The sequence below is a fragment of the Melitaea cinxia genome, chromosome 24, assembly GCF_905220565.1.
Source record: "Melitaea cinxia chromosome 24, ilMelCinx1.1, whole genome shotgun sequence".
Classification (NCBI taxonomy): domain Eukaryota; kingdom Metazoa; phylum Arthropoda; class Insecta; order Lepidoptera; family Nymphalidae; genus Melitaea; species Melitaea cinxia.
In genome coordinates, this window is record NC_059417.1 from 8294547 (window position 1) to 8435085 (window position 140539).

A 140539-nucleotide genomic window follows, 5' to 3' on the forward strand; every position below is an offset into this window, starting at 1 on the left:
CATACGGTTCACCTTCAGCTTTGGCCCAGCGAACGAGGCAGCACCATTCCTCTGGTATATAATATAGCATATTGCGTTCACTACGCGCTCGATGATTGAATGCACACTATCCCCTTCATTTTGAGTATGACCCTTCTCCATGAAACAGTGAGTAATCGTGACTCCAAATTCTTTTACTGCAAGCAAGTATAGAGAAAAAACCTTCCTTCCGTTCCTGTTCTAATCCGGGCTATAGTCGGACCAAAATTTCTGCCTAGACTATATGCGTTTTCTTATATATATACTGATAAAATCAACCTGAAACTTCATTTGCACAACGTTTTGCAATAGCTTCGTGGCACATAAAACATGTAGCTATTTTGTTAGACAAATTATAGAACGTAAAGTTTAAGGTAGACAATTTCATTTTGTAGTAAAACACGCTTACATATATATGTGGTGTTATCAAAACTTTTTCAAAATCAAAAGTAGCTGCTAATACTTCTTCATTCGACTTATCTTTATCTACTGATTACTTTTCATTTGTAAGTAATTTTTTACTTTCGTATGTGTGTGACAAGTATCATAGAGATCTTTTTTTAGGCTTATGATAGCCAATATTAAAATTTGCGTTAAGTATATTCCTATTTATTTGCTTTGTCACTATATTTTTTTAGAATCAAATCATTCCGTGTATATGCTATACATTCGAGAAGCACTATCCACACCTTCTAAATATAGTTTCTTTGAATTTTTGCTGACACAATATGATACAATCAATGAAAACGATTTGACATCATCACACACACTTCTCGTCATCTCTATATCTATAATTCAGTTCTTGTGCTAATATTTGCCACGTTGATATACTAAAACTGAAATTCGTTCCTCAAATTTTTTCCATTATGTAGTGAGATGATGCGCTTACCTGCAGATATTGTAGTTAAGAACATTACATACTATAACTTTTTATGGTCTGGATGGAAATAATAAAATTTTATGACCATACTTAGTAGTTATTGAGGTAAGGCACAGCAAGAAATATCCTGCTCAAAATATGGAGCAGTCCGACTTGGGTAGTCGACTTACAGGAGATCACAGCGAAATAACACTGCTTTCAAGCAGTTTTGTGTTCCTGTTAGTGAGTAGGTTGCAGACGTCTTTAAGCTACGGTAATCGCTTACCACCAAGTGAGCCTTACGTTTGTTGGGTGATCTAGTTATATATAAAAAAAATTGAGTTCACTCATCTTGAAAAGTTCTCGGTATTAGAAACTCAATAGGAAATAATTAAAAAAAAAAAACCAGTTAAAATTAACTATTTTATATGTTTGGGTGTTATATTTGGTACTAAAGACATTTTAAGTCATCTGCATAACCTCAAAGAACTTCAAATGTAATATATCCGACATTTAATTAATTAAAAAAAAAAAGTTGAAAACGTCGGATATGATACTACCGACATTGAATCCATTTGATAAACCGATAAACAACGTCAGATGTGGTACTAATGACATTTAACTCATATTGAAAACCGATTAACAACGTCGGATATGGTACTAACGACATTTAACTCCTTTCAAAAACCGGTTAACAAAGTTGGATGAGGTACATCCTACAATTTTAAATTACTTACTGTAAATGTCTCGTGTAATTTCTATTATCTATTATTAAATTTGCAATAGTATTAAACTATGAACTTTATTGTTAGAAATCGTAAAAGTAATATAATAAGTAAAAATTAATACCTGTTTCTCAATAGGTTTTGCTTTGCTCAAAATATTTTCATCGGCATTTTTACTTCTATTACTATGTTTTTGTTTACCACGTCCAGTAGCTAGTTTGATTAAACATGCTTATCTACTAGAAATTGTGAACGGTGTTATAAAGTAAAGGATTAACAATAAAATATCCTAAAAAAACAAGTGTCATAGCAACATCAGTTAGTCCCGCTAACATAGTCTGAAGTGGGAGATCGTGCGCACTCACCCGCTCCTGCGCACCGCTAACGACGTTGGTAGTTATCATCTGACATTGTTAGCGAGCTAGCCAGGTAATATCCGATATTTTTAAATTAAGTAATTCAAAAACTATGCATAAAATAAAAATTTTCTCTTCAGCTGATGATAGACTTGGTCCTTTGGGAACGTTTTATGAAATAAACAAAAAAATGCGATTTTGCAGTTCCGACTATGTTAATAGTCACTAGCGAAATATTAAAATTGCTTCGCTAGCTGATCGAGTTAAACCTGACTCAGATCTGTCGTGTCCGTAGCAACACAAAACTCGCTAAACAATAAACAAATAAACGTGTTAGATAAATATAATTTATACGATGACGAGGCTATATTTGTGGAATTCAAGGGTTTTTAATTTAGCCAAACATACATACTACATCCCATTTCTACGCTACATCTGACATAGACGTCCAGGGGTCGTTTATTAATCGTGTGATGGTTTTAGTAACATTTTAACTCTTACTCTCCTTTAGTGATATGTGATGAGGCTTAAGACCCCCCCCCCATACACAAAAACCACGCGTATTTTTTTTTCAAAATCAAAATCAACTTTATTGAAATGGCCCCATGAGCACTTTCGAATCGTCATTTTACCAATTTAAACGTTAAAAATGATTATTATTTTTGTAAGAAGAAAGCTACCACCGATTCGGAATAGGTATAGATTTTGCAGAGAAGAATCGGCAAGAAACTCCGCAGTTACTATTTTCAAAAATAATATATAAACTGTGTTTTAGTACAAAATTAGAAACATGTTGCATGAAATACAGATACAGCGTCACAAGTCCATATATCTTTATTAACTATGTAATCCTACACCGAATAATAAGCTTCACTTATTATTATTATTTTAATAAGAACTTTAAATTAATGTTGAGAAAATTCTAAATTGTTTTTTTTGTGCGTATTGAAATTTCCGATATAAATGTTAAATACAGGCATAATTTTATTACACTTTGGCAAATTAAGCATCGTGATCAAATTTTCCATACGTCTCGATTGCCTTATAAACCAGGAAACAACCGAATACACCCCTGTATTTGGTTGTTTCTTGGTTTATAAATCGCATGTTGAACGAAAATGTATATCGCATGATACAAGTGATATTTCATTCTAGCTCCACCCCATCCTGTGATATATCGTGAATTTTCCGATTCCAATTGTGTAATGAATGATCCACTGTAGTACAGATACAATATGACATGTATTTATATATCTATGAAGTGACAGTATATAAGGGGAAACTTTGCTGGCTTGTAACTATTGTGGTATTGCGCGCTGTTTGATACTCAATAAATAGAAACAATAATATATCGTGTGTGAAATAAACGGGTCGTAATTAAAACGAATCGTTTTCTGAATATACAAATCGGTAACTCTTCTCACCTTTCTTTATCTGTTTATCACTATTCTTCCTTGTCATGTCATCCCATTCAACGTACGCCGTAAAGATCGCCTCTTTGTAGTTGCCATAGCCGTCGCACTCCACATCTGAACCCGTACGACATTTCTCTCGAACGCAATCTTTAAAGGGATACAACATAGTTTTCTTTAAATTTAATATTCAAAAGAAACCTACAAAACTTTAAAAGTATTCATTCAATCTGTAATATCTTATTGTCAAACGTAGGCCTTTATCCCCATATAGGAGAGGGGTTGGAGCTTAATCCACCACACTGCTGCACTGCGGGTTGGTGGATATATTCCCTACTATGAATAACGATCGATATTAAGTGTTCATGATGACAACAGGGACCGAAATTACCGTGCTCTCCAAGGCACGGTAGGAGACCCACACCGGATACAGACACACGGACGGATAGACAACCAGAGTGGAAAGAAATATTTGGACAAATACAAATATCCATTCCGAGTGGGAATTGAATACGCAACCACTACACCAGAGCGGTCGCCATTATATGTTGTTAGTCATCGTTCTGCCATATAATTTAAGCTCATACATTGCTTACTAAATTTTATTTAAAACACAAATCTACAAGTCTACAGAATCACGAGATGAAGTGAGCCCATTTATGGAGGAAAGCTTATATAACATCACGCTACGACCAATAGGCGTAGAATATAAATGAAAATTTTGAGCGCAGGTACTAACCGCAGTTCATATTGGATACTTCAACTCGAGGCACCTTGATACCTTGAATGAATGTGCCGTCTTCTAGAGCACAGTAGCATACGAATCTACGACACTATTAAACGAAAATTTGATAAATAATAATTTTATTTAAATGAGACCTCGCGACACTAACCAGCTTTCGAATAAAAAAAAGAATCATCAAAATCGATATACCAAGAAATAAGTTATGAGGTAACACAAAAAAATTACAGTTTAAAAATTACAATGCACTTATAAAACACAAAGGAATGTATTTTTTTATACTACTAGCTGTATTCTGCGCGCATTGCTACGCTTTATATTTAGTTATTTTTATTATATTTTTTGTTTGTACCAACTCAGAAACCTTTGTGAGCTCATCATGATAAGCGGTTACCGTACTCCACTATTTTCCAAAATAGTCCGGGTGGACCCGCAGAGGCCCACGGGAGACTTAAAGGGGATCTACGTTGGCGTGACCAAAAAATCGGGAGTTCACAATTCGTAAGGGACGGGGTCCATAAAAATTTATCTCAGTACAATATGTTCGACAGAGCGAATCCATCGTTGTGGGCACTTCCCCGATTATTTATTTTATGGAACTGTGGAACGGCCTAAGAAAAAAGGTCGGTCGGAAAATTTTATTCTTTTTACCCTTAATTCATGGGGAAGAAAATCAAAATGGCCCAATGTAAGGCTAGCGGTCCACCGGAACCAGCAAAATTTTGAAGTGCTCTAAAAAAATTTTAAGAGCCTCTGCCGTAGCCTATAGATGCCTGCAACACTGCATTGCAAGCGCGCTGCCGACCCTAACCCCAACACTACGAGCGACTGCACCAACTTGGATTATCCTTTTTTGTATTCGTTATTATCAAGACAAGTTTGTTATAAAAAAGTTAAAAAAAGATACATCTACAAAAAATATGGTGATAGGAAATTCGCCACGTCAGCTAATAAATAGTAAATGTTGTTACAATATGGCCTACTTGAACAGGCGCGTAAAGCCAAAGAGGAGTACACTGCGGAGCGTTGTAGTGAAGATGACCATCTTTACCGTATTTCTTCTTAAAATGCTTTAACTCCTGCTTGCACGGCTCTGTTTAGAGAATATTAATACAGTTTTTAAGCTATTTTATTTTATTTTTATTATAAGACTAATCAATAATACCTACTTATAATCCTTATTACCTAAGAAATCTTGTTTCTAAGGTATTAGTATCACACCGTTTACGTGTAAAAACTATGGAAAAAATCTAAAATCGAAAAATAATTAAATTTCTGAAAAATTTAACAAAGAAAAAATGTTGTCACTGCAATTAATAAAAATTACAATTACAAAATCAAATAAAAATTAACGTAACTTTCTTAAAATGAATGGGATTTAATCTTTGCTTTAGGTTTCCAGTCTTATGATTAATCGTCTTCTGTCACTATTGATCTTGTTTAAAAGTTCTTATGTATGTAGTATGAAGTTATGTGTGTGTATGTATATGTAAACAATCTATCTTAATAGGTATGTATGTATTTCTATTTATTGAGTTATTTCACATTATTTTTTATAAAATTAAACTGTACACCTACACCGTCAATATATCATCTCCTTTGCCCTAAGGTTGCCTGGAAGAGATTGCTTTTAAGCAATAAGGCCACCTTTTGTACATTTTTTTCTACTAATTATTGTTAATGTTGCTTGTTTATTTTATTTCTAGTTTGGTGTACAATAAAGTGTAAATAAATAAGTAAAAAATAAACGTAAGTTGATTATTTTACACTAAATTTGTACGTCACACAGTGTACAGTTTAAATATTTTAACCACAATTTATATTAAATAACAAATTAAGTAACGCTCAAATCCTTATTACCTAACACTATTCCACAAAACTACACTGAAGTTCTTCAATACTGACCATAGGCTTCTAATAATCCTTCATCTCTCTTCCGTCGAAATCCAGCAGAAGTTTGAACAGAGTGAATATCCTGGCAGAAGCCCTGTCTACAGACTAAGCCATCATCACATCCTGGTTCCAGGAATTCCTCTTCGACCTAGTACGGATGGTCGAATTACTTTTTAATTATAATAATAATTGTGTTTGTTTGTAAAAAAAAATTAATTCAATTACTTTGACGAGTAATATAGCGTCAAAACAAACAAGTCGGTAAAACAGTCAATCAAAAACCCATTATTAGGATAACTCAAAAAATACTCAGCAGATCTCGATTATATTTAAATAGGACTAAAAAAAAGAATCATAAAAATCGGTACACCCATTAAAAAGAAATACAAAAAACTCCTCATCTTTTGAGGTCAGTTAAGTAAGGATAAAAAGTCAAGACGCATGCACATTTTCAACCATTTTGAATTAATTGTAATTTTAGTAAAGACAGATACTATTTATGGCATTACCTCAATTTCTTTAGTTTCATTATGGACTATTTTTTTAAACTCGGCACACTTTTGGTTTAATTCTGTAATATACAATAAACAAATTTCATCATAAGGTTATGCTATGTACAAAACTTCACCAGCAGAAATAGGGCTAGAATGTCTTTGCTCGCAAACGAAAAAAAAAACCGACTTCAATTACATCGAAGAGAAATACAGCGTAGATCGACGAAAAAATAGTGAAGTAACTACGCGTTATCAAAGATTACTCAAAAAGTAGTTATCAGATCTCGATAAAATTTAAATGTGACCACATAATAAATATCAGCTTTCTATAAAATTAAAATTTATCAAAATCGGTACACCTAGTAAAAAGTTATTGCGGATTTTAGAGAGTTTCCCTTGATTTATCTGGGATCTTATCATCAGATCCTGGTTTCCTTATCATGGTACAAAACTAAGGATATCTTCTTTCCAACAAAAAAATAATTATCAAAATCAGTACATCCAGTAGAAAGTTATGTGGTATAATGCAACGTAGGTCGACGAAAAAAGCGTTAAGTAAAAACGCATTATTAGATATAGCTCGAAAAGTAGTTGTTAGATCTTAAATAAATTTAAATGGGACCAATTGACACACACCACCTTTCGATTAAAAAAAATTGTCGAAATCGGTCCACGCGGTCAAAAATTCTGATGTAACATACATAAAAAAAATACAGTCGAATTGAGAACCTCCTCCTTTTTTGGAAGTCGATTAAAAAGATTTCATCGGTAAAATGGAAAAGGGCAAATCAAAAATATTTACGGAAATAATTACTTATTAGTCTAAATATAAAGAAAACAGCTCACGGTGATAAGAACTACATTTTCCGCAACAGTTACAATGCTCCTGATCTGGCAGAAAAGCGCCGGGGGAACATTGACCTTCTTTCACGAGCCCTCCTTGGCATACATAGCCGCGGCAAGATACTGGACAGTCGATACCTCCTGATGGAGGCTCGAAGCGGAAAGTACGACGTCTAGAAAAAAAAAACGTGTTTGTCAAACTTGTGACTGGAGTTTACTGTTGAACACTTACCGTGAAATTTAAAAATTAAAATGTTCGATTAAATATATCAAATTATAATTGATTAAAACAAACTATACTAATCTATACTAATATTATAAAGTTGAAGATTGTGTTTGTTTGTTTGGAAGCGCTAATCTCAGGAACTACTGTTCTGATTTAAAAAATAGTTTTAGTGTTAGATAGCCCATTTATCGAGGAAGGCTATAGGCTATATATCATCACGCTAAGACCAATAGAAGCGGAGCACCAATAAAGAATGTTTAAAAATCGGGTCTCTTTCCTTTTGAGAGCTTCCGCTGTGTGCGTTGCAGTTTCGCAAAAATCATGTGTGACAGAATTGTTCCTATTCCACGCGAACGAAGTCGCGGGCAGAAGCTAGTATATAAACAAATAATTAGATATATATAATATATAATAAAGTATAAAACCAAAATATAAATTGACAATCAAAACATAAAGTAAATGCTGATACACTTATTATTATACCTATATTTTGCTATGCCTAAAAGCATTGTAAAGTGTCACTCACCAGTGTCGTTAAATTAGTTAATGTATTAAAAATAGTAGTAGGGCAGAGCGAGGAGAGTTGAAACAGAAGTAAGTTGAAACAGCGCAAATTTCACGGAATCTAAAAATGCCAGCGAGTTGGTGACTATAGCTGATGAATTACTGTGTTATTTCACGAAGCTATATCGGCTCAAACCTTATAGCAAGTGAGTTTTATACGTTAGAAGAGCTGAAACAGTCTGTTTCATCTCACCTCACTTACATTTTGCTTTGCATTGGCGTCTTGTTTTACATGGGTGATTTGTTTTAGATAACTTTTTTCCGTTACGGTATGCTTGGGGTATAGGTCGTGCTTATTATAACAATTATGACATTACAGTAATTGTCAAAACTTCCTTCGTCTGCACGCGTCCGCCTAATACTTACGACAATACTTTTGATAATGATCGTCTTACCCTGAAGGAATTAGATTGTCGCACTATTTGAACTACTCTAAACGATTATCCAACTCGAGATTTTCTAAATAAAACATTGGAGGATATTCCTACTGATTAAGAGTGTAGTTTGTACTTCATACATGCCCATTATAACTTTGGCTCAAACTAATTTAATACTATTTTCAACAGATCCTCTGTAACTTCTGCCAAATCAAGTGTAGTTTCGCCAGAAATATTAGGTATCCACCGAAAACGGAGCTTGTAAAAGTTCACAAAATAGATAAAGGATAAGTCAGTTACAATAACTGATATGCCAATTAAAGACGAATTAGCACGAATTGAAAGCAAAATAAAAAAAAGTAACGTTAAGCTAAGCTAGTACTTTGCTTAACGTTATTAGTACTTTAATAGAACATTAACTTTCAAATATATGTTTTTCATAACGACTGTCTTTTAAGAAATATTACTCATCGCTCTTAGACCACTGTTTCAACTTACCTCACTAGTAGGAGAGTAGAAACAAAGTCACCAGTTGCCTTCAAGTTTATAAGTACAAAGAAAATAGTGGCACAGTTAGTCGTACCTATTTCTTAGTTAATTATACAAGGTTTCATCTATAAGTATGAGTCTGAAATATTAATCTATTTGATTTTATGACCTAGACGAGATGATTATAGGGAATTTTACAGATATTTAAACTGGTCTTGGTTAAGGGTCTGATTTATGTTATGGGAGCTTTTGGATACTCGAAATAGAATATAACAGGGATATACCAGGCAATTACATATTATTTAAAAGCTGAAGCATAATAGGGGAAATAAAATGAATGTTTGTCTGTATGTCATTTATTGAACCGCAAGCTATGCATTTGATCATGTCATGATCTTCAGCAAAGTGCTGTGCATGAGCCTGCAAAGGTGGTGCTGAGCTGGTACGACCAATAAAAAAAAGCGTAGCAACGCGCGCAGGGTCAAGATAGTTTAGTATAAAACACGTTGCATTCTATCGTTTATTTTTAAACTTATGTAAAAACTGTTTCAACTCTCAAGGTCTCCCTTACTTCCTTGTGTAACTTGGCCTAACGAACTTTTTTTGTCTTTCTGTGTTCTTGTTTATGTTGGGGTTTTGCAACATCTGCTGTTGCAACATCGTAAGCTACATATAGCTTATTGTACTAAAGTCAATTTTGTCTAATATGTAATAAGGAAGTGTGTAAGATTATTTGTAGTTTTGTAGGAGCTAAGCACTAAAAATATGACACGATTTTAAAAATTCCTTCATCAGTGGGATAGCTACATTATTCCTTGTTATTCATAGGCAATATATTATTTCCGTAACAATAAATTTTCATGTAAAAATTTACACGGATTTTTTTTTACGCCCAGTAAAGTGAATATGGTTCAGCTAGTAACTATGTACAACTCTTACACAGTTATGGCATCTGTCGGTAACGGTGGGATCGTTACAGGAACACCTGGAATTGTTTATGATTTATAATTATTTAAAAAAAACCATTAAAATTACAACTTATTCTACAATACACATATAGAAAAAATATTTAGAACTTTAAAATTTTAAAATAATACTATTTGCTTAAAAATTAGTTGTATTGTTATAGTTACTAGTTTAGTATTTCATTATATTTTTAAAAATAACAGGTAAAATAAACGAATCTTCTGTACATAACTTTTTAACGCTTCAGCCTGTAATATCCCTCTACTGGGCATAGGCCTCTTTCACCATGTAGGAGAAGGATCAGAGCACCACGCTGCTCCAATGCGGGTTGACGAATATATTCCCTACTATAAGTAACAATCGCTGTCAGGTGTACATGATAACAACCGGGACCGACGGCTTAACGTGCACTCCGAGGCACGGTGGGGAGACCCACAAGGACTGCACAAACACCTAGACCACGGCAAACACCTGATGGCCAATACAAATGTTTGTCAAGTGCGGGTATCGAACCCGCAACCTCCTTAAACATAACTTTTTACTACTTTATAAAAGAAACACATAATTCTGATAACAATAAGATAGACTCGTACTATATATTATAATACTTACATCTTCGAAGGATGTTATCACAGCGGAGCGCCCTCATTTCTTGTTCTGGATGACCCCTATAAGGGTTGCAGCCGGCTCTGAAATCTAAATTATATCTAGAATTAAAACATTTTTGTAAAAATAACAGGCAATAGAAACTATTCAGGGCGTTGTAATTGTATTCATAAGCAATCCCCTGGCCATTCCATTATGGCGTCGATGGTGTCAATAGATTTTAGTAGGAAATCTAGCTTGGTAGACTGACTCGAAATCCTGGCGCTGGCTGAGAGTCCCAAATACCTCCACAAGTCATACATAAATTAATTTTCTCTCTTAAAAAAAAGGTAATAGAAAATGAGGTGGGTATATATAGTATACATATAGTAAACACATCGAGTCCTGACTTTAACAGAAAAACATTAAAATAAGGATGAATTCTCACCAATAGTAGTGACAGGTAAAAATTCTTCTGTGTCGAAATTATACTCGTCCTCCACACAAGACTGGTCCAATTCTGTAGATTAAAAGTATAAAGACCATGCAAGCGTCTGTTGTGCTTACAGACTTAGGTTTAATCTTTAATCATAATCGATAGTAACAAATTGTTACATGACCTAGTCTATAACTCTATGTGGCATAACACAGATACCGAATTGATTTTATGACCACTATAGTCCACTATGATCATGGGGCATTTTACAGATATTTCACCTGGTCTTGGTTAAGGGTCTGATTTATGTTATGGGAGCTTCTGGATACTCGAAATAGAACATAACAGGGAAATAACAGGAAATTATATATTGTTTCAAACCTGAAGCAGCCCGACTAGAATAGTACCTCAAACTTACTGGACTTTACAAGTAAATATGCTCTCAAGTAGAGTCATGTTCCTGAGTTGAGTGAGGTAGCCGGAGCTCCTGGAAATGCTACACATACTACATTGACAGCAGTGGTAGGGATGACAACTCGCTTGTAATGCTTCGGTAATCACTTATTATCATCACGAGAACCTTACGCATTTTGCGAGCTATATATATTTTGTCTAAACACCTACAGTCGTATCGTAAAATTGAAACTATAAACATGACTATTACCTCTGTAAAAGACACATTCATCACAACACCGACATTGTGAATAGTCGGCGGGTATGAACATCGTTCTCCATTTACCGTATTTTTTATCACAGTAGGTGCGATACTCCGAACGTTGGACCTTACGTTCTCTAAGTGATAAATTAATAAATTAGAACTAAAATTTATCTATACTTCTACTATAACTATTGATAATCCAAATAACTTTAGCGCGGAATGCTTTATCAATCAAATAAAGGAAAGTTTTTTTATATATTTAAGGTAGGGCACAGAAGGACATATCCTGCTCAAAATCTGGACCAGCCCAATTGGGAAAGTACCTCAACCCTACAGATAAAATATAATTCTAAAAAATAATTCTTCTTTCAAGCAGACACATCGGCAAACACGCTTGTTGTGTTTCTGGTGTTGCATGCGCCTAAAGCGGTAATTGCTTACTATCAGGTGAGCCGTACGCTTGTTTGCCGACCTAATTGTATTTAAAAAAAAATTCTAATTACGAAAATTCAAATAAAAAAATACTTCATCGATTTTAAACATGATTTAAGAATGTTTCGCTATCACTGCTTGACATAGGCTATATTTTAATAGGAGAAAGCGGAATAACAGAAATTGCTCAATCCAGGCGGGAGAAGTTACAAGCGGAAAGCTAGACTAGTAATAATTATAGTAACTGCGTGAGTAATAGGAGCTAGGGTCTGCTTTAAAAAATAAATATACATAATGATAATGTGATTTTTTTAATTAATAAAAAAAACACTGCACCACAATTTACAATTCATGTTATGCAGCTCTTAGTAACCCTCGACAATTTTATCTTCGAGCAAATTTTATTTTTCGTGACCGTACTTTACATAAATAAGGTCAAAATGCGATAAAACAACACAATTACATGCGTGTACCCCGAACGTCCCAGCTATACGCAATATATTTTTTCATTAGGATTAACGGCTTCCAATAAAGCCAGAAAGTATGAATTATTTCGCCAATATCACGTGGAATGGAAAAATACAAAGGAGGTTTATCACAAATTAAAAGATATATTATTCGCTTTCTTATTAGTTATTCCCTTTTTTAGTGCTCAGTTTAATTGTCTATTTACTTATATTACGTTTTATTATATACGGTATTAATTATATTTTATTTGCTCCCATAAAAATACCCATAATCCAATTTTCTAAATATCTTGTACGTACAGACATCGACTGCTTACATGTTTATAGTATTATATATTATTTATTGTAAACAATTATCATAAAGATTAGCATATCATATGCACTCAATCTAGGTATATTAGCAATTGCATTGTAGAAAGTCAATCCTTATCAGTGTTATCTTAGTACCTACTATTTAGCTATATGAAGAAATTGACTCACATGCAAGAGTCGCGAAATAGTTCACATTCAGTGCGGTTGTTGAAACGAGGACATTGTGGACACAATTGATAATCTAGGAAGATAAATCATTGTTTAAAACATATACATGGACAGAGAAAGACTTCGCCGCATATGGTAAGTACAGCCATCATTTTTTAATAAGTAATTCGATTACTTTTTTCTATTTTTAAATATTAAATCAGAGTAAATTTAATATAGTATTAAAAATAGTAAACTTAACGTAGTATCGTCTGTTTTTAATAAATTCAAATTCCCGTGTAGAATTCAACATGTTAGTAATTTACCTCGAAAATAGAAAGAGTTGAATTTCTTGTCGATTATTTGCAACAGCAATATTTTGCAGTTTAAGCAATTAATAATATTGAATTATAATAATCTAAATTTGAATTTTAATGTATTTACTAGATTTAAATTTATAAAAATACCGTTTTAATAGTTACCGTATGTGCTTCTACAAATCGGTCTTACTGTTCGTCTACTTGGCAACTGAACCAATGATCTTTCAGGCGTTTTCTTCTCACACTTCTCGTAATCTATATCAAATTCTTTGTTTCGAAGAAGTGATAGAATCTCCGTTTCGCGCCAATACTCGCTAGTGTCTTTGTCACGGTTTATCAGCATTATGAATGGAAGAAACTAGAAACACATTGGAAAAGGTTGTTATCTCTAAATATATTTTTATTACTAGATTTATATATAAGGCTAGACCACCTTGCTACTTTTTGTTATTTTTTTTTTCTTTTACTGTCTATTTATTGTTGTGCGATAAAGATTTTTTTATTTGAATTTTATATGTAGGTTTTACAATAGTCTACAGTATTCAGCGATTGGTATTCAAAAACTTATTTCATACGACCTTCAAGACCTATATTTATCAGAGTGTTAAGCCGAAGATTTACCTGTAAAGGCTCATTATACGTTTTGTTTCTCGTGCTTTGCTGGCTCAAGGATAACACTGGCACTCTACTGCCTAAGCAACCATTAAACAGTACGAACAATAATAAAATATAATTAATCATGATATTCCCCTGTAATTATAAATGAAGGATGAAAACTCTGTGACATATTCTGTGACAGATGATAATTTATGACGGTCAACCTGTATCTTTGACTAGCCCATTGGCGCAGTTTGTAGTTGCCCTGCTTTCTGCTCTAAGGTTTCGATTCCTACTTGAGTCTGGGCGTAGTATTTAAATTTGTTTTATGTATGTATTATTTCTATGTAAAATATTTAGCTATAACAGTCAGCTGTTATCTACAACATAAGCATTAAATTACTTATCTTAGAAAAGGTCAACCGTGTTTATATGTTAAAGCTTACATTTTAGATCAATGTAGTTAGTCTATTTGTGTTAAGAAAACAGTGATCCATAGCCGTGGTCAAATTGAACTGTTGAAGTTAAGTCCTTCAGATAGGTATTAAGAAACTTGGCAAAGCTAAGTGACAGACATGAGTGAAGATTAATATTTTGAGAGGATATTAATTATATACTGAATCATTTAAATTTGATTCTTTAATCATTTATCCCCGAAAGGTGACAAACTAGGTACTAGGAGATGAATGTTTGGATTAAGTCTTGTATTTGTGATTATTCTAAAATGAATTAAATTACGCATTGAATCTCATTTCTTATGTCATTGTTATTTATGCACGCCTCTAAGGAGGCTGTGCTTTACTCTCACAACATAAGAAGTTCAGGAAGCGGTTAATCTTAAATCTCTATATTAATAATAATGAATAATAATAAATATTTACAACATACACACACGGTCATCTGTTCCTAAGATAAGCAACCTAATGCTTGTGTTATAGGTAACATCCGACTGCTATAGCCAATTTTTTTTTCGATAAACATACATATAAATAATACATATATAAATAAATGTGTACTGTGTGGCTACGGTACTAAAGAATTTAGCCACCCCCTCTCTTCCCGTGGGTGTCGTAAGAGGCGACTAAGGGATAACACAGTTCCGCTACCACCTTGGAACTTAAAAAGCCGACTGGTGGCGGGATAACCACCCAACTGCTGGCTTTGAAATACACAGGCCGAAGACGGGCAGCCGCGTCTTCGGTGCGACAAAGCCAGCCCTGCGCCCTGCGCCTGCCCAGCGTGGTGACTATGGGCAAAACACATGAGTTCACGTAATTTTTGGCGTAAACTTGTGGAGGCCTATGTCCAGCAGTGGACTGTATAGGCTGTAATGTAATGATGAAATAAATATATATATATATATATATTACACCCAGACTCGGGTTGCAAATCGAACCCACAACCCCCGGAGCAGAAAGCAAGGTCAGTACAAACTGCGCCAACGGGTTAGTTAATAAAATTAATATTTTTATAACAATGCAGTAAATATGCTATAAAATACCCACTTTTATACAGAATACACATGAAACTGTAAATTAAATATCATTTGAAGTATTTTTGAAGACTGTTATAGCAAATACAATTGATTAACGGTCACCAAACCGGCTGCCCAACGTGGTGACTATGGGCAACACACGCCATTTTTGGCGCGAACTTAGAGAGGCCTATGTCCAGCAGTGGACTGCGATAGTCTGAAATGATGAGAAGTGATGAAATAAATATTATGTTAGACGTCAACATTTTGGATGTACGGATGATAGCAAAATGACGCGAGAACCGCGTAACGAAATAAGCTGTTTTTTTAACATATCAGGAAAGTATTAACTAAGGTGCCTATTGAAAATGAAGAAAATGATGAAAAATCATCCAATTATAAACAATAAATACTTTTACGTATTTACAATGATTACATCTGTAATTATCTGCAACAACCAAATAAGGCGCTGCTAAGTATAAGCTGCAAACAATAGTTTTAAAGGAGTGCGTGGAGGTGTGTACTTTTGGATTTTCCAAACATTTTACTTTGTGCAAAATAAGGTATTATGTTAACTTATTCAATGCATTATTAGCTGAGTCAGTGAACTTCATACTGCCGGATATATTTTTCCGCCCAAAACAAAATATATTGAAGGAAAAATATTACATATATAAATTTTCAGAATGAAAAGGTTTTCGAACAGAATATAATTTTAAATATCGCCGACTAAATACAATACATACATACATACATAATACATAAAGACAAAATATGTTGCAAGATCACATTATAATTAAAAAATATTCAGATCTGTACCTACAATTGAGTTTGCGGTTTTTTAACAAATAAAACAGCTGCTAAGCAATTTTTTTTTTTTGTATTTTTTACTCTGACCGTTATTCCTATATTGAGTCGATATTTATTAGTTTTCACTCTAAGTTTAGACAATAACTACTTTACCATGGCTACCTTGAAAAGCTGTGCACTGTTATTTAATGTTTAATTATTGAAACCTGTATATTAGTAAGCAGTGTTGTATTTACTAGTGATCCTTAAATAAATAAAACAAATTTGAGTAAAATTTATTTATTACCATAATCATAATTCAATTACAAAATTAATCCAGTTCAGTTAATGGCAGTACATTATTATGAGCAATTATCAACTTTATTTTTAATTTTTACAATATCAAATTGTTTAATTCTTGACTAGAAACACTGTTATTACAAATTCATTTTTAAAGGTTAGCTAACACAGTGTGTTACTGCACCCAAGCAGTCTTGATCATAGTTGATTGAATCAGAAAATAATATTATTGACTAAGTGCCAAAAAACTAACATCAATTTTAAAATACATTGTAATATTTATATCATTTAAATCTACAAAATTATTGCTATTTATATCAAAAAACATCAGTCACACTACAATTAGTTTACAGGTCCCATTAGCTAAAACTATTTTTGCATAAGATTCTAGTCACTTAAGTAAAAAAAAATTCTATCAATATATTTTGCAAACGCGCTTAAATTTAAATTAAGAACTGACACATCTATATTGAAAGGGTCTGTAATGCGCTTGCGATGATCCTGTATATTTCTTGAGTATAAAATTTATTCGAATAATACAATAAAATTTTCACACACGCCAAAAAATATATAAAAGTAAATTACGAGATAAAATTGAATGAGAATTAATAAAATAAGCCCAATTTTCTGGTCATGGTATTGACCATGACTAGAAAATTAAAAATAATGTTTAATGATAATTTAGCCATTTGGCCATAGCCATTTTTAATAAGTTGAATAGTCACAACGAGTACAAATTAATCCTAAATTTAAAAAAATAGATAATAAAAACGAAAAGAATAACATGACAAATAATGTTCCAATTTACAGTTTAAGCTTTTAGCAAGACCAATTTTGACTGAATTCCTATCCATTCCTAAAATCGAAAGAGTCTACACACTACTAAGACACTATTCTTGTTTTTTCAGATATTAGCTTTTTTCAAATATTTTATTTCAATTGAAAACTAACGTCATTACCAATGCATTCATAATGAGTAACGGGTACTTAAAAAAATCACATCAAAAAAATAATTAATAAAACCTAATCTAATAAAACGATCAATAATTTTCCAATTTACAGTTTCAACTATTAGCAAAACATAACTTCGATGACTTTCTTTTCATTCCTAAAATCGAAAGAATGTATTTCGACGACTCTTATCTTTTTAGTAATCGCATTTTTGAAAAATTCCAAGGAAAACACAAATTTAAATTGACCATTGCATTCCTACTTTAAAAAACCTCAAAACCCAGTCAAAAAACTACAACTACGGCTAGGATTTTCTAGGCATTTCCAGATCTTTCATCGAATACTAGTCCTCAAGTCCATCAAAGCGCTAGCGGTTATAACTCCATGCTTTTGATTACTATAACATCCATCACCAATAGTTATGGTGGAAAATGATGTCGAATTCCTCCTTTGTTGAACGTTTTTCTTCTCTCCAGAAAAAACTTCTGATGGTGTCTGCCTTGGAACTGGGAAGTAATCCCCATGACAATTTTCCAACCAATCCGGACCCTTGGTTTCAAAATATTTGGTCGCTTTCAAGGGTTTTCCTATGGTTTGGTCTGATCTAAACTCTTTTAATGGTCTATCAACTGGTTTAGGTTTTGGTCTAAATTTTTGGTCTGCGGATACGCTAAGCTTAGACTTAGTGTAAGATTTAGATAAGTCTGATGTTTCTTGGAAACTTTTGCTTTTTGTTGATGTTGCTGTTATTTGTGACTTGCTATAAGACAAAATCAAATTAATGGAATGGAATCAAAATAATTATTAATATTTGAATATTATTAAATTTTAAAATTTTAAATTTTAATATTATTATTTTTTAAAATATATTCCTGCTATACATCATTTAGAAAATTTAAGCTTGTGGTGACAAGAGACTTGTCCCAAATCAATAATAAATTTTAATTTAAAATAAACAGAAAGAAACAGGTCGGCGGAAAGTTTATCTTAACCAATTTCATATTTTAGCTACGCCTTACGATTTCAGCCGCATAATTTTTTATCCTGAGAAAATGTCGAAATAAAAAGTAGCCTATGGATTATTCTGGATCGCTAACTATCTACGCACCAAGTTTCGTTGGAATCGATTCAGTTGATTTGGCGTAAAATAGTAATGAACATCCATATACATCGAGAAGTACCTCGACCTTACAGAAGATCACAGCGAAATAATACTGCTTTAAAGCAGTTTTTTGTTCCTATGGTAACTAAGGTGACCACAACTCCTGGGAAAGTTCGGGGGTAGGGTCGGCAACGCGCTTGTGATTCTTTTGGTGTTGCAGGCGTCTATAGGCTACGCTAATCGCTTACCATCAGATGAGCCGTAAGCTTGTTTGCCAATCTAGTTGTATAAAAAAAGGTTTACCTAGAATGAGTCTTTCTCGCTTGTAAGGTTGGAAGATTGTTCTGAAATCCTTTCGCCATGATGCTGTAAAGTTTGTTCCTGTAGTCGTCAACGGACATTTGCTTATCATCTCTTAGGGGAAGGAGAACATCTGACGGTAGAGTCAGTTCGTCTTTTTCACGATGAAATCTACGAAATAATTTATGTTTTATATTCCATTGTAATATAATTAAGACTATATTCTCTTAGACTATGTAGAATAAAAATGTATGGCTTGTAAAAAAAAGAAAACAAGAATAAGAGGGACAATAGACAATCGTTTTTAAGTATTCCAGTAATATGGACGACGTAATTCTAAAATTAAATTCAGTACAATTCAGACAATTAAATTAATTTAAAATCCAAAGAGTTGGAGTATTAGCGGCATCAGATTACGCAATCATTGACTAAAAATACACTTGAAGCTTAGTCTTCTACATACTTAGATAAATGATAAACTTACTTTGCAACATATTCATGATTCAAAGCCCTCTCCGCACTGAGCCTCTTCGCTGGATTAAAGACCAGCAACTGCTGTACCAGTTCCGATGCGTCTCGAGGCGCACACGACAATTGAGCAGTGAGAGAAGATCCTCCAGAACTGGCTGCCAATTCTTTGATCAAGGATGACCCATAACCACTGCATACTGCTGCTATATCTGAAATTTTAGGAGAAAATTATCTGGTACCTTGATTTTTGGTAAGAAAATGTAGTACAATTAACGCGTTTTTAATAGAAACAACATAGTGTTACTGGGACCCAAAAATGAATCTTAATTGAGGAAAGATACAGGAGGAAATGTCTTGCTCGAATTTTGGACGAGCTTGAGAAGATCACATCTCAACAATACTGCTCTCAAGTAGGGTTGCTTTCCTGTAGTGAACAAGTTAAGTGTTCCAGTCCTCTATAGGCAACGATAACCGGATATGCGAACCGTATTCCTTTTTGCCAACCTAGTCATATAAAAAAGAATCCTTCTGTTACCTACCTTCTGACGATGGTCTTGGCAGTACAGACATAATCCTCTCGATTTGATTGACGGTAGACGTTCCCGGGAAGAGAGGTTTCCCGGTCAACATTTCACCGAGGATGCATCCAAGCGACCACATATCTATACCCTTTGTGTAACTTACGGAGACAATAGAGATGAAAGTTTATAAGTTTTATTATTAAAATTAATTTACTAATAATATTATCGATTATTTCTCTCACTCGTAAGCGGAGGCTGCCTATTCTTCGTTGGGCGTAGCTATAAATGAAAGTCTCCGAAGTAGAAACTCCAGATGGCCAAGTGTTTAGAAAATATTTATTATTTTAATGCAGCTAGCCCTAGTAACATAAGATCCATATGGTAAAATATTTTATTTTTCTAGCCAAGCATTTAATTTATAGCCAAGCCCTATTAGCGATACGAATTTCAGCGAAATTGGTGATGACGAGTAGGCGGCCTCTCCTTGTCAGCGGGAAAAAGGGAGGGAAATGGGAATTATTTTTTAACAGCTTTTGTTTTTGAGTTATAGTCGGTCTCAGTTACTGATTTCCACAAAATCAAGATGATTCTAGTGAGGAGCAGGGTGAAAGATTTCATCAGGATCTTCGGAAGCAGAGCGATATCAGTGAAGGTGGGACTTACATAAGATGGCAGTGTATTGCTGGAGTTTGAAACGAGATCTACCTAAAATCGTTCATTCAAGGAAATCGTATTCGTATAAAAGATTATTTGTTAATCTCTTCTAAAATTTTGTAGACATATATATTAATTTTGTCAAAATGATAAAACTGTATATTTCAAAAAGTAAAGCTGCTAGCAATCTCACAGACAAAATTAGAACACAACCTTTTTAATTTAAAAAAGTGTCCACTTTTACATAGAAACTTTAAACGAATTATCTGGTTAGATCTACTTCCATATAAGTTTTTAGCCTTTGAGGGACACTATGAACACTTTAGATTCTATGGGACTTACCCGCGATTATTATTTTGAAAATCCCGATATTTTGGCGTCATTGCATGCACAGTGGTCGCGGGACATGGTCGACGGGACTTTAAGAAAAAGTCCCATAGAATCCAAAGTGTTTGATCGACTGCTATTTGATAAAACCTACCTTTTACTAGCGATGAGTATTTCCGGTGCTCGGTACCATCGTGTCGCCACATAATCCGTTAAGCAAGGGTCCGCTCCGTCTTCCCCACCAGAGTACATTGAAGATACAGACCGCGCTAGTCCAAAGTCTGCCAGTTTTACTCTAATTTTGGAAATTAAGAAACTTTACTTTTAAACCACCTTCAAAAAAGGGAGGAGGTTCTTAATTCGACCTTTATTTATATGTGTGTTGTTCCTCAAAATCAACCTCAGAATTTGATTACGGGTTATACCGATTTTATTTGTTCTAATTTTGTTCGAAAGCTGTTACTTATGATGTGTTCCCATTTTAATTTTAACGAGATTTTACCAGTAACTTTTTAGTTATCCCCAAAAATGCGTATTTATTTTAAAATTTATTCGACTTCCTACGTATTGTGTATTACTGTTCGTCAGGGCAAGAGCGGATCCAGCTTTGGTGCCAGGTGAGGGGGGGGGGGTTACATAGTCGTGGTCAAGTTACAAAAAGTTATAATTTAATTTGGATAATAATAGATACACGTAAAAAGTAGGTAATTTGTACAATTTTATTTTTGTGTTACCCACACATTAGGAATTCTAAACATTTTTGAATATCATATCAAAAATTGACCGCTCCAGCGGGATTCGAACCCGCGTCTCCGACTGACCGTGTCGGCGCTGTAGCCAATTAAGCTATGGAACGATGTACCCGCTAGAGCGAAATTTTTGATATGATGATTTTTGTCTCGGTTTAAGCGTGGGCCATGACCCCTCCCCCTGGATCCGCCCTTGCGTCAAGGTAAATTGAAGTCGTTTTTTTTTTTTTCATTTGCGGGCAGGTGCGTTATAAATAACAATATGGTAAGATTTAGTTAGTCTTGTTTATAGGTACTTAGGTGGCTTTACCAATAAAACTATAAGAACTCATTAGATACCTCAAAGATTAGAAATAAAATATTGCGTAAAATGTAAAACAGGAAAATTATATTACAATTATTTTGTCGTTGAAATGAAATAACCACATCAAAATAATGCAGCTCTCAATACTGTGAAATACATATGGTCAAAAAATAGAGCTTCTGGATAAGGTCGACAAAACTATTGTGATATTCCTGATAACACAGGCGTCAATATGCTAATGTAAATGCTTATCCTCAGGCGAATCGTCCACTTGTTTGCTACCTTAGTGGTAAATGTATTACAAATTTTTAGTTTGTCTTGTAACATAAGTCCATAAAATACAAGAAAGATTGGATAACTTTACCTACTATGAGTATTTCAAGAATCACCAGGTTCTTATTATTAACCGACATCAAAAAGAAGGAGGTTCTCAGTTAAACTGTACTTTTTCTGTGTTACCTCATTATTATTTACGATATTTTACCATTTTTTTTTTCTTGTCGAGTGGTCTCATTCCTAGTCCCATTCACCAGAGTGGTAGCTTTTTGAGCATGGCGAGTAGCTTTTAAGTTGTCCCTAACGATGCGCATTTAATTGATAATTTTTTTGACTACCCACGTTGGTGTTGTTCTCGTTCTATTACTTTTCGATGTGAATTGGAGTCGCTTTTCCCATTAATCTGTCTTTACTTACCGACAGGCACTATCGATAAGCACGTTACTCGGCTTCTGATCCCTGTGTATCACGTTTCCAGAGTGTATGTACTTGGTGGCCTTCAGCATTTGATACATAATATATCTCTTATGTATATCCTTTAGTATATTCCCTCGTTTGATAACGTTGTGTAAATCAGTCTCCATGTATTCGAAGCCGAGGTAGATGTCGCGATTGTTGAGCGCTCTAAAATATAATTAACGCTCTATCAGCAATATATTTAACGAAATTATATCAAATTACTTTAAACAGAGCGTATTTGACGAATATATTATGTGTAAGTGTAGCGTATTTGCTTTGGTAAACCGTTTAGGGCCTGTTTCAGAAGTTGTCGATAGAGTTTATTATAGTTTATTATCCTGCAAATAAATTATGAATAGACTTTAACAGTAGACAGTAGAATAGACTGGACCTTACCTTTCAACTATCTAATAAACTACAAGTGTTAGGTTCATATTTGCGAATAAAAATCTCATAAATACCTACACTGAAATTGAATGTTGAAAAATAATCATAGGTACATCAAAAACTTTTTCTGTTGGATATCATTATCCGCCATATAGCGTTATCCACAACTGGTGCAGTCGCCCCTTAGTCATCCATAAACTGCTTCACCTCGAACGAAGTGTCATTAAGTTCTTAACATAGGCATTATGCAGATTAGCAAGCTACTTGAAATTTTCCAATACATCAAGTAAAACGTGTTTACTTGGTTCACAAACTGGACACTTCGGGAATACAAAATTGTAAAATATATGAGACTAGCTGACCTGGCAAACTTCGTATCGCCTTATTTTTTTTCTTAAATATAATAATTACATATATCAAAATAAAATATACCCTATCTTTCAAGTTGGATCAAACTGCACACGGTGTGCAAATTTGATTAAAATCGGTTAAGTAGTTTAAGAGTTCATCGCGGACAAACATTGTGACACGAGATTTATATATATTGAGATTGTATTGTGTGTCCAATATAAATACAGTGAAGCAAGTATTGATTATGTCCAATTATAAAAGTTGTTATTATAATTCTAAGAACCGAAGACTAAAACAACAATAAACGACTACCTATAATATTATTTTTAAATTAGGGATGTTATTGAGCTCTGTGACCGTATCTGAAAATATCGGGTATCTCTAAGAGGAAACATTTATTTTTTTTAAGAAAAACTTTACGCGCGCTTGAATTGGGGACTAAGCTGGTAATTGCATGACGAGAGCGTTGTGAAAAGTGTGATCGGGTGGGCGAACGGAAGTTGAGAGGGAGATATAAGTTAGATGAAGCTAAAGAAGTTTTACTTCAGTCGTATGGTCTAAAGCACACTCGTTTTTTGTTAACAGCAGCAGAATGATACGTTATCACTGAATGACAGTTCAGTACTTCAGTACTTCGTACTTTAAAATACAGCGCCTCGGGACAATAAATTTTACCGCCACATAAATTACGTGAAAAGGGTTAAAAGCAGCGTATTTATTAGGTGTGTGAGTTTTTTGAATAAAATTGATTAGTAAATTATCGATTATTGTATTTGAACATTTTCGTCTGGTCTTTTTTATATGACACCTATTACGTAATTATCATATAATACTCGATGAAATTAACAATACCCCGTCCAACTATTCATCGTGTAAAAAGTAAATGTCCGCAATGTATGCTTTTGGCCGTAGGGTATATACGCCCTAAGGCCAAAAAGGCATATGTTAACTAAAGTACGTATATATGTAAATTGAAGTCAGGTTTTTCGTTTGGATCAAACACCAATAAGTATACCTATATTATTATTATTGATTTATAAGTTATTAATATAGCCGGCGCCACAGGAAAACTTAATAGACAAAACATAAGTAAATCTTGCATCAAATTGTTAAATTATAGTGATCATCGAAATGTATTGATAATTTTAACATACCCTGGTGGAAATATTTGTTTGGTAAAAGTATTAAAAAATAATAAAAGTCTTTATAACTCTGCAAAACTGAAAAGATCGAATATTCTCTGAAATTCTGGACTTTGGGGCTTATTATTTTGAAAATCTTATGTATAGATCTATAGAGATTTTTTAAGATTTTTTTTCAACATTATTTCTACCCCTACTATACTTTAAAAAGGAGGAGGATCTCAATTCAACTGCATTTTTTATGTGTGCTACCTCAACATTTTACTGGATGGACTGATTTTTATGATTCTTTTTATATTTAAAAGCTGGTGCTTGTCATACAGTCTTATTTATATTTGACCGAGATCTGACTAGGAGTCTTTGAGTTATCTCTACTAATGCCTCTTTAGGTGATTTCGACTACGTTGGCGATGTTCTCATTTTTACCACTAATCGCTGTCAATTGTAAACAGTTTATTTTTTTCTTTTGTTCGAATACAAACACGATTATTTGCCTTTTTTCCTTCTTTTTACCTATCTCTATCTTGCTCTCTCTCTCTTTCACTCTGCTTGATTAATTTGATTACTACATAATTTCATTGCATGATCGATTTCGAAACAAATAACATTTTTATTGACCTACGATTCAATTTTAATGACGCTCTCGTGACTCTAGACTTCCTTACATTTTGTCTACTACATAACTAAATTAAAATCTGCTATTTTAGATAGGCATGATCTAGGTGGAAAAGTTTCTAATAGTTTGTCTAATAGTTTCTAAAGTTAATTTAAAAACGCATGTAATAGTTGCGTCATATTCATGATGCGGGCGCATCAAGTCTAGTTCCAGACTTTTCTTACTTTAGCATATTACCGAACTTGTCGGTCATTGACCTAATTTAATTTTTTAATTTTTTTACATATATTATATATAGTCACTATTTACAAGGTACATTGAAACAATTGCCGACCTAATTAATTGTAACGTAATTAATGTTACAGGTAATTAAATTAAATATATATATAGGTATAGCTGACCTGTGTATACTATGCAGCTTGACGATGTTTGGATGGTTTCTAAACGATTGTAAAAATATAATTTCACGAAAAGTCCGTTGTGCGTCGGTTTGGTTACGAAACGCGTCGAATATCTTTTTTATCGCCACAACATCCTTTGTCTTCCTATCAATCGCCTTCCAGACTATCCCATACGCACCCTTGCCCAGCCTTTTCTTGATATCAAACCTTTTTAGTATGTGTTCATCGATTTCAGACATGTTTTTTTCCGGACTCTTTTTCGGTATTTTATTTTGTACATCTTTTTTTCTCTCATCCCGTTTCGCATTCGTTTGTATTTGACTCATTTTCACGTACGTCCGCTCAAACCACTGCGAAATTTAATTCTAAAATTGTAATTTTCCTTCATGGGATGGATTCATATTTCGTTATTAGTATGAACCTCGAAAATGTAAATTATCGTAAACATGGTTAACTAATTTGAATATTGTAGCATGACTACTGAATTTTAAAATTTTATTGATTATATTTGTACACTAAGCAACCGAAAAAGTCAATATAGAATGAAACCAATCAAAACAATACGAAGTACATAGGTATAATTTATCATTAACTAGATTACGTAAGATATTTCACTCACATGTATAAAACACAAAACTAATCACATTTCCCATAATATATGGTTTTTAAACTAAGATTTGTGTTTTTATTGTAAAATTAAATATAAGCACGTTTTGTTTGACTAGACGTAATTCATTTGTTTACGGCGCCAAACAAATCGGTCGTTACTATGACAACCGAAACCGTCAATTAAAATAATGTTGATCCTGTTTGATCGATTACGATTGAAAATCGATTAAATATAAATAATGAAGTACTAACTCTACGATAAAATATTATTATGGATTGAATTTATATACAAACATGCGGACGCAGGAATTGTTAAAAGAAAGTTAGCTTGAAATATTTCTTTTGTAAATCTTACTAACTTAAATTACTTAACTTCTGTAATCTACTTCTGATGCGCATAGGCCTCTTTCCCCATATAGGAGAAGGATCAAAACTTAATCCACCGCGCTGCTCCAATGCGGGTTGGCGGATATATTTCCTACTATGAGTAACGATCGCTATGAGGTGTACATGATAACAACCGGGACCGACGGCTTAACGTGCTCTCCGAGGCACGGTGGGGAGACCTACAAGGACTGCACAAACACTCAGACCACGGCAAACATCTGTATGGCCAATACAAATGTTTGTCATGTGCGGGATCGCACCCACAACCGCCAGCGCAACAGGTACAATCCATGGCTGTAACCGTTGCGCCAACGCGACGTCTTGCTGAGAACCTATGTAAAAATGATCAAGACATTGTCCCTAACAGCACTTGAACTACATATACACAGAATAATAAATTGGTGAAAGTTATGTATATTTAAATCCATTAAGGCGATTTATTTTATGGTCTTTAAAGAGATACAAAATAAAACAAATCTATTGTTAACATTTTAATTTATGTAATGTGGAATTGCCAAAGGCAACATTAATAACAGCAAATAGCTACGACCTAATAATACTTCTTAATTGAATGCACAAAATGGTTACAGTTATCAAAAGTCAAGATCGATTAATATGAACAATTGAATTATCACAAGTACCTACATAAGTAATTATCTTATTTTATAACGTAACACATTGTTGGTTGTTTTGCGTACTTAAATATTACATAAATTGTATATTTAAAAAAAAAAACTAATCAAGCAGTATAACAATATAAAAAAATATATCACAACAGATAACTAAATGCAGAAAATAATTATCTATAAAAATTTATTGAAACTTACAGTGCGTTTACGTGTAAATCATAAAATTATAAAATGTAATAAAATTTTAAAAACTTATCAATAAAAACCTTTAGTAAGTACCTTATTTTAAATGTAATATCTTAGATATCCTTTAAAATATTAAGAACAATGTTAGTTAGGTCTTATATTGTCTATATATTATATAATAATTGTTAGGAATCATTAATATGTCCATTTTCAAAGGACAAAGCCTGTATCTATATCAAAAAAAAAAGTTTAGGCATAAATACGATTAACAGTACAAAAAAAAAATATCGAAAAATTCATATTTTTTTTAAGAAATTTGAAATACTATGTCAAACAGGCAATTTTCTAAATTCATTATTTTATAAAAAATTGCATGTTTAATAACAATCAAATATACAGTTAAGAAAACTAATATTAAGCGCATAACAATAAAAAAGTACTTAAATGTAAACCATTTCAATGTTAAGCTATTCCTACATTCTTTATTACTTAAATAGTAAAATGTTGTTATTTAGTTTCTAAATTAGTCTATTAAATAAAAAAAAACGTAAAATTACGAATTACTGAAATTATGGCTGAGATTAATGCAAAGGCATTGTCCTTTAATTTGACATTTTTGATAGAATATTTAAAAGCAAACTATCGTACGTTGATAAATCTCCACAGCTTTCTAAACTATAAAGCGGTGAAGGCACAATTTAGATCAACATTATTGCTATTTATAATAGTGGGGGGTGGATCTTTTGTTTCTCTTCTTCAGTCACGCGACGTTGATCGATGGATGATGGTGTTGGCAGTCCACATGGTATCTCTAACATATCAGATTCGTGGGTCATTATGTGCTCAGCTTCCACTGCAATCAATATATTATTTTCCATTAATATGACAATTACTGGAGTTTTCTCCATAAGAAACTATGTAAGGACCCATGGTAAGAAAAAATATGGGAGTTAAATTATGTGAAACGTTACGTTAAATTATGTCTTACTCTATACCGCGTATCGTCTCTTGCGAGAGAGAGATGAACATATTTTTTAATATCAGAGTAACAACAGACTCACATACATTTTTAACCGACTTCCAAAAAAGGAGGAGGTTCTCAATTCGACTGTATTTTTTTTTTTTTTTTTTTTTTTTTTTTTTTTTTATGTATGTTACATCAGAACTTTTGACCGGGTAGACCGATTTCGACAAATTTTGTTTTAATCGAAAGGTGGTGTGTGCCAATTGGTCCCATTTAAATTTATTCGAGATCTAACAACTACTTTTCGAGTTATATCTAATAATGCGTTTTTACTTGACGCTTTTTTCGTCGACCTATGTTGTATTATACCGCATAACTTTCTACTGGATGTACCGATTTTGATAATTCTTTTTTTGTTGAAAAGGGAATATCCCTAGTTTGGTACAGTGATAAGGAAACCAGGATCTGATGATGAGATCCCAGAGAAATCGAGGGAAACTCTCGAAAATCCGTAATAACTTTTGACTGGGTGTACCGATTTTGATAATTTTTAATTTAATCGAAAGCTGATGTTTATCATGTGGTCACATTTAAATTTTATCGAGATCTGATAACTACTTTTTGAGTAATCTTTGATAACGCGTAGTTGCTTGACTATTTTTTCGTCGATCTACGTTGTATTACTTGTCGATGTAATTGAAGTCGGTTTTTTTTCGTTTGCGAGCAAACACAAAAATTATAGTATTATATATATTAGTATAGTAGTACTATATTGTAAATATAGTTGAATACAATATTCATATTGTGTTAGAGGGTTTTTAATTCAAGGAGTTTCGTAAAGATAAGAACACTCGAACATTAAGTAGCTCAATAGTTATGCTATCATAAAAGAAAAAAAAATCAAAGCAGAAAGAAAAAAAAAACATCTACTATTACACTACATGATTACACTACGCCTTAAGACTAAATCTCTTGAAAAACTTTGAAATGATAATTTTTCTATATTGAGCTGCATCTTTATTGTAACATAGATGGTATCCACTCATCTTATATCAGAAGATTATTAATTGTATCAACAAAGGAAACATTAAAACAAATTTTGATAAAAGCATCAAAAATGTCATTTATGTTCTTGTTGTTGTAAAATCGTAATTTTTTACTTTTTTATTTTGTGTTCTTTTGCTAAATTATATATTAACTGCAAGTTACTTACGTCGAAGTCGATGCATTTTGTTTCCATATGCAAGATCCCAATAATAGAGATTAACAAATGTTAGTGGCAGGAGTGGAAACAAGAAATATGCTCTTTTTGTTCTCCTGAACCTATTGTAAAAGAAAAAAATAATTAATTTAAGTCAAATGAGCTCCCAACTATATTCAATAAATGTTTGAGTTTAATAGACATGAGACTAAATTAAATAGGGTCAAGCTGTAGATAAGATAAAAAGTGACTTTTAATATATTTAGATTCATTTACATTATTTTGTCATATTATTTATAACACCGTAGGAATAAAAATCATTAAAAATATATGTTTTTAATTACTTTTAATTAGTGTATATTTTATACTCCAGATAATTACCCAGTAAATAGACCAGTCGTTGCAGCTATCGAGAATACAGTGAACCAAAGGCACAAATCTCTGTTTTTAGCAAGTTCCATGGCTCTTTGTCTTTCAGCCATTTGATTTCTTAGTTGAATTTGTCTTTCCATCTGTAAAAATCAAAGTTATACATGAAAACATAAAAGTTTATATATTCAGTTTTTTTAATTCCAAAAATAAACACCAATTAAAAACCTACAAAATATTTCTTTGATATACTAACTAATGTAGGTACAATTATGCTGGGCAAAAAATTTTAAGAGCAGTAATTAAAGAATGATACTTACAGCAACTTCATTTATATTTTGAAGAAAGTTTTGATTTTTTCTATATTGATCTTCTAAATTAATTGACAAATAGCTTCCCATTTTTAAAACGTTTATTTATTGTCCACTTTTTTCAGTAATACAATCACAGATCTTGTATAAGAGTAATCTTAATGATACAAACAATAGCTTTGGATGAACTTTATTGATCTATTAATATTAATAACAACTTAAGTAAAGTATTCAATTTAAAATGCACTTATCGCATTAATTGTTTAACATATAACTTTTGTTTGGGATTTTCAATCAAATAAATAACAGTACTCTCTATCTTCTCTAGAATTGTTAGCTTGAAATGTCAAATTGTCAATATGTATAGCTGTATGTACTTGTACTATATTAATACAACTACGTAGCCGTTTGGATATTGCTTGAACTTAATGATTCGAAACGATTTAACTTAACCAAGTTACATAATAGTAAAATTTATTAAATCATAGAATGTTTTTACTATCAAAGATTTATCAACGTATATTTGTTTTGTTAAGTATAAGTGGACGGAATTATTTAATAAAATTACTCCTAATTTAAAAATACTTCAAAGAAGTACACTTTATCTTCTAGGTGCACCACTTTTTGATGAAGTAATACAGCTAATTTTCGATTGCTTCAGCCTATCGCAGTCCACTGCTGGACATAGGCCTCCCCAAGTTCACGCCAGACATTATGGCGCAAACTCACGTGTTTTGCCTGTAGTCACCACGCTGGGCAGGCCTGTAGGTGACCGCAATTTTTGATAATAAAATTAAAATATTCGTTGAAAACACTGACAAATTGAGTACTCCAAAATCTACACCAATAATAATAAAATTAAAAAAAAATCTAAAATAATTGAACTTGGATTTTTTTAAATGTTTTTTGTGATTGCCCATAATGTCCCCCCTCCTGTCAACCCTTTAAAGGGATCGTGACATATTACAAGTAATCCTGTATAGGTATACGGTCGATTTGAGTAACCTCCTCTTTTTTTGAAGTCGGTTATAAAAGAGCTCTTGCCACCACCGACGTTCTTGTTCTTGTCGAGCCTATTGGAATTAGTCGCGATGATGGCAAAAGACCTGATGGATTGACGTTGGTTTCATGGGAAAGGGGACGAGCACTTTTGTGTGAAGCAACCTGCGTTTACACACTTACTCCATTTCATGTCAGGGAAACAGCCTTAAAAGCAGAAGTTCGGGGACATGATGTGCACCATAACTATCAATAAATATTTAGTTCTTAAGTATAAGTTCATATATTCATATGTTATATTATGTTACTAAAGCATAGAATGTTTTTAATATTAATATATATCATATCATATATTCATTTTATGTTTATATATTGTTCATTATTAGTTCATAATTCATAATATATTAATTAATGTGTCCGTTGATTCTTTCATGAAATCCTTTCGATTCACTGTGAAATCGATTTTACAGTATTGCAGCTTGGAGCACAAGCTTATATTAACTGACAACTATTAGTAATAGTAAATTTAAGATTCTAAAGTGTCAAAATTCCCGCTTCTATTCTTGAACCTTTTATCGTAAAAGAAATATTAAAGTGAATCAAAATGGGTATTATAGGTTTATCGAAATTAATTGCGGATATTGCACCTCACGCAGTTAAAGAAATGGAAATCAAAAACTATTTTGGTTCGTTAAATATGAAATGGCCGTGCAATAAAAATGCATTGATAATAGGATATTTTAATAAATTTATCTTTTACAGGTAGAAAAGTAGCAATTGACGCATCCATGAGCTTGTATCAGTTTTTAATAGCTGTAAGGAGTGAGGGTTAGTTTTTAGAACTACTTTTCTATGATAGGTTAAGGTTTTAGGTAGGCTTCGTCAACAGGTGATAAAGCATAACCTTAGGGCTTTCGTCGCCTTAACTTTCTTTAAAATTTGTATTCGAAGATTGCAAATAGAAATATCTGACTGATAAAGTAATAACTAAAAAAATAGTAATTGTAAACTTTTATCTGTTGGGTAAAACAGGCTCTAAAAAGGCTTTTGCTGAAGTTACAACTTTTTCGAGTCGGATGATTAAAAACAAGGTTGTCAATTAAACAGTTAACATAGCGATTCCTAATCATTTTTTGTAATGTTACGTCTCTATTATTTAAAAAAAAATTACAGTCCTTTCAATGAATGCTGCAAGATCTTTATTCTTATTTTAATAGTCCAATATATAATAGTTATGTCTAAATAACATTGCATCTGACCAATATCTATACACATTATTATCAAAACATTTATGAACAACTAATTTGAAATAAAGTGAAAACTACATCTAAATTGAAATAAAGTTTAAACAAAACCAGTGTGCCCAGCGACTGAAGTAAAACTTATGAAATCTTCACTAACTTATACCTCTCAACTTCTGTTCGCCATGCTCGATCACACTTTTCGTAACACTCGTCAGGCATTTACCAGCTTACTTCCCAAGTTAAGCGTGCGTAAAGAACTTTCAGTTCAAAAATAAAAATATTCAGTCATCTATTCTGTATGTAAGACAACACAACTAAAGCCACACAAAATTATTGCTTAAATTTAAATAATCTAATATGCTTTGGCTATAAAAGTCTTTTTGATATAAATATTAAATTTATTTATAACCAACTAGCTTTTACCCGTGGCTTCGCTTGCATTGAATTTTTATTTTATTAAAAAGTATCCTATGTTACTTCTAATACCTCTCAAGAATATGTGTACTAAGTTTCATGATGATCGGTTAAGTAGTTTTTGCGTGAAAGCGTAGCAAACAAACTTTATACATTCACATTTATATAATAATACTTACTAGCTGTGCCCACGACTTTGTCCGCATGGAATTTCACAATAAAATATTTTTCAGTTTGCAGAGTTATAAAATAAATCAATTTCTAAAATAAAAGTAGCCTATGTTACTTCTTATTACATCAGCTATCTGCCAGTAAAAGTCCCATCAAAATCGGTCCAGCCGTTTTAAATATTAGCCAGCACAAACAGACAGACAGACAGACAAAAATTGTAAAAAATGTTATTTTGGTATATGTACCGTGTATACATCCATATGCATTAGTAAAAAGTGGTTATTTTATTACAAACAGACACTCCAGTTTAATTTTTTTGTATAGATTATATTAGGAATTATAAAAGTTTTTATGGGATTTTATTAAATATACATACAATGGTAATGGCAACCTTGATCTATCACTTAAAATGCACTATAATTTTTATGGATAAAATAATACAATTACACCATTACTTAATTCTAAAATTTTAGGAGCACAATTAACATCAGTTGATGGTGAAACAACATCACATCTCATGGGAACATTCTATAGGACAATACGTCTAATTGAGAATGGTATAAAACCGGTCTATGTGTTTGACGGTAAACCACCAGAGATGAAATCTCATCAGTTGAACAAGAGGGCTGAGAGACGAGAAGAGGCTGAGAAAGAACTACAGAAGGCTACAGAGGCTGGTAAACATTGCTTAAATGTATCTTTGTTTGTTAAGACAGGTCTGTGGTTTCTTGTTATGATGAGTGAGATATAGTGGAGTATAGTGGTATCGTGTATGGCTTGAACCGCCCATTCAGATTGCCGCCCCGGCCATGGCCTTATTTTTCCCTAGGGTCAGATTGCCGCCCGCGCCATGGCCCTATTTTTCCCTAGGGTAACTGACAACAACTCATGGAGTTGCAGTTAGGAAATGTACAACGCTATTGTTAATGATCTTTCAAACTATAGTTTTTAATAAATATTCACTTATCAATTTTCTCAGGTGACTCTGCTTCGATCGAGAAATTTAACAGGCGTCTCGTTAAAGTAACAAAACAACACGGTCAAGAAGCTAGGGAGCTTTTGAAATTAATGGGAATTCCCGTTGTCGAAGCTCCGTGCGAGGCCGAAGCCCAATGTGCAGCTTTAGTAAGATTTCTAATATAATTTCTCATTTTTTAATCATTCTGCTTCAGAACTTCGATAACTGTACTCTATTTTTAAATAAATGTGTAAAATTCCGTTAAAATTTAAAAAATACAAATATTTCATTGAAAAATAATGTTTAGTGTAGTACACACATTTTTGTAACATTACAGTACAGACATTTTTGTAACAATTTTCGGTCTGTTAAAATTAAGTCGTTCAATTTAAGGATAAAATCAAATTTTAGTTTTTTTTTTTTATGTCACTAGGTCGGCAAACAAGCGTACGGCTCACCTGATGGTAAGCGATTACCGTAGCTTATAGACGCCTGCAACACCAGAAGCATCGCAAGCGCGTTGCCGACCCAATCCCCAATCCCCCCAGGAGCTCTGGTCACCTTACTCACCAACAGGAACACAACACTGCTTGAAAACAGAATTTATTTTGCTGTGATCTTCTGTAAGGTCGTTGTAGTATCTTGAGCTTGACTTTATTTTAGTCTATTCTATACAAAAAAGACAGCAATCACTGCTCTAAACACACAGTAGATTAAAAAAAACTAATGTGCTTTATACCACACGACTGAAGTAAAACTTACGAAATGTTACTCTCTTTCTACCTTCACTAACTTATATATCCTCAACTTCCGTTCGCCTTGCCCGATCACACTTTTCGTAACGCTCTCATCACGTATTCACCAGCTCAATCCCTATGTCAAGCGCGCGTACAGAAGTTAAGTTTTACTTCAAAAATCACATTTTGATACAAATATTTTAAATTAAGTAAATACGATTACTTACGATCCGTTCAAACCGTGTCGTGGTTACGACATCGTCATAATCGAAGTTCAACAGTAAGCAAAACTTATCACTTATGAAAATAGGAACTGACTTTTAATGTACTTAAAGTACACTAGCTGTGCCGGTTTCCCTCACGTTAATTTCCTATATAAATTAACTATCAAACAAAAGAATTTTTCATTTCGAACCAGAAGATAGAACAAACAGACAAACTCATCAGCTTCATAATATTTGTATAAATATATAAATCCATAATTATGTAATCCAGGTAAAAGCCGGTAAAGTGTACGCAGTGGCTACAGAGGATATGGACGCTTTGACCTTCGGAGCCGATGTGCTGTTGCGACACTTGACCTTCTCCGAAGCAAGGAAAATGCCAGTACAGGAATTCCATTTAAACCAGGTGTTGAGTGGATTGGAGCTAAATCATAATGAGGTATAGTAAACGAGATATAGTAACATATAATGGTGGGTGATACAATCATATGTATCAATATAATTATATGTTAGTAGCTGTGTGTCGCAGTTTTAAAAGCGTTAATTAGAGAAAGAATAGTCTATATCGTTTTCAGTATGCTATAACTATGCAACACAAAGGATTTTTCAATTTGAACTACTTTTAAATAAATGGATATAATGTCAAGTTGAATTATGCCTCCTTTCCTACTACAAAAACCTTTCGAATGAATATTTTTCAAAAGGGTAAAAAAACCAAATAGATCAATCAACTATACATCAATTAAACATAATTCTTCTTTATCAGTTTATAGATCTCTGCATACTTCTCGGCTGTGATTACTGTGGCTCGATCCGAGGCATCGGGCCCAAGCGTGCCATCGAACTGATCAAGCAACACCGCAGTATAGAACAAGTGTTAAAGAACATTGACACAAATAAATACCAACCGCCTGAGAACTGGGCTTATGAGGACGCTAGGAGACTCTTTCTTAACCCGGAAATCAGCGATGGAAAGGATATTGAGGTGAGATAATTGTATTTAAATTGTTATAACAAAATAATAATTAAGAAATGAACAAAAAATACATTAACAGTCATTTTTGAGTGTGTGGCTCAGCTGAGATGATAAACTGAGTTATTTATACTGTAACAATTCAGAGTAAAGTTCTATTATAATGTTAGAAATGAACTATAAAAATACAATTCTGATTTCAATCATTTTTAAGTGATTATCAATAAAAAATGTATTAGCAAATGAGTTACAACAGTTTTCTACTTAGTTTTTTTTTTTCCTTAATGATCTCCTCCTGACCAACTTTCAAATTTAATGTTTCGAATAGTATAATTGTTGTTCCTTGAAATATTAGTACATGAACATATTCTTTCATTGTTTAAATAATTACAAAACTTACTGGCGTTTATCGATAACTATTTGACATGACGAATTTGGTACTGCCATATTTTTTCCAGTTTTCTTTTATACAATCACCATCTTGACAATAACTAAAAAAAAGGGTAGAAAGCGGACATTAAATCAAAAAAAAAAAAAAAAAAAAAAAATACATCACAACCCACCTGTGACAATTATTTTCTGACATATATATATTGTCTAAATATCATCATCATTACAGCCTATACAGTCCACTGCTGGACATAGGCCTCCACAAGTTTACGCCAAAAATAGCGTGAACTCATGTGTTTTGCCCATAGTCACCACGCTGGGCAGGCGGGTTGGTGACCGCAGTACTGGCTTTGTCGCACCGAAGACGCTGCTGCCCGTCTTCGGCCTGTGTATTTCAAAGCCAGCAGTTGGGTGGTTATCCCGCCACCGGTCGGCTTTTTAAGTTCCAAGGTGGTAGTGGAACTGTGTTATCCCTTAGTCGCCTCTTACGACACCCACGGGAAGAGAGGGGGTGGCTATATTCTTTGGTACCGTAGCCACACATTACAATTACATTGTCTAAATATATTCCTATTATATAACTTCTCTTACAGTTAAAATGGACGGATCCAGATGAGGAAGGTCTAGTTAAGTTCCTATGTGGTGATAAGCAGTTCAACGAAGACCGAGTCAGGAACGGAACCAAAAAACTTTTGAAAGCCCGTTCTGGCACCACACAGGGCAGACTTGACGGGTTCTTTAAGGTAACACCCACTTTTTGTTTTTTAAATATCCAAATTTAAGAGATATTTCTATTTGCACATGTGAAACTAAATGTGGTAGCTTATTAACTGAGGAGAAAAAGGTTCTAATGGACTACTCAACTTCTTGCTGTAAAAGTCTATTCGTAACTTATACGCTAGCCAAACATTATCCAGATCTGGTGATATGGGCTCTTAGTCGTTTGAATTGTTATTATACATATGTCAGTATATATGTACCTAGCGGACCAGGCAGGCGTTGTCCTGCCCAGAAAACAGCTACCAAATTTGTTATTTACATACCTATAGCAGCGCCACCTACCGGGTCCAATTGAGATAAAACTACCCTATCTCCCAAGTTGGACCAAATTACAGACGCTTACAAAATTTGATAATAATTGGTTCAGTAGTTTCGGAGTTTATCTGGAACATATATCGTGACAAGAATTATATATATATATATATATATATATATATATATATATATAATATGAAAAGTAAACCAGGATTTAATTTTCAAAATAATTTCACAACTTTTGAAAGTAAATGTGTGTGTAATATATTTTTTTTAAATATTGACTAAGATAAAAAAAAAATATTACATTAGACTTGGTCCAAAAGGAATTATATGATTAAAAATTTTATTTTGGAGAGGACGATGTTTGAAAATATCTGAATTTTATATATCTACAAATTTATATTAATAATTTTAGGTTTTATCAACAACACCAAACCCAAAACGTAAAGCAGAAGAAGAGAAAATGAAAGCCAATAAGAAGACAAAAGTGGGGGGTGGAAGGGGCAGAAAACCCAAATAAATATCTCCATAAGTTTATCAATTATAAAATGTACCTCCAACTCCAAATTGTTCTCATTAATAAAAATATGTATTAATGATAGTTGTTTGACATGTTCTGTGATTCAATTGATGATCGTACGTAACGCAAGAGCAGAGTGACAGCAATAAAATTGTACCAGTATTGCTATTAAAATGCAATTCGGAAACGATAATTCGTTTTTTGATGAGCAAATTGAAGGAAATTGAGTATAACAACAAGCATAAGACAATTGTTTGACAAATGACAATATGGATAAATTTTATTTTACACTAGCTGTGCCCGCGACTTCGTCCGCGTAGAATTTAACGAAAAAATATTGTTCAGTTTGCAGAGTTATAAAATAAATAAATTTCTAAAATAAAAGTAAACTAAGTCCTTATTACATTAGCTATCTGCCAGTGAAAGTCCCGTTAGAATCTGTCCAGCCGTTTCAGAGATTAACCGGAACAAATAGACAGACGAAAATTGTAAAAAATGTTATTTTGAGGGTATGTATGTATATATGCTAGTAAAAAGCGGTTATTTTAATATTACAAACTGATACTCCAATTTTAGTGATTTGTATAAAATAGGTGTACATGTTGATTACGCGGCTAAACAAGTTGCTCATTCTTTCTTGTTAAATTTCACAAAAATCATGCGAATTTTAATAACCTTGATTTATCTTACCATTAAAGTAATGTATCGACATATGAAAGACCAGGGCCATGTTTTGAGAGTTATCGAAATGTAGTAAATTTGTGGCTAGTTTTAAATGAGATCTATTTGTTCGGTTATGCGAAAACTACTGAATCGATCGGAACAATACTTATATCATAAGATGCCACGTGTTTCGAAGGTTTTAGTATATCATATTGGTGATTACTTATCGTGTAAAATAATATGGACGGACAGAGGTCGCTTGTATTGTATTATATAAATTAAGAATAAAATAATTATGAAAAGATCGATTATATAACATAAATTGAAAAAAACTTGTAAACAATTTATTTTTCCCTATTGATTGAAAAAAAAAAATATTTTCCTTCACGATAATTTCAGTTTCTTATTATAATTGATATATTATTATCTATCAATTATATATCTTGTATTTATCTTATCAATTACATACACGACTATCTGGCATTCGTAACTTTCGTAAATTGGCGCCATTCTGATCGATTTTTTAAATTGCCGCTAACAGGTTAACTTTTAGTTTCTCACTTAAAATAAATTGGTTCCATTCTCCATACATAATGATTTTTTATTTAAAAATTAAGAAAAGTTATTAATGATATTGAAAAATTTTAACATTATTATTAATCGCTAATCTATGGAACGCTTTGTAATTCTTTTTATATTTATAATTTCTTAAATATAATAATTACATATATCAAAACAAAATATACCCTATCTTTCAAGTTGGATCAAACTGCACACGGTGTGCAAATTTGATTAAAATCGGTTAAGTAGTTTAAGAGTTCATCGCGGACAAACATTGTGACACGAGATTTATATATATTAAGATTATAAAAGTGCAGGCGCTGATGAAACTTAAATATACTCATTTTTTTTTTTGCAATAATATAATATGAAAAAAGGATGGTAATTACATCATAATTGTAGGAACTGTATTTTGTGTATTTGTTTCTAAATTTCCGCTGACTCGAATACTTAATATTAGCGCTCGAATATTGAAATACTATTAAGTTTACTGTATAAGCTTTTTTATATGCCATTAAATTGTTAAAATAAATGACTGATAATTTCTATATTGATGAGTTTTATTTTGTACTTTGTTTATAATACTTATAGCCTTATCATTGCGAACGTTTCTGAGATGTATGTCTATGAAACAAAATGATATATTATTAACCGAACCGAGGTAAATTCACTTCTAACTGAGAAGGGCTGGGGAAATATCCTGCTCAAAATATGAGGCAGCCCGACCGGGGAAGTACCTCGAGCTTATAGAAGATCACAGCCAAATAATACTGTTTTCAGGCAGTTTTGCGTTCCTGTTGGTAAGGTGACCAGAGCTCCTGGGGGGATGGAGGGTATGGTCGGCATCATGCTTGCGATGCTTCTGGTGTTGCAGGCTTCTATAAGTTACGGTAATCATTTGCTATCAGGTGAGCCGTACGCTTGTTTGCCGACCTAGTTATGTATCTATAAAAAAAACCGACTTCAAAAAAAAGGAGGTAGTTCACAAGTCAACTATTATTTTCTTCATAACCTTTTCGTAGTAGGTATAACGATTTTGATGATTATTTTTACATTCGAAAGCTGGTCCGTGTCGCGCATGGTGCCCATTCAAATTTGATCGAGATCTGACGAGTTGTCTGAATTATCCCTAATAATACGTATTTGATTGATTATGACTTCGTCGATTGTGCTCTAATTTTAAACTTGTTAATATAAATGGAAGTCAGTTGTTTTTTTTAAGAACACAATGTTTACAAGAAACGTTAAACAAGTAATAAATATTGATTTTTAACGTATCATTTATTGATCAATCAATATTTTGGTTAAGAAAATGGTGATATACCTACTGTTGAAAAAAAAATTAAACAAGAATTTTATATTAATTTATTTTACATTGCACAGTCTATTCATAAACATATATAAATAAATGTTACATACTTAAGTATTAAATACAAGTAATAGACAATATAGATCAATACTAAACAGATCGCATTCACAAAAACCAGTACATATATAATATAAAATATATATTATTTTTAACATCGCATCAATAATAATTGTACCATTTATATAGTGGTGTGATTTCGTGCATTTTCTTTTATAAATTTTATTCTCATAATTACATTTTATTGTACAGGACATATATTAAATGTACAATACTAAACGTATTCTCTACAAATTACTTTTTTTTTTCGAATAAGTTATATAAATAAGCATTTAAAAAAGTTCTAATAAAATCCAAAAATTATTGCTTTTTATTAGTCAAAATTCAGAGTTAGAAATTAATTAAATAAAAATTATTCTAAGCAAAATTTTGTTTCAAGAAATTGATGAGACCGTTCGTGGAGGCATCGTGAGAGGCCACGGGCTTGGAGTCTTGTAGTTCCGGCTCTATGGCCTTAGCGAGTTGCTTGCCGAGCTCAACTCCCCACTGATCGAATGAGTTGATGTCCCAGATCACACCCTGGGTGAAGATCTTGTGCTCGTACATAGCTAAAAAAATATTTTTCATGTCATTTTTGGTACAGTAAATACATATAAAGTATGTAAAAAAACTAAATATCTTAAATTACGTTTTTAAAGTTAAATTTTTTTTTTCTATATAATTACACCCACACACACAAATTGAATAGCTTCTCGTTTATATGGCATCTCACTAAATTCATTCGTAATATAATAAGACATAATAAACGCAAATAGGCGCAAAGTCGTCGAGTTGCGGAAACCGGCCCGTGTTAACCATACCATACCATACCATACCATACCAAGTCATGATAAGCGTGTAACAATAAACCGCCGACACAGCATCGTGTCTAACCATGCGTTAAATATAATAAAATAATAATAATAATGAATAAAAAATTAAAATTAAATTAACTAACCTTAATTAATTTAATTAAAAATTTATTATATATTATTTGCGTTAAATATAAAAGCAATAAATTATCACTTTTAAAAATCATTACAATTTGTGTATAATTTTTTGTGTTAAATTAGCAAAACTATCATTCAACAATGTATTCGAGCGGATCTCTTCGAAGAACTTCCCTAAAACCACATTCACACATTGATAATCGCCAATTAAAGATCTATTCTAAGCATTTTTTATTTAATCATAAACATGATTTTGAAATCCTAAAATAAAATGTGCATGCTGAATTATAAATAAACAATCGTCTCACGTGACCTGTGACGCAATATCCGGTCGCTGAGACAACTGCATAAATTCATCGTCCATTTGGAATTAAACTTTGATATCACGATTTAATACATTAAAAATACTACACAATACATGAAAATAAAAGTAGAATAATAATTGTGTTTGCTAGCAAACGAAAAAAAAACCGACCTCAATAAAATTACATCGAAAATATACAAATACAAAGTTAGACCAAAAAAATAACAAACGCACTAGTCGCCACTACAATTTTCAAAGGTTCCCCTCGATTTCTTTGGCATGCCATCATCAGATCCTGCTTTCCTTATCACGGTAACTCCCTTGGGATATCTCTTTTCCAACAAAGAATGAATCATCAAAATCGTTTCACAAAGGACAAAGTCCGCGAGCACATAAAACATATATACATATACTAGCGGACCCGGCGACTTTGTAAACAGCTACCAATTTTGATTGCTTATATTCTGATAGCAGCGCCACCTACCAGGTCCAATTGAGATAAAAACTACCCTATCTCCCAAGTTGGACCAAATTACAGATGCTTACAAAATTGGATAAAAATTGGTTCAGTATTTTCGGAGTTTATCGCCCACATACATCGTAACCCGAAATTTATATATATACACATACACATATTATTATGGCCAGCAATATTACTTACTGTGATATTATGTAAGGTCGAAGAGGAACTTCCCGAATCGATTCACTCCAGAATACTGCAGCACATTTCCTACTGTACTCTACCTCAGTTACCTCCTCCTTTTTTGAAGTCGGTTAAAAACAAAAATGTCTTACCGATAAGTGCCCCAAGAGTGAACGGCGTTACTTTCTTGACAACGATAGAGTTGGTCGGTCGGTTGCCCTTGAACACCTTGTGGGGCAGGATCTTAGCGATCGCTTCTGGTGTCATACCAGACTTTTCTAACTCTGCTTTGGCCTATAATAACAATATATTAAATCGAATATTGTTAATGTGTAGTTTACTATACATGTGTATATTTATTTTACATAAGCATTATTTTTATGCACATTTATCACAAAAAATGTGTCTATATTAGATGGCTGTTACCTAAAACACTAGCATTAAGTTATCCACCATTTCTTTATACAACTAGGACGGCAAAGAAGCGTAGAGGCCTGCGCCTACCCCCAATCCCCCCCTCCCCAGGAGCTCTGGTATATATATATAGTTGATGAAACTATATATATATATATATGTGTGTGTGTGTGTGTATCGATATGTATAATAAACATATTAGTAACTCGAATAAATTCGCAAACAGTTCGAAGGTAGTCAAATTTTTTTATCATAGACTTTAGTTGGTAGTTTGAAAATAAACGAACTTCTTCTGCAGTTTTGCCTTTCATGAGAGCCTCGGTCTGTGCCAGGAAGTTGGCGAGTAGGATCTTATGGTGTACGCCTCCGGATATGGGGTTGTGGGTCTGTGCTGGTGCGACGAAGTCACAGGGAATCAATCTGAAAGTTATTAACAAAAAAATATATTTAATGTGTGTCTCAGTCGTGTCACAACTTTTTAGTTATATATTAATTTTCTTAAAAAGGTTAATTAGATAGATCTATTGAGGAGATAAATTTATAATTAATGTTACGAACACACAAAGAAACTAGCGCCATCTAGCGGCAACCATTGAAACCACACAAAGACAGCGATAGCATGAAACTCTCTACTCAATACTAGATGGAGTTAGAGGAACTACTGTGGAACTATATAGAAGTATAGTCTCGAAAACCGGGTACATGCGCGAACTTTCCAGAACGGTCTGGGCCTCGTGTCGGCCGATATAAATAGCCGCAGGTAGGCGAGCGAATACAGTTCAGTTTGAGCGATCTTCGAGGCGACTTTCAGAGTGAAAACTAGTGATCAATAGTGATACCAGCGAAACCTACGACATTGGCTACGACTGAGGACATCGTTAGTGCTTAGTGTTTGAACCTAGTGTTTTGTGTTGGACCTAGTGCTAGTAAATAAAGTCTTGAAAAGAGTCAGCAGGTCTTTCTCTCCAAATCCTTCGAACCCTAACACGTAACATTAATTAAAATAAAACTCTAAAATCAAAACCAACAAGACGGTTTTGCTTTTTAGCTATTATGCTATTAACAACAAATATGGTACAATATGGTAATAGGTAAATAGATTATTTGTTAAGAAGAAGAAGAAGGAGGATGAGGAGAAGGAGAAGATGAAGAAAAAAAATTTAAAGTGAAATTATCGATCTCGTTTCGTTTTTTCTCTAATTCGTTTTATTATTCTCTTCCAGTCTCGTGAACAAGACAATCATAGATAATGTCGAAATATCGAAAAGCATGGTAATTTTTCCATTTTAAACTATTTAAGTAATGAAAATAAACATCTTAATTTAAAATTAACGATGAAACAAAAAATGCATCACGGTAATGAAACAAGCACATAAACGTATGGCAGAGAGTGAGATAGAATACATTACCGCTCAAAATATTTCCATAAGTACCTGGTCCCCTGGTGTATCAGCTGGTAGAAGGCGTGTTGCCCGTTGGTCCCCGGCTCCCCCCACACGATGGGGCCCGTGCTGTACTGCACCTCATCCCCCCCACGTGTGACGTATTTACCGTTGCTCTCCATGTCGCCTTGTTGGAAGTACGCTGCGAATCTAATAGAAAGATATAACTAATTATAATAACTAGTGGGCACCCAGTGGACGAAATTCGACCATAATTAATTTAAATTATAAGTATGAACATTATTAAGGTTCTGTTGTCAAAGACTAGACTTCTATAATAATAAACATTAGAGCATATATGCGTGTGTGTGTCAAATACATGGTAGTGTGTGTAACACACAAGGCCTCCACATTTCGCGCAAAAAATGGCATGAACTCATGTGTGGTGCCCATAGTCACCACGCTGGGCAGGCGGGTTGGTGACCGCAGGGCTGGCTTTGTCGCACCGAAGACGCTGCTGCCCGCTTTCGGTCTGTGGATTTCAAAGCCAGCAGTTGAATGGTTATCTCACCATCAGTCGGCTTTATAAGTTCCAAGGTGGTAGTGGAACTGTGCTATCCCTTAGTCGCCTCTTACGACACCCACGTGATGACAGGGGTGGCTATATTCTATAATGCCGTAGCCACACAGCATTATGGTCATATTATTATTGTTAGTTACATGTCTTTGAGGAGTGTGTATGTCGAACATTAAAGAGTATTTACTAGTAAATAAACGTTACCTGTGCAAGTACTGGTCGTAGGGGAGGAGGGCGTGCGTCTCCGCTCCGTAGAAGTTGCTGTACCACACTCCTAACAGCGCTAAGATAACTGGCGCCTACGATAATATTATTTTATTATTAATCTAAATATATATGGCAACACAGGTTATATGTGGTAGCAACACTAGACCTTGAGGCTCAAAAATATTACAAATAATCTATATCATATATCTACATATAAATAAATTCCTGTCCCTTGGTCACGCCATGACTTCAAAAATCATTTTTTTAAGAATTTTTATACTATGTATGTAGGTCTAACTGACTTAAAAAATTATGAAAGTTGCAAGAAAATTGGAGATATTCAGGAGATTATAATTATTTAAATTTTACCCATTTTACAGTACGCTACTAAGTAAGTAACTAAACAAACAACTTAAAATTTGAATATTGATTTCATACAAAATGTTACCACACAAAAAAAATCTAATAGCATTCTAAAACCCGGTTCCTATATTCATAAAACGATTATTTTTGCATTGTTTTGAAATAAAATATAATTATTTAAATATCACCATACATTTTTCTCCAACGGTGCCGTTGTAAAGTGATTATCCATGAAGCTAGCTCCTTCTAGAAGCTTCTCGAAGTTCTCAAAGCCGACGTACAGAGAGATGGATAGACCGATAGCAGACCAGAGCGAGTATCTAAAACATAAAAGAGTTTATTAAATAGCTCTAAGTGTCTGTTTTACCCTTCTTATAAAAGCTATCAGTCCCTTGTACGTAAGATAAATTTTATCAGAAGATGGGGTACAATAATCAATTAGTTAAAAATTTATAAATTTAGATCTTTTGTTTACAAATTCGCTAAATTGTAATCACAGTGTGATGGCTAATAAGACACTAAATTAATTATTATTTTTTATTATATCAGTCCTAATATAAATGTGTTACCGAATTGTACTTTTACTTAGTGTCACATTGATTTTATGAATTCAGCTTGTATCGTTCCACTGCTGGGCATAGGTTTCGATCTCCACGTAGGAGAAGGATTGGAGCTATATATGTTCCTTTTATGAGTAACGATCGCTATCAGGTATTTATGATAACAACCGGGACCGACGGCTTAACCTGCTGACTGAGAGCCCACGAGGACAGGCAAGGAATATCTGTACAAATACAAATGTCCATCCCGAGCGGGATTCGAACCCGCATACCGTCGGTGTTTTAGGCGACTACTCGCACCGCTACACCGGAGCGGTTAATATTTAAGCCACATCCTCCATTGTCAAATCAGTCAAGCATCATTACTATTATAATAAATATATTATCAATAGTAAGTAGCTATAGTTTTGTTTCCCACCTGCCTCCCACCCAGTCCCAGAAACCAAACATGTTCTTGGGGTCGATACCGAATGCGGAAACCTTTTCCCCGTTTGTAGACAGCGCTACGAAGTGCTTTGATACTGAGGACGGCTGAAACAAGAATATCTCTTTACCAATTTTTTTATTTTTTTCAAATTATATATATATATATATATATATATATATATATACAAGCATCCACGGGCTCTTAGTTGTCCATGCCATTTTTACTACGTAAAATATTGGTACTATACGGCGTGTTACTAATAAATTAAATGATTAATTGACTAACAAATACTTATATGCAATCAAGAATATGGTCCGCCTGGTGGTAACCGGTCACCTTAACCTATAGACAATCCATTGCCGATCCCACACCGATCCCCCCCAGGAGCTCTATTACAGTTGTGTCGTAAGAGGTACATGGTAATACGTACTAGTTGTAACAGAGCTGTGATTTTAAAACATCAGTGACAAATACCCATTACAAAATACAAAGTTCTCGACTACTCAATATTGGTATCATAAAAATACTACGTTTATCTCACCTACTCTTAGTGTACACGTATAAGCACGAGCGAGATGGAGATATTTTTTAAAAACTAGCTTTCCGTATAGGAACTTAAACCAGATGACGCTGTATATTCATATATTAAAAATATAACTTTTGTCTCAAACAAAATGAAAGGACTAATATTTTCAATACTCGTGATGAAAATGCCAATAGATACTAAGTCACCGGCACAGATAATCACAGTCACGGATTATTATCTATGACAGTCACAGTGACCGACTATGACATTTAAATAACGAGTATTTATATACCCTTCACTTTAGCCGTCTCCACGAGCGAGAGTACGTGCGGCGATGTCGCCACTGCTGTCGACCAACTGTTGTCACTCGCCAAGCAAGAACTTTACGTACCGACCATAGATCAAGTAAAAAAAAAAGTAGATAATGCACGGCCTTTGTTGTTACTGAAGCCACAAAACTCGGCTCCTTCAAGTAAACACACGCGCTCACGCACACATATGCATCAAACTACGCTCATTTTCGTTAGTATCTCACGGGGCCTCGTACAGTAACTTTGCCTTCAAAATGCCGTTCTTATGTAATTAAATGGTGCAAAAACAATACCAAAGTGAATAAATAGTCTGAAGAAATATCGTTTCACACGTAAGTACATACAAAACTTTATATTTCTTGTTATTCCAAAATAATATTGAGGTTATTCGGAACTTATAATTTCGATGTCCCGAAATGACGTACCGAGGGAGTGTTACCAGTAATTTTTATTTCCATTAGCCCAAAATGCGGGTAAGTAAATTGTAGGCAATCATAGAAAAATAATTAAGTAGAAAGTGGACAACATTATTGTTTTTTTTTTTTATCGTGTGATTTTTATGTTTTTCCTAAATTGAAGTCAAGTTAAATATGAATTTTTAACTCGTTTGTTTCTGTTTAAATTTGTGAATTAACTACTCATATTTTACTACTAAATATCATGGTTTTAGGTTTCCAACGAATATTTTAATGGGAGATGAATGGGTAGCTGCTTTACGACTGAGCCGAAATGAACTACAACGACAGCCATCCTCATCTAGTTGGTTTGTTCAAACCATTTTGATAAAGCTGACATGTACAGTACAAAACGTGGACTTCGCAGAGTACCATCAAGTACATACTGCTACTTACTACTACGTATTTTAATGTTATATTTTTTGTTCTAGGACCTACCGGATGAGTCTAAATCAGTCGTTAACCAAGATTCAATCTTTAATACACAATCTTTGGTAAAAAAAATGTAAAAATAAAATCAATTTATTACAGCAAAGAGTTAGACGTCTTTAAAGCAGGAACTTGCCCCTCAGAGTAATCGTCAATTACTTAAAAACGCAAGTTTTCATTGACACAGATTTATATAATTAAATAAATCAAAACACGGCTACAATAGATTTACGTAACAATGTGAATCGAAAAAAGGAGTAAATATATTTAAAACTATAAACAGGTTTTTATTTCCACATACCCATTTTACCTACATTAAATTAATTGTTTAATAAAAATTTTAGGGACTTTTTTTAAAAAGTGTCAACACTTCACTCACTCACACATCTTTAAAAAAGTGGCTTCACTTTTCTGTTCTAGGTGCGTTATCTATTTTTTTTACTTTATCTATGGTACCGACAAAACAATTCAAGGACAACGTTTGACGTTGAAAAGTTTATACTAGAAGTGAGAGAGAGACCTGCCATTTACGATGTTCAGTTGCCCGAGTATCTCTTTCAATGAATAAACAACGCATCGTCGAGGTCCGTTACGAGACGTCGCGGACACGCTGTGATTCCGCCACGAGTCGTGACGGTACGCTGGCGGAATAATCGCTCGTTCGTGATTACCCGACGATAGGAGCGCGAACTCATCGCGATTCTTTCGCTCGTGGAGACGGTCCTTTACTCGCCACAAGAACACAACACTACTTGAGATCATCACTTGAGCCTATCGCAATCCACTGCTGGACATAGGCCTCCACAAGTTCGCGCCAAAAATTGCGTGAACTCATGTGTGTTACCCATAGTCACCACGCTGGGTAGGCGGGTTGGTAGCCGCAGGGTTGGCTTTGTCGCACCGAAGACGCTGCAGCTCATCTTCAGCCTGTGTATTTCAAAACCAGCAGTTGGATGGTTATCTCGCCATCGGTCATCATTACAGCCTATACAGTCCACTGCTGGACATAGGCCTTCACAAGTTTACGCCAAAAATAACGTGAACTCATGTGTTTTGCCCATAGTCACCACGCTGGGCAGGCGGGTTGGTGACCGCAGTACTGGCTTTGTCGCACCGAAGACGCTGCTGCCCGTCTTCGGCCTGTGTATTTCAAAGCCAGCAGTTGGATGGTTATCCCGCCATCGGTCGGCTTCTTAAGTTCGAAGGTGGTTGTGGAACCTTTTTATCCCTTAGTCGCCTCTTACGACACCCACGGGAAGAGAGGGGGTGGCTAAATTCTTTAGTGCCGTAGCCACACAGCCTACTTGAGATCAGCGTTGTTTAGTTTTGAAAGTAAGGTTTATGCTGTGCCTTACCTTATTAAAAATAAATCTTTTGGAAAATGTATGCATATGTTAATAATATTATAGGTAAATGCGCAAGTTTGTGAAGATGGAAGTCAGTTTGTTTGCTGTACTTTTAATGCCCCGCTAGGCCCCATCTCCGTACAATACAACTAAGAAAAACATGTAAGCTCATTAATATATTACATAGTACTTAAACAGGACACATTCTCTGCTGGAGTAAAAATAAAGATAACTAAATTTAACAGAATTTTCCTTAGTTAAATAAAACGAGTGTGCTTTAGACCACACAATTGAAGTCAAACTTTTTTCCTCTCAACTTTCGTTCGCCTCGCCCGTTCATACTTTTCGTAAGTGTTAAGCCCCCGTCGATAAAATTGGTTTAATTTATTCATTATTATTATAGTTTTATAAAAGTAATATCATTTATTTATTATTATTATTATTATTTTATTGAACTAATAAGACGTCATTTCAAATTGATATAAAAAAAGTAAATAAAACTTACGTCTTTAGCGACATCCAAGAACCAGTTCTTGGCTGAAGTTGCGTTGGTGATAGTCTCTTGCGTTGTAAATGTTTTGGACGCTATGATGAAGAGAGCTGTCTCAGGGTTCAATTTCTTCAGGACTTCAGCTAGATGGGTTCCGTCGATGTTGGATACGAAATGTACCTAGAATATATTAATGACTAGATTTGTCTTGTGGTTTAACTATTGTTGGGTTGCCATACTTTTATCGTGTGTGGCGGAATAATTTTGTTATATGGTATTTTTAACCGACTTCAAAAAAGGAGGAGGTTACTCAATTCGATCGTATATAATATATGTATGTTCGGGGATAATTTCGTCGTTTATGAACCGATTTTGATAATTCTTTTTTTTTTGTTGGAAAGGAGATATCCGTGGTGTGGTACCATAATAAGGAAACCAGGATCTGATGATGGGATCCCAGAGAAATCGAGGAAAACACTCGAAAATCCGCATAACTTTTTACTGGATGTACCGATTTTGTTGATTTTTAATTTAATCGAAAGCCGATGTTTATCATGTGGTCACATTTAAATTTCATCGAGATCTGATTAAATTTTTGGAGTAATCTTTGATAATGCGTATTTACTTGACTATTTTTTCTTCACCTCCGTTGTATTACTTGTCGATATAATTGAAGTCGGTTTTCTTTTCGTTTGCTTCAAACACAATTATACTTATAACATTTTACAGCAAATGTTTATGGTTTATTTTTTAATGGAAACAAAATTTCTGAAAAAAATTCTTCTGAATGAAGTCTATATTATATTTGAAACTTAGAAAACTTCGTATTATTTGAGTTATTATTCAGATAACAATATTTATAACAGGTAAAAATTATTAATACTATTACTAGACTAATTGGTATAATAATCTAATTAATCGATAAGTTGCATGATCCGTTGCTCAACTAATCGTTTTACAAGTTTACAGATTAAATGCTCGATATGTCAGTCGATTTGTTGTTAGAACAATTGGTAGACTAATGTCACGACTAGTAAGTGTAGCCAATGGGTGGATTTTTCTTTATCTATACCAAAAATTATACAGATGGAAAATTATGTTTATTTAAAACGAGAGGACTTTAACTCGGGAGATTTGAATTGAAAAATTATTTTAGTGGTAAGATATAGGCTATACAATATGCACGTTTCTTCATACCTTTAGATGATTAGCGTAGGGTTTGAGCGCCTCGGTGACCATGAGTGGTCCGAGATCTGAGCCCCCGATACCGATGTTGATAACATCTGTTATTGCTTTGCCTGTGTACCTATAAATACATAATTATTAATGTATTCATCTATTTCTACTTGACATTGGCGAAGTCGTCCACGCTACTATAAGCACTGTACGCCATTATTTTTGCATTATCAGTTCGATAATATTCTATAGTTTGTTACAGGTATTTTCTCAAAATTAGCCAGATTATCTTTAACCCTTAGTGGAATAGTGGTGGATGCAGTCTCGAACCTTTATATAGAAAAATCATGCCTTTGTCCTGCAGGAGGACTTGACGGACTGATTTATTAATTTAATAAGAAGCTTACCCCTTCCACTTGCCACTGATAACTTGTTCTGAAAATTCCTTCATATGAGCGAGTACAGCATTGACATCAGGAGTAACATCCTTGCCGTTGACTAAGATAGGTCTATTCTTTCTATTACGAAGTGCTATGTGTAGTACTGCACGATCCTCAGTGAAGTTGATCTTTTGACCTAAAATTTATATTGAAAAATTAACTTGTCAATAATCCTTTTTTTTCCTCAATTTATATTTTTGGTTAACGGCTAGGCTTTAGATTAAGAACCGTCATTTTGAAGTTAGTAAGGTTAAGGTTTTTTTTTGTATCGAAATTATGCCGTAAAACGGTCAATTTTGAGCTTAGATTATTCAACGGTTTTTAATCTAAAGCCTCACCTTGGTTAACTCTTATTTTTTGGTTTTCATTGAGATAGGCACAACAAAAATTCAAAAGTCGTTTTAAATTTTTGAGGAGGACATTTTCTACTAGGACATACCTAAACCTTACAGAAGATCACAGCTAAATTACTAGACTCACTTACGATGCTTCTGTTGTTGCGGGCGTATATATAATTCGGGTACTGCTTGCTATGAGCTGTATGCTTGTTTGCCACCTCAATAGTATAAAAAAAAGGCCAACAAAGAAACATTTCGTTTTAAATTCATACAAGCAATGTTACCTAAAACTAAATTGCCAACTTCAAGAACTCATGACCAAGTGTTTTTGTTATACCTATTTTTTTTTATTCAACTCTAGTGTTTGTTATGTGTAGTATAACTTAATAGGATAAATCTATTCACCAGAAAACATTGCATCTCGAGCCTGTTCCACTCCACGACTCTTGGCCAGCTCCAACAGTAATGACAAGGCAGCAGCATCTACCCTGTTCTTAGAGTAATCCAGAAGGATGTCACCATCATTTGGTGTGGGGATGCGTAAACTAGAAATAAAAAAATTATTACATTTTTATTATCAGTCAGTCATACTGACTGATAATTTTTTTATATGATAATATAATATGGAAAAATGAATTCATTTGCTCAAATAGATTATCCAAAGTGTCTAGGTTAAGCTACTAGTAGAATACAACAAGTGCACAGTGCCAAGCCAGATCCTAGATTGCCTCAGGCGTGGTTGCTTTGGTCTTTTTATACAGGTCAGAATGACTTGAGTAACGGGGTCAATGAGGGTAGATAAGTATCGAACTAAGTGCTAGGTGGCATGATAGGTACACCTGTTGTTTATAAATTCCTTGCTAATTGCATATGGTGGAGCAGGCGCCATCATATTCCATATAAGTCTAATAATATATTAGTCTGTATCTTATATATTTTGTTTTAATTAACATATTTATATTTTTACATTTTTATTTGTGTGTTAGCATTATTTTACTATTATTAAATATTATTAATCAGGGCTGCAACCTTGTGACAAATAGAGAAAATGAGAGAAACATTGAAAATATTAATGTTACATGCATAATTTAGATTAAATCACAACTATAATTTGATAAGCATGTGAGTTTAAGATATTTTACTCATGAAATGACTGTAATGTTCTTAATATTACTAAATAAAATCTAATTTGTTAGAGTGAACATTAAAGTACTTATACTTATTTGTATTTTAATAAATATTTTTTTTACTAATCAATTTTTTTTTATATTAACTAATTATATTTTTTTACAATTTAATATTATGAAAAAAAAGAGTAATATTAATCTCATTACAATATTTATTAAACTTTCGAAAGTTTTACATTAATTTTTAATAGATGACATTCATTTGTTTCGGTTGACCTTAAAGATTTTTATTTAGTACGCAAGTGATATGAAAATGAAAAATTAAACCCAAATCTATTTGTGAAGTAAATATTGTCTTAAAAAGTTTTTTTTTTTTGTTATTATTATTTTTAAATAATATCGCACAAACCTGAACTTATTAAACCTCTCCGGATCTTGTTGAAATAGTTGTGGAATATTAATTTTTCCACCATTCACATCGTAGAATTCTTGTAGTTTTTTATAAGCCGGGTCTTGTTTCAAATTCACTTTAGGCTCCATTTTCAAATAAAGTTTTCGAGTACGCGGTGTATAAGAATGCCGAAACTGCCCTATCAACAAGGTTGATAAGTAATGTCGAACTGACATCCCAATGACGTATGAAGGTTATTCGCGTTTCGTTTGTCCTTTCAGTCAACTTGTTATTGAAAAAAATACAAAAAAAAATACTATTTCAAATAGCTAGTAATTAGTAAGTAGTAATTTAAGTCAAGTTATACTATTAATCAACAATCTCCTTTGTTTTCTTCATCACACGTGATATTGATGAAATAATATTTTTCAAATAAGTATTACATACATACATACATATAATTACACCTCTTTCACGTAGGAGTAGGCAGAGACCACTTCGTTCCACTTGCTGCGATCCTTACATACTTGTTTCGCTTTATCGATTTTCATTATTACCTTCATACATGCTCTTCGGTTAAGGTACTCTCAGTTCCGTAGCTAGGTAACCAAGGACCTTGGGGCAAAATATAAACAAGGGCCTGAACTAAACTATTTGAAATCGTTTGTTCCAAATTCGTCGTAGACCGAATCCGACATACTCCAGAATTGTCGTAATACAGTCGACTCCTTAATAAGCTTTAAAATCCAATAGAAATTGTACCTTATTTTAGTTAAAACTATTTTATGAAAATAAAAGAAAATATCTACCTGTTACCGTTCAAAATAGTACAGTAGTCTTGTAACAGAAACACACACTGCGGAGGTGCGTTAATATGACCGTGCCGAGAACTTTTTTGGTCAGTCAGTTAGTCACTTTAGATTATTTTAGTCTATATCTGGACATAGGCTTCCCCAAGTTCGCGCCAGACATGTTGAGCGTCTTTATACTTGTGGACCTTCTCTCTCTTCTTGAGTCTCTTCGTCAGTTTCCACGTCTCGGCTCCGTGTGTTAACACAGGCAGGACGCATTGCTCGAAGACTTTTGTCTTCAAGCGGAATCTTCGAAGTGAAGACTCGACGAAGCCTGCCAAACGCTGCCCAGCCCAACCAAATCCTCCTATCGGCCTCCTTCTCGTAGTTGTTGCGGCCTATTTGGATGGTATAACCTAGGTAAACATAATCTTGAAAAACTTCGAGAAGAGTACCATCGACCAATACCGGTCTCGGTATGACTTGTTTGTTAAACATAACTTTCGTTTTGTCCAAGTTCATACAGAGACCGACACGCTGGGAAGACTCGTTTAGGCCGGCCAGCATCGGGCCTAATTCATCCAACGTCTCCGCAAAGATGACAATATCTTCGGCGAAACGAAGGTGAGAGATGAATTCACCGTTAACGTTAATGCCTCGCTCTCCCCAATCTTAGGTCTTATAGACATCCTCCAGCGCAGTGGTAAACAGTTTCGGTGATATTACATCTCCCTGTCTTACCCCACGCCGGAGGGAAATAGGTCCTGTTGATAAAATGGTAGTGATCTACAATCGATACCGAAGCCAAAATTATAGTTTTTAGAATTTTTGTCTGTTTGTCTGTATGTATGTCCGGGATAAACTCAAAAAGTACTGCATGGATTTACTTCAAATTTGGCACGAATATTATTAAGAAGTCGGGTTAACATATAGGCTACAAATTATCACGCTATCACCTGCGGGGAACAAGCAGTGAACTTTTATTTCTTCAATGCATTCTGTAACAACGTGTAATCTAACGACGCATATTTGAATGTTGTTATTATGTTAATAACCATGCTATAAGCTACCTTCATACTATAAATAAAGACATTCTCTAGTATATTTAGTGTCAGCATTGCACCCGTGCGATGCCGGGGCGGGTCGCTAATAAATAATAAAGTATTACAAAACTTTAAAAAAAAACGGCGATTTTAATACAGCTGTTTAGAGTTTTCATTAAGTAACATATTTCGCATTCACGTACAGTAGTACGAATAAAAAAATTGTGTAAAAATTCCACTAAAATCTTTATTATGAAATGAATAATGATGTATTTTCAATGTAGCATTTAAAACAACAACTTAATTTATAAACTTTCGTGTATTGCATATAAATTGACACTCACAAATTATTTATAGAATATTTATTCTTAGGAATTTTACCCTAAAATGAGTACAATTTTTTTTAAATACTAATAAACATCTGATAACAATTTATAGTTTACTTAATATTATAGAATTATTTAAAACTATTTTACAACGTTGAGACGACCAATTTAAACTGTCCTTATAATCTATTAAGGCTCTTGTTTTGCGTTCTTTTTTTATTACTTAGGAGACAATAAGAGGTCCGTGGTATGAAAAAATATGAGGAGTGAAATAGTGAAAGAGTAATACTAAACAGTGACACCTGACACGGCCTGCCCTGATCGACGTTTTACCGCGCAATATCCCGATGTTCGAGAAAGATGTAAATATATTTTTAAATATCATTGGTAATCATTTAAGGATTAAAACTCCAGTTGTGTTTTGGAGCTGACACACACTTCACACACTAAAGTCCTCTGTTCATCTGTGTCGTAATTCTTAACAAATTGATCGTCTCGGCTCAAAATTATTACGTTAATCACTGTGTTAAGGTGTGTTATTATTGGAGAATAAAGATTAATTCTCTGTACTTAACTAAATCTACTGAAGTTAGTAACTAAAACAATATTAAATAGGTCAATAAAGGCGTAATTGATTTATAATGATGTGTATAGCCGGTCAAACAGGATATATTAAATATTGTTAAAAAAATAACAATTATTCAAACTGGATGGAGTCAATAACGATTTTAATCCTTTGCTGTTAATTTAAAAACGAAAAGGAAGTTGTTATGCTAAAATGAGAGTTATTTCAAGGCATTAGACTTATTTTTAATTCTTAACAGTTCGTTACAGTCGTACGTTTGAGACAATAACAAAAAAAAAAAACCATCCATTAATTTATTTAAAGATTTGACAAATTTCAGCAAATGCCCCATTCCCCAAACATCACTAGCGAGAAAGTTCAAGAAATATTAATATATACGAATATAAAAAAAAAGAAATACTAATAAATTAATATCAATTAGGCCTGTTTCGCCAGTTATGGATAACAACACTATTTGATGGATGACGATATCGAAAAAATAAAAGTTTTTGTGTTATTATTTTTCAGCATCGAATTTCACTGTATTTATCAGATATTGCTATTCACAAACATGTATCTAAAACGTGTACTTTATTAATTATATAATGAAACGGGCTCTTAGGGTTGTAAATTTAAACAAGGCGTAATTTGGTAATTTTACTTAAATTTTGGTAACACCATTTTTGATGATTTGATCATTTTCAATAAGTGCCCCATTTTTTTTTCTATCCTTTTCCTAAAGAGCACTAACGAGAAACTATTTACACGAATTATTAATAAAATAACATCCATCACAATAATTGTGTGTGGTGTAATTTGGTAGACTGACTCAATGATGATAACACAGCTAATTAGATTTGACCATTTTCACAAGTGCCCCATTTATTTAGACAGCACTAAAGAAAAACTGTTACACAATATCTTTATGAAATAATGTTTACTAATCATTTCAATAGACCCATTTATTTTGAGTTGCAAATATAACAAAGACGTAACTTGGTGATTTTACTCAATGTTGTTTAGTGGACCATTTTTTTTTTCTTTCTCTAAACAGCACCAAGGAGAAACTTTTACATAATATATTTTTAATAGTAATATCAATTAACTAACGATCAATAATAGTCGTTCGTTAGACCAATTTATTCTAATGTCATCATAACAGTTGATGAAAGCAGCAGTTTCTTTCTTTCAGATGAGTGTCATTACATTTATAGGCCGTATTATATGGTGATGAAGACTCTTCGCCTGTGTAATGCCACCCCCACAGCCAGCCAGAGTAAAGCGGCTAATGCGTGGGATGCCAGTAAAGATGAGTGGGTCGGAGCCATCATGTGGATATACAGCGGGAAATGTTTCTTGAGGAGCTCGCTACCAATGTACAGGAAAAGGGCGTTTTGACCTGAAATTTGGTTGTATTATTAGCATTTCTGCTCATGTTGAAAATAATTGAGATTTTTAACCGAATTCTCAAAAGAAGGAGATTGTTTTTTCGACTGGTTACTTCATAACTTAGTAGTGGGTGCATCGATTTTGATAATTTTATTTTTTATCGAAATCTAGTACTTGACGTTTGTCACATTTATAATTGATCGACATCTGACGAGTACTTTTTAAGTTATCGCTAATGATGCATATTTACTTGTATTACTGGACAATGTAAAGTTGCTTTTTTTTATTTGTGAGTACACACAATTATTTAATGGTAAAATAAAATACAAAAAAATGAATAACCTTAAATGTTACCACACGACAAGCTAGGTTTCGATTAATAAAGAATCTACGAAATCGATGAATCCAGTGGAATGTTTTGAGGAACACATAAAAAAAATGAAATGAAACCTACCAGCATAGTATAAAGGCCGCCCTCCCCACTTAGTCTTCAAATCAACCAGGAAGTATAGAACGGCTTGTATGAAGAGTGCCATAGACGATGTTACAAGGCAGTAGGAGAGCGACCACAGGTTCTTATTGATTGGCATGACCCCCCCGTTCTTTGAGAACATTGATAGAGCCCCACCGGAGACTCCGAAGATTATCGACCAGAATATCCAACGCATTATACGTGCTCTGAAAAAAAAATAAGTTAATGTATAATATTTGGTAAAATATATTGAAATTTGGTACTCAAATTGTAAATAATTTGTAAACATTTTTTTAAATGTGAAACATTATTAGGTCTTTTTATATTTATATTTATATTATATAATGATATATTACTTTTATTTGCACTTTTTACTGTGTCTCAAATTATTCTATGATTAAATAAAAGCGTTTATGACTAAGCTTAGACTTTTTACACTTTGAACATTAACTAACAAAATTCTAAATACTTTCTATTGTTTGTTAAAACTTCATGTCAAAATGCGAAAGGTATATATATATGTAACTTATATAACAACTTTAATATATATTGAAACTGTATGTATGTAGGTATATTTACACACTTATGTCTCACTTTAAATGTTATATCATAAATTGTCCACCTACACCAACAAAATAAAATCTCCTCTGCCCCTAGGTTGCCTGGAAGCGATTGCTTTTCAACAATAAGGCCACCCTTTGTACCTTATGATACTTTGTTAAAATCAATCTACTATTTAATATTTCCCTTTTGATGTAAAATAAAGTATAGTGTTATGTTATGTCTTACTTATAAATATAAATGAATACATACCTGGCATGGTTGTAAGCCAGCATGATTCTAGTAGTATGTGCCCCGGCCTGAACTACTAACACTCCAGACAGTATGCCCAGGATACCTTCGGGGTCATGGGGCAGTACAGTCTGGTAGATCTTGCGGAAAGTACCGTGACTGTATAGGTGAGACTGACCTAAGATGAATCTGGAAATATAATATTAATACTTTTTATTGTACACCACAAAGAAACAAACCAAAATTTAAATAAAAATTAAAAATTAATTAATTCACATTAATTATTACAAAGGTAACTGACATTGTCCTGTCTCGTAAACTGTCAAACGCGTTATTTATTGTCTATTTTTATTATACCATAAGAACTTATAAAAAGGTTGTTGAATTGTATAAAGTGTTTTCGAGTTTGCGAATAGCAATAAATTTAGCGATTCATTTTTATTAATATGGATAAATAAAGATGCACACAGATGGAAACTTTTGAGTAAAGAGCATGCAATAGAAAAAATATAGGTTTTCGTTGCTAATACACAAGTGTCTGACAAGGACACTTAACAAGGTGGGAAACAGACTTCGGGATGAAGTTACTTTGCCTAAATGAAAAACTAAAAATTTATATTATAAAAAGTTTGAGGTCTTCTTGAATGGGTTGACCACTCGACAGTAAACTTGAAAAGGAGACAGAGGACAGGAGACGTGAAACTTTTAAGCCTCCCAATATTATTACATCTACACAAAGTCTGAACCCGAACGTCACTTATGTAACTCAAACTTAAAGAAAATCACAAACTAATAATACTGCCCATAAGTGTCGTTTATATTCTGAGTAAGTTAGCCAGAGCTGTGTCGATAACGAGTGTCCTGGTGTTGCAGGCATCCATAAGCTACGGTAACTGCTTACCATCAGTGTAATTTTTTTTAAATCCTACTTTTATTTATAAAAAAATGAGACTAAACTAATATAACAATGAAACACATACCTATCAATATACCCTGCGATACCTCCTGTACAGTTTTGCAGTGAGAAATCTCCCAATGCAGTACGATGGAGTCCCCCAGGGCCGGAATACCCAACTGGACAGCCTGGTGCAGCTACCGTCAGGGTTATCGTCACCTGAAACGTCACCGGAAATATAGGCTATATTATGAATATATATAGCGATAGGCCGAAGTGATGATCACCACCCCGACAAACATCGATATGGCCAATACAAATTTTTGTAATGTGCGGGGATCGAGACCACAACTGCAAACCATCTTTGTAAGGAAATTTATTTACGTAGAAATAAGACCTATTTTTTGCCTAAACTACTGCTTCGACTCATTTGTGGATATGGCTTTAAAATGGTCCCTAGTATAGTTATCAGATATTTAATGCGTTCAAATACTTTTATATTTTATTTATTTTTATTTTTGTAGTAAACATAATTATTTTATGTTTGCAACCCCTGCACGATACACAAAGTGTTTCCCATTGTGTCGCCCAGCGCTCAATATCTGTGCTGATACCTATATATGTGTTTTTATTTACTGTATGACCGTCGAGTGTACCTTCATAGCTTGTATATAACTGCAAAAAAAAATATCACTCACCTGTATTGCAACGATGAGGATTGTCGCTAGCAACTGTTGCCAGCCAGCGGCTATGTCACGGAACAGGGAACGACCTTTAAGAATAAAAAATAACATTATTTTATTCTTATACAATGTGTCGAAACATGTATCCTTAAATTTATCTGCGTTATCAGAATCGATATTATAATCTAAATATGCAACTTACTTGCCCTAACGCTTTAGTAAAAATAATAAAATTAAATATTAAATAATTTTTATTTATAAAATTACCAAATGTTTTTACGCGCTGGATTGAAACACGACACACACCTAAGCTACACGCAAACACGCATAAACTAGGGCAAAAGGGTCGTTCCCGTAATGCTTTATAACCATATGAAGAATTATATCGGAATTGTTCATTTATTGATATTTTTAAACTAGGTTGAATATTATTGAAAACACAATCTATTTCTTATATGAAATACTGATGAATGAAAAAATCTATATTTCAGAGGTATTTCGTAAATAAAACAAGTTGTAACGGCAAAGGCTAGTAGAAAAGTCTCTAAGCAAACTTTGAAAGGAAAATTTTTTACATAGAAATCTCTTCCTTCACTTTTTATAGAAAGTGACGGAAATAAGCACAATAAATAAATTATAATAAATAAAAGGAAAGAGAGATAAATGTTGTTTGAAATACTTATTCTACAAAACCAACCAAATTATCTTTAAATAAAATAATAAATATGTTATATGAAAATAATAATAAATTTTACCATCTTAAAACATTTCAACAGTAGTCACTAGCGACAACCTTGAAATGTTCGGTTTTTTCTTTTGTCTATTGTTTGTTGCACGTATACGAATCAAACTCCGCCCCTTTAGTGACGTGGTGTGTTTAACAATATTAATATCGACGCCAATATACGCGCCAAAAATGGCGTGAACTCATGTGTGTTGCCCATAGTTACCACGCTGGGCAGGCGGATTGGTGACCGACCGTTGGTACGAGATCCAGTACAAGAAATATCTATTACCCATCCATGTGTTTAATCATCATAATGATCCTGCATATATTCAAGATAATACATATGTCGATATAAATATAGGTGACCACTTATCATCAGGTGGTCAATACATTTATTTACCACTTTTGTAATACACTAGTAAACACAAAAAAAAAAATTTTAAACAAACCTGGTGTAATATTCTGACTGGTCCTCATAAAGGCACACTCAAGCGAACCAACAATAAAGTACATTGCTGCCAGGCGTTGCAACACTCCAGGGAACCTGACATTGTACCAAGATACACCCACTGAGCTGAGGCAGATGCCTATCAGGGATAGTAATAGGGATCTACGAGCGACCTGGAATAATATATCATGATATTAATTTAAATCTATACTTATATTATAAAGAGGTAAAGTTTATAACTTTGTTTGTATGTAGGGGGTAATCTTCGCAAATACTGATCCGATCATGAAAATTCTTTTACTAACAGAAAGCTACACTACTCAGGAGTGACATAGGCTATATTTTATTGTAATTGAACAAAAATATCAGTAAATAAGAAAAAGATTAAAATATAATATCAAAATGGTAATAAACTATCGCCATCTATCGCTATTAGAAAACAATTTATTAGTCTTTCGACGTTATTAATTTAGTCTTATTTTAGTCTATCGACGACATTTTCTCGATTTTTGATAGATAGCGTTGGAGCAACATATTATTTATTTAAGTGCTATAAAATTTGTTTTTTAAAGTATGTCATTTGATTAATATAATAATAATTAACGCCCAACGAAGTGGGCACGGGTCGGCTAGTTTACTATATAGACAATCCCAATGTCGCAGGGTCATAGCAATTGACTGACAGGGACTCAATCTCTGCACACGACAAATATTAATTATGTTAGTCGTGCACTTTTATGATGTATATGTCTGGATGTTTATATTTGGGTATTGTTTGTGCTTACCAAACCCCCAGATAGAAATCAAATCCTAGGACATGCCGTTGCCAGTTGCTGTGATTACTGTTTTAAGGCATACTAAATTAATCTTTAAAATTCATCTTAAACTCAATTGTGGAAAACTAATCGTTTCCTGTGTGTTTTGGAATTTTTTTTAAAACATTTCTATTTGACAACCTTCAATGAAGTAAAGTATGTGTGGTATTTACAAGATAATAGAGTTTTGGACAACTTTAGGTACCGAAACTTTTTTCTTTATGCTCAAATTGTATTTTTTTTCCTTTTTATACACCCTTCAATTTTAATTTATGTAATTTGATCTCCCATAGAGAACGGCACCGACCCGCAGTTTTATGCATTCTCCGACACACGTCGGTCAGTCTTAAAAGGAAAAAGTCCAGAAAAAAAAAACAAAGTTTGTACAAATATAAATATTCTCTAACGTTTTATGACTACGCGCATATACATTATATAAGAAAGCTTGTCCCAGTTTAGCATTTACGAAAACAATTTTCAGAGAATACCAGTTACAAACTTCAGAATATTCCAGAAGTGATACTACAAGTGTACAATTTTAATTTAAGATTATTTGCTCATCTCACCTGTGCGAAAGCAGTCAATCGCGGCATGGAAGTCCTAAGTCTTGCGTTAAGAGATAACACCAAAGCTTCGCCCATGGCGAACGCGAACCATGGGAAAACCACATCGGCCACAGTCAAACCGTTCCATGTAGAATGGGAGAAAACGCCATATCCACCGCCGCCAGCATTTACGAAGATCTGGAAATATACAATAAATTGTAATGACTAACTAAAAATTTTAGTTTCGGTCAAATTGGGTTGCGAAGTCTATAGTAGCCGAAATTTGACAAAACTGGGTGTTCGTGATTTAGCAAGTCTAAGTTTTGGCCATAATTGGCCTAAACTTCAGTCCAAACGCACAAGAGAAAGAAAATATCTAGAAAATTCAGTTTGAGTTCTCAGTTCTTATCAATATAGTAGGTCTCTATATTTTAGGGTGTTGATACTTTTACGTAATAATCTTATATGATAAAAATTTCTCCCCCATCTGCAAGTGATCCCAAGCCGTGCCCTACCCTCGCTATTCATGAATCGGATGACTATTGAAACTGGTGCATATGTCATTATTTAGATAAATTTACGAATAGTTTTTTTTTTTTTAGTTTAACATCATATTTTGTGCCATTATCATTACGTGATGTCTAACTAAAGTGATTGATTGAATTAATTTGTTTCCAATCCTCAGAAGCTACTGAAATAATTGGTTGAAAAAATTAAATTTGGAGATAAAGCACTTTTGATAATTCATTTCTCGTTTTTAACCATAATAATTAGCTACGTTATGTTACACATTAATTTTTTTACCAACTATATATTAATTTTAAATTCTATTTCTGTTATGTGTTAAAACTGATAACATACATATCTAATGACGCGTATCTGTTATCAACGTGTACATATATAAATAAATTGTTACAAATATTTCATCAAATACTTCCTGACACTTTCCATCGCGTATTGATTATATTAATGAAGTAAAAAAAAAAAAAAAAAAAAATTAATAGGTTTTATCCAATTTAGTTTTTTTTTTTAATCGACTTCTAAAAAGGAGGAGGTTCTCAATTCGACTGTATTTTTTATTTGTGTCAACTTATGGTTAGGTATACTGATTTCGATGATTCTTTTTTAAACCGAAAGCTGGCGCTTTTCTTGTGCTCCCATTTAAAATTGATCATGACCTGACTGGTATTTTATTAGTTATCACAAATAATGCGTATTTAACTGACTATATTATCGACTACCTACGTCGAATTACTTAATAATAATTATTAAAATCGATAAGTAATTCGACTATCCGTACTAGGTTGAAGAGGATTTCCTGGAACCAGGATGTTGATGATAGCTTAGTCTGTAGACAGGGCTTCTGCCAGGATATTCACTCTGTTCAAACTTCAGCTGGCTTTAGACGGAAGATGATGGATTATTAGAAGCCTATGGTCAGTATTGAAGGACTTTAGTATAGTCTTGTGAAATAGTGACCGTGATCTGACTAGTACTTTTTGAATTATCTTTAATAATGTGTATTCCGAATGTTGATAGAATTAAGTATGGTAGCCATAAAAGTATGCCTTAAAAAGTAGAGAGGAACCCAGCCCGAGTGAGAAAGAGATGAATGATAGAAAGAATAAGTATGCAGCATGAAAGTACGAGAGGCATGAAAGTGAGAACTGGTATGAAAGATAAAATAGCAAATAACGACTCGCATAAAGTGCGGGGACTAGAATAAAAAATATGTGTATTTAATTGATGATTATTTTGGCCTACGCTGTATTACTTGCCGATGTATTTGGAGTCGGTTTGCGAACAAAAACAATTATTTGAGTCTTGTGACATTATGTAAGAATAAATTTTCCAAAAATTGCACGCGTGTAAAAGTTAGCAAGACAGGGCAAAGTCTGCGATATAGATAGGTATATATAAAAAAAGTTTGCAGCCATACCATGAGAGCAATGGCGAATCCCCTGAATATATCGAGCGATCGCAAGCGCGACCTAGTCGGTGATCGAGGAACGCTGGCTTCCGTCGTCAGGACGCGAGTTTCAGAACCTAGCTCGTTGTCTTCTCTGGAAAAATTAATTATCGATATTGGCTCTGCACTGGCCCTTTAAACAATAGAAGAGAACAAGACATAAAAAGCATGAAAGCCACAACCAGGATTAGTACAGAAAAAAAAAAAAACATATTAACATATAATAAAGCCAATCAACAATCTAACAAGAGACATAAATGTACAGGGAAAATACGGAATACGTCTTGCATGCAGGCTATATTAGGTATATTGTATACATAATACGGCCTACCTGCATAAAATTATGTATAAGCGAGAGGCATTAAATAAAACCATATACACTACATACTATTTCTTTTCTATGTACAAAAAATAAGTTTTTTTTTTAAATATATAACTAGGTCAGCACATAAGCGTACGGCTCGGCGTACGGCTGATGGTAAGCGATAACCGTAGCCAATAAACGTCTGCAACACCTGAAGCATCGCAAACGCGTTACCAACACTACTCCTAATTTCCCCAGGAACTCTGCTCTCTCACCTTAGTCACCACAGAAATACAGCACTGTTTGAAAACAGTATTATTTTGCTGTACATCTAAGTTAACTGTTGAATTTGAATGATTTCATTTTTTGTATATCTTAATGGAATGTAATATTTTATTCTGTTTGTTTTTTACTTATTGCCTCCCTTTTGAATCTAACCTATTAACGTTATTTAATAAAATAATAATAAATAAATAAATATTTACAAAATACACACACGGTCGTCTGTTTCTAAAGTAAGCAACTTAATGCTTGTGTTATAGGTAACAGCCGACTGGTAGAGCTGTATATTTTTTTTTTTTTCGATAAACATACTTAGAAATAATACCTATATAAATATATAAATAAATATATATATATATTACACCCAGACTCAGGGTGGGAATCAAACCCACAACCCCCGGAGCAGAAAGCAGGATCACTACAAACTGCACCAATGGGCTAGTCAAAGTTTTGCATTTACTATAAGGAAACTAATTAATTTTCGCTAATCAAAATATGTGAAAATAAAAATGTTTTCTAAATGTTAGTAATACAAAAAAGTGCGATAAAAGCTTGTGTATCTGTTAAAAGGAAATGTAGCAAAAACGAATTACATTTATAGAATAAGATAGTTGAACTCAGTCTTGCGTGCGATTACGTGTGCATTGTAGCTATGCAACATTTATTAGTGACTGTTGTCATCTGCCGTAACAGGGGTTTTGTCGCTTTTTGTTTGTCGACAATAATGTCTAGTGCTTACAAAAAATATTTTTTTTTTTAAATAAATAAATGGTTGCAAATATTGTCCTCTTAGTCTTGTCTCTAGTTAGTTTTAATCTTATTAATATTTATTAATATTTATATTAATATTTATTCTTATTAACTTGTTATTTTGTAAACAGGTTTTAGTTTATTTTTGTTTAATGTTTGTGCATATAAGTTGAATACATGCCAATCAACTGGCATTATTAATGTTTAAAATTGTAGAATTAGTTTAACATGTTCTTTAGTTGGCAAGCCAAATATATAAAGTAGATTAAATAAAATGAAACAGTACCTAGACTTAGACTTTTTTTCTTATACAAAAGTGCAATTCTTAAGTATACTTGACTGTATCCTTTGTCACGCACACACATTCGCTGTCTCTACAAGCATAGTGCACAAAAAATCACGCACATGTCTGGAGTTGAACTATCTTATAATAACTTATACATTATGCTAGATATTGATACTAAATTATTTTAGTCAGGAAGCGAACACAAAAAGATTTAGCCATATACCAATGATTAGTTACATTAAAAAAAAATACCACACTAAACACACTAGAAACCATATTTAACAGTACAAAACTAAGCTAATTCATTTAAACTCAAACTGAACCAAACTAAAAGCCTACACAAGCTTTTTTTCTTTTCAATTCCTACTGTTAACACAAATACATACTTTCCTTATGTATTTTTATATACCTTCTTGAAATTTTCAACTGTTAATAAATTTTTTATTCACCAACTTAAGTTCATATACATTTTTAATCTTGTGATAGATGGCACTTGATATTAATACAATTTTTCAAATATTAACTCATTAATTATATTTTGTTTTGTATAGGAAAAAGTTTACTTAAGTAGAATTAACTTTTTTTTACATGACTTGTTTTTGGTAAAGCTATTCTTGGATTGTCCCCATCTTATAAAACAACATGTATAACCTCCAGTAGACTTACCTTGCAAAATATCTGGCATAAAACCTTCCAGCAACGACACGCTTGCCTATACCCTTCACGATATACCACAGCGTCGCCATAGACAGTAGTACTACAACCGCTGTCAGTAACGGTAAGTAAGCAGCATCAGGCTCAGCTGTCATACGTGGAAGACACTCATCCTTGGTCACATCAGTCACGTTGATGCTGTACTGGCCGAACTCACCGAATTCATATGTTCCTGTAGAGTAAATAGTCAATTACTGAGAAAGGCTTTAGGGTATATATTTTTGCAAATTTCCTCATTAAAATTAACACGGGTGAAGTCACGGGTCTTTGCTAGTATTGATTATAAACACTAATTTCCAACTTTATGTGTATGAGACACTAGTACTCATATTAGCAGTAGTAATCTATATATTAATACGTGAAGCAAAAACTTCGTACCCCTTTTTGCAAAAATTGCGCAGATGGAGGAGTATGAAATTTCAGGTACTTATAGTTTATATAGAGAAAGAGTGCAGAATGCTAATTTTTTTTCAAATTATGCATAAAAATATATTAAATTAATAAAGAAACATTACACACACTACCATGTATTTGACACACACGCATATTATACTCTTTTGTTGATTGTCAAAGTCTGTAGTCAAGATAGAAAAATTTAAAAAGGGTCATTAATTTCACTATTTTTTTTAATGTAAATTTTTAATTATGGTTGAATTTCGACCACTAGTACTTATTATTACTTATGTTATACTCTATTTAAATTTGAAGAAAATCATAAAATATGTATCCCAAGTAAAGTGATTGTATACCTAATTTTATTATGAATTAGCATTAATGAGAATGTCATGTTTGTAAAATGAAAAAAAAAGAAAAGTTTTGTTTCCATTAAATAGATTTAACTCTTACAAATGTAATAATTATGTCATTACATATTAACAAGCCACATAACAAAAGAATAAATCAAGACTGGGGCTTCATATAATAAACCTTATACTCTATACTCAACATACAAAATTGACAAAAACAACTTATAAAACATTCTCTTTTATAAGATAAGGAATATAGGTACATATAAGCTATATTATGTAATAAAAATGTACTTCTATACAACTAAGATATTTGATAACAATATAAACAAAGTAGCATAGATAATGCACCAATGTTTAATATAACTTATTTTGAAAATCTTCCACTATTTGTAATAAATAAACTTAAAATGCATTTCTCAATTAATATAACAAATAAACTTGTATGCACGTACTTTTTAATCTTTTAGTATATTCATTATCATAACAGGTATACAACATATATAAACACAGCTTATGTATTGCTAAATCAATGGGATCAGTGACTCATTGCACTGAAACCGCAATATACAATGTCAATTTATATTTATTTATGAAATATTCAAATAACCGGTCCAGAGCTACAGTCGTCATGCATTAACAAAGAAACAAGTATGGTTATAACAAATACATACCGTTGCAAATTTGTCCGTTTCGATTTCTTATAGCATAACGCAGAGGACTTATCGTGTTTAGCACTATAGCCTTTGTAAATGGTATTTTCTCTGTCTCCAGTAACATGCAATCCTCACACTCCTCATATTGGCTCCAAAACGAAACAGTTTCATTTGTTACAATCTCCAAACAAGCTTGGTCGTATTTCAATTTGATTCCATTGCAGTTGCGTATAAAAGAACCAATATTTTCGAAATTTCCGACCATTTTGATATCGTCACATTAGATCTCAGAATAATAAAACATCACACAATAAACAATGCACTTGCAAAATTGCAAAAACAAAATTTTAGGAAACTGACAACGCAAATTCTGAATCACCAGAAAATGTCAAACAAGGAATAGAAGTACTGACAAGTATTTTTGCTTTGCTTGCTTGTGCATTGAATCACGGTCTGCTACAAAGGTCTTACAACGGCGGTCGTTTGCTTAATGGTTACGCTTTTCTTTTCAATTTACGGCCGCCAGAGGCATGACGATAGTTGGGTGTGCTGAGCAACAAAGACAGAATAGCCTCCTGTCTCTTTTTCTATCACACAACGCATTTATGTTTTAAAACATACCTAACCATTTAGAATGAATCGTCACTCATCCGGGGTGCGTAGTGTGCATTGCACACTGCACCGCGTGACCACCAAAGAGTATATGTGACCACACCCTTCGATAGCAGTGACATGTAGCGGCGTTAACGCGAAAAAACTTAAACCGTGGATTAAATGAAACTGACAGAAAGCGAGTGAAAAAACATACATTATACAAGTTACAAGTGGTTGGGAGTTGAGCGGGAAACTCGAACTCGCGTGGTTGTGTTTTTTCTTGTTACTATTAAATAAACTTTAAATATAGTTCAGAACAGGTGTAAAGTGTATTTATTTTGTTATTTAGTTTTAGTTTTGGATTTAATTTGTTTTTCTTCTATTTTTGGTAAGTGTATGTAAGTATTTACTTTATATAATGAACGAACCTCCGGAACCGGTGGCGGGAATGATTTTAATTCACAATGTAGTTCGTAACCTAGCCATTTCATTACTATAGATTACGATGAATCGAGTATGGAAACTGACCACTCTATGACTAAAAAGCCACTTAAGAGATCTCGTCTTCATAAAATTTGCAAACATTGTAATAAGTTAGAAAAAACGCGGGAAACCAAAAAGTTGGTTGTCATTGTTCGGAGTCTGAGAAATCAATTTTAACTGAGGTAGGTCACAGCAGGAATTTCCTGCTCAAAATATGGAGCAGCCCGTCTGGGGTAGTACCTCGACCTTACAGAAGATCACAGCAAAATAATACTGTTTTCAAGCAGTATTGTGTTCCTGTTGGTGAGTAAGGTGACCAGAGCTCCCGGGGGGATTGGGGATTTGGTCGGCAACGCGCTTGCGATGCTTCTGATGTTGCAGGTGTCTATAAGCTACTGTAATCGCTTAAAATCAGGTGAGACGTACGCTTGTTTGCCGACCCAGTGACATAAAAAAAAAAAAAAATCAGATGAGACTAATCAAAATGAAAATAATAAAGATTTCCCCGTTTCGGTACCACAATCACAGCTCCAACCTGATACACTGTCTATAAAAATGCCATAGGCAGAAATATTTATAATGAAAATGACATGTCTTCATATTTAGTTCATGTTCAAAAAATTACAAAAGTGATAACGATGGAGTGATTTTACACACAATCACATTCGGAGATTTCTGCATGAAAAAATAATATTATTAATGGCAGTTTGAAAAAGATAGGACGAAACAGAATTTCTGTAGCATTTAATAATTTTAAAGATGCGAACTCATTTTTAAATAATAGCCTGCTTCTTGAAAATAGTTATCACACTTTTATACCATCTTTTAACGTTATTACAATCGGTATCGTTAGGGATGCACCAATAGAATGCTCCCCAGAAGAAATTATAAAAAATATTTCTACACCTGTTTGTTGTGGTAAAGTTGTAAAGGTAAGATGTTTAAATTACAAAACTGTTGTTGAAGGCGCTACTGTGTGGAAGCGCACACAATCAGTAGTAATTTATTTTGACGGTAGGGTCCTCACAAAAAGAATTTTTATATGCTACAATTCTCTTCCAGTTGAGCTTCACATCTTTCCCACAATTCAGTGCTATAAATGTTGTCGTTATGGACACACAAAATTACAGTGCAGATCTAAGCCAAGGTGTTTAAAGTGTGGTCAGGAGCATATATCAGAACCATACAATGCCAATGAAGATAATTATTTTTGCTGTTTATGTTCCGGCAATATATGGCAAATAGTAAAGCGTGCCCAGAATTCAATAGGCAAAAATCTATTAAATTACACATGGCTGAACAGTGTGTATCATATGCAGAGGCCAATAAAGAGATACCAACGTCATATAAATCTTGTTCAGAAGTTAGTAAAGAAGTAAATATTAGCCAAAATCCTAATAAATCATACAAAAAAACATTTACATCTAAACCTCGGGATCCTATTAAGCCTAATATAGGTTATGATAAAATAGCTCATAAAAATATAAAAAAAAAAGAATTTTTATTCAATGAATTTGAAAAAAAATTCAACTCCAATAGATAGTTATTAATTCTAAAAATGATTTTACCAAAATTTCAGATGTGCTTTCACTATTACAGAGTTGTTTACAAAACAACAAAAGTTTACTACAACAACTAGCTGAGCGCTTGCGATTGTCGAATAGAATCCATTTTTCGTCATAAGTAACAATGTGATTCAATATAACTTCGTTTGTGCGTAGGGACACGATATCGCAACGATAAGTATCGATATCGATATAGTATCGGTATCGAAACAAAAGTATCAAATTAGTAATAGCATCGAAACTCAAGTATCGATATGAGTAAGTATTGAATAAATTTTCAGTTTCCCTATTACTTTAAATTAATTCACACCCACAACAGAGGCGCGCAGACCATGAATGAGACCTGTTGTTATTCATTAATGGACCACAATGAAAATAAAAATAAATAACTTAGATACAAAAAAGGTTTTATTTCTACTAAACACATTATGGAGAAGAGATAAACATAATAATTGTGTTTGCAGACAAACGAAAAAAAAACCGACTTCAATAACATCGACAAGTAATACAACGTAGATCGATGAACAATTAGTCAAATAACTACGCGTTATCAAAGATTACTCAAAAAGTAGTTATCAGATCTCGATAAAATTTAAATGTGACCACATGATAAACATCAGCTTTTGATTAAATTAAAAATTATCAAAATCGGTACATCCAGTAAAAAGTTATTGCGGATTTTCGAGAGTTTCCCTCGATTTCTCAGGGATTCCATCATCATATCCTGGTTTCCTTATCATGGTACTAAACTAGGGATATCTCCTTTCCAACAAAAGAAGAATTATCAAAATCGGTAAATCCAGTAGAAAGTATGATGATGTTGATGATGACTAATATATTGACAAATGACAATCGAAAAACAAAATGTCTACCACAGAATGTAAACAGCGCAGCCAAAAGGTCCATGTCCATTCCGTTTCATCGTTTGCCGTCATATTGGCAGTAGTGAAGTGCGTTTATTTATTTTTATGTTTTATTAAATTACGTTCAGTTCAGAAAACCTATTAAGCAGAGGCGTTAAATTGGTATTTACGAGTTAGTTGCTCGTTTATTTTTTATTTTTATGGAATCGATACTTGATGCTAAGTACTGATATTAGTACTAAGTATCGAAAGGAAGTATCGAATTTCTGAATACTAGTATCGAATTAAAAGGTAGCGATATGAGTAAAGTATCGGATTCGATATCGTGTCCCTATTTGTGCGTCTGTTGAGCAGTGCAAGGCACGTCTCGACGCGTATTTCGTGCTGGCGTTCATTCAATTCGTGATGCACCCATTTGTCAAGCTTCTTTAAGAGCCATTTCACAAAAATCGGTAACAATCCGCGAAATTGTAATATTTTGACGTCGTTAATCTCAGTGTTGGATGCAATAATGTAATTTATATTCTTGAAATATAATAGAGCAACCTTTGTTGTAGTCCATAGTCAGATCAGAATTTTGATTTATATTATGTGTATAAAATTATTAACCTTTTCATCAGCCTCCTCCCTGGGTAAACGGTCGCAATGTATACTTTGAAGTCCTACTTTTCAATAACCTCTACGTTGAAACCATTATAAAAAATTATCATAATATGTGGAATATAATTTTGTTGTCCACTATCATAGATTTTTATTCCATTTGTATCTCTATTGAACGATAAAAAAAAAATTTAAAGTTACAAATATTTTCCAAATAAGTACAATTTTAAAAGCGATATTTCTCTTAGAAAACCAAGAAATTTTAACGAACTATCTTAATCAAAGTAAACTTACATCATTAAGGAATACAAAAAAAATAATTAAAAGATGTAATTATTTTTAATACATTTTATATTAAATAATAAAAAGATAGTATATATTACCACGCATTAAGCCCGGTAAATCAGTCGAGCGTTAGCGCTCTTAGAGGTAAGGTCCACGCCAAATTCTGCGCAGCCGTCTCTTTCGCTCACACGCGCCAAGCGCCTGTTGTTATAGCGGATAAAACGCATTTGATACTTTCATAATAAAATATAAATAAAATAAACATATTACGAAAATGACTGTAAAATAATATAATGATAATTTCTGTAAACAAATGTATAATTTAATTTTCTTTTCTCACACTATCAATACAAATAGGCATTTCAATCTGTTTGTCTTGTTATTTGTTAATTAATATGTTTGTCGGTGTCGATGTCATTAAATGCTTTTTTATTCATATCGTAAATATTAGATTCATTCGTAAACTGAAAAAACTAAATCAATTTAAAAAAATTGTTTCATAAAATTGATTTTTTTTTATTTTATTTTAAATTTATTGACTGTTGTTATATAACATACTTGAAATTTTTAACAAATTAATTATGTAAAAAACATTTTATACCATAGTTATAATTTTTATTATACATCAGAAAATGATCACGATGGTCTTTTGGTTGTCACACTATACGTACTAGCACAAAGATCGCGCGGCTCGTACGATTCGCGCGATGCGACCAAATTTACCTAAACTTGCAGAGCGTAAAATTGTGAAATGGCTCTTAACTTGCCAATTAGACGCAAATGGACCAATATTGTTTTAGTGCTAACTTCGAAAGCTGCTGCTAATTCAGCTGTAGTTTGAGAATCATCAGCCTCTACAATCGCCTTAAATTCGTCATTGTCGACCAACATTTTCGACCGACCATGTGGTTCATTTCTTAGGTGAAAATTTCCGGAACAGAAGCAAGCAAACCAATAACGGGTGGTACGATCGTTAGTAGTGTTCACACCGTAATCGTCGTTGATGTTGCGTGCCGCTTCTGCCGCTTTGCTACCACGACGGAACTCATACTCGATCACATCCTCACATCAGCCTTTCGCAGTCCACTACTAGGCCTCCACAAGTTGACGCCAAAAATGGCATGAACTCATGTGTTTGGGTTGGTGACCGCAGCGCTGGCATTGTCGCACCGAAGACGCTGCTGCCAGTCTTCGGCCTGTGTATTTCAAAGCCAGCAGTTGGATCGCTATCTCGCCATCCGTCGGCTTTTAAGTTCCAAGGTAGTAGTAGTGAAACTGTGTTGTCCCTTAGTCGCCTCTTACGACGCCCACGGGAAGAGAGGGGTGGCTATATTATTTAATGCCGTAACCACTCATACTCTATAATCACTCAAATTTTAACATATCCATGATGACGAAATACGTACAAATGCGATGTAAATAGGACGCTAACCATTAAACAAATGACTAATCATAGAAAAAGAATTTCGTATTTTTAAAATAAAAATAATTTGAAATTAGAGTTCTTATTGATTTTTTTTTTAGTGGTGAAATAGCCAGTACGACGAAACGACAATTTCACTTTACTCACGACAGTGACTCTTTAGAAAAAAACTCACAAATGTTCCACATAAATTAAATACCATTTTATAGATAAATGCTTGCTCTACCGGCATCAACACGCGTTTGACGACGCGTTGGCGCAGCGGTCACAGTACAGAATGTTGCGCTGGTGGTCACGGGTTCGGTCCCCGCTCACGACAGATATTTGTATTGGCCATATAAATGTTTGTCGTAGTCTGGGCGTTTGTGCTTGTGTATTGTGTGTGTGTTTCCGGACCCCCGACAGAGGAGAAAATCCTACTGGGTGCCGTTAAGTGTGAAGCGTTTATTTATTTATTTTAACAACTAAAAAATGTACTTATACTTTTTTAAAATTAATTAATTATTAAAATTATATATAGGTATGATGCCTTTAATTTTGAAACAACGTCAACATGATTGACGGTCGGTAATTTTTGTTACTTGTTTAGTGCGAATTATTCGCACGAGTAATGCTAGTTATGTCTCAATATGATACAAAATATTTTACAATTTAAAAATAATATTAAAATAAGGCAGAAACAATATGCACAGCCTGAAAAACGATATTAGTAAATAATATTGGTGCTAAATGCAACTTTTTTAAGTTGTCACACAAATAAACTAGCTTACATAATTATGAGGGTTACATGAGCAAAAGGGTCATTTAAGTACTACGTAAACAGTTAAACACCGAAGGTGGGTGGAGGAATCTTTGTTTTGCTTATTTCAGATTACATGGTAGCCGAGGGGGGGGGGGCAAGATGGTGAATACGTCTGCTATATTTATTTATTATTTCTGAAAAGATTTAAAACCTATTTTATTTATTTATTTATTTATTCTTAATGTACACCGAAATACAGACACATATAAAGAAAGACACAATAGAAGATGTACAAAGGCGATCTTATCGCCAAATAGCGATCTCTTCCAGATAACCTTTGGGTACAGGACACGATACAGTAGCAGCGGTTAAGGTGTGCACAAATTAAGGAGTAAAGATCAATTATAAATAGGTAAAAACTACGATATGATAAACTTACATAATTATTAAAAAAAAAGAAAAGAAAAAAACATATAAATAAGTAAATATTTTAGTATATAATATATGAAACACATATATACACACATACATACATATAACATACACATACATAATTACATTGAGGCATACATATATTTACATAATAATATGCATAAAAAAAATAATTAGATACATAAAATATACATTAACAATAATTATTTACAAATAATAATATATAAATATCATATAAATGAATGTTATTAACGATATGTAGATAGAAAATGTTTTTTAACACGTCGTTTAAAAATATCAATCGACTCTACTTGGCGAATGTCTCGCGGGAGGGCATTCCACAGTTTTACGGCCTTAACACAAAAAGATTTGCTGTAACATTGACTGTGCGATATAGGATGTTTAAGTCTGTTGTCACCCTGAGAACGAAGGCCCAACGTACTGGGCACGTCCGAGCCAAGAAAAGTAAAACATTTTTTTAGGTATGGGGGAGTAGTGGGATGGAAAAGGATAGAGTAGAGAAAAGATAGAAGATGTAAGTTGCGGCGTTCTCTTATTTTAAGCCAGTTAAGCTGTGCTCGATAATCTGAGATATGATCGTACTTTCTTAAACCAAATATGAATCTGATGATCATGTTTTGAAGGCGTTCAAGTTTATTAAGGAGAGTTTCAGACAGGTCAGAGTAGCAGACATCAGCGTAATCAAGAATAGGGAAAAGAAGTGCGTGGGCAAGTGATATCTTAGTTTTGATAGGCAAGAAATTTTTCCACTTTCTCAATGTGCCGATTGCAGCATATATTTTGCGACTGATCTCAGCAACTTGAGGTCTCCAAGAAAGTGTGCTGTCTAGAATAAGGCCTAGATTTTTGATACTATCATGAAATTCTAATTTCGAGCCACCAAAACAGACAGGAGGAAGATAGGAAACATCTATTTTGGATATCTGTATAGAATTACCTATTATGGAAATTTGCGACTTATTTACGACTTAAACCTAAATACCAATGTTTACGTATCCCCTCTACCCTCTAGCTTCTAACTCTAGCATAGGGGGGAGAGGGTATAGCTTTGCTGACTTTCGCTGACAAGGGGTAAGAGGGATTTAAAAATTACTATAATGCTGCTTACGTAATACTTGGATGACTCAAAGCAAAATTTTTATTTTTGCGCAATTCAAAAAACGAAAAAATCGAATTATGGACTGGTAGCAGCGCTATTTGGTAAAGATCGTTACTTGTTGTAGGTAAATTAACGGCTGAACCGTTCTGTAGGAATCTGATGGATTAAGTACTAATATATGTGGAGAGGCGTATGTTACCCTAAACTGACTCAGTTTAGATAATGCTTAGTTTAACGAAACATTATATTTAAATACGACTAACGATTCATTACAGTTACACAGCAAGATAATATTAATACATTTATTACGTAGATTAGTTTTAAACTCTTTACTTTATTATAATAAAATTTAACTTTTTTGGATTTTATCGTGGTTTATTAAGTTTTTTAGATGCCCGATGTTTCGGACACTTTACAGCAACCATAGTCACGGGAGGACATCTTTGCTTTAGTATAAGTTAGTTTCATTAAAATTGTAAGACTGTTTTTAGTGATAATTTTTTAGAAAAAGTCATATTAGCAGAAAATTCTATGGAATTAAAATTATGAAATAGAAGAACATAAAAAGAACAATGATCATAGCTAATTTAAACAAGCTACAAAAATTAGCTAAATAAATTATAACAAAATATGCTAAAATTGTAAAAGCACTTTAAAAGTTTTAATAAACTGAAAGATGTCAAACAAAAAAAAACTTTTAATGCAGTTTTTTTTTAAAACACTCCTTTACACAGGGTAACTTGTATACAATTCCAAAACATCTAACAGTTTAATGACAAATTCTTGTTGTACGCCTGCAGGGATGAACACATATTTTTCTTTTCCATTGGTCACCACATACTTATGATCCCTATAAAACCACCTAGGAAATGGTGAAGGAGGAGTAATGAAGTAGTGATGTCTCAAATTTCCAAACGTCATTATTAAGGATGTATATGGTCCGACAATATACAACTGTAAATTAAAAAAAATGTTTTAATTCGATGTAATATTAATACCATACGTACCATTTAAAAAGGAATTTTATTTTATTTGAGATACTTAAGTGTATCGTGAAATATAATCAAAACTTTGATAGGTAAACCTGAATATTTACCAGATTTATTTTTCGTCATTTTGATCTGAGACCACAGCGTTTGTAATAGTGTCTCAGTATCGGATTCGGAATTTATAATTAATATTATCAAATATGGTAAATATCCCGTTCTACATATAAAAATCATAAAGTTAGTGATGAGGAAAGTTACAAAAAATAGAAAAAAATTAATAATAATATAAATTAGGTATACTGTACTTTCAATGACTTTTCATTCGCAAGTTCATCATCATTGAAATACGAAGCCGGATCTTTTATTTGATTCAGGCTGCAAACAAAAATATTATATACATTAGTAATCAATAATCATTCGTTCACATTCTATACAAAAATATTATTAAATACTTACAATAATTTATTCATTAATATCAAAATATGATGTTTAATTTCGTTCATGCCTATTTCAAAATTGTCTCCATAATTATTATATTCTCTGTCATCAGACCCCTCATTCGAAACATTGTCTACTCTGGTAGAATGTTGACGTTTGTAACTGTTGATAAAATAAACTTGTTTTTAACCGACTTCCAAAAAAGGAGGAGGTTCTCAATTCGACTGTATTTTTTTTTTTTATGTATGTTACATCAGAACTTCTGACCGTGTGGACCGATTTCAACATTTTCTTTTAATCGAAAGGTGGCGTGTGCCAATTGGTCCCATTTAAATTTATTTGAGATCTAACAACTACTTTTTGAGCTATATCTAATAATGCGTTTTTACTTGACGCGATTTTCGTCGACCTACGTTGTATTATACCGCATAACTTTCTACTGGTTGTACCGATTTTGATAATTCTTTTTTTGTTGGAAAGTAGATATCCCAAGTTTAGTACCATGATAAGGAAACCAGGATCTGATGATAGGATCCCAGAGGAATCGAGGGAACTTCTTGAAAATCCGCAATAACTTTTTACTGGGTGTACCGATTTTAAAAATTTTTAATTTAATCGAAAGCTGATGTTTGTCATGTGGTCACATATAAATTTTATCGAGATCTGATAACTACTTTTTGAGTAATCTTTGATAACGCGCAGTTACTTGACTATTTTTTCGTCGATCTACGTTGTATCACTCGTCGATGTAATTGAAGTCGGTTTTTTTTCGTTTGCGAGCAAACACAATTATCCATACTCAATTAATAAATAAAATTATCAACTCTCTAATGCACTAGTTTCGTCTGGCTAATAACAGACTACTAAGTTATTGAACTTATTGAAGTAAAACTTCTTTACGCACGCTTGACTTGGGGACTGGGGAGTAAGCTGGAGAACGTGTGACGAGAGTGTTACGAAAAGTGTGATCGGGCGAGGAGAGTGGAAAGTGAGAGGGAGATATAAATTAGATGGAGCTAAAGAAGTTTAACTTCAGTTGTGTGGTTTGGGGAGTAATCTGGTAAATACGTGACGAGAGCGTTGCGAAATGAATTTTGATCGAACTGAATTTAAGAGGGAGATTTAAGTTAAGAGATAGAGTTTCGTTTCGTATTTGTGTAACAGCTGTAGGAGCAACTAACGAAGTTTTACTTCAGTCGTGTGGTCTAAAGCATACTCTTTTTTTTTATTAGTCTGCCGTTTTAAAAAGTACCTATTTATGATAAGGTTTTGGAAGTAGTATACCATTAAATTCATATTATATTGTTTTTTAATAATTGGAGTTTACTTACTTTTTAATTGCTGGTGCGATGACATTTTTATAAACCTTTTTTTCTTCTTCATTCGCTGAACATAATCGTCGGAAATCTAACGAATCATCATTTAGATTCAAAACCCACAATGTTAAATTCGACGTTAAATCATTTCTGCTATGAAATTCTTTGGTAAATTTTTCCCTATTCTCTGTGATCAATTTGAATCGATCTTTCGTTATTTTAGCAAAAGATAAAGAAGCGAAAAATAAAATTAAGGCTAATTTCGACATGACTGATGTGACGGTATTGAAATATTATTAGGGTTTTACATTGCGTTATTTAAATTATTAGAAGCTGTTCAAATATTTTTTATTTAATTTTGTAACACCTGAATAAACATTTAAATGATATTTCACGTTAAGACGTAATTTAATTTTTATTTTAAACGTAAAGAATAATATGCTATTCGTTAGTTGACTACCCAGTCAACTAATTTACATACTAACGAATAACAAACGTCTGGGGCCGCCCTATCTACTATTATTACAAAAAAAGTGTATTTAAGTAGTCTGTTCTGTTGTGTGGTTGGGGATTGTGAGTTCGATTTCAACTCCCGAGTCTGGGTCATACATTTATTTGTTTTATTATTTACGTGTATAATTATTACAAAAAAAAAGTTGCCGACAGGGCTGTTACAAAGAATAAAGGCACACACAAGCGTTAAGTATGGAAATACTTAATGGTGGTGTACGCCCTTACCTTACTTAGACACCGGCGACCGAGTACGTTTGTTCTTATGCTTGTCCTGTATGCTGATCGGCAATCAGCGAAATCAATTGTATATGTATCGATAACTAGTTTCATCTTACCATTGTAATTAGCAGGTTTTATCTATGCTAATATTATAAAGCTGAAGAGTTTGTTTGTTTGTTGCTACCGGTCCGGTTTGAAAAATTCTTTCAGTGTTAGATAGCGCATTTGTCGAGGAAGGCTATAAGCTATATATCATTACGCTGAGACCATAGGAGCCAAACACCATTGAAGAATGTTTCAAAATCCGGGGCTTTGACCTTTTGACAGCTTCCGCTGCGTGCGCTGCGTAAACTGTTAAACTTTCGCAAAAATCATGTATGATAGAATTGTTCCCCTTTAAAAGTGCCTCGCGGACGAAGTTGCGCGCAAACCCTAGTTAATTGTATATATATTATACTAGCTGACCCCGCAAACGTTGTTTTGCCATATATGTTATTAACCTCTTAATCCCCCTCCCCCTTATAACTTCGGGGTATGAAAAATAGATGTTGTTCGATTCTCAGACCTACCCAACATGCACACAAAATTTCATGAGAATCGGTCAAGCCGTTTCGGAGGAGTTTAACTACAAACACCGCGACACGAGAATTTTATTAACATACTAGCCGACCCGTGCCCACTTCGTTGGGCGTTAATTATTATTATATTAACCAAATAACATACTTTAAAGAACAAATTTTATAGCACTTAAATAGATAATATGTTGCTCCCGTGTATTTATTATTTTAAATTACAGAACCAAATAACATACTTTAAAGAACAAATCGTCTAGATAAGATTGTGTACAGATTTTGATGTTTTTTTTAAGCAAGTGCTTGTCAAGATCCCACTAACTTACTAAAATATCTAACGATAGGTATAGCACGCATTGTGAATGACAGATATTTTTTAACCGACCTCAAAAAAGCAGGAGGTTACTCTTTTACTGTGTATATATATGTTCGGGCATAACTTTGTCGTTTATGAACAGATTTTGATAATTCTTTTTTAACCGACTTCCAAAAAAGGAGGAGATTCTCAATTCGACTGTATTTTTTTTTTATGTATGTTACATCAGAACTTTTGACCGGGTAGACCGATTTCGACAAATTTTGTTTTAATCGAAAGGTGGTGTGTGCCAATTGGTCACATTTAAATTTATTTGAGATCTAAGAACTACTTTTCGAGTTATATCTAATAATGCGTTTTTACTTGACGCTTTTTTCGTCGACCTACGTTGTATTATACCGCATAGCTTTCTACTGGATGTCCCGATTTTGATAATTCTTTTTTTGTTGGAAAGGGGATATCCCTAGTTTGGTACCGTAATAAGGAAACTAGGATCTGATGATGAAATCCCAGATAAATCGAGGGAAACTCTCGAAAATCCGTAATAACTTTTTACTGGGTGTACCGATTTTGATAATTTTTAATTTAATCGAAAGCTGATGTTTATCATGTGGTCACACATAAGTTTTATCGAGATCTGATAACTAATTTTTGAGTAATCTTTGATAACGCGTAGTTACTTGACTATTTTTTCGTCGATCTACGTTGTATTACTTGTCGATGTAATTGAAGTCGGTTTTTTTTTCGTTTGCGAGAAAAAACAATATTTTGTTGGAAAGGAAATATCTCAGGGTTGGTACCATGATAAGGAAACCAGGATTTGATTATGAGTCCTAGAGAAATCGACCCTCAAAAATCGTAGTTATGACTAGCGCGTTTGTTAATTTCTTTCTTCAACTTACGTTGTATTACTTGTCTATGTAATTGAAGTCTGTTTTTTTTTCGTTTGCGAGCAAACACAATTATTAAATTAATTATACCTTTAATTTTATTATATTACTAAAATTAAATTAAATTTTTAAATATCGAGGTAACTATTATAATCGTTCTTAAAAAGTGATATATACTTAATCTGATTTAAATATCAAACTCATTAGGTACAAATATCGCTGAAGATTACAAATTTTGATATCGTTTATATTATCCAGATAAAATATTTTTTAACTAAAAATTACTTATTGACTAAATATATGATGATTATGATTATGTTGATGGTTGTCAAGCTAACCTTCTAAACTAGATGTGTGATTATAGTCAAACATTTTAGGCAGGTTCTAGAAAAAAGGCACAGGTAGGACATTCCACTGAAATTACGTGGGTACTAAGTAAGACGAGTAAATGAAAATTGCTTGAGCGTGTGTGGGAAACATATTTTAAATTTAGCACAAAAAAAAATACACTTTGTAATTTTTTTTTTTTTAAATTAAAAATGTTTAAAAAATAGCCATTGAAAAAAGTATTTTTACATTGTAATTAAAATCTATAAAACGACAGTTTGAAACACAGTAATCATGGACATCAAGGACATGTACCTATGCGACCTAAATTAACATCATTCCAAAAATGCATTCTACTAGTTTACTATTAGTGATTAAAATTCTGTTTATTAACATTTAATTTTTTAATGAGTAAATATTATAATAATATAGAGTTAAACATTGTTTCTATAAAACAATCTCAGAATCATAATATATTTTCTAAATTTTTTTTTGTTTTCTTTAAGAAGCAGGCGAAAATCTTTACTGAACTGCTAAATAGTACGCAAGCTAAAAACATCTGATTATTTATATTATACTTATATCTAGCTGTCGGCTATGACTTGATGCTCACCGAGGCTCGGTATTTGGGAATTGGCCATATGACACAAAAATAAATTTTCAATTGGAATAAGTAGTTCCTGAGATTGGCACGTTTAAAGAAACTTTTTATCTTTATATATGATAGTAAATGCATTATTTATCATTATAGATAATTATTATTAGTCCTAACTACATTCTTATTTTCTAACTCCATGTAACTCTCATTAGTCTCTAGTGACAGATTAGAAATAGAGTTTTAATTTACAATGATAAAACGATTTGCAGAACTACCTCCCTTACCTATACTGTGTGTTATTACTGTATTGATTAACTAGCGACCCGCCCAGGCTTCGCACGGGTGCAATGCTGATACTAAATATACTACAGAATGTCTTTATTTATAGTATGAAGCTAGTTTATAGCATGGTTATTAACATAATAACAACATTCAAATATGCGTCGTTAGATTACACGTTGTTACAGAATGCGTAGAAGAAATAAAGGTTCACTGCTCGTTCCCCGTAGGTGATAGCGTGATAATTTGTAGCCTATATGTTGACCCGTCTTCTTAATAATATTCGTGCCAAATTTGAAGTAAATCCATGCAGTACTTTTTGAGTTTATCCCGGAAATATATAGAGACAAAAATTCTAAAAACTATATTTTTGGCTTCGGTATCGATTGTAAATCACACCCCAAGTATTCTTTTAAAAAAATATTCAATGTACAGTTTTGACTTTCCTACCATTTTATTATATGTACCTATAGATTAACACGGTCTTGACACGATTTCATTTGGCATCCTATCAGATGTATGTCGATATATGATACCTTGCATATGTACTGGATCATTATCATTTAACACATGAGGGTATACTTACTGGTATATTTCTTAAGCCCGATTTTAAACGGAGACAAATCCTCTATGACATAGAATGAAGTTTAGAGAATTTTTACCTATACATTGTTATGCCACAACGAACTGTTAGGATGGCTCTCCGTTAGTCCTTTTTTAAAAAAACACTTTAATTACTGCTGCTAATTTATTTAATTAATTATTGACAACAACTGTTCTTAAGCTAAGTCGGACTCGAACTGTCTTGAATACAATGGTCTTTTTAATATAAAATAATGAAATTGGAAGCGACGGGGTTTATCGCTGACTAAACAGTTTTGTGTAAAATTTCCAGGCTTAACATACTGCATATGTTGCATTTTATTCATATTATATTTGTTTATAACATCTCCCCCCTTTAGACTGAGCTTTATTTTTTCTTAAATAAAGTGAAGGATTAAAATAATAAAAATTTAAAATTGATTGATTATAAAATCTTAAAAATTTGAAAAAAATAAAACTCAATTAACAATAAAATTAATAATATTGACTTAATTAATAATCTTTAATTATATCAAATACATTTTTTTTTTAAATTATGACATTAGTTTCATAAAATTTATTACATTAATTATATTAAAAGTTTAGACCACAAATAAAAAATATAAAATAAGAGAAAAACAAAATAATTAAATAATAGAATTACATTAAAACATTTTTTATAATGAAAAGGATATATTAATTAGAAATTGCTGAGATTTCTATTTGATTTATTAATATTTCTGAAAATTGTGTTATGTTTAGTAATTTCTATATTTGGGAGACTCTTTGTAGATTTCTTATCACATTCCGAGTCGTCTGAAATTTCAGTAAGTTCTATAGATGTGTTAACATTATTATTTCTTTTATTTTTGTTTACATTATAGCACTGATTATAAATTTGAATACAACATGAGGTGTTTGAAGCACCATAACATTTCTTATAAATTTTATAAATTATATAAACACAAATTATTGATATTATTGCATAGGTCAGTCCTGAATAATAATTACCATATTTTACAATGTGGGACTGATTTTCGCTGTTTCGAATTTCATTTTCTAAGTCATCTAATTTGTGTGAAGCTAACTTTAAAGATTCTAGATCAATATTAGATAAACTAATTGGGTTTATAGAGTGAGAGCTTTCGTTAAGAAAATTATATTTGCAACAATCATCTATAGTTAAATCAAAATTTAAAGTTATTTGACTCGGTACAATAGTCTTGTACTTATTTGAAGGATAAAATTGCAATGTCTGAAAATATGCTACACAATTATTTTTTAAAGATAAAATTCCTGTTCCTAGTAAAATATAATCCGTAATATTATTATTACATTTCATTGTTAGTTTATTAGGTTTAGATTGTACATAAATGTATCTATTATCATTCAATTTTTGCCAAACATTTATATCGCCATAAATAACCTTAGAATCACAAATTTCAGGAAGTGACAACGTTACTTCTGTTAATAACTTAGTTTCACATGAAGGATTATTAATTGTTGACAAAATCGAAGACAAAGGACATATAATATAATCGTTATTAACCTGTTTACATTCACTTATACTATCTAACAAGACGTAATTTAATCTGTCATCCGTTACAGCCACATATAACTTGGAAGGATGAATTAAAACATAAGTTGAATAATCCTTAATATCGCGTGGAGTAGGTAACGGTAAATTCTTATACAGGTTAAACTTTAGAATACAGAAATCAAACAGAAAATATGCACAGTTAATTGAAAACAAAATTTATAAACAGTAATAATAATCTTAATCTAAAATGAGTTCGAGTAAAAATAAAGTTTGTTAAAAATGTGTTTTTAGAAAAATTAATAAATTCACTTCACTAAAATTGGCTTTAAAAAAAAAACTTTAACTGAATAAGAAACTCACATTACACACAGCGATACGGTGGCAGCACTCGGGAACATTCCGGGAAAGTTGCGTCACACGTAATGCAGTGAGAAACGGCAGGCAGCTGGCGACTCAGGGAGTCGTATAACAGAATGCTTGTCGTCAAGTGGAGTTCTTCTAGATCGGGGTGCACGTGGCTTGTGATGAACAGTTGAAACTATCAGCGAGACCTTGATGAAAAGGTCCGTTGATTGGTTTTGTGATGCGGGCTCACACTTAAAAAGTGGAGGCTTACCGTCGACCACAGGACAGCAGAAGGTGTTCGGGGGTGATGCGGGCTCACGCTTAATAGCGGAGGCTTACCGTCGGTCACGAGCACGAGCAGCGCGGGCTTAGGCTTATGAGGTGCCCAAGGCTTATCGTCGACCACTGCACAAGGACTTCTTGACAACGGAGCCAACAAATATAATGGTGCAGACGAGTGGAACGAGTTCGCGACGCCTACACCTATTAATCCCAGTACTTCGGTATTTTCCTGGGATACCACTTCTGACACCAAATTTGTTAGGATGGCTCTCCGTTAGTCCTTTTTAAAAAAAACACTTTAATTACTGCTGCTAATTTATTTAATTAATTATTGACAACAACTGTTCTTAAGCTAAGTCGGACTCGAACTGTCTTGAATACAATGGTCTTTTTAATATAAAATAATGAAATTGGAAGCGACGGGGCTTATCGCTGACTAAACAGTTTTGTGTAAAATTTCCAGGCTTAACATACTGCATATGTTGCATTTTATTCATATTATATTTGTTTATAACAGAACGCAAACGAGCTCCCGGTCCACCTGACGGTAAGCGGATACGATAGCCTAACAAGCATGTTGCCAATTGGTTGCGAACCCTACACCTGATGTCGACTCAGCGCATCCCGAGCAGTATTATTTGATGTCTGTATACTGAGCAAGATATAGTCTGCTAATTGCTACCAATAATATAATTATATTCTGCGTTTCCGCGAATTTCGTATGTTAAAGTGATATTTAATGTGATATTTTCGTTCGTCGCCAATCTTTCTCGATCGTATATATATATTCAAAGAAAAGCCATTAAAAGAGTCAAAAAATGTTTATTTATATTTTTAATATTTAAGGTACATTAAATCCTTATTATCTTATAGAAATTGCACTAATAAATTCAATAAATAATACTTAAAAATCGATTAACTACAACTATATTCGAGTTAAGTACATTCACCATATTATAAATAATAAACAGAATAGCAACTTAAATCCAGTTTCTATATTCAAAAAGTGCGTGCGCACAAAGTACACGTGTCAGAAGTGGAACTTCTTTGGCAAACTAATTTTTAGGTCTCGTTTATAGTTTATAGATTCAATTATAGCTTTAGATTTCCGTTCTAACGTCATCGACAAAAACGTTGCCGTTTCATCCGTGAAAATTTTACGCTCATGCGCCAAAAGAAGTTTCACTTCAAAAACTTTTCGTTTTACTTACAAACTATTCAGTAATATATATTCAAATAAAGAAACCGTACTTAAACAATGAAATATATTATTATTTAATAAATTGTTGTGATTACAGCAGAAGAGCAGACGATAGCGCAAAAATTGCAATCGAATTTAAATTATCGAAACGAAAAGTATTCTTGGCGAAAAAAAGTAATTTAAAATATGAATCGATTACTTACAATATCTTTTAAAAAACCGTCACATGACAGTTGCGTATTGAAAATTTAAATTTTTACATAAAATATATTTTATGATAGATCGTTATTTTTTATATTTAAATACATTTTAAGCAAAAATACAAAGCCATCTCGCTTAGTAGCTAACACTTATAAAAGTTTATCTCACAATCTATGCCCCTTACATTACACAAGTTTTTAAGCTTTCAGTCACTATGAATACTTGATTCTACGGGACTTTACTACGGTGACTCCTTACCACGGTCATGGCGTCTGCAACGTCACCGAAATATCGGGACTTTCAAAATAACAAGTAAGCGTAAGTCTGGTGGAATCAAGTGTTCTGTATGTTACATGTTTTATGAGATGATTATTAAAAATAATGGGGCTTTGTGTGAATCAATTGCAAACGATTTTGTATAATGTTTCGAAAATATATCAATTTTATCACAACACCGCCGTAAAAAACATTAAGATTCATTGGTGAATTATTTTATTATAAGTATCATTAATAATTATATCTAAAAGCTGGTAAGTAAAACATTTTTAAATAACGATATTTCATACATGTGATATACATGTCATCATAACGTTCATGGATCAATTTAAAAAAATAGCTAATTGTAAAATATTAAAACTCATTTTTTTATTCATTAAAATTATATCGACTATCCCAGTTCCAACATTCATATTCATAAGAATTCTTTACGAAATTGAACCGCTCGTAAAAAAAATAACAGTTTTTGAATATAAGAACCGAGCATGCAAAAATATATTTTTATATAATTTAATTTTAATTTCTTAATCATATACAATTTTTCATTTATATATTTTACAAATTAAACTAAAGTCGTTTAATTAATAGTATCTGTTATACAAATTAAAATTATATATTTACAATAATTTTTTTCATAATATACTTAAACCCTTTTCCTATACACCAAATTACTTATAAAATAATAATAAATACACAGATTAAAATACTTTTCGTATATAAAATTAATTATTAAGTTAAAATCATAGTACATAAGATTCAAATATATAATACTGAAAAAAACAACACTTAGAACTGATATGAAAAACTATTCCTATTATTATACTGGTTGTTTATGCTTGTGAATAATTAAGTACATACATATTAAGCTATATATTATTTAATAATTGTGTTTGCTCGCAAACGAAAAAAAAACCGACTTCAATTACATCGACAAATAATACAACGTAGATCGACGAAAAAATAGTCAAGCAACTACGCGTTATCAAAGATTACTCAAAAAGTAGTTATCAGATCTCGATAAAATTTATATGTGACCACATGATAAACATCAGCTTTCGATTAAATTAAAAATTATCAAAATCGGTACACCCAGTAAAAAATTATTACGGATTTTTGAGAGTTTCCCTCGATTTCTCTAGGATCCCATCATCAGATCCTGGTTTCCTTATCACGATACCAAACTAGGGATATCCCCTTTCCAACAAAAAAAGAATTATTGAAATCGGTACATCCAGTATAAAGTTATGCGGTATAATACAACGTAGGTCGACGAAAAAAGCGTCAAGTAAAAACGCATTATTAGATATAACTCGAAAAGCAGTTGTTAGATCTCAAATAAATTTAAATGGGACCAATTGGCGCACACCACCTTTCGATTGAAACAAAATTTGTCGAAATCGGTCTACCCGGTCAAAAGTTCTGATGTAACATACATAAAAAAAAAAAAAAAAAATACTGTCGAATTGAGAACCTCCTCCTTTTTTGGAAGTCGGTTAAAAAAAACAACATTTAAACTGTCATTTCTTTACGATAAATAACTTTGTCAATATTGAGATTCTTTTATAATACATTATTAACTTTTTTAAATATTCATTATGAAGGTATAAATTACTATAACCTTTTAAAATAAATTAAGCTAACCTAAATAATTTAGTTAACTGGATTTGAAATGAATATGCTTAACAAAATATATAATCGTTAAACATAATCAATCTATAATAAGATACTTAAATCCTCGGTAATTTTTAAGTCACGTGTATAATAGAAGAGCAAAGATAGACATCACAATATAGATTAGTAATGCTTTTTATGTCAGTTTCAGGTACAATTACAATTTTTAGGCACACCAGAAACAAGTCTTTGTCAAAATAAAAGCAGTATCTAACAATCATGAAACTTACAATATTTAAAAAAAAATGTTGTTGTTGTAAGCCTATTTTAAGACGGGACAAATTTAGAATTTTAAGGAATTTACGTCATAGAAGTCTTTGAAAGGAATTAAATTGGTTACAATGTACAGCCAAAAAAAAAATAGTTTAATACATTTTAATTTTGGAGATGACACCCGATTTAACAATATCTGATGACATATTTTGACAAATTTGTTTCACATGGCAAACAATGATCGTTTACAGGGCGTTACTAATTATTTTTTTAAGTATTATAAAAAAAAAAAGTATTTAAATCGTGACATTGGCGGAATCAACCGTGCTACTTTGGCACAACTGAAAGCCATTAAACCAATCAATCAATCAAGTATTTAAAAACAAAATAATAAAAATAAATAAGCGTAAAAAGTGTGTTAATGTTTTGAATAAAAAAATTGGCGTTGGTTGAGCTTTGGATGTACAGTAATTACATTTTATAAATAATAACACTTAAATATAGTAAGAGAACATAATACAGTGCATCTATGTTGGTAATACGGTTTCATATAATATATCCAGTTTTTGTTACATATATATATTTTTTTAAAACATCTGGGGCAGTAAAGGTTATAAATTATCTACTGAGCTTTGTTACAAAATTCTATTTATTTAGAGCTATAAGATCAACTTTTCGGAAATTTAAGAGTCGAAACACTAAAAAAATCGCACAAAAATCACATAATTTCATCCAGCAGCCTTTGTGGTCTTTAGCATCGTATTATCTTACATATCGTGTTCATAATAGAACCGTTCGTAAGCTGGCTTAACTGGGATTAATCGTGTTCAACGTTCGGTTCAATCGTTGATCAATGTTCATATATCATTACTAACGATCATAATGAAATCGATATTCTAGAAAATTCAATCCTCAACGGAAATCTAAATCGTGCTTTAATAAACATTGCTTTAATGATATAACAGAACATTAAAAATAACCTATACTGCCCCATATGACTCTCATTTAATATGTGTATAATTTATTACATAATTTTAAGTGTTTATACAGGGTGTGGCGTAAATAGTGGTCCACCGTTAAGGGTTCGATAAACCAGATAATTTACTGTAACATATTACAATTTTATCCATTTTTACCCAAAGGTTCCGGAAATATTTGTATTTTTTATTTTTTTAAGATATTTGTACCCCTTGTTACAAATTTGGTTGTAGTTTTAACAAATACCATTATTTTTTCATTTTGATTACTGGTAATTACTGCTGAATACTAGAGCTATCGTTGAATAACATGTTTTTAATGTAAATTTAAAGCCTTTGAGGAAAAAAATTGGTTTTACTCTACTTTTAACCCAAATTTTTAACATATGCTAATTCAAGAGCGATTTTTGTAAAAATAATATACTAAGCTGTCAGTGCCCATTCATTTAAAAATATGCCTACTAAATACCAATTTCAAAATGGTATCACAATAGCAGATCCTTTTGTTTAACAGAAAGATATCCAATTTTAATTGAAGAAAAGAAGATTTTCATTAAAATACATTTTAAAATTTAGTTGCGTTAATACTTATGATTTTTGTAAAAAAAGTAACTACACTGTCAGTGCCTATTCATTTTAAAATATTCCTACTAAACACAGATTTTAAAACGATTTGCCATCCTATTAATAAAAAATTATTGCAATTTTAATTGAAAAAGACTTAAAATAAATAAAAAATTACTTCTGTTACAGAGTGATCTTGCCCTAACTTGTAAATTAGAACAAGGCATTAAAAAAAAAAACAAGTCATACTGTCATCGTTTATTATAATTCTTTGACATGATTACAAACACTGTAAAAATTACACCAAATGCTCGAAATGGCCCCCATTCGCAGCTATACATGCTCTGCAACGTCGAATAAACGACCGTTTAAGTCGTCGAGCAAACTCGCTCTCGCTGATTTTTCTAGCCACTGTCCGGATTCTAGTCCTCAAGTGGTCAATAGAGATAATTTGTTCTCTGTAGACATTTTCTTTTAGGCAACCCCAATAAAAAAAGTCCAGGGGATTTAAGTCCGGCGAGCGCGGTGGCCACATTATTGGACCTAAGCGCCCTATTTACCTATTTGGATACGCTGTGTTACAGAGCTATTTCAATTAAAATTGCAATAATTTTTTATTAATAGGATGGCAAATCGTTTTAAAATCTGTGTTTAGTAGGAATATTTTAAAATGAATAGGCACTGACAGTGTAGTTACTTTTTTTACAAAAATCATAAGTATTAACGCAACTAAATTTTAAAATGTATTTTAATGAAAATCTTCTTTTCTTCAATTAAAATTGGATATCTTTCTGTTAAACAAAAGGATCTGCTATTTTGATACCATTTTGAAATTGGTATTTAGTAGGCATATTTTTAAATGAATGGGCACTGACAGCTTAGTATATTATTTTTACAAAAATCGCTCTTGAATTAGCATATGTTAAAAATTTGGGTTAAAAGTAGAGTAAAACCAATTTTTTTCCTCAAAGGCTTTAAATTTACATTAAAAACATGTTATTCAACGATAGCTCTAGTATTCAGCAGTAATTACCAGTAATCAAAATGAAAAAATAATGGTATTTGTTAAAACTACAACCAAATTTGTAACAAGGGGTACAAATATCTTAAAAAAATAAAAAATACAAATATTTCCGGAACCTTTGGGTAAAAATGGATAAAATTGTAATATGTTACAGTAAATTATCTGGTTTATCGAACCCTTAACGGTGGACCACTATTTACGCCACACCTGTATATGCAATGTATCCTGCTGATGTTATGAGCGATAGTTGAATAAAATGATATGAACTGGAGTGTCAACCTTAGGTTCGTTCATATCTACACTAAAGGGCGATTTGTGGTCATAATTACAAATATTTTTAGTAATATATAAAAATTGAAAAAAGAAGGTGAAAGCGAATTTTTAGAAATGACACAGTTATTATAATGTATAAACCTCTAATTACCAATGTTCCTAAATTTATATTTTTTTATTTTATGAAAAAGGCTTAATATGGACGGAGAAAACTACAATTTTGACTTTAGGATTTAGTCTTGAAGCTTAATATATAATAAAACAGTATATTTTGGCTTCGACATTTTAACTACAACTCCTGCAAATTGCTATTATTAATGAAATTAATAATAAATAATATAATAATTAATATTTAAATATTAGGTATGTACAGTCGCCATTTTAGTAACGTCATCTACTACCAAAGGCTTCGAATAAACAGTATCGTTATCATTGGTGGCTGACTACTTTTAATTTAATCACTTATTTTTCATTTTTGTTATAAATATTAAATTAAATTTTGGTTTCTTATATAAACATACAATTTAACAAGATTCCATTAAAAATTGCGTGCTTTATACACATTTATTGCAATGCAAATTCTCAAAGTAGAATGGGAAAGTAGGCTACAAAATCGCCCTTTGCATCTTCTAATAAAAATTCTGGTTCTCAAATCTATTATTACAATGTGTCACAATAGAAATTACTGTAGTACATAATTCAACTGTAACCAATGACTAGCAATTGACAAAATTGCAACTACGGACTTGAGTATCTGAAATTATATCGTCTTTTAGAACCTTAAGGCTGATAGCAGAAGGGACATAGATTGAAAACGTAATGTTACATTGCGTCACTACGATTATTTTTCTGAGTTAACTTACTAAGGGTTGAAAGTTGGGGGAAAGCTGTTTTATTCTGCACGGGGTTTAATTTTGTCGTCATGAATATAAATGGTTCGTACAATGATGGACGATCCATAGCTGATACCTCGAAATGTCTGATTTTCTCTCTGGCACACCAGTTTGCAGCTTTGGAGCACGTGTTTTCCAGGCTGTTAATGTCATCGGGACCTGTTCTGTTGCCTATTACTAGCATCACTACCTGTTGACGTGAAAAAATTAAAACTATGAGACAGTTGTTGCTATTTCTTGGCACTTCTTACTATTTGTATTCGTCCATACAAATCACGTAATGGTTTTTAGCTATGTTAGCTCCCTACCCATCCTGATGATATGTGGTAAGGTTTTCGACTATTTCAGTACAGCCCCTTCATGATAGTGACTGTGCCCTGGGGCATTTCCAGTTATAGCTAACTTACTAAATATATATTAAACCATCTTCAGTAAAACACAATTTTTTTAACACTTATTGTCATTATTATATTGTATTATTTACACACAGTCATACATATCACATTTATTTTTGGTAACTTTGAGCTTGACTGAGGCTGATTTTTTTCCGCGTTTCTTTTATTTTTATTTTTTTTCATTAAGGTACAACAACGACTTATCCACTAATTAGAATATATGATACAAGTACACAGTAAATATTTTATGTTGAATTTTTCACTTAAATAATTGTGTTTGCTCGCAAACGAAAAAAAAAACCGACTTCAATTACATCGACAAGTGATACAGCGTAGATCGACGAAAAAATAGTTAAGTAACTACGCGTTATGAAAGATTACTCAAAAAGTAGTTATTAGATTTCGATAAAATTTCAATGTGACATGATAAACATCAGCTTTCGATAAAATTAAAATTTATCAAAATCGGTACACATAGTAAAAAGTTATTGCGGATTTTCGAGAGTTTCCCTCGATTTCTCTAGGATCCTATCATCAGATCCTGGATATCCTTTCCATCAAAAAAATAATTATCAAAATCGGTACATCCAGTAGAAAGTTATGCGTTATAATATAACGTAGGTCGACGAAAAAAGCGTCAAGTAAAAACGCATTATTAGATATAACTCGAAAAGTAGTTGTTAGATCTCAAATAAATTTAAATGGGACTAATTGACACACACCACCTTTCGATTAACAAAAAAATTGTCGAAATCGGTCCACCCGGTCAAAAGTTCTGATGTAACATACAAAAAAAATAATACAGTCGAATTGAGAACCTCCTCCTTTTTTGTAAGTCGGTTACGAAGTACACTGCACTTACAAAAAGAACTTTGTTTTATTATTGCAAATGATAATCAAGTTAATTATAATAAGGAAACAATAATCAAGTCAAAGAAGCGATTTTATTGCACCATGACGGCTGCCCACCTGTGCTTATGGTGCTTGCAATAGTTCCGACTTACGACAAACATTTGAGTTGATATTAATATCCCATAATAATAAATGTAAAAATCATAGATTCAGTAGAATATTAATTATTGCAGAGACAACTGATCATTGCAATTTCAGAATATCTACATATATAAAAATTTCATGTCACGATGTATGTTTCAGCAAGCATCTGTAATTTGGTTCAACTTGTGAGATAGGGTAGTTTTTATATCAATTGGACCAGGTAGGTGTTGCTGCTATCAGTATGTAAGCAACTAAATTTGGTAGCGGTTTTCCGGCCAGAACAACGTCTGCCGGGTCCGCTAGTCTTTATTATAAAAATTAGTCATACCTCTTTCTTATCCTTATTTCTGTCAATATCCTTCTTCAAATACATCAAGACATCGAGGGATTCCGGCTGGGTAGTGTCGTAGACCATGACAAACCCCTCTGCGAACCCAAGGTAGTGACGCTGAAGAACCTGGTTTGCTGTTAGCTGCATTGTCGGAGATTGAGGTGGTCCTAAAAATATATATTTTATAAATATTAAAAAGCTGATAAAGATGTTATCATAAACTTTTTATATGAGACTGATGGTTGGCACAAATGAACAAAACTTGTATTAGTTTTCTATGACCACTAGTTCAAAGTAATTTATGGGAATAAATAAATACAACATGTGACGACACACGTTGGCACAGCAGTCACAGCACTGGTTTGTGGCTATTGCGCTGGCAGTTGCGAGTTTGATCCCCGCACATGACAAACATTTGTATTGTCCTTACAGAAGTTTGCCGTGTTCTGAGTGTTCGTTTAAACTTTCAAGGTACGGAATAAGGAAACCAAATATCATTATTAATATGACTATGTTGTGGTCTCAAAAACTAAAATATAAAACAAATATTTTGTTGATTTTTAAGTTTAAACAATAAAAAAATTAAAAATAAATATTATCACAAATGTCACCTATTTTACATTTGACTAGTTTAAAAAAAAAAGGAGTTCACTTTACACCATACGACTGGAGTGAAACTTACGAAACATAACTCTCTCTCTTTCTATCTTCACTAACTTATATCTCCCTTTCAACTTTCGTTCACCTCACCTGAGCACACTTTTCGTAACGCTCTTCCACACATTCACCAGCTTACTCCCCAAGTCAAAGGTGCGTTAAAGAAGTTTTACTTCAAAAATAATTTATCAAGAAGCGTATAGGCTACTTAACATCACACTGACCAATAGGAGTAGAGCATTAATGAAATATGTTATATAGTTTCGTGTGTTTAACATAATTAAATTAAACAAAATAACATTAGTGTGTAGCATTGTTTGTCTGGATTAACCCTACTAACCTATGTTTATACATGTTTGTCTTTTGTTTCAGATACTAACTTGACACTTAAAAATTGTGAAAAACAACAATTTTTATAACGTAAACTAAGCTTCACTCAGATATTGGATATCCTTTAGGGAGCCAAAGTAAAAGAAGAAAACATAATCAATGTCTATTTAGTAAAGCAGTGTAATAACAAATAGCTGAGCTAGTGCACGATAAGATTATTAAATATGTAAGAAATAAAACCTTATTACATCACTAAAGTGGATATTCTTGTGAAATAAGCATAAGCTGAAATAAGAAAACTAATTTCAACTAAACCTTTCAACTCGCCTGTTAAGGGAGGCTCCAGACCAGCGGTATCATAGAAACATACGCGCTCTTTAGTCCCACGGTCTGTTTCAATATTGGCAACGTATATATCTTCAATCGTTGGATAAAAAGATGACTTCAGATTAACATTTCCGTATATAAGTTGTTCTAGAATAGCAGTTTTACCCACGCCTTTCATTCCACATACGACTACTTTGCTTGTTTTCCCCATTTTTCGCAAAAATTTAGAAAACGGATGTTGTACATTGAAAATTTTGCAACTTTCACATATGTGACATAGTTTACGCGGAATAAGTGGCTTTTTCTATAAATTGTTTTAATATTCTGTAGTTTTTACATTATTTATGTTATATTAAGCTTTTGGCAACATAATATTATAAGCATAGTTCACTTATAATTCATTTTAAATTTTAGAAATATTTACTGACGAAGAGAAAATAATTTTACTTGACATTTAAACTTCGTTTTACGTATTCGACAAACTTTAACATTTTAGTTTTTTGTAAGAAACATTATAATAAAATACGTAATAATTATTTAAAGATAACTTAATGTAGAAATAATTTTCATTGTAAAGTTGTTATTTAATATTTTAAAAGTTATGATAGTTTAATTTAAAGTTTAAACTTCTATACTCTGTTTTATAAAGATACCTTCGGCTTCGTGTTTGGCTTCATGTGTAACAATTTGACATGATTTGACATAAACAACATTAACCATGGCGCTTTCGGGTTCCTATTCAGAAATTACTAAAAGTGATAAATATTCAATATTATTACCAACATACAACGAAAGAGAAAATTTACCAATCATAATATGGCTAATAATTAAATATCTTGACAACAGGTGAAGATAAGTTTTGAATGTGATGATGATGATGATAATTTTGTTTACTAAAGTTAATAATGTTTACAATTATAATATAATTTTAGCGGCTTCGATTACGAAGTTATCGTCATTGATGATGGCAGTCCAGATGGAACATTGGAGGTGGCGAAACAACTGCAGAAATTGTATGGATCAAATAAAATTATTTTACGTCCAAGGGAAAAGAAGTTAGGATTAGGCACTGCTTACATACATGGGATGCAACATGCTACCGGTAACTTTATCATTATCATGGACTCGGATTTAAGCCACCACGTAAGCGTTTGTAATAATTACCTAAACTTTTAAACTACTTTACAAAATGTTTAGAATTCCCTAATGTGTGGGTAACACAAAAATAAATAGTACATATTCTACAAAAATAATTTATAATAATTTGTCGCTCAAATCGTTCAAGAGAAAATGCTAATTTCTGTTATTCTACTGTTTCACATGTTAAAGATTGACTGGAAGAACTCGCTTTTTGAGCAATAAGATTGCTATTGTCATTTTTTTTATTTATTTCTGGGATTTTTTATGTGTGGGGTGTACAATAAAAAACAAATAATCAATGTAAAGTATTAAATATAAAATTTTAACTTAGTGTTTCTAATAAGTTTTTAATATATAAAATAAATAATTTTTCACAGCCCAAATACATTCCAAAGTTCATAGAGCTTCAAAAAAAGCATGACTACGACCTAGTATCAGGCACTCGCTACAAGGATGGTGGCGGTGTTTACGGTTGGGATTTTAAAAGGAAACTAATTTCAAGAGGGGCCAATTTCATTACGCAGCTTTTGTTACGTCCTAGGGCTTCCGATTTGACCGGATCATTTAGGTAAGAAGAAGTTTTTATATATGTTTATAGAATTTGCGATGTATTACACTGTTCTAATGTTTTATGATATTGTTGCCTTTCGTTGTTTTTTTTTACATATACTTACATATTTTTACTTTTTCTTTTAAATAATTTGTAGAGTTTTAGTGCGGGTTTTAATTTTTATACTGTTTTTAATAGTTTGTTTTATACTTTTATTGATATTATTATACATTTATGTGTTTGTTTCTTTATCTTTCTCGCATTTTCAGTTCAACAAGTTTCAGATCAAAACGTTTGTAAAGTAATTTTACTTCACCAATCAAGATTCTTACTACACTCTATATAGACAGATAATAGAAAAATTATAAATTCAATTCAATACAATCAATCTCAATTCAATTTGTTTTTGTTTGGTACGCTTTAGCCTGTAATATCTCATTGCTGGGCATAGGCCTCTTTCCGCATGTAAGAGAAGGATCAGAGCTTAATCCATCACGCTGCTCCAATGCTGGTTGGTGGATATATTCCCAACTATGAGTATCAATCACTATCATCAGGTGTACATGATGACAATTAGGACCGACGGTTTAACATGCTTCTAAGGCACGGTAGAGAGACCCATAAGGACTGACAACCAGACTGGAAATAAATATTCGTATAAACACAAATATCCACTCCGAACGGGAATCAAACCCGCTACTGTCGGTGCTAAGGCGCCGCCGACATGGCACATGCACGATTACATCAGAGCGGTCGTTTTCGCTTTGTAAAATATGTATATATTTTGATATATCATATAGATGCCTCTTACACATCAAGTCGGCTATATGAATAGGATTTATTCATTAATAATAAACATTTAATTCCAGGCTCTATAAAAAAGATATCCTGCAACAGTTGATTGATAGTTGCGTTTCTAAAGGCTACGTGTTTCAAATGGAGATGATTATTAGGTAATATAAAATTAACATATAATCTTGTCTGGACAATAATTATGTATTATTTAATAAAAATTATATCAGTCATTGGTTACCTAACATATAATATACTTCAGGAACAGGTGACTATCTGTGTATGTTAAATAAATTTTTTGAAGTTTACTCCTTAATAATCGATTTTATATAAGAATCCCGGTATGAAAAAAATATAAGGAGTAAAATCTATTGAACGAATGATCTTGTTACGTTGCTCGTGACGCCATCTATCGAAACTCAATAAAGTTCCGTAACGATGTTCTCTAAAAATGCCAACTTAGATAGATGGCGTTATTTGATTAGTTTATTTACCATTTGATATGGTATTCTTTTTCTTAGACTAGTAAGCCTTTTTTGTGCCTGTTTGATGTGAGTCGATCTGAAGGAGTAAACTCCAGACGTGCGTCGGAACTGACACACACTTTTTTTTTGTCACTAGGTCGGCAAACAAGCGTACGGCTCACCTGATGGTAAGCGATTACCGTAGCTTATAGGCGCCTGCAACACCAGAAGCATCGCAAGCGCGTTACCGACCCAATCCCCAGGAGCCCCAGGAGCTCTGGTCACCTTACTCACCAACAGGAACACAATACTGCTTGAAAACAGTATTATTTTGCTGTGATCATCTGTAAGGTCGAGGTACTACCCCAGTCGGGCTGCACCATATTTTGAGCAGGAAATTCCTGCTGTGCCCTACCTCAGTTAAATGTATGTTTATATACTTGTTAAATATATTTATCGTTTTTTTAGGGCAAGACAACTTGATTACACAATTGGCGAAGTTCCAATATCATTCGTTGACCGTGTCTACGGTGAATCAAAACTTGGAGGGTCGGAAATTATCCAATTTGCTAAGGCGCTGCTATACTTATTTGCTACTACATAATGACTTCAAAACATACATATTTGTAATGTATAATTACATTAAAATAAGTTAAATAAATATATTTTTCCATTATTTATTTGCAATGTTCATTAACTATCAATTTTTTCTTTCAATAACTAATATATATTATATATCATGTATGTCGGTGCAATAACAATAGTTCGTCAATTGAACTCATTCAGTTTAATAATAATTGTATAATTACTTTCTAAGCTGTTGATTGATTATCACAATGCAAAAATTTATTACCTTTATTTACACAATCAAATTGTAATTTACTTTTGATTAATTGAAATTCTTAAAATGCAATGTATGTGAAATGAAGTGTATAAATACAGCCACCTCTAGCTATAATCATTCAGGCTCGAGTCATACATCGTCATCTTCTTTCTCATTAATTCTAATTCTAGATTTAAAGTGAATCGTTCATAGTTTTTTCCCGATTTTAGCAAAAAAGGCTTCTTTTATCAGAACAATTGGTCGCTGGTGTGTATAGAACCATATCTAAGTTTGGTTAAATGTTCTCTAAATTTTGCTATCGTAAGAACGAAGATAGACATTTTAACGATCCAGACTCTGGTTTCTGGAAAAATACCATTGAAAGTACAATGACCTGAGCTATGTTAGTTCCTTAATCATTAAGCTATAGTTTTCTCCAAGGAAATGGCTTCATCCGTCAGCGTTGATGCTAACAACACACCAATATGGTTAGAAATGGAAACTTCTAGTTAAATCCGTTGGTGGCTTTACAACCGATTCACTGCGTTAATTTTAGAAATATATTTTTAATAATCAGTATCTCGCGCGTCGTCTCTTTGAAAAAAAATTACTACTGATTTCTGTTTATTACCCTCAACATAACTTGTAAACTTAAGTTTATTATTATAATTTTTTAGATCATAATTGCTAATTTTTCATTTATATTACTGGTGCGAGTGTATGCTACACGAACTCACGCTATTTTTTGTATGCATTTTCCTTTTAATTGTATAAAAATGAACCTGTAATTGGCATACATAATATCTTAATATTATATAGAATAACTTATTGTAAAATAATGTTTGTTATGATGTTGGTATGTCTGTAAATAAATAAATTAATAAATAGGGTTTATGTCGTTTTTCTATCTCAGACAAGAGTCAATGAATAAGGACACGTTACTCTAATATCTTCTTCGGACATTTTGTTGTGTGGCTACGGCAATAAAGAATATAGCCACCCCCTAGCTTCTCATGGGTGTCGTAAGAGGCGACTAAGGGATAACATAGTTCCACTACCACCTTGGAACTTAAAAAGCCGACCGATGACGGGATAATTTTTCAACTGCTGGCTTTGAAATACACAGGCCGAAGACGGGCAGCAGCGTCTTCGGTACGACACAGCCAGCCCTGCGGTCACCAACCCGTCTGCCCAGCATGGTGACTATGGGCAACACATATGAGTACACGCAATTTTTGACGCGAACTTGCGGAAACCTATGTCCAGCAGTGGACTGCGATAGGCTGGAGTGATTATATCTCATACCGAGTTATAAATGAGAATTTGGTCTGCATTTTTCCATGTTTTATGAGATTTTTTCCATAGGGTAAGCTAGGGTAGGGTAGGTAGGGTAGCTTGTACTAAAGTTTTTACTAATTACTGCCAGTGAGGACGTTGAATTGCTACTGCACTTCCATCTTGCCCCTTCTTATTCTTACTTTATTCTATTCTACGCGGTCGATAGGCAGGATTTAAATTTTTATCAATTAGAAAAATTGTTGTGGTGATTGCATCCCCCCCCCCCCAAGGCTGGCAGTATTATTTAGCTTTGATCTTCTGTTGGGTTGGGTATGTTTATATTATTATATTATATACACCACAATATATATTTATAGACTGGCCAGGAATTTTCCAGCCAACCCCTTGGCGATTTATCTTTAACATACTAAAGAAGATATTTAATATTTAATTTTTATATATTATTATTTAACAGATGGGTGAAGATCATGTCTAGTAAACTATTAGATCTATTTAGATTATATCTAGTAACTAGACTAACATAATTAATTTTAATAATCAACTAAATCAGGAGACAATAACACAAGCTACCGAGGTGCGAGACTTGGTTATTTACATCAATATAGAAATTAACTTTTAACATTTCAATTTTTTTACTGTTAAAGCATTCTGAACCCTTGTTTTTGTGCTAAGAGTGGGACGTGATTTTAAAAATGTCAGTACAATGAGGACAGCTTTCTAATTCTCTAGTAGGGTCTATCTTGGAATATTGGTCAACCGTATGGAATCCATTTTACAAATAATTGTGTTTGCTTGCAAACGAAAAAAAACCGACTTCAATTACATCGACGAGTAATACAACGTAGATCGACGAAAAAATAGTCAAGTAACTACGCGTTATCAAAGATTACTCAAAAAGTAGTTATTAGATCTCAATAAAATTTATATGTGACCACATGACAAACATCAGCTTTCGATTAAATTAAAAATTATTAAAATCGGTAACCCAGTAAAAAGTTATTGCGGATTTTCAAGAAGTTCCCTCGATTTCTCTGGGATCCCATCATCAGATCCTGGTTTCCTTATCATGGTACTGAACTAGGGATATCTTCTTTCCAACAAAAAAAGAATTATCAAAATCGGTACACCCAGTAAAAAGTTATTGCGGATTTTCAAGAGTTTCCCCTTGATTTCTCTGGGATCCCATCATCAGATCCTGATTTCCTTGTCATGGTACTAAACTTGGGATATATCCTTTCCAATAAAAAAAGAATTATCAAAATCGGTACATTCAGTAGAAAGTTATGTGGTATAATACAACGTAGGTCGACGAAAAAAGCGTCAAGTAAAAACGCATTATTAGATATAGCTCGAAAAGTAGTTGTTAGATCTCAAATAAATTTAAATGGGACCAATTGACACACACTACCTTTCGATTACAAAAAAATGTTGAAATCGGTCCACACGGTCAGAAGTTCTGATGTAACATACATTAAAAAAATACAGTCGAATTGAGAACCTCCTCCTTTTTTAGTAATATTAATAATAATGACATTTATTTCGGGACTAGCCCATATAGTGTTAGTAACAACGTTTCTTATAACCTAGTGTTAGTACAATAACAGAGAATAAATATAAAATAGTTTTTTAATTTATACATATTTTTTTTTTTCAAATCACATGGAGTTTTATCCAATGTCGCAGCATTGGACTCTCCCATCTATCTACAAATACTTTCAGAATACTATTGTTGCTGCCGCGGAAACGCTTATGTAATGACGCGCACCTCTTGCGCATGATAGCTTTGAAGTCATCGACGCGCCTTTCCGCGAACATCACTGATGCAGTACAGCGCCACGGCAGCCCCAGCAGCATCCTGAACGCATTATTGTATTGTACGCGGAGGTCACTGCAAGCACGCAAGCTATAGCTGGTCCACAGACTGCACGTATAAAACGATTGGCAGAAGGCTTTAAAAAGAGTTATTTTGACATCTGTACAACGTGCAAATCTGCGAGCCAGCATGTTGCAGCGAACCGACAGCGACCTATTATATTATTATCTCCTAAGTTCTCGTTTACCCAATGACCCAAGTACTTAAAGCTGGTAACCCTAAGTAGCGGTGATCCGCAGAGCGATACCTCAGGCATGGTTTTATAGCCTCTTGCACCCGCTTTAAAAACCATAATTTCGCTCTTTCTGGCATTATACTTGAGTCCTTGAGCCTCAGCATACACTTCCCATATAGACAATAATCGTCTCAATGCACTGACCGATGGGCTCAGCAGCACATTGTCATCGGCATAACGGTGAAGTACCGATGCATGTTAAAAATAATAATAATAATATATGGAATAACAAAAGCACGGGCATAATAAGCCTGTGGATATATCAAATAATTAAAAAAAAAAAAACCGGTAAATATTAGAAAATGATTCCTCCCACTTTACACTGTTGAGTTGGTTATTGTACCAATAACCAAATATACTGATTATTTCATGTGGTAGTGTGGTTTCACGATGAAGTTTCTGCCACAAAACCCCGTAATCAACCAAGTCGAACGCCCTAGACAGGTCTAAAAAACAGGCAATCACGGGTGTACATCTGCTAGTGTAATACAGACAGTCTGCTTAAGACATAAAATTGCACTTTCTGTGGAAAGACCCGGTCTAAAGCCGAACTGATTATCATTAAGAATAATGTTTTTAAGTAATTGTTTGTCAAGCAAACTGTCCAGTATCTTGGCCATGATTGTCGCCAGAGATATTGGCCGATGGTTATTAATATCCTCAGTTATGCATCCCCAGTTTTATTTTTAACAATTGGTAGGTACTACCACAGTATACATAAGGTCTTCAGGTAAATAGCAGTGACATAAACATCCTTCCAATAAACAACGAATCCTTGTTTTCCAATACCTTTCCTACCTGCTGGAAAGACGCTCAAATTATTCCTTTACCCAAGAAACCTAATTCCATCACGTTTTCTGATCTTCGCCCAATATCAATCCTTCCTTTTTTGTCTAAACTCTTAGAGCGTCTTATCCATCAGCAGCTAACATTTTTACTGCACTCAAATAACCTTCTTAATCCTTATCAGTCCGATTTCCGTAAAGGTCATATTGCGGCAACGGCTCTGGTCAAAATCACCGACGACATTAGATTGGCCATGGACAAACAAAATCTCACGGTGTTGACCCTGCTGGACTTCAGTAATGCATTTAATACAATTATAAAAAACATAGCTAAAATTCGAGGCAGGTGCACACCTGCGTGTTGCACCATCATGGCCTTACCTCTCTTCATAGATGATATAACCGTGGCAACGTCTTTTTCGGTAAATCTGACGGTGATATCACCCGAAACGGACTCAACACTGGGCACCCGGACAGATTGCCTTAGTGGTGAATCTACTTTAAAATGTTGTTGAAACAAGTTGGCTATATCAACAGGGTCGTGTACACCCGCTACGCTCACAGGGCGGCCCGACCTCGGATTAAGTTTCTTTGTTAGCTTCCAAAATGACTTAAAATCTTTACCCGAGTGACTTTTAGCTTTTTGGAAGTCGATTAACTAATGTGATGTTGCCCAATCAGAAAAAAAGAATCATAAATTTATAAATTTAATCAGTTACAAAGCTTTGCTACATCTTCAAGATATTCTGTATGTTCCTTCTTTAGTAAATTCTAAAATTCTCGGTTCTCAATGTTGGTTACCATATTCCTACGAAACGGCTGGACCAATTTTTATGAAATTTTGTCTACATATCGGGTTTTAGGGACTGTTGTTGTGTCGGAATGAAAGTCTTGATCAGAAGGTGTCGATCGAATATATTTAAACTTTTTTTTTTTTTTTTTTTTTTTTTCGAATTGAAGAGTGCTGTTGGCCCTAGCGGCCTTTACAGCGTCACCGGTGAGAGGGGCCGGGCACTTAGGCAAGCCGGCCGCGAAGGAAGAATGGGAGCCCTCTGGGAGGGCTCGGAGGGGAAAGACGCCCGCCCTAAGGGTGTCTCCTAGCGAGATCGCACCTCGGCTTAGAGCGTCGTCGGAGTGGAGGAGGCGCTATGCGGAGCGCTGAGACGGCTTACGGACGGTCGGCTACGCGCCTAGGCGCGTGCGAGCCGTCAGAACGCGGGGACCTCGCCCTCGCCGGCGGGGGCGGTGTGTGTGTGTCCTGTGTGTGGTGGTGTATATGGCGTTAAGCGCCGTGATCCTATCGTCAGGGTCGGTTAAGGCGTGCATGGGACGCCTTTGTACGGTCTGTAAGTTACCTCTACCTACGTATTTGCAAGCCTCTGCTACAAGAGGATTTGGGTGACTGCGCGCTCTCTCAAAATACGCTGTAGCGAGTATTTTGAGGTGCTTCGCGATTGAATCGATCTTAAGGTCGCGATGTAAGTCGACATTACGCACGTACCACGGCGAGTACGTGGCAGTGCGCAGAAACTTGTTCTGAATGATTTGGAGCCTATGGATGAGGGTTGGCGCCACATGAGCGAAGACGGGGCACGCGTAGGTCATAATAGGTCGTATGCAGGCCTTGTATAATGTCGTCTTATTTCTAAGAGACATTTTACTCCTCCCGCATAGCAGCGTGTGCAATCGACCTAGTACGAACGCTGCCCTGTTTCGGACCCGGTTGATGTGGGCTTTGAACGAAACTTTACTGTCGAGAATGACACCTAGGTACTTTGTTTCCTTTAGCCAAGGAATCGGAGTGCCGAACAGGGTAATGGTCCCGGGTCGACCTTTCGTCCAGAAGACGCGTCTGGTGTGCTTAACAAAGTGCACTGCTGCACTCTTTTCGGGGTTTACTTCGATTCTCCATTTCCTAAACCACTCGCCGAGGGCGGTGGCCGCGGATTGCGGTCTAATTGAAACCTAACTTCAGCGAGGTAGGCCTTCATCCGTTTGACCTCCTCTCTGATGGGAGTCGGTTCGACTACCGACTGTGTGGGGGATATATTTAAACAAAAAAATGGTAATATTTATATAAAATTATTAGCAATAAAAAACTAAGTATATCAACAGTAAAGAAGTTGTATAACCAATCAGAGATCTTTATTAGTAAGCCTTGCGTCTCTTTTCCGCACGTGGCTATCTCTTTCTCCGCGCGTGCCGCTGTCGATTACTCATGCGCTTCGTCGCGAGTCGGAGGCACGGTAGCGCGGAGCGATATCTATATATAGAACACGTTCCCGTGGCTCGCTCTTTTCGGCGGCGATCGGCGCGGCGAACGGATCTCTGACGTGTACTTCACTCGGCGGCGGCGTGATTGTGCTTCGTGAAGATATACATGAAGAATACGTGCAAGTTAGCTTGAAGACTTCTGTGAAGATCTGTGCATGTGATTGCTGGTGCATCCGCTTGCATGGTGTGCTGTGCTATTTTCCAACAGTTCTTTTCAGAGCTAACAATCTTTTTTCGCGAACATTGAAACAGCTCTTTTCAGAGCTATGTACTTCCTGTTTCACGTACACGTCAATGTATCTTGGTAAGGTAATGGTTGAGGTTATGAACGGTGAAGGTATTTTTAAGGTAAAGGTATCGGTAAGGTTAAATAGTAAAGGTATCGGTATGGTTAAATGGTAAAGGTATCAGGTAAGTTATCTTGAAGCCTCATTGAATTACTATTACTACTTATGTAATAATAGTTCGATGTGGTAGGTAGCCACAGTGACTTTATTATTATTCGCAGTCGGTTGTGACGTCACGCTGCCGTGCGGCTTGTCTGAAGTATTCTGTGGCGAGGTACTATTTTGTAGTGACGTATCGTTAGGTATGTTTTCTTGTAATAAGTAAGCGGGCTTGAGACGATCTATTGAGATGTTAGTTTCGCGATTTTGTAGTTGTATCGTATATACTTTCTCTGTTCTTCTTATTACGCGATACGGTCCTTCGTAGGGTGGTTGTAAAGGTTTTTTGATTGCGTCGACTCTAACGAATACGTGGCTGCAGTTGCGTAGGTCTTTATGTATAAAAATAGATTGCTTGCTATTATGATGCGTCGTCGCTGCTTGCGGTCTATTTTGTTCTATTGCCGTTCTTATCTTGTTTACGTAAGTATAGTCGTCCGTAGTTGTAGGTATCGATGTAGTGAAAAAATCACCCGGTAGACGTAGGTTATAGCCGTATGTAAGTTCGGCTGGGCTAACTTCGGCGTCTGTGCGTAGGGTGGCTCGTAATCCTAGTAGTACAGTAGGTAGCTCGTCGATCCATGGCCTTGTACTTGAGAGTTTCGTGCGTAGCGCGGCTTTTAATGTGCGATGCCAGCGTTCGACTATACCGTTGCTATGCGGATGATACGGAGTTGTACGATTTTTTGTTATTCCCATAATTTTCATTAAGTTATTAAATAGTTGACTTTCGAATTGACGGCCTTGATCGCTAGTTAGTGTTGATGGACATCCGAATCTTACAATCCAGTGTTTGTAGATAGCTTCGGCGACGGTCTCAGCTGTTATATCGTCGGTAGGTATCGCTTCGGGCCATTTTGTTTCTCTGTCGATCATTGTTATGAGATAGCGGTAACCTTGCGTTGTAGTAGGTAAAGGTCCTACGATATCGACGTGAATGTGTTGAAAACGTTCTGTAGGCGGGAATTTTGATGTAGCACTGTGTGTATGTCGTTGAATCTTATTTTTTTGACAATCGATGCAGCTTCTAGTCCATATTGATATGTCGCTATTCATTGACGGCCAAAAATATTTTTGTGATATCATCTTTCGTGTCGTACGCGTTCCAGGTTGGCTTATGTTATGTACGCTTCTAAATACATGTTGTCGATGTTGTTCGGGTATGTATGGTCGTATATGCGATGATGAAGTTTCACAATATAGTTCGATATCGGTGTTCGGGATAGTTATTTTCTTTAGATTAATATTTTCTTGAAGTAATAATTGTTTAATAGTAGGATCTTGTTGCTGTGCGGTTGCTATTTCTTCGTAATTGATTGTAGAGGGACATGTAATTGTTTCTATGCGACTTAGAGCGTCGGCAACGATGTTTTGTTTGCCGCTTACATGTCTTATGTCGGTTGTAAATTCACTAATAAATAATAACTGTCTCGTGCGTCTCGGTGTTTCTGTAGTCGAATTAACCTTATGCATTGCGAATGTGAGTGGCTTGTGATCGGTGAATATGATGAGTGGTCGTCCTTCGAACATCTTGCGGAAGTGTTTCACAGCCATGTATATTGCTTGAAGTTCTCTGTCGTATGTTGAGTATCTTGATTGCGCATCGGAGAATTTTTTTGAATAATAACCGAGAGGTTGCCATGATTCGTTGACGTATTGTTGTAAGACGGCGCCAGCTGACTTGTCGGATGCGTCGCAGAATAACGCATACGTAGCTTGATGTGACGGATGAGCAAGCAAAGCAGCGTTGCTGATGCTGTTTTTGCATGCTTCGAATGCTTGTGTTGACTCTTCGGTCCATTGAATGACAGTCTTGTCTCGCTTCTTAACGTTGTGTAGGTATGCATTGAGTGGCGCTTGAATAGATGCGGCGTTAGGTATGTGGTCGCGATAAAAATTTACCATACCGAGGAAACGACGTAACTCTTCGATGTTCGTAGGTTTCGGATACTTCATGATGATGTCGATCTTCTGTGCTGGAGGTTTGATACCATCTTTTGAAACGTGGTATCCTAAGAATTGAACTTCTGTTTGACCGAAGTGACATTTCGATGGATTTATTGTGATGCCGTGTTCTTCAAGTCTTCGTAGCACGGTTCTGAGGTGTTCTCGGTGAAGATCTTCGTTTTCAGATGCAAGAAGTACGTCATCGATGAAAGGAAATACGTAAGGCAGTCCGCTTAATACTTGATGTATGAATCGCTGGAATGTCTGCCCTGCGTTTTTTAAACCTGGACACATTCTTGGAAATTCGAATAGTCCCATTGGCGTTATTATAGCAGTCTTTTCAATATCCTCTTCGCGAACGCAGAGTTGTTGATATGCTCTGTTGAGGTCTATTGTTGAAAATATTGTCTTCCCAGCGAGTTGATATGTGAAGTCTTTGACGCGTGGTACGGGATATCGATCGGCCTTGGTGATAGCGTTTAGACGGCGATAGTCACCACAGACGCGTATGTCTCCGTTCTTCTTTGGTACGACGTGAAGGGGTGACGCCCATGGGCTCTTGCTGGGGCGACATAAACCTTGTTCCATCATGTTTTGAAATTCTTTCCTGACTTGTTCGTAGCGATGCGGTGGTATAGGACGTGCACGACAATGTACGGGTGGTCCTTCGGTTTCGATATAGTGCTGAACGTTGATCTTGCTGTCGTTTATGTTCATTGCAGTCAGTCTTGTTATGCCGGGGAATTCTGAGAGGATATCGTGGTAAATATTACTGCTGTCTATGCTTCGTACTGTAGGTATAGTTGTGGCTCGAACGGGTGCTTTGACTGTTAAGTTCGTAACGTTATCGATGAGTTTCTTGTTTTTTAGATCGACGATGAATTGATGATGCTTTAGAAAATCGGCTCCTAGTATCGGCTTTGACACGTCAGCGACTATGAACTTCCACTTGTATGGACGGCGAAGGCTGAGGTCTAGTTCGAGTGTTTTTTCACCGTATGTCGATATAGTGGTGTTGTTAGCGGCGTAGAGTTTGAATGGCAGCGGTGTAGTGAAATGAGTTTTTTTCCTAAGTAGAACGGATATGTTAGCTCCCGTGTCTACCAAGAAAGATGTTCCTGTTTTCTTGTCTGTGACAAATAGGCGGTAGGAGTATTCTTGAGCGCCGGATTCCGCCTCTGCCAGCGTTCTCTCTAGTTTTCCGATTGCTTTCCTTTAGACGCGAAGGAACACGGTGATCTGCAGTTTCTTGCCTGGGCACCGTAACGTTGGTGGTAATAGCACACTGACGATGGTGAATTGTCTCTCGATCGAGATTTATATCGAGGGTTGTAGGAGCGGCTTCGAGAACGGTTTCTTCTGAAATTGTGTTGCGGTTGTCTTGATTTTAATTCAGCGATTTCTAAAGAGAGTTTTCTTATTTCGTTTATTAAGAAGTTTGTATCAGTATTCTGAGATGCGGACGTATGAGGTGGTAGTGTTGTGCTGACAGCGGTGACTTCGCGGTGTTGTTCTAGCATCTTGTCAGCGAGGAGTGCGAGTTCTTCCAACGCAGTCTTCGTGCTGAAGGAATCGCTCACGGCTAGAACTGAGCGGATGTGTGGTGGTAGGTGGTTGGTCCACAGGATGCGTAGCGTGGCATCAGGGATTCTATCGCGGGCGAGATCGCGCATTCGTCGTAGAAGGTGTGATGGTTTCTGATCCCCTAGTTCCATTTCTGACAAGAGCTTTTGAAATTGCCGGTTGTCTGACTCTTCGTATGCAGTGATGAGACGTTCTTTAATAGCTTGGTATGGCTTGGATTCGGGTGGATTGTAGAGAAGGTCCAATATTTGTTCGATATCTTGCTTCTCTAGTCGAGCGATTACCATTTGCGCTAGCTGTTGTTCGCTTTTCTTCTGGTCGTGAATGGCGGCTTCGAAGCTGTAGAACCATAATCGAACACGGTCGCGCCAGAAAGGTGGAATTCGCAGTGAAAGCGAAATGTTCGCGATTTCTGACGGCTGGTCGACGGTGGCGGCTGCGGCGGGCAGGGATTCGGTGATTCTTGATTGATCCATTTTTCACGAGCAGGGATTCTTCTTCTTTACTAGCAGGGATTCTTCGTGTTCTTCGTCGGGTCACCACTTTAGGGACTGTTGTTGTGTCGGAATGAAAGTCTTGATCAGAAGGTGTCGATCGAATATATTTAAACAAAAAAATGGTAATATTTATATAAAATTATTAGCAATAAAAAACTAAGTATATCAACAGTAAAGAAGTTGTATAACCAATCAGAGATCTTTATTAGTAAGCCTTGCGTCTCTTTTCCGCACGTGGCTATCTCTTTCTCCGCGCGTGCCGCTGTCGATTACTCATGCGCTTCGTCGCGAGTCGGAGGCACGGTAGCGCGGAGCGATATCTATATATAGAACACGTTCCCGTGGCTCGCTCTTTTCGGCGGCGATCGGCGCGGCGAACGGATCTCTGACGTGTACTTCACTCGGCGGCGGCGTGATTGTGCTTCGTGAAGATATACATGAAGAATACGTGCAAGTTAGCTTGAAGACTTCTGTGAAGATCTGTGCATGTGATTGCTGGTGCATCCGCTTGCATGGTGTGCTGTGCTATTTTCCAACAGTTCTTTTCAGAGCTAACAATCTTTTTTCGCGAACATTGAAACAGCTCTTTTCAGAGCTATGTACTTCCTGTTTCACGTACACGTCAATGTATCTTGGTAAGGTAATGGTTGAGGTTATGAACGGTGAAGGTATTTTTAAGGTAAAGGTATCGGTAAGGTTAAATAGTAAAGGTATCGGTATGGTTAAATGGTAAAGGTATCAGGTAAGTTATCTTGAAGCCTCATTGAATTACTATTACTACTTATGTAATAATAGTTCGATGTGGTAGGTAGCCACAGTGACTTTATTATTATTCGCAGTCGGTTGTGACGTCACGCTGCCGTGCGGCTTGTCTGAAGTATTCTGTGGCGAGGTACTATTTTGTAGTGACGTATCGTTAGGTATGTTTTCTTGTAATAAGTAAGCGGGCTTGAGACGATCTATTGAGATGTTAGTTTCGCGATTTTGTAGTTGTATCGTATATACTTTCTCTGTTCTTCTTATTACGCGATACGGTCCTTCGTAGGGTGGTTGTAAAGGTTTTTTGATTGCGTCGACTCTAACGAATACGTGGCTGCAGTTGCGTAGGTCTTTATGTATAAAAATAGATTGCTTGCTATTATGATGCGTCGTCGCTGCTTGCGGTCTATTTTGTTCTATTGCCGTTCTTATCTTGTTTACGTAAGTATAGTCGTCCGTAGTTGTAGGTATCGATGTAGTGAAAAAATCACCCGGTAGACGTAGGTTATAGCCGTATGTAAGTTCGGCTGGGCTAACTTCGGCGTCTGTGCGTAGGGTGGCTCGTAATCCTAGTAGTACAGTAGGTAGCTCGTCGATCCATGGCCTTGTACTTGAGAGTTTCGTGCGTAGCGCGGCTTTTAATGTGCGATGCCAGCGTTCGACTATACCGTTGCTATGCGGATGATACGGAGTTGTACGATTTTTTGTTATTCCCATAATTTTCATTAAGTTATTAAATAGTTGACTTTCGAATTGACGGCCTTGATCGCTAGTTAGTGTTGATGGACATCCGAATCTTACAATCCAGTGTTTGTAGATAGCTTCGGCGACGGTCTCAGCTGTTATATCGTCGGTAGGTATCGCTTCGGGCCATTTTGTTTCTCTGTCGATCATTGTTATGAGATAGCGGTAACCTTGCGTTGTAGTAGGTAAAGGTCCTACGATATCGACGTGAATGTGTTGAAAACGTTCTGTAGGCGGGAATTTTGATGTAGCACTGTGTGTATGTCGTTGAATCTTATTTTTTTGACAATCGATGCAGCTTCTAGTCCATATTGATATGTCGCTATTCATTGACGGCCAAAAATATTTTTGTGATATCATCTTTCGTGTCGTACGCGTTCCAGGTTGGCTTATGTTATGTACGCTTCTAAATACATGTTGTCGATGTTGTTCGGGTATGTATGGTCGTATATGCGATGATGAAGTTTCACAATATAGTTCGATATCGGTGTTCGGGATAGTTATTTTCTTTAGATTAATATTTTCTTGAAGTAATAATTGTTTAATAGTAGGATCTTGTTGCTGTGCGGTTGCTATTTCTTCGTAATTGATTGTAGAGGGACATGTAATTGTTTCTATGCGACTTAGAGCGTCGGCAACGATGTTTTGTTTGCCGCTTACATGTCTTATGTCGGTTGTAAATTCACTAATAAATAATAACTGTCTCGTGCGTCTCGGTGTTTCTGTAGTCGAATTAACCTTATGCATTGCGAATGTGAGTGGCTTGTGATCGGTGAATATGATGAGTGGTCGTCCTTCGAACATCTTGCGGAAGTGTTTCACAGCCATGTATATTGCTTGAAGTTCTCTGTCGTATGTTGAGTATCTTGATTGCGCATCGGAGAATTTTTTTGAATAATAACCGAGAGGTTGCCATGATTCGTTGACGTATTGTTGTAAGACGGCGCCAGCTGACTTGTCGGATGCGTCGCAGAATAACGCATACGTAGCTTGATGTGACGGATGAGCAAGCAAAGCAGCGTTGCTGATGCTGTTTTTGCATGCTTCGAATGCTTGTGTTGACTCTTCGGTCCATTGAATGACAGTCTTGTCTCGCTTCTTAACGTTGTGTAGGTATGCATTGAGTGGCGCTTGAATAGATGCGGCGTTAGGTATGTGGTCGCGATAAAAATTTACCATACCGAGGAAACGACGTAACTCTTCGATGTTCGTAGGTTTCGGATACTTCATGATGATGTCGATCTTCTGTGCTGGAGGTTTGATACCATCTTTTGAAACGTGGTATCCTAAGAATTGAACTTCTGTTTGACCGAAGTGACATTTCGATGGATTTATTGTGATGCCGTGTTCTTCAAGTCTTCGTAGCACGGTTCTGAGGTGTTCTCGGTGAAGATCTTCGTTTTCAGATGCAAGAAGTACGTCATCGATGAAAGGAAATACGTAAGGCAGTCCGCTTAATACTTGATGTATGAATCGCTGGAATGTCTGCCCTGCGTTTTTTAAACCTGGACACATTCTTGGAAATTCGAATAGTCCCATTGGCGTTATTATAGCAGTCTTTTCAATATCCTCTTCGCGAACGCAGAGTTGTTGATATGCTCTGTTGAGGTCTATTGTTGAAAATATTGTCTTCCCAGCGAGTTGATATGTGAAGTCTTTGACGCGTGGTACGGGATATCGATCGGCCTTGGTGATAGCGTTTAGACGGCGATAGTCACCACAGACGCGTATGTCTCCGTTCTTCTTTGGTACGACGTGAAGGGGTGACGCCCATGGGCTCTTGCTGGGGCGACATAAACCTTGTTCCATCATGTTTTGAAATTCTTTCCTGACTTGTTCGTAGCGATGCGGTGGTATAGGACGTGCACGACAATGTACGGGTGGTCCTTCGGTTTCGATATAGTGCTGAACGTTGATCTTGCTGTCGTTTATGTTCATTGCAGTCAGTCTTGTTATGCCGGGGAATTCTGAGAGGATATCGTGGTAAATATTACTGCTGTCTATGCTTCGTACTGTAGGTATAGTTGTGGCTCGAACGGGTGCTTTGACTGTTAAGTTCGTAACGTTATCGATGAGTTTCTTGTTTTTTAGATCGACGATGAATTGATGATGCTTTAGAAAATCGGCTCCTAGTATCGGCTTTGACACGTCAGCGACTATGAACTTCCACTTGTATGGACGGCGAAGGCTGAGGTCTAGTTCGAGTGTTTTTTCACCGTATGTCGATATAGTGGTGTTGTTAGCGGCGTAGAGTTTGAATGGCAGCGGTGTAGTGAAATGAGTTTTTTTCCTAAGTAGAACGGATATGTTAGCTCCCGTGTCTACCAAGAAAGATGTTCCTGTTTTCTTGTCTGTGACAAATAGGCGGTAGGAGTATTCTTGAGCGCCGGATTCCGCCTCTGCCAGCGTTCTCTCTAGTTTTCCGATTGCTTTCCTTTAGACGCGAAGGAACACGGTGATCTGCAGTTTCTTGCCTGGGCACCGTAACGTTGGTGGTAATAGCACACTGACGATGGTGAATTGTCTCTCGATCGAGATTTATATCGAGGGTTGTAGGAGCGGCTTCGAGAACGGTTTCTTCTGAAATTGTGTTGCGGTTGTCTTGATTTTAATTCAGCGATTTCTAAAGAGAGTTTTCTTATTTCGTTTATTAAGAAGTTTGTATCAGTATTCTGAGATGCGGACGTATGAGGTGGTAGTGTTGTGCTGACAGCGGTGACTTCGCGGTGTTGTTCTAGCATCTTGTCAGCGAGGAGTGCGAGTTCTTCCAACGCAGTCTTCGTGCTGAAGGAATCGCTCACGGCTAGAACTGAGCGGATGTGTGGTGGTAGGTGGTTGGTCCACAGGATGCGTAGCGTGGCATCAGGGATTCTATCGCGGGCGAGATCGCGCATTCGTCGTAGAAGGTGTGATGGTTTCTGATCCCCTAGTTCCATTTCTGACAAGAGCTTTTGAAATTGCCGGTTGTCTGACTCTTCGTATCGGCGACTACGGAAGCCGTAGAAGGTGTGATGGTTTCTGATCCCCTAGTTCCATTTCTGACAAGAGCTTTTGAAATTGCCGGTTGTCTGACTCTTCGTATGCAGTGATGAGACGTTCTTTAATAGCTTGGTATGGCTTGGATTCGGGTGGATTGTAGAGAAGGTCCAATATTTGTTCGATATCTTGCTTCTCTAGTCGAGCGATTACCATTTGCGCTAGCTGTTGTTCGCTTTTCTTCTGGTCGTGAATGGCGGCTTCGAAGCTGTAGAACCATAATCGAACACGGTCGCGCCAGAAAGGTGGAATTCGCAGTGAAAGCGAAATGTTCGCGATTTCTGACGGCTGGTCGACGGTGGCGGCTGCGGCGGGCAGGGATTCGGTGATTCTTGATTGATCCATTTTTCACGAGCAGGGATTCTTCTTCTTTACTAGCAGGGATTCTTCGTGTTCTTCGTCGGGTCACCACTTTAGGGACTGTTGTTGTGTCGGAATGAAAGTCTTGATCAGAAGGTGTCGATCGAATATATTTAAACAAAAAAATGGTAATATTTATATAAAATTATTAGCAATAAAAAACTAAGTATATCAACAGTAAAGAAGTTGTATAACCAATCAGAGATCTTTATTAGTAAGCCTTGCGTCTCTTTTCCGCACGTGGCTATCTCTTTCTCCGCGCGTGCCGCTGTCGATTACTCATGCGCTTCGTCGCGAGTCGGAGGCACGGTAGCGCGGAGCGATATCTATATATAGAACACGTTCCCGTGGCTCGCTCTTTTCGGCGGCGATCGGCGCGGCGAACGGATCTCTGACGTGTACTTCACTCGGCGGCGGCGTGATTGTGCTTCGTGAAGATATACATGAAGAATACGTGCAAGTTAGCTTGAAGACTTCTGTGAAGATCTGTGCATGTGATTGCTGGTGCATCCGCTTGCATGGTGTGCTGTGCTATTTTCCAACAGTTCTTTTCAGAGCTAACAATCTTTTTTCGCGAACATTGAAACAGCTCTTTTCAGAGCTATGTACTTCCTGTTTCACGTACACGTCAATGTATCTTGGTAAGGTAATGGTTGAGGTTATGAACGGTGAAGGTATTTTTAAGGTAAAGGTATCGGTAAGGTTAAATAGTAAAGGTATCGGTATGGTTAAATGGTAAAGGTATCAGGTAAGTTATCTTGAAGCCTCATTGAATTACTATTACTACTTATGTAATAATAGTTCGATGTGGTAGGTAGCCACAGGGTAGTTCTGAAAATTGGCTAGTATCTATTTTTCATACCCCTAACTTATAAGGGGGGGGGGGGGATAAAGAGGGTTGATAATATATGTGACAAAACAACGTTTGCGGGTTCAGCTACTTTTTATAAAAATACTTCGTAATTTGGCGTTTCCCCTTATCTGCTAAGCAATGTATCATTTAGGTGTCTCAAAATAAATATACGTAGTCAGTCCCTATTTTATGTACCTAAAACTAAGACCAAATATGGCCAAAAACAATTTTACTCTTAGAGCTTGTAGAATTTACAATTAATGTTTTCATCACATTGATTTTGCTACTTGTACAGTGCAATCTGTAAGTAAGGAATTACGAAATGCTAGAAATTTGTAAATTGCTATTAATTATTTACACCATTTAGGTCATCACCCGTAAAAACGGGTAAAACCGGAATCTAAACAGGTGAAAATTTTGTGAGTTACAATTTGATACACTTAGATTGTTGCCATTTTGTTAGCGATTATTTAGGTAAAAAACAGGTTCACATGAAAATCAAAACATTATTTAAGGTAAGGTCGAGTAGAAGGACATAATAGAGTGGAGTAGAGGGAGAACAGCGGTGATGCTTTACCGGGAGCCTTCATAGCTTTGAGCGGTACTGAGAAATGTGGTCAAATGTTTTTGAGTCCAAAAATAAAACTAGGGAAGAGGTTTTGCAGGCGGTCGAGTTTATAAATCAACTCGTCTGATAAACGTGGATAACATGCACCTGCGTAGATTGTGTAAAATTAGAAACATAAGTAAAAAAGAAAAAAATATATATTCATTTCTTTTTACCTTACCGAGTTGATGAATTTAATGAAACAATATGCTTTACATTTATCACTATGATCAGTAGATTATTTATTAAACAACACATTACATTTACTTACTTCAACTATCCATTATTGATTATATTATACATCGCATTTAACGCGACGCTTTAGTTTATGTCTCTTTTTGCTTGTGACCTTTAAAATGAGTTAATATAATCGCTAAAAGAAACAAGCCTAGTTAGGTATATATACTAGAAAATTAGAAAATCTAATGCTTTGACTAAAATTACTGCTTCTACGATAATTGTAGATTCTTTTGCGCTCAACGTACAAACTCATCCATCGTACAAGTTGATATTATATTACGTACACAAGTAATTAATTATCATAAGTTGTTGTAAGCTCTTCATTAAACACTAGTGTCAGTACTGCACGGAGTTATAGACGGTTATTCACGAAATCTTCATTATGTGTGATCAAATATTTAAAGCCTTGAATAAAAGCCGTTATATTAAAATAAAAATAATTATGTCCATCCGTCTGCTGCTGGGATTATATTCTAAAATGCACAACAGTGTCGCGTCCACAGGTGTCGCTAAGACTTATTGTTTCATTTATGCAACAGTACTATTATATTTTCATAGTAACTCTTGGAACGTTTTATTCAAAAAGGGGGTAAAATTGAGTGTGCCCTTAAAAATTGTGACTTTTATTACCACAGTAATATTATCTCTTCTGACAGACGGGGAGCATTTATTTAACTTCATAAAAGAGTTGGAAAAAGTCGATCCTCTGGCAATCATTCCAGTACAAAAATGTCATGAGCCTATTTCTCTCGTATTGTTTATTGTTATTATATCTGTGAATATATATGGGTGCGCTACCATAATTGGTTTACAGATATTTAATGTACAAGTGGCTTTGGCAGATTTTTTTTTGTCCGTAGCATCTCATTTAAGTCACATGACGAGAATTTTTATGTTCGAATTATTGTGGGTTCGAGTGAAATCACTTAGAAAAACAATGGAAATTTGGAGTATTGGAAATGATGTCGATGAAAGACAGGTTCAATTACAAGAAAAGAATTTGAAAGAGTATTTGTTTATTTACAGAAACATATTACAAAGGACTAAAACAATCGGTTACGCTTCTAAATTCTTGGTTAGTATAAAATTTCCCATTTAAATGTATCAAGTTTTTGCTGAGACATCATCAAAGACTCAGAAGTAGGTATGCTTTTCCTATTTGATATACTTGTACCTATCGTGGTAAGGCCTAGTTACAGAAGTCGTGAGTTCATTATTCCGCTCACTGTGAGCAGTACGCTGTTTGCCGACCTGGTTATATATTTAAAAAAAACTTACTATTTGTATGTTTTTAATTCAGCGCTCAAAAGTGGGAATACAATTAAAGGCTGTTTCAAGTCAAGATTTACTTATTTTATCAATGTTTTACTTCAAATTTCTTGTTAAAAATTGTATTTTCCAGATGATGCAGTCCCTATTATATAGTTTTGTAGATATTCTCGATGCGGCTAACCTTTTAACTTCCAAGAAATTTATTTGGCAAGTAAGTATTAAACATGTCTTTTTTGTTTTTAAATACTGTCAGTTAGTCACATCTTTATTTATTACAAGACACTGCGCTACTATTAAAACAAATATATCTATACTACACGTAATATTATTATGCTGAAGAGTTTATGTATTTGTTTTAACGTGTTAATCCCAGAAGCTACAGGTTTGAATTGAAAAATTATTTTTGTACTGAATAGTCCATTTACCGAGGAATGCTACATAATATTTTACTACGTTTTTTTCTCAAATTAACGGGGTTGAAATCACGGAGCAAAGCTAGTCAATGTTATTTCTTCTCCCTTCCATCTGTATGCAAATGATTTACAGCTATACCGTCATTTTGGGCTGACTGAGTTGAGACTATCGACCACCTTAACAAGGACCTTTCTGCAATCAATCTATGAGCTAATTAGTTTGGACTCATTATAAATGCAGTAAAATCTCAGGCAATAATTATCGGTAGCAGCTGTCTGAGAAACCGCAGTACCTGGGAAACAGTACCTCGTGTCGTGTACTGTGGCACACCGATACCATACTGCGACAAAGTTAGAAACCTAGGCTTGATTTTGGACAAAAACTTATCTTGGATAGCTCATGTTAGCAAAGTCTGCCGAAGGATGCAATACACCTTCCATTCTCTTAAGCTTCGTCAATACCTTCTTCTTCTATTTAAAACCAAAATTTTTCTTGCGGAACTATGCAGATATGTGCTTTTTAGGTGTGACACAAGAGCTACTTAATAAATTAGAGTGTTTACAAAATCTTGCGATACGCTTTATTTTTGGTTTACGTTAATACGATCACATCATCCAATTTCGTACTCAACTTAAGTGGCTCCTAATCCAACTTCGCCGTGATATGCATCATCATCATATCCTCTCTAACACGTTCTAGAAGGTCTTGCATCACATCGATGCTCGAAGTTCCCAGACATAACATCAACTTCCTACTCAATTTCTTTACAATACGTGCTGCAACACTTTGGAATCATTTACCGAGAGTGATCCAAGACAGCACTTCAATTTATGCTTTCAAGGACAAGTTAAAGAATCATCTTTTCTCTGAAATAACGAGCCTCTCATAATTGTTGTACTCTCAATGTATGTATATATATATATATATATATATATATATATGTGTGTGCGTGTGTATGTATGTATGTATGCATATGTGCATGTAACTGTATATAGTTAAGTATATATGTATTTTATATCACTAATTGAAACCGTTTTGTTCGTTTTTTTTACTTTGTCACTGTTGCGCTTATGAGATCCGCGGTCATTTCTCACCACCATGGGTAGACTGGTAGAGATCTCTCTAAAGATAAGTTCGCCCTTGCCTACATCCTTTGTAAAAATGACTTATTTTTTTTTTGTAAAGTGCAGTAAAGAATATATATTTTAAGATGATTGACGTAGGGCTTGAGCGCCTCGGTGACCATGAGTGGTCCGAGATCACTGCCCCAGCGTCGATGAAACCTTTTATTAGTTTGCCAGTGTACCAATAAATAGATAATAAATAGTGTGAATAGTATGAATCAGTTGACTGTCCTCTCCATTCTACATGACATTGACGAAATTATCCGTCCCACTAGAACACGCCGGCACACTATGGAAAAATCGGTCGCAATGTTTCGTCTCAAAACTCCGTATTTCAGTTGTTTCAAAACTAAATGAGCTGCAATTTTGCACACATATACTTCTATGTACAAAGTTTAATGGAAATAATTTTGATTTTGAAAATTCTGTTTATTAATTAATTTAAGAAACAAAACTTAAAAAAATACATGCATTCATATCATATTCATTCATTCATATTGAAAAATAAACAAAATTCGTCTTTTTTTTGTAATTTACATAAAATGGAATAATAGTAACAAACTAGAAAAAAAATATGTACAAAATTCAGAAAGCTTCTACAGATTTTCGTCGATAGCAAGAACGGCCTTGGCTTCATCTAAAAGTTCTTTCGATATTGTTTCTGAGGTCTTTCTCAAACTTGATATGTATGGATCAGAAGTGTACAATAAGATATGGAACACGTCTTCATTGGTAGCCACTCTTGAACACTTTCTAGAATGATGAAGTCTAAACTTTTTGTAATCCTTATTTCGGGGTTCTTGCGCGTCTTCGGACAATTGTCCGGTAGGTAAAATAGCATAGTACTCAATGATTTTTTCTCCGTGAATAAGTATTTTATGCACGGACGAAGCCATATAATACCAATTATAAATATTTACGTACAGTTGGGCTGTACTATATGCGTATTCATCGAACTTTTTTGAATTAATAGATGACATAGTTTTAGTATGTACATTAATTTTATAAATTCTACGTCTACACCTGTAATGTCTACAGAGCAAGAGTAATTCTGAAAAATCTCCGAGCTGTGTTTCCGTCATTACTATTTCCAGTGCCTTGTCGAGGTTTATCGACATGCAGTCCCATTTCCTCCCTAAACCGCTTTTGTACCAGTTTTTTCTTTTCGTCTTTGTTTTTTTTTCAGGTGTAGTAGCTGACCACTTTTCAAAAGACAAGTTATAAGAAATATGTAAGATCATCTCCATACTCCTAATCCAAGCATGTTGACAGTCCGTATTGAAATGAACTTTCATTCACATCTCGTATCCCGTCACAACCCCATTTACAGAATAGTTTCAACTTTATTAAACTGTATTTGTAAACTGAATCAATTAGTAATATACGTGCCACAGTATGATCCAACAAGTCCTGCAGATTAACTTTTGCACTTATGTTAGTAATGGTTATGCTCGAATCTGGTGGGTAACACATCTTCGCTTCGACTAAAGTTGGATAAGAAGGAAACACTGAGCAGTTTTTGTCCGCCAAACAAAGTCGAAGTTTCCCATACTGTTCTTTGTTAAGATCTAAGTCAATAAAGGTCCGTAGCGCTTCCTCCTTTGAAAAAGTTGTAACGTCTTCAGAGTTCTCAGTAGTGTATTTAAGAATTTTTTTCTTATCATTTTTTGATGCAGTTCGTATAATATTAACGATTGTGGCCTCCTCCGTCTCACCCATAGACTGTAACTCCTAAACATATGCATTGAGCACACAGTCTAATGCGTACTCTTGTATTAATTCCATGTTTTTTCGTTTCTTTGTTTTTTCTGAAGATGCTTCGTATGGTTTCGAAGGTCTGCCACCACTACTTCCAGACGTATAAGGGTCATTAACCGTGACTCGACACTCTAGTGGAACACGAAATTGACCAACTAACCTATTGACGTTCTTACTTTCAAAGCGTTCTTTTATCCGAGATGCATTCTCCAGCGTTCGTTACATTTTGATACCAAGTTTCTTTGAATGTAAGAGACCACAGTAGCCATATCCTCTGGTGGCAAATTGAAATTTTCTTGTAAGTAGTCTTCTATATTATTCCCATTTATCAACAAATTACACAATTCTCGCTTGCTACAAACAAATTCACCCATTTTTCAAATCAGTTAATTTTTGGGAATATTTGAAAATAGGTATTAATTGCTTTTTAGGGCAACTGACTGTCTGACCAACAACTGTGAATTTTTCAGGGCTCGCCTTCCTTTTGTAGGCCAATGAAATAGTGCTATGTGCAAAAAATAAGAAAATAATAATTTGCAATCTTCCCATAACCAACCTGTTTTTAATTCGACCCTAATAGATAAGTAACCATATTTTATTAAGTAAGGTGGTCAAAACTGTAGCAAAACCAGAAAAAACTTAATAATACTCATCACTGTAATAAACTTTTTATCAGTTTGACCTTAATAGATAACAAATGATTTTATGAGAAATAAAAAAATGATTTTTACCTCGCGATATGTTTTGACACCGTGACAAAAAAGTGCAAATATGTGCATTTTTTTTTCTCCTTGCGTTAGCTAATGTATAAAGATCTTAATACAACAAATATCTCGACAGCGGCAAACAGCGGTAATGGGTAAACGTCTCGTTAAAAAAAATTAACCCTAAAAACATACCATATTAAACTATATTGGTTAATTTTATTTTATCAAACTAATATATATAATACTAATTACGAAACGTTAAAAGGGGATTATAAGCATTTAAAAAATGTATAATACTTATACATTTATATCAAAAACTTTCGAGTGATGTGGCGTTGAATTGTAGTAACGCATTGCGTCAAAATTACGTTATTGAACATGAGTTAGCTTTGAAGCCTATTTATATACATTATAAAAATTAAAAAAAAATAGGATAAAGAAAGCTTATTTATTAGACTATATTAATTTATTAGTTTTATTCCATAACAACGACTTTCTCGTTAAACGGTTTTGAGACGGCTTTGTATGGGGCTTTCCCATAGTGCGGCGTACAGCCCGTGAAACCGCGAAGCGCAACTAGTAATGTTATATTAATTTATTAATGAAACTGACACATGAAAGAACTTCTAAAAACCTTTTTTTATAGGTGGGGCAATGCAATTTACGCACTGGTCCCGCCACATGAGGGTGACGGGACTGTGGAACTCCCAGCCTAACGTGCAATGCCAGACTATCCACTAAAACCAACATCTTTTTTCCGCCAGCACCTTACGACGTCCCCGGAACTTCTAAATACCTACCTATAACAGCTAAACTTGTATTATTTTCCAGGTCCATGGTCTTGTTAGTTTTGGCGTAGCGCTAAAATTTTTACCTATTTGGATTCCGTGTTTATTCGGAGAACTAATTAATGCCGAAGTGGAAAATATAAAAATTAATTTAGCACGAAAGTTCAGAAACTGCAATAGTAAGAACAACATTTTTAATTATAAATAAGTTAAATAGATATCATAATCTTTAAAAAGGGGGGAGATGTTCAGATAGAAAAAAAAAAAAAATATTGCAATTGATAAAAATAAAAGCACTTTCTCTTAAATACTTTTCTAACGTTGGAAATGGTTATATGATGATATATATTTATCTAATATATGTGTCATAATTTCTTTTAGATGATGCTCTACGTAATAAAATTCTGATAGCAATAAAATACATCGACACGTGTCCCATCAAGTTCACAGTGTGGCGGCTCTTCTCCGTCGACTTCTCGCTGTTGTTCGCCGTCTTCAACATCTGCATCACCTACACGATCGTGTTGTTGCAATTTAAAAAAATTAAAATTTAAATCCTAAGAAAGTCTTCAACCACTTGACATACAGCATTAAAAACTTAAATTTTTGAAGTAAAACTTTTTTACGCGCGCTTGAATTGGGGAGTAAGCTGTTGAATGCGTGACAAGAGCGTTACGAAAAGTGTGTCGGACGAGGCGAATGGAAATCGAGTGGAATTTATAAGTTAGATGGAGCTAAAGAAGTTTTACTTCAGTCGTGTGGTCTAAAGCACACATGCTTTGCACTTTAGAAGTTTGTAATGTCAGTTCTATGTGAATGTACCGGAAAAGTATGATATAGTGTAATCGTACCATACGTATCATGCGAGTTATTCAAAGCGTACCATGACCACGTGACTTTCATTTTCATATAATCTTGAATTTTCCCTTTGCATTAAACTACACGCCGGTCATTTTTATTAATTAATGTTAGTTTTAAATTATTACTGTAGTAAATTTAGTGGTTTTTGTGGATTTTACGAACATATACCCATTCGCATGAATGGCTTATTATTTAGTTTTAGTAAGACATAATTAGATATAAATATATCTGTATTTATATTTTAAACGATTTGCTTGTGATGTGATTTGCTTTTTAAGACGTCGAGTGTTAAGGTGTGTGTTTTTAATTAAAAAGATATTGTGTGACGTAGCTTGGTGTTTAATTATGGTCGCGAAAATTTGACCCTAATTTACTTAAACTGTAACATAAGTATTTATTAATTCTACTAGCTTAGCCCTGTACTGTGTGGCTACGGTACTAAAGAACATAGCCACCCCCTCTCTTCCCGTGGGTGTCGTAAGAGGCGACTAAAGGATAACACAGTTCCGCTACCACCTTGGAACTTAAAAAACCGACCGGTGGCGGGATAACCATCCAACTGCTGGCTTTGAAATACACAGGCCGAAGACGGGCAGCAGCGTCTTCGGTGCGACAAAACCAGCCCTGCGGTCACCAACCCGCCTGCTCAGCGTGGTGACTATGGGTGAAACACATGAGTTCACGTTATTTTTGGCGTAAACTTGTGGAGGCCTATGTCCAGCACTGGACTGTATAGGCTGTAATGATTGATTGACTAGCTTAGCCCGTGACTTCGTCCGTGTGGTATTAAAAAAAAATGTTCAGTTCGCTTTTACAAAATAAATAAATTTCTAAAATAAAAGTAGCCTAAGTTACTCCTTATTACATTAGCTATCTATTCTAACTACCGCCCTATAGCTTTACTATCATCAGTGGATAAAATAGTGGAGAAATATATTAGTAACCTAATATATGACTTCTACAATAAACATAATGTAATATACGAATTTCAATATGGATTTCAAAAAGGTAAAAATTTTGAAAAAAAGGAATTTCCTGCTCAAAATATGGAGCAGCCCGACTGGGGTAGTACCTCGACCTTATAGAAGATCACAGCTAAATAATACTGTTTTCAAGCAATATTGTGTTTCTGTTGGTGAGGAAGGTGACCAGAGCTTCTTCTGGGGGATTGTGGATTGGGTCGGCAACGCGCTTGCGATGCTTCTGGTGTTGCAGGCGTTTATAGGCTACGGTAATTTCTTACCCTCAGGTGAGCCGTACGCTTGTTTGCCGAGCTAGTGGTATAAAAAAAAACCCTAAATTAGAATAAACTAATAAGCAGGCTCCGGTATTTGAGGGCTAATGCTCAAATGGTGTGAAAATTACCTAAGTAACCGCACTTTCAACGTGAAAATTAGAAATGACCTGAGTGATACTGTAAATATTACAGAAGGTACAGCCCAGCGATCTGTGTTGGGGCCGCTCTACGTTTTATCCTACGTTAATGTTATAATAGCATAAAAAATTGTATTTGTTATCAATTTTCGGATGACACTTGTCTTATTGCTGCTGATAAAAATCCTCAGACTGCCCGTAGCTCACTGCAATCGGACTTCGACTGTTTAACAAAATGGTGTCATGATTCTGGTATTGTAATCAATCCTAATAAAACTAAACTATTACATATAAAATCCCCATACTTGCGTCCAGTTCCCATAAAAGATATCATCGCTCACTGTCGCACACTAGCTGTCTACATAATTAGAGCTCTACCACATGTCACAGTTGCTGCAACTGCGCAGCTGTTGAAGAGGTGAGCACCTATAAGTACCTTGGATTGACAATAAACAACAGCTTTAACTGGAATTGTCACATTGAATACATCTGCAACAAACTCCGCCAGTTTTTAGCTAATATTTTGATATTAATAATTTTATTTGCTCGCAAACGAAAAAAAAAACCGAGTTCAATTACATCGACTAGTAATACAACGTAGATCGACGAAAAAATAGTCAAGTACGCGTAGTTACGCGTTATCAAAAATTACTCAAAAAGTAGTTATCAGACCTCAATAAAATTTATATGTGACCACATGACAAACATCACCTTTCAATTAAATTAAAAATTATTAAAATCGGTACACCCAGTAAAAAGTTATTGCGGATTTTCAAGAGTTTCCCTCGATTTCTCTGGAATCCCATCATCAGATCCAAGCTTCCTTATCATGGTACTAAATTTGGGATATCTCCTTTCTAACAAAAAAAGAATTATCAAAATCAGTACATCCAGTAGAAAGTTATGCGGTATAATACAACGGAGGTCGACAAAAAAAGCGTCAAGTAAAAACGCATCTATAATATAAAAATGAGTCGCTGAATGTGTTGCTAAGCGCAAAACTCGAGAACGGTTGGACCGATTTCGCTAATTCTTTTTTTTAAATATTCCTTGAAGTACGAGGATGGTTCTTACGGAGAGAAAAATTGTAAAAAAAAATTTTAATTTTCTGAAAAAGTCTAAAAACAACACTTTTCTATATTCCCATACAAAAGATTTGTGATAATACTTAAAAGTCAATTTGAACTTTAATACCATACGATAAAGTTTGTGTTAGGCGATACGAAGTTCGCCGGGTCAGCTAGTTATTAGATATAACTCGAAAAGTAGTTGTTAGATCTCAAATAAATTTAAATGGGACCAATTGACACACACCACCTTTCGATTAAAAAAAAATTGTCGAAATCGGTCCACACGACCAAAAGTTCTGATGTAACATACATAAAAAAAAAAAAAAAAATACAGTCGAATTGAGAACCTCCTCCTTTTTTGGAAGTCGGTTAATAAACTTAAAAATTACTTACTCAGTCAAGAGACTATTGTGTATTGTGATATTTGATTCTGTGCATCTTTTTATTTGAGCTTTCAGTCCCAGCTTGCTTCTAATAGGAGGGTGGGTAAATACGAGTAAGTGATTATTATTTTTTTGTTTCATTGGTTATTACTAAATAGCTTTGTCATAAACCTGCGTGGTTTTTTAATGCTATTTATATAAGTACATTATTGTTTATTTGATAAATAAAAAAAAATAAAAAATAAAATTGGTGCACTTAGCTTGTTGCCATTTTGAGGGTGAATCATCATTACAGCCTATACAGTCCACTGCTGGACATAGGCCTCCACAAGTTTACGCCAAAAATAACGTGAACTCATGTGCTTTGCCCATAGTCACCACGCTGGGCAGGCGGGTTGGTGACCGCAGTACTGGCTTATTGTGAGTGGTGGGTATTGGGCTGGTTGAGAGTGAATATTTAGGTGAAAAACAGGTTCAAAAGAAAACCAAAACGCTATTTAAGGTAAGGTGGAGTAGAAGGGCATAATAGAGTGGAGTGGAGCTACAGCGTAGCGGTGGTGCTTTACCCGAGCCTTCGGAGCTTTGAGCGGTACTGAGAAATGTGGTCAAATGTTTTTGAGTCCGAAAATAAAACTAGTGAAGAGGTTTTGTAGGCGGTCGAGTTTATAAATCAACTCGTCTGATAAACGTGGATAACATGCATCTGGGTAGATTGCATAAGATTCATCATTCCAGCCTATTGCAGTCCACTGCTGGACATAGGCCTCCACAAGTTCACGCCAAAAATACGTGAACTCATCTGTGTTGCCCATAGTCACCACGCTGGACAGGCGGGTTGGTGACCGCAGGGCTGACTTTGTCGCACCTAAGACGCTGCTGCCCTTGCGTAAGATTAGAAACATTAGACTCTACAAGTAATATCTAAGTCTTGATAGGTAAACAATTTATATTTGAAGTTATACTTCTTCCCGTCAAGCGTTAGGGAAAAATGATGGGAGTAAATTTTCACGACGGGCGCGCACACCGTCACAAAATAAACCGACACCCTGAAGTTAGCTAGCCAATGAAGTATAATTTCTTACGTGCGTACATAAGTAAACAGACAGACACTTTTTATATTTTCATTTCTTTACGTCACCGAGTTAATAATTTTAATGAAGCAATATGCTTTATACTTATCACTATAATCAGTAGATTTATTAAACAACACATTACAATTACTTCAACTATCCGTTATTGATTATATTATACACCGCATTTAACGCGACGCTTTAGTTTTTGTCCCTATTTGCTTGTGATCTTTAAAATAAGTATAATTACTAAATGAACAAGCCTTGTTAGGTATATATACTAGAAAATTAAAATTAGAACGTCTGCCCAGCGTGGTGACTATGGGCAAAAAACATGAGTTCACGCCATTTTTGACGTGAACTTGTGTCCTATACACACCTATGTCCAGTAGTGGACTGCGAAAGGCTGATGTGACTAAAAAATTAGAAAATCTAATGTCGACTAAATTTTACTGCTGCTACAATCATTGTAGATTCTTTTGTTATAACGTTCAACATACAAACTAATACATCAAACAAGTTAATATTATATTACGTGCACAAGTAATTAATTATCATTAGTTGTTGTGAGCTCCTGATTAAACACTAGTGTCAGGACCGCACGGAGTTACAGACGGCTATTCAAGAAACCTTCATTATGTGTGATCAAATATTTAAAGCCTTGAATAAAAGCCGTTATATTAAAGTAAAAATAATTATGTCCATCCGTTTGCTGCTGGGATTATATTCTAAAATCCACGACAGTGTCGCGTTCACTGTTGTCGCTAAGACTTATTGTTTCATTTATGCAACAGTACTATTATATATACAAATTAACTCTTGGGAAGTTTTTACTAAAATAGGGGTAAAATTGAGTGTGCCCTTAAAACAGGCGACCTTTATCTTTACAGTTATATTATCTCTTCTGACAGACGGGGAGCATTTTTTTAACTTCATAAAAGAGTTGGAAAAAGTCGATCCTCTGGCAATCATTTCAGCACAGAAATGTCATGAGCCTATTTCTCTCGTATTGTTTATTGTTATTATATCTGTGAATATATATGGGTACGCTACCATAATTGGTTTACAGATATTTAATGTACAAGTGGCTTTGTCAGATTTCTTTTTAACCCTAGCAACTCATATAAGTAGCATGACGAGAATTTTGATGTTCGAATTATTGTGGATTCGGGTGAAATCACTTAAAAAAACAATGGAAAATTGGAGTATTGGAAATGGTGTCGATGAAAGACAGGTTCAATTACAAGAAAAGAATTTGAAAGAGTATTTGTTTATTTACAGAAACATATTACAAAGGACTAAAACAATCGGTTACGCTTCTAAATTCTTGGTTAGTACAAAATTTCCTATTTAAATGTATCACGTTTTTGCTGAGACTTCATCAAAGACTCAAAAGTAGGTATGCTTTTCCTATTTGATATACTTGTACCTATCGTGGTACGGCCTAGTAACAGAAGTCGCGAGTTCATTATTCCGCTCACTGTTTATCATCAACATCTGTGTGGACCTGGACGATGCTGTCTTTAGTATTGTCTGTATTGTAATCTAATTAATATTAATGAAATTGTTTTTAGTCGTGGGCTCTAAGCGAATACTTTGCAATCAGCTTAAATATTTGTTTTATAAAATTCATAGGAATCCTAAGCCCTACACTAGGAAACCACGTGTTCTTTAAGCCAGTGGCATCAAACAGGAGCTCATTTTATTTACGTTCAAAACTAGAAGATGGATTAAAATATGATATCTTTGTTTATATTTTAATTTCTGTTACTATAAACGTGCATACTTACTTTTTGTATGTTTTTAATTTTACGCTCTAAAATGACAATGCAATTAAAATCAAGATTTACTTATTTTGTCAATGTTTAACTTCGAACATATCATCATCATCATTTTAGCCTATCACAGACCACTGCTGGACATAGGCCTTCACTAGTTTACGCCACAAAGTGCATGAACTCATGTGTTTTGCCCATTGTCACAACGCTGGGCAGTCGGGTTGGTGACCGCAGTGCTGGCTTTGTCACACCGAAGACGCTGCTGCCCGTCTTCGGCCTATTTCAAAGCCAGCAGTTGGATGGTTATCCTGCCATCGGTCGGCTTTTTAGGTTCCAAGGTGGTAGTGGAACTGTGTTATCCCTTAGTCGCCTTTTACGACACCCACGGGAAGAGAGGTATTCTTTATTGCCGTAGCCACACAGCGGTCGAACATATTTTTTCATTCATTACAGCCTATACAGTCCACTGCTGGACATAGGCCTCCACAAGTTTACGCCAAAAATAACGTGAATTCATGTGTTTTGCCCATAGTCACCACGCTGGGCAGGCGGGTTGGTGACTGCAGGGTTGGCTTTGTCGCACCGAAGACGCTGCTGCCCGTCTTTGGCCTGTGTATTTCAAAGCCAGCATTTGGATGGTTATCCCGCCACCGGTCGGCTTTTTAAGTTCCAAGGTGGTAGCTGTGGAACTATGTTATCCCTTAGTCGCCTCTTACGACACCCACGGGAACGGGTCGAACATATGGTTGTTAAAAATTGTATTTTGCAGATGATGCAGTCCCTGTTATATTTTTTTGTAAATATTCTCGATACGGCTGACATTTTAACTTCCAAGGAATTTATTTCGCAAGTAAGTATTAAACACTAGACACTGCGTCAATATTAGGACAAATATATCTACACTACTCGTAATATTATTAAGCTGAAGAGTTGTTTGTTTGTTTGTTTTAACGCGTTACTCTCAGAAGCTACAGGTTTGAATTGAGATTTTTTTAACTGAATAATCCATTTACCGAAGAAGGCTATATGATATTTTCGTAGGTTTTTTTTTTCTCAAGCTAACGGGGCTGAAATCACGGGGCTATCATAGCTAGACATACCTTAAGATGATTGACGTAGGACTTAAGCGCCTCGGTGACCATGATCAGGTCCGAGATCAGTGCTCCGGACGTCAATGACACCTTTTTTTAGTTTGCCAGTGTACTGTGTGTGTGTAATAAATAGTATGAACAGTATGAATCAGTTTACTGCCCTCTCCATTCCACATGACATTGACGAAATTATTCGTGCCACTAGAACACGCGGGGCGCAGCAGTAATCTTATATTAATTTGTCAGTGATGCTAACTCATTAAGTACTGGAAGATAACATATCATATCTAATAATATCTACTAAAGTACCTGTCGGCCCGAGACACTCTCCGATGTCAAAAGAATTTTCTCCGTCATACATAATTCAGGTTATTGGTGGCAAAGGATTGTAGCCCAAATTAAGTTAATATCACCATTGGAACAAATTCTAAAATAATACAGATGGTGTCACGGTCGCTTAGACCGAATATAAAATCACCATATCAAAAATTTCGATCCACGCTCTATCGAACGGGTACATCGTTACATAGCTTAATTGGCTAAAGCACCGACACGGTAAGTCGGAGATGTAGATTCTATCCCCGCTGGAACGGTCGATTTTTGATATGATATTAAAAAAAATGTTTAAATAATATATAATTAATATAATTGTGTTTGCTTGCAAATAAAGAAAAACGAGTTCAATTTACATCGATCAACGTAGGTAGTCAAAAAATAATCAACTAAATTACTGTATTGGGATAACTCAAAAAGTACCTAGATTAGATCTTTATGAAATTTAAGTGAGACCACATGAAAAGCACCATCAGTCGAATTCAGTATTTCCTTTTATTTCTTTAATCGGTTAATAAAAAAAAAACAGGGTTGTCGGGAAGAAATGGCTAATTAGCCATAAATCCGCCCATGTACTTCACTGTCTGTAACTATCTTTATGCTTTGTTTGTAATATATTTGTGGTGTACATTAAAGTATAAAATAAAAATAAAATAAATAAAACCGGAGAGAATAAACAATATTATATTATTTTACTTTGCTTTGGACGAGGCAAGCTTAAAAAAATACACATGTCGTAAATGATCCACAATTCCCATAAAATTAAATACTGAGTATATTGGTAAAAGTGCAAATAATAACCAATTTGCTCTTTAAAAGATGATCATAATAGATGAAAGATGGACTTCCAAAAATTTTTTTTCACTGACGTAAAACCATTAAGACAATATAAAGCTTATTCAAAGTGGTCTGTCGGTACTGGCTGCAATACAGTCCCTTTAAACGTTTAGGCCAGTTATAAATAGAAGCACACACTCTTTCCATGGGAAAATTCTTCACTGCCAATCGTATAGATTGACGGGAAACAAACATTTTACTGATACCGAGCATATGGAGAGTTTCAAAAATTGTATTTGGCTCCATACCAACTTTTTATAATGCAATCAGAGTGATTCGGATCTCTATCACACCACTCCATTTTAATATTACAAAATATTGTAATGTATTGGCGCGAAATGAAAAAACACAATGAACAATCATATAAAAATGACAGATTCCAAAATCAAATCTAATATTTTATTTATTTTTAATTGTAAGAGTGTTTATGGTCAGACTATATATACACTGTAGGTTTTTGTATATAAATACCTGTTACAGCTATATTATTATGCTATTCCAGGCCCATGGTATTGCTACTATTGAACAAATGCTAAAATGTATACCTATTTGCATTCCGGCTTTGTTTGGAGAGCTAATCAACGCCGAAGTGGAAAATATAAAAATTAATTTAGCACGAAACTTCAGAAACTGCAATAGTAAGAACAACATTTTTAATCATAAATAAGTTAAACAGATATCATAATCTTTAAAAAGGGAGGAGATGTTCAGATAGAAAAAAAAAAAATATTGCAATTGATAAAAATAAAAGCACTTTCTCTTAAATACTTTTCTAACTTTGAAAATGGTTGTATGATGATATATATTTATCTAATATATTTGTCATAATTTCTTTTAGATGATGCTCTACGTAATAAAATTCTGATAGCAATAAAATACATCGACACGTGTCCCATCAAGTTCACAGTGTGGCGGCTCTTCTCCGTCGACTTCTCGCTGTTGTTCGCCGTCTTCAACATCTGCATCACCTATACGATCGTGTTGTTGCAATTTAAGAAAATTAAAATTTAAATCCTAAGAAAGTCTTCAACCACTTGACATACAGCATTAAAAACTTAAGTTTTTGAAGTAAAACTTTTTTACGCACGTTTGAATTGGGGAGTAAGCTGGTAAATGCGTGACGAAAGCGTTACGGAAAGTGTGATCGGACGCGGCGAATTGAAATCGAGTGGGATATATAAGTTAGATGGAGCTAAAAAGTTTTACTTCAGTCGTGTGGTCTAAAGCACGCATGCTTTGCCCTTTAGAAGTTTGTCATGTCAGTTCTATGTGAATGTACCGGAAAAGTATGATATAATGTAATCGTATAATACGTATCATGCGAGTTATTCAAACCATGACCACGTGACTTTCATTTTCATATAATCTTGAATTTTCCCTTTGCATTAAACTACACGTCGGTCATTTTTATTAATGTTAGTTTTAAATTATTACTGTAGTAAATTTACTGGTTTTTGTGGATTTAACGAACATATACCCATTCGCATGAATGGCTTATTAGTTTGAATAAGACATAATTAGGTATCAATTTATCTGTATTTGTATTTTAAACGATTTGCTTGTGATGTGATTTGCTATTTAACACGTCGAGTGTTGAGGTGTGTTTTTAATTAAAAAGATAATGTGTGACGTAGCTTGGTGTTTAATTATGGTCGTGAAAATTTGACCCTAATTTACTTAAACTGTAACATAAGTATTTATTAATATTAGCTTAGCCCGTGACTTCGTCCGTGTGGTATTAAAAAAATGTTCAGTTCGCTTTTACAAAATAAATAAATTTCTAAAATAAAAGTAGCTTAAGTTACTCCTTATTACATTAGCTATCTATTGTAACTACCGCCCTATAACTTTACTATCATCGGCATCACGGCAGTGGATAAAATAGTGGAAAAATATACCTATTAGTAACCTAATATATGACATAATGTAATATACGAATTTCAATATGGATTTCAAAAAGGTAAAAGCGCAGAAAGTCTTTTAAGTAATTTTACTGGACGACGCCGCGTTGGCGCAACGGTTACAGACATGGATTGTACCTGTTGCGTTGGCGATTGCGGGTTCGATCCCCGCTCATGACAAACATTTGCCTCGGAGAGCACGTTAAGCCGTCGTCCCGGTTGTTATCACGTACACCTGATACCGATCGTTACTCATAGTAGGGAATATATCCGCCAACCCGCATTGGAGCAGCGTGGTGGATTAAGCTCTGATCCCCTCTGATCTCCTACATGGGGAAAGAGGCCTATGCCCAGTAGTGGGATATTACAGGCTGAAGCGTATGTAAGCGTAATTTTACTGATGAACTAAATAGCTATTTAGACAAAAAATATCACGTTTTAGTTTTATTTATTGATTTTTCTCGCGCTTTTGACACCCTATAACTGAGGTAGGGCACAGCAGGAATTTCCTGCTCAAAATATAGAGCAGCCCGACTGGGATAGTACCTCGACCTTACAGAAGATCACAGCTAAACAATACTGTTTTCAAGCAGTATTGTGTTTCTGTTGGTGAGTAAGGTGACTAGGGCTTCTTCTGGGGGGGAGGGGGGATTGGGTCGGCAACGCGCTTGCGATGCTTCTGGTGTTGCGGGCGTCTATACGCTACGGTAATCTCTTACCATCAGTTGAGCCGTACGCTTGTTTGCCGACCTAGTGGTATAAAAAAAAAACCTAAATTACAATAAACTCATAAGCAGGCTGCGGTATTCCAGGGCCAATGCTCAAATGGTGTGAAGATTACCTAAGTAACCGCACTTTCAACGTGAAAATTAGAAACGACCGGAGTGACACTGTAAATATTACAGAAGGTACAGCCCAGCGATCTGTGTTGGGGCCGCTCCACTTTTTATCCTACGTTAATGGTATGATAGCATAAAAAATTGTATTTGCTATCAATTTGCGGATGACACTTGTCTTATTGCTGCTGATAAACACCCTCAGACTGCCCGTAGCTCACTGCAATCGGACTTCGACTGGTTAACAAAATGGTGTCATGATTATGGCATTGTAATCAATCCTAATAAAACCAAACTATTACATATAAAATCCCCATACTTGCGTTCTGTTCCCATAAAAAATATCATCGCTCACGCCCATAGCTGTCTAGATAATTCGAGCTCTACCACATGTCAAAACCAATTACCTCGGATTGACAATAGACAACAGCTTTAATTGGAATTGTCACATTGAATACATCTGCAACGTTTGAGTCCGAAACTACTAGGAAAAAGGTATTGCAGGCAGTCGAGTTTATTAATCAACTCGTCTAATAAACGTGGATAACATGCATCTGCGTAGATTCCGTAAGATTCATCATTCCAGCCTATTGCAGTCCACTGCTGGACATAGGCCTCCACAAGTTCGCGCCAAAAATGCGTGAACTCATCTGTGTTGCCCATAGTCACCACGCTGGACAGGCGGGTTGATGACCGCAGGGCTGACTTTGTCGCACCTAAAACGCTGCTGCCCTTGCGTAAGATTAGAAACATTAGACTCTACAAGTAATATCTTAGTCTTGATAGCTAAACAATTTATATTTGAAGTTACATTTCTTTTGACGCGTTAGGGAAAAGTGATGGGAGTAAATTCTGATGACGCGCGCGCACATCGTCACAAAATAAACTGACACCTGTAGTTAGCTAGCCAATGAAGAATAATTTCTTACGTGCGTACATAAGTACACAGACAGACACTTTATATATTTTCATTTCTTTACGTCACCGAGTTAATAATTTTAATGAAGCAATATGCTTTATACGTATCACTATAATCAGTAGATTTATTAAACAACACATTGCATTTACTTCAACTATCCGTTATTGATTATATTATACACCGCATTTAACGCGACGCTTTAGTTTTTGTCCCTATTTGCTTGTGATCTTTAAAATAAGTATAATTACTAAATGAACAAGCCTTGTTAGGTATATATACTAGAAAATTAAAATTAGAACGTCTGCCCAGCGTGGTGACTATGGGCAAAACACATGAGTTCACGCCATTTTTGGCGTGAACTTGTGTCCTATACACACCTATGTCCAGTAGTGGACTGCGAAAGGCTGATGTGACTAAAAAATTAGAAAATCTAATGTCGACTAAATTTTACTGCTGCTACAATCATTGTAGATTCTTTTGTTATAATGTTCAACATACAAACTAATACATCAAACAAGTTAATATTATATTACGTGCACAAGTAATTAATTATCATTAGTTGTTGCTCCTGATTAAACACTAGTGTCAGGACTGCACGGAGTTACAGACGGCTATTCAAGAAATCTTCATTATGTGTGATCAAATATTTAAAGCCTTGAATAAAAGCCGTTATATTAAAGTAAAAATAATTATGTCCATCCGTCTGCTCCTGGGATTATATTCTAAAATCCACGACAGTGTCGCGTTCACTGTTGTCGCTAAGACTTATTGTTTCATTTATGCAACAGTACTATTATATATACAAATTAACTCTTGGGAAGTTTTTACTAAAATAGGGGTTAAATTAAGTACGCCCTTAAAACAGGCGACCTTTACCTCTACAGTTATATTATCTGTTCTGACAGATGGGGAGCATTTTTTTAACTTCATAAAAGAGTTGGAAAAAGTCGATCCTCTGGCAATCATTCCAGTACAGAAATGTCATGAGCCTATTTCTTTCGTATTGTTTATTGTTATTATGTCTGTGAATATATATGGGTGCGCTACCATAATTGGTTTACAGATATTTAATGTACAAGTTACTTTGGCAGATTTCTTTTTAACCCTAGCAACTCATATAAGTAGCATGACGAGAATTTTGATGTTCGAATTATTGTGGATTCGGGTGAAATCACTTAGAAAAACAATGGAAAATTGGAGTATTGGAAATGGTGTCGATGAAAGACAGGTTCAATTACAAGAAAAGAATTTGAAAGAGTATTTGTTTATTTACAGAAACATATTACAAAGGACCAAAACAATCGGTTACGCTTCTAAATTCTTGGTTAGTACAAAATTTCCTATTTAAAAGTATCAAGTTTTTGCTGAGACATCATCAAAGACTCGGAAGTAGGTATGCTTTTCCTATTTGATATACTTGTACCTATCGTGGTATGGCTTAGTTACAGAAGTCGCGAGTTCATTATTCCGCTCACTGTTTATCATCAACATCTGTGTGGACCTGGACGATGCTGTCTTTAGTATTGTAATCTAATTAATATTAATGAAATTGTTTTTAGTCGTGGGCTCTAAGCGAATACTTTGCAATCAGCTTAAATATTTGTTTTATAAAATTCATAGGAATCCTAAGCATCCTAGGCATCAAACAGGAGCTCATTTTATTAACGTTCGAAACTAGAAGATGGATTAAAATATGATATCTTTGTTTATATTTTAATTTCTGTTACTATAAACGTGCATACTTACTTTTTGTATGTTTTTAATTTTACGCTCTAAAGTGGCAATACAATTAAAATCAAGATTTACTTATTTTGTCAATGTTTTACTTCGAACATATCATCATCATCATCATTTTAGCCTATCACAGACCACTGCTGGACATAGGCCTCCACTAGTTTACGCCACAAAGGGCATGAACTCATGTGTTTTGCCCATTGTCACAACGCTGGGCAGTCGGGTTGGTGACCGCAGTGCTGGCTTTGTCACACCGAAGACGCTGCTGCCCGTCTTCGGCATATTTCAAAGCCAGCAGTTGGATAGTTATCCCGCCATCGATCGGCTTTTTAGGTTCCAAGGTGGTAGTGGAACTGTGTTATTCCTTAGTCGCCTTTTACGACACCCACGGGAAGAGAGGTATTATTTATTGCCGTAGTCACACAGCGGTCGAACATATTTTTTCATTCATTACAGCCTATACAGTCCACTGCTGGACATAGGCCTCCACAAGTTTACGCCAAAAATAACGTGAATTCATGTGTTTTGCCCATAGTCACCACGCTGGGCAGGCGGGTTGGTGACCGCAGGGTTGGCTTTGTCGCACCGAAGACGCTGCTGTCCGTCTTTGGCCTGTGTATTTCAAAGCCAGCATTTGGATGGTTATCCCGCCACCGGTCGGCTTTTTAAGTTTCAAGGTAGTAGCTGTGGAACTGTGTTATCCCTTAGTCGCCTCTTACGACACCCACGGGAACGGGTCGAACATATGGTTGTTAAAAATTGTATTTTGCAGATGATGCAGTCCCTGTTATATTTTTTTGTAAATATTCTCGATACGGCTGACATTTTAACTTCCAAGGAATTTATTTCGCAAGTAAGTATTAAACACTAGACACTGCGTCAATATTAGGACAAATATATCTACACTACTCGTAATATTATTAAGCTGAAGAGTTGTTTGTTTGTTTGTTTTAACGCGTTACTCTCAGAAGCTACAGGTTTGAATTGAGATTTTTTTAACTGAATAATCCATTTACCGAAGAAGGCTATATGATATTTTCGTAGGTTTTTTTTTTCTCAAGCTAACGGGGCTGAAATCACGGGGCTATCATAGCTAGACATACCTTAAGATGATTGACGTAGGACTTAAGCGCCTCGGTGACCATGATCAGGTCCGAGATCAGTGTTCTAGACGTCAATGACACCTTTTATTAGTTTGCCAGTGTACCAATAAACAGATAATAAATAGTATGAATAGTATGAATCAGTTTACTGTCCTCTCCATTCTACATGACATTGACGAAATTATCACCACTGCCACTAGAACACGCGGGGCGCAGCAGTAATGCTATATTAACTTGTCAGTGATGCTGACTCATTAAGTATTGGAAGATAACATATCATATCTAATAATATCTACTAAAGTACCTGTCGGCCCGAGACACTCTCCGATGTCAAAAGAATTTTCTCCGTCATACATAATTCAGGTTATTGGTGGCAAAGGATTGTAGCCCAAATTAAGTTAATATCACCATTGGAACAAATTCTAAAATAATACAGATGGTGTCACGGTCGCTTAGACCGAATATAAAATCACCATATCAAAAATTTCGATCCACGCTCTATCGAACGGGTACATCGTTACATAGCTTAATTGGCTAAAGCACCGACACGGTAAGTCGGAGATGTAGATTCTATCCCCGCTGGAACGGTCGATTTTTGATATGATATTAAAAAAAATGTTTAAATAATATATAATTAATATAATTGTGTTTGCTTGCAAATAAAGAAAAACGAGTTCAATTTACATCGATCAACGTAGGTAGTCAAAAAATAATCAACTAAATTACTGTATTGGGATAACTCAAAAAGTACCTAGATTAGATCTTTATGAAATTTAAGTGAGACCACATGAAAAGCACCATCAGTCGAATTCAGTATTTCCTTTTATTTCTTTAATCGGTTAATAAAAAAAAAACAGGGTTGTCGGGAAGAAATGGCTAATTAGCCATAAATCCGCCCATGTACTTCACTGTCTGTAACTATCTTTATGCTTTGTTTGTAATATATTTGTGGTGTACATTAAAGTATAAAATAAAAATAAAATAAATAAAACCGGAGAGAATAAACAATATTATATTATTTTACTTTGCTTTGGACGAGGCAAGCTTAAAAAAATACACATGTCGTAAATGATCCACAATTCCCATAAAATTAAATACTGAGTATATTGGTAAAAGTGCAAATAATAACCAATTTGCTCTTTAAAAGATGATCATAATAGATGAAAGATGGACTTCCAAAAATTTTTTTTCACTGACGTAAAACCATTAAGACAATATAAAGCTTATTCAAAGTGGTCTGTCGGTACTGGCTGCAATACAGTCCCTTTAAACGTTTAGGCCAGTTATAAATAGAAGCACACACTCTTTCCATGGGAAAATTCTTCACTGCCAATCGTATAGATTGACGGGAAACAAACATTTCACTGATACCGAGCATATGGAGAGTTTTAAAAATTGTACTTTTTGTAATGCAATCAGAATGATTCGAATCTCTATCACACCACTCCATTTTAATATCACAAAATGTTTTACAATGTATTGCCGCTAAATAAAAAAACACAATGAACAATCATATAAAAATGACACATTCCAAAATCAAATGTAATATTTTATTTATTTTTAACTGTAACAGTGTTTATGGCCAGACTATATATACACTGTAGGTTTTTGTATATAAATACCTGTTACAGCTATATTATTATGCTATTCCAGGCCCATGGTATTGCTACTATTGAACAAATGCTAAAATGTATACCTATTTGCATTCCGGCTTTGTTTGGAGAGCTAATCAACGCC

At 34.4% G+C, this 140539-nt stretch overlaps 8 protein-coding genes and 2 long non-coding RNA genes across 10 annotated transcripts; 3 read left to right on the top strand and 7 right to left on the bottom strand.

Annotated features, from left to right (window-relative positions):
• Positions 1-3104: 3104 nt before the first annotated feature.
• Positions 3105-14062, bottom strand: LOC123665370. Its single transcript, XM_045599683.1, has 14 exons — positions 13943-14062; positions 13484-13679; positions 13023-13095; positions 11650-11777; positions 10998-11069; positions 10577-10660; positions 9938-9983; positions 7346-7515; positions 6515-6576; positions 6018-6153; positions 5096-5205; positions 4110-4203; positions 3383-3520; positions 3105-3175 (listed from the first exon to the last, which is right to left on the bottom strand). Exons 1-14 carry the CDS (start codon positions 14060-14062, stop codon positions 3105-3107), a joined length of 1500 nt encoding a protein of 499 aa, XP_045455639.1.
• Positions 14063-17765: 3703 nt separating this feature from the next.
• On the bottom strand, positions 17766-25965 carry LOC123665625 (mitogen-activated protein kinase 15). The gene is made up of 7 exons (XM_045599899.1): positions 25493-25965; positions 22554-22760; positions 20962-21102; positions 19845-19984; positions 19319-19514; positions 18838-19005; positions 17766-18192 (listed from the first exon to the last, which is right to left on the bottom strand). The coding sequence occupies exons 1-7, from the start codon at positions 25816-25818 to the stop codon at positions 17766-17768; spliced, it is 1605 nt and encodes a 534-aa protein (XP_045455855.1). The 5' UTR covers positions 25819-25965.
• Positions 25966-27991: 2026 nt separating this feature from the next.
• On the bottom strand, positions 27992-30533 carry LOC123665628 (plasminogen receptor (KT)). The gene is made up of 4 exons (XM_045599903.1): positions 30158-30533; positions 29850-29980; positions 29481-29590; positions 27992-28156 (listed from the first exon to the last, which is right to left on the bottom strand). Exons 1-4 carry the CDS (start codon positions 30236-30238, stop codon positions 28023-28025), a joined length of 456 nt encoding a protein of 151 aa, XP_045455859.1. The 5' UTR covers positions 30239-30533; the 3' UTR covers positions 27992-28022.
• Positions 30534-31691: 1158 nt separating this feature from the next.
• Positions 31692-37893, top strand: LOC123665607 (flap endonuclease 1). Its single transcript, XM_045599888.1, has 8 exons — positions 31692-31833; positions 31910-31975; positions 33450-33653; positions 33956-34101; positions 35167-35334; positions 35662-35880; positions 36852-37001; positions 37712-37893. Exons 1-8 carry the CDS (start codon positions 31752-31754, stop codon positions 37814-37816), a joined length of 1140 nt encoding a protein of 379 aa, XP_045455844.1. The 5' UTR covers positions 31692-31751; the 3' UTR covers positions 37817-37893.
• Positions 37894-40391: 2498 nt separating this feature from the next.
• LOC123665606 (glucose-6-phosphate isomerase) lies at positions 40392-53537 on the bottom strand. Its single transcript, XM_045599887.1, has 12 exons — positions 53320-53537; positions 52189-52328; positions 51413-51581; positions 51027-51135; positions 49845-50009; positions 46264-46376; positions 45479-45605; positions 44920-45014; positions 44190-44348; positions 43044-43176; positions 42495-42636; positions 40392-41014 (listed from the first exon to the last, which is right to left on the bottom strand). The coding sequence occupies exons 1-12, from the start codon at positions 53535-53537 to the stop codon at positions 40824-40826; spliced, it is 1761 nt and encodes a 586-aa protein (XP_045455843.1). The 3' UTR covers positions 40392-40823.
• Positions 53538-55362: 1825 nt separating this feature from the next.
• Positions 55363-68914, bottom strand: LOC123665693 (heparan-alpha-glucosaminide N-acetyltransferase-like). Its single transcript, XM_045599955.1, has 10 exons — positions 68518-68914; positions 67050-67269; positions 64732-64855; positions 62814-62990; positions 61434-61605; positions 60273-60346; positions 59660-59793; positions 58701-58868; positions 57870-58093; positions 55363-57425 (listed from the first exon to the last, which is right to left on the bottom strand). The coding sequence occupies exons 1-10, from the start codon at positions 68762-68764 to the stop codon at positions 57247-57249; spliced, it is 1719 nt and encodes a 572-aa protein (XP_045455911.1). The 5' UTR covers positions 68765-68914; the 3' UTR covers positions 55363-57246.
• An 8373-nt stretch (positions 68915-77287) lies between these two features.
• Positions 77288-77955, bottom strand: LOC123665712. The gene is made up of 2 exons (XR_006745105.1): positions 77901-77955; positions 77288-77560 (listed from the first exon to the last, which is right to left on the bottom strand). It is a non-coding gene; the product is annotated as an uncharacterized LOC123665712 (long non-coding RNA).
• Positions 77956-92653: 14698 nt separating this feature from the next.
• Positions 92654-96357, bottom strand: LOC123665500 (NF-kappa-B inhibitor-interacting Ras-like protein). Its single transcript, XM_045599792.1, has 3 exons — positions 96130-96357; positions 94825-94994; positions 92654-93295 (listed from the first exon to the last, which is right to left on the bottom strand). The coding sequence occupies exons 1-3, from the start codon at positions 96350-96352 to the stop codon at positions 93035-93037; spliced, it is 654 nt and encodes a 217-aa protein (XP_045455748.1). The 5' UTR covers positions 96353-96357; the 3' UTR covers positions 92654-93034.
• A 471-nt stretch (positions 96358-96828) lies between these two features.
• Positions 96829-99748, top strand: LOC123665499 (dolichol-phosphate mannosyltransferase subunit 1). The gene is made up of 5 exons (XM_045599791.1): positions 96829-96987; positions 97074-97284; positions 97659-97849; positions 98701-98784; positions 99556-99748. The coding sequence occupies exons 1-5, from the start codon at positions 96860-96862 to the stop codon at positions 99689-99691; spliced, it is 750 nt and encodes a 249-aa protein (XP_045455747.1). The 5' UTR covers positions 96829-96859; the 3' UTR covers positions 99692-99748.
• Positions 99749-100123: 375 nt separating this feature from the next.
• Positions 100124-100383, top strand: LOC123665501. The gene is made up of 2 exons (XR_006745058.1): positions 100124-100177; positions 100352-100383. It is a non-coding gene; the product is annotated as an uncharacterized LOC123665501 (long non-coding RNA).
• Positions 100384-140539: the final 40156 nt, after the last annotated feature.

Bases quoted from the DNA above. Each gene is read 5' to 3' on its own strand.
- LOC123665370 (XM_045599683.1), bottom strand. From the start codon at position 14,062: ATGATTAATTATATTTTATTATTGTTCGTACTGTTTAATGGTTGCTTA. The intron at 5,206-6,017 runs GTCAGTATTGAA...TTCTCTAAACAG, and splicing joins AGGATTATTAGAAGCCTATG to AGCCGTGCAAGCAGGAGTTA. The intron at 3,521-4,109 runs GTTAGTACCTGC...ATCCCTTTAAAG, and splicing joins AGTATCCAATATGAACTGCG to ATTGCGTTCGAGAGAAATGT.
- LOC123665625 (XM_045599899.1), bottom strand. From the start codon at position 25,818: ATGAGTCAAATACAAACGAATGCGAAACGGGATGAGAGAAAAAAAGAT. The intron at 22,761-25,492 runs GTCAGCTATACC...ATTATATTTTAG, and splicing joins AAGCTGCATAGTATACACAG to AGCGCTCAACAATCGCGACA. The intron at 19,006-19,318 runs GTAAGTTTATCA...ATTATTTCGTAG, and splicing joins AATCATGAATATGTTGCAAA to ATTTCATCGTGAAAAAGACG.
- LOC123665628 (XM_045599903.1), bottom strand. From the start codon at position 30,238: ATGGGAAGCTATTTGTCAATTAATTTAGAAGATCAATATAGAAAAAAT. The intron at 29,981-30,157 runs GTAAGTATCATT...TGATTTTTACAG, and splicing joins AAAATATAAATGAAGTTGCT to ATGGAAAGACAAATTCAACT. The intron at 28,157-29,480 runs GTAAGTAACTTG...TATTGATTGCAG, and splicing joins CAAAATGCATCGACTTCGAC to TGGAAGCTGAGCACATAATG.
- LOC123665607 (XM_045599888.1), top strand. From the start codon at position 31,752: ATGGGTATTATAGGTTTATCGAAATTAATTGCGGATATTGCACCTCAC. The intron at 31,834-31,909 runs GTTCGTTAAATA...TATCTTTTACAG, and splicing joins GGAAATCAAAAACTATTTTG to GTAGAAAAGTAGCAATTGAC. The intron at 35,881-36,851 runs GTGAGATAATTG...CTTCTCTTACAG, and splicing joins GCGATGGAAAGGATATTGAG to TTAAAATGGACGGATCCAGA.
- LOC123665606 (XM_045599887.1), bottom strand. From the start codon at position 53,537: ATGTCAGTTCGACATTACTTATCAACCTTGTTGATAGGGCAGTTTCGG. The intron at 45,606-46,263 runs GTGGGAAACAAA...TTTATGTTTTAG, and splicing joins TGGGACTGGGTGGGAGGCAG to ATACTCGCTCTGGTCTGCTA. The intron at 45,015-45,478 runs GTATGGTGATAT...ATATTATCGTAG, and splicing joins CGGCACCGTTGGAGAAAAAT to GCGCCAGTTATCTTAGCGCT.
- LOC123665693 (XM_045599955.1), bottom strand. From the start codon at position 68,764: ATGGTCGGAAATTTCGAAAATATTGGTTCTTTTATACGCAACTGCAAT. The intron at 61,606-62,813 runs GTGAGATGAGCA...ATATTATTCCAG, and splicing joins GATTGACTGCTTTCGCACAG to GTCGCTCGTAGATCCCTATT. The intron at 59,794-60,272 runs GTGAGTGATATT...GTGACGTTTCAG, and splicing joins TCCTCATCGTTGCAATACAG to GTGACGATAACCCTGACGGT.
- LOC123665500 (XM_045599792.1), bottom strand. From the start codon at position 96,352: ATGGGGAAAACAAGCAAAGTAGTCGTATGTGGAATGAAAGGCGTGGGT. The intron at 94,995-96,129 runs GTTTAGTTGAAA...ATATATTTTTAG, and splicing joins CTTAACAGGCGAGTTGAAAG to GACCACCTCAATCTCCGACA. The intron at 93,296-94,824 runs GTATGACTAATT...TCACGTCAACAG, and splicing joins GAAATAAGGATAAGAAAGAG to GTAGTGATGCTAGTAATAGG.
- LOC123665499 (XM_045599791.1), top strand. From the start codon at position 96,860: ATGGCGCTTTCGGGTTCCTATTCAGAAATTACTAAAAGTGATAAATAT. The intron at 96,988-97,073 runs GTGAAGATAAGT...ATATAATTTTAG, and splicing joins ATTAAATATCTTGACAACAG to CGGCTTCGATTACGAAGTTA. The intron at 98,785-99,555 runs GTAATATAAAAT...TCGTTTTTTTAG, and splicing joins CAAATGGAGATGATTATTAG to GGCAAGACAACTTGATTACA.